The sequence below is a fragment of the Mytilus californianus genome, unplaced genomic scaffold (assembly GCF_021869535.1).
Source record: "Mytilus californianus isolate M0D057914Y unplaced genomic scaffold, xbMytCali1.0.p SCAF_5, whole genome shotgun sequence".
Classification (NCBI taxonomy): Eukaryota; Metazoa; Mollusca; class Bivalvia; order Mytilida; family Mytilidae; genus Mytilus; species Mytilus californianus.
The window spans coordinates 8,458,518-8,602,696 of NW_026262701.1; the positions used below are offsets into that span (position 1 = coordinate 8,458,518).

Here is a 144,179-nt window from a genome sequence, read left to right on the forward strand (position 1 = left end):
ATGCTCGTGCATGTTCACACTATAAGGACTTCAAATACAGGAGTTTGCTCCTTACGAAGAAACTGCCCAAACAGAGTTATGAGGAGGAAAGATTAAAAATGACACTCCGTAAATTTTATGGACACCAGATCACGAATTGATTGATTTATACGATGTGTCTGTGTCTAAGCTAACTATATATAACGACATTTTTACCACGTCTTAGATTGTGGTTTACCATCTACGTCGTCTGGTCTGCTAAGTACCGAACGTGACCATTTCCCTAATATGACTGTTTTCCCGAGTGTGAATTCGCATTGCTATTAGACGTGTCTCGGTATTTATACATCCAACATTCATGTATTTTGTTATGATGTTTGGTTTGTAATTTTGGTTGGATATTGTGTTATGTCTTATCGTTTGTGGTTTGAATTCTCTTTTTTTCATTTTCTATATGTATGTAAAAGTTAAGATAATTAATCAACTAGTTCATTTATATGATTTTTAGTTTAAAGCTACTATATGATCCTATATGCACAGGATTTATTTGTTTTTACACAATTTTGATTTAAAAAGAAGAATCAAGTTAGTAGAAAAACCGACATGGTTAGAAAATACAAATAATTACACCATTACTAACACAATTCTATATTAGTATTCGTGTAATGGTTAGAAAATACATAAAATAACACCATTACAAACTTAATCCCAATTTTATATTCTACTTTTAGAAATTACCTGTGACGTCACTTTTTGTGGCGTTGATACATTCGTGTGACGCACAACTCATAATTCATTGTGATGTACATGGGAGGTGTCCGTTGTTATTCTGTGGTTTACATGTTGTAATGTACTTTTATATTTTTTATTTATGTATTTCTCTGTCCTGAGTGTTCTTGTGTTTATTTGTACTGTATTCCTGTCACGTAATGTTGTCATGTTAGCGTTATTATTTACATTGCCATATAAGCGAGAGGTTTGGCTAGCCATAAAACCAGGTTTAACCAATAATTTTTTTCTTAAAATGTCCTGTACCAAGTCAGGAATATGGCAGTTGTTATCAAATAGTCCGTGTCTATGTATGTTGGCGTTTGTTTTTGTAGCAGTTCAGTGTTTATGTTGTTCCTTTGTCATTCTCACAGAGTTGATGTGTTTTCCTCGGTTTTGGACTGTGACTCGGATTTGTTTTAGTTAAATCGATTTCTGACTATTGAACAGCGGTATACTACTATTGCCTTCATTCATCGGCGTCATTGCGCTCGAGCATGTTTCAATTTGTGTATGTAGTATCTCAAAGGCTATTAAAATTTAAATAATGTGAACTCTAACATATGAATATGTATGTTATTAACCAGCTAGGGGGTATGAGGTCCTCTGCGATATGCAAACTTGAGGATTTTATTTCAATGTATTAGTGTATTAGTTTGCATGGCTTGTTGAGAGTCGTATATCACATTAAAGATAATAAGGAATAGGATTATGCGACCTCTTTTTGATGTGTGCTAACAAAAGGATGTAACTAGAAAAATAAAAGACAGGTCTAAAGAAATTATCCGCTGTGTGATGTAATACGACTTCGGTGTGGAGTGGCTCACAAGACTCTTTTCTCGTTTTGCATTTTATAGCATGTTATGCCACAATGTGGACTATTCAATCAGTTTGTAATTCAAAAGAAAATAAAATGACACCATTGTGGTAATCAAAAACCATCAATTGAATGACGAGGTTCGTGTACATGAAAATGTGGTTGGTTCAATCTAGTTTTTTTATATAGATTTTAACCCTCATCTTTTTTATTCTTAATCAGTTGAATAACAGAAGGTAGTCCATTAAAGAACATAAACAAACACAGTACAATTAAAATACCATAACGTTATTTAACATAAACAAAACAATATATAACAATATCGTATCAAAGGGAATTAGCATTTCTGAAAGCAATCTGAAAATACTTAGCCTGTTCGTAGGAAACCTTGCTGTACTCGACATACTCTAATATCAGTAGGTGTACTTCGCAGTAGATTCCATGCAGTAAACTCATAAACAGAACAGGCAGATACGACCTTGTGTAATGTCAAGAACAATCACGTACCCTTTTAATGCGGAAAAACAAACGAATAATTTTAGTCCTTCCTTAAAGTATAGTAGAAGACCGAACAACAGCTGTGTCATTTTAACCTTTATCCATAAATATTAATAGCCAAATGGGAAGATTTAAAGGGCCAAGTCCTAAAATTGATGGCGTAAAAAATAACATCACCAGAAACCGCGGATTGAAATACCACTTCTTATTACAAATGTTAAATTCCTGCATATGGAATCATCATTGAATTCCATAATTAATTTCTATATTTGTGATAAGATTTATCGGATGTTTTGTATTTTTCATGATATTATTATCTCAGTTGTAAAACATTTAATTGAGAAAAGTATTCCGTCCATCAAAATGTAAATTCATGGTAATTGAAACACGGTCATATAGAACTAATTGAGAATTGTGCTATCCATTAGAAGAGGCCATTTGAATTAAAGGAAATACAGAGGGTATGTACAGAAAGTATGTTAGATGAAGAATTTGGTAGTACTGATACTTGTACTTAATATATGTTGATAAGATAGGTCACGCTTGTTAGTTACTATTTATGAGCTATTAAAGTTCGGAAGTAAACTATATTTCGTCAGGAAAAATGTACAAATTTTGTATTATCTTTTATGGTAAGCGTATTTATAAAAAGATGTTGATGCAACTCAGTCCTAACGTCTGTAGTTCCATCAAACTTTTTTATTATTTTTTTCTTTCATTTTTATGCACGATGATTTTTTAGTATTTTGTTTTCTTATTTTGATATAAACAAGACTGATGTTTAATGTATGTTTTTAATTGCTAAACTGTCTATTCTACTTACTAGTACACTTGGTACAGTTATAGTAAAATAATGAATTGCCAAAGACAAAATTTTAATATAACACAATCAAAAACCTGGTAATAAATTGTTCAAATAAGGCCTTAAAGAAAATAGTGGAGTTAACTACTTTTGGAGTGTCAAAAATTAGTTGGAAGTACTTGATAAATTTTGCTCATATTGGTGATTTCGAATCTGTTCAAAGTTTTAATTTTTCTACCGACTTTGCCTCATAATCTCATTAAGAAAAAATTAAAAACCGAACTAAATGGGCATTTAAAAGATTCCGTATATCGTCAAGTTTTCGGAATTCCAATGGGGACTAACTGTGCACCACTTATTGCGGACCTGTTTCTGTATTGTTACGAGTTACAATTTATGACTAAAATCAGCAAAGGCCTATCGAAACAACATCTGATACAAAAATTTAATAACACTTTTAGATATTTGGATGATATATTGACTCTCAATGATGACGACTTCAGTACACTAAAGAGATTTATCCTGCTGAACTGACTTTAAATAAAGCTAATATCAACGATGAACACTGCCCTTTCCTGGATCTTGACATTTGTATCTTTAACGGGAAGCTTAATACCAAAATTTACGATAAAAGAGATGATTTTTCAATAACAACGTATTTGATTTTAACGAAAGAAATTTCTGTATTAATGAAAAATTATTACACCAGGGTTTTCGATATCACAAACTCGTCAAAAAATTTACTAAATTTTATCATCGGTACAAGGACATCATTCGTAAATATAAATCAACGAGCAGACATCTTATACGTTCAGGTGTTTCACATCCATCTTTTATGGTAATTTCTATACAAAGCACAAACATGTCGTCATTCACCTCAAAAGCTAACCAAACCTTTAATCAGACTTATTCAGAAGGGATATAGTTACGATACTATTTTCAGGTCATTAAAGATGGCAATTTTTGTTATTAATATTGATTCACCCATAGGGTCTTTGCATCAGAAAAAAACACATTTATTCTAAAACCAGTTGTTGGCATGATACAGGTTATGTTCTTCTCGTATATTTTATGATGGTATGATACTAAACCCCTAACAGGAGGGATTGTGCTTGATTTTCATATGGTGAAGACATAATCTTTCAATCAGTTTAATTGAGGTCTGGAGCTGGCATGTCAGTAACTGCTAGTAGTCATTTGTTAATTTATGTTGATCATTGTCATTTTACTTAGTTTCTTCTGTTACCAATTCTAACATCGAACTCGGGACTTCTTTTAAACTGATTTTTACTGTGCGTATTGCTGTGTGTTAGTTTATTCTACATTGGTTAGAGGTATAGGGGGAGGGTTGAGATCTCACAAAACATGTTTAACCCCGCCGCATTTTTGTGCCTGTCCTTAGTCAGGAACCTCTGGCCTTTGTTAGTCTTGTATGTTTTTTTAATTTTAGTACATTTATGTTTCGGAGTTTAGTGTGACGTCCATTTTCGCTGAACTAGTATGTATACATTTTTGTTTAGGGGCCAGTTGAAGCCCGCCTCCGGGTGCGGGATTTTCTCGCTGTGTTGAAGACCCAAATGGTGGCCTTGGGCTGTTTTCTGCTCTTTGGTCGGGTTGTTATCTCTTTGCAACATTCCCCGTTTCCATTTTCAATTTTATTTTGATATTGTTTACACACAATTATAAAAGATGTTTAAACATTTTTACAAGATTTTTCTGTTGTGAAACTTTTAGAAATGTTGACTCCGTTTTGCATACAAATAGAAAATTTGATATATAGTATAACACAAAATATCGTAGTGACAATATGTACACAAAGGCCTGTTAGTATATCTATAAAAAAAATTCTTCAAAGAACTGGAATATTCACATAACCCTTGCTGGGGAACTTTGCACTACTTTGTACAACAATCAAGCAGATAAATGAGATATTTTACGTTGTAGTGTTGTTCGGAAGGACAACGGCTTTCTTCAATAATGGTATGCCATGTGACGTCATCAATGGCTTTAATTGTGACAGGTTCAGTGTAGACACCGATGAAAGAATCTGTGACACAAACGGAATCTTGTATCACAACTTGTGAGTAAATTGTAAAAAGAATAAAGTTCGTACATTTATTTAACAGTTAATTATAAAAAGCCAGGCGGGGTTGATGAATGATGTGAAAAGAACAAATAATGGTATGACCGTTTTTGAATGCAACCTGAAGTCATGAACACAAATAAAAACTCGAGCATTTTTTTTTTAATATATTTGCATTCATGTGAGAAATAAGTCACATATGGTATGAATTATAAAAAAATATATATCTTTTAAAAACAAATATCTGATAAGATCAAAAATATTTTCGACAAACATTGATTTTCATATTTTTCAATTTTCCTAATATAAACTAAATGAAAAAGAACAAAAAATGTCAACACATATACATATATATATATATATATATCACAATTATATATGCCCCTGCTTGGTTTTTAAAAATAACTGTCCTTAATTGAAACTAGAATCTTTAAAGAAATATAAAGATGACGAGGGGGTCATTTAAAATTACAATCCGAAGAAGAGACAACACTATAGCAAAGATAAAAGAAAAGACAACGTCCACTAACCCCTAAACATACAACTACTGATTTAACAACACGATTCTTTTAAAAACCCATGTATCAGAAGGGAGTTATTAACAACATTTAAAAATTGAAATTATCCACTTTAACATGTTTAACACTAAGAAACCGCAAACTTAGAAACGAAACCTCAGCTTTTTTCTCCATTTTATATTCTGATGGAACAGGATGATTTTGGAAATGAATATTTTAGTCTGGTAAGAACTGAAAAACATATGTAACCTTGCCCAAAACATGATGAAAGTGAATATTTTGCCCAACAAATTGCAGGAAATGAAATTCTACAAAAGTAATGAAAATAAATAATTCAACCGACTGGGATCTTTTGAAAATGTTCTATACCGTTTGAGTGATGATACATACTAAATATTACTTTTTTATTTTTATTTCGGATTCACACTAAAAATAAAAATACTTTGCAGTTTTGTTCGAACACTTTAACATATAAATATAATCTGATAGGCAATTATAATCACTTTAGTTTACTGTAATTTTCCCCTTAACTATTATAAGGCCCTCGGTGTCATAAATCACTTTCAAAACATAATATTTTTATACGAAGAATTTCGGTTACATGTTTCATATTTTAGAATACACTTTATGTTATAATGTTGTTCTTAACAGCCATTTTCTCTGCTAACTGATGCGTAATACCATTTCTGATCGAAAAATAAAATACTAACAAATATTAACTGAGGTAAACGTATGATCAATCCAAATATCTAGTTAACCTTATATTTATCTAGCTGTGCATTCGATCAAGCCGTTTGTAAAGACAGCACAGTAGTGATAGACTCTTCATTCTCATGTTTACTGTCGCCAGCAACAGCTACGGTTAAACTACCGACAACCACAACCAAAACGACGACGACGAGTACCACAAAAATGTCTACAACAGCACAAATCTTAATAACAGGAACAACGGATTTACCAACAACAACAACAAAGAAAACAACTTTACCGACGACACAGTTTTCTACCATAACTTCAAACTTGACATCTGGCAATTTAATGACATCACAAATTCCGAGTAAGACATCGACTAAAAAAATCCAATCAACAACAATGACACATCTTTCAACGACTGTAAAACCAAATTCCACGACACCAAAACCCTATTCCACGACACCAAAGCCACAACCAACGACTCCACAACCGAATTCAACGACATCAAAACCCAAACCAACGACTCCACAACCTAATTCAACGACATCAAAATCCCAACCAACGACTCAACAACCTAATTCAACAATACCAGAACCCCGCTCAACTACAGCACTGCCTTCTGGATCATCAACACTCCAGCCTACACGTAGTCAGTTAGAACAAATGTTTTGTGACAATAAAAATATAATTGCATGTCATAATGATCCAAACAAAGTATGTGGTACTGATGGCGTTACATATGATAACAAGTGAGTACCACTCATGTTATTTTATATCATTATACTTGAAGTTAAAATGCCTGATTTTGATTGATTAATACGAGGGAGAGACATTTTATTCTATCCCATGGCTCAGCTTCGCCTCGGTTGTTTTCTCGGGGTAACAATCTGCACTGTCACTCTCTCAGCTATGTGTTATTTGTATAGTATAAGAATCGTAGCTTTATAAAGTTTGTAAAAATATAACTCATTATCGTAATGATGAAAAACGAGAATTTGATAACGTGCAATAACACAATCATAATTAATGGTTATGTATGTAAATTAGAACTGCATTTTGTCCGATAATGCAATTATTTTAAAAATTCCACAATATAAAATAAGGAGATGTAGTGTGATTGCCAATGAAACAACTATCCACCATAGTTGAAATGACGTAGATGTAAGCAATAATAGGTCATTGTACAACCTTCAACACTGAAAAAAAAACCATACCGTATAGTCAGCTATAAAAGGCACCGACATTAAAAAATATAAAACAATTCAAACGAGAAAAACTTAACGGCCTGTTTACGACTGTTTTAGGTTCTTTCATTCGCGTGTAATCAAACCACGATGTTATTTGTGTCAGCAGTTTGTCATCCCTAGAAGTTTGTAACAATCATTATACCATTTACCCAATTCATATATGCTATTTTTTCAGTTGTGAGTTTGCCAAAGTACAGTGTGACAATTTCTACCTACAAATAAAAAACGCTGGAGATTGCAGTCCATAGACCATTTTAAAACCCAATAAATATACGTATTTCAAGCAATGGTTATTTTGTTAAGAATATTTTTATCATGGTTTTGAAGTGATAAGTTACATAACCAAAAGACATTTAGAGGTCAACACGTGGTCTTCAATAACATACGACTGTTCTGAATTCCTTCACCCTATTTGGTTAATTAACAGGCCTAGTCCTTCTTATTGTACACCATTTTTACCTTTGGAAAGTGTAAATAGCATAAATATGTGTGTATTATCACGCTGTGACACAGTTTATCCATTAACTCGAAATGGAATTTGAAATATGGATTCACAGCTTTTAAGAAATATTTTTATATACAAGTTTTTTTAAGTTTTTTCTTGCTCAGAAATTATTAACTTTTTATGAAATCTTTGCCTTGCACAGAAATGTCGTATTTGTTTAATTCGAAATCGTGTCTTATAATATGGACACTCAGTCTTTTAAATTTTTGAAGACCGTATGTTGTTGAACTCTAAATGTCCATTGTTGTTATTTTGTATTGTTTGGATGGTGTCTCATTGTCTCTTATCAAATATCTCCTCCTATTCATTTTACAAAATTTCGTCCATTTAGGAACCAGTAATGGTATCTGAACACGGGGACGTATGTTTGATAGAAGAACTTTGCACGCTGAGAATTTTAAATGCCCATTATAATTATATATATTAATGTCAATTTCAAAATAAACCAAGTATCAACCATTACTTTGCTTTAATGTAGGTGGTCGGGTCATAAAATACTTAAATTCTTTTGATTTACAGTTCCTATAAGATCTATTCCAAGTCAACTTCTTTTCATAAATGTAATGTGGCTTTTAACATAATTTGGAAAAGAAATGAAATGGGTCAGGTTTCGATTAGCTGAATTCCTTAACCATATTTGGTTAATTATCATGCATAGTCCTTCTTACTGTACAATATGTTCACTTTCCCTTGTTAGGCATATTACAATATCGTCAACTTATATAACTTAGAAAAGAAATGAAAAGGGGTCAGATTTTTCGTCTATATCTGTTGTACCACACGACCTTATACACTCCGAATAAATACGATTGCCATGATATGACGGAATAGTTCTACGGATGAAAACATTCCTCGTAGATACAATACAACAATAACCAGATTGACTCAGTTCGAAGTCGTCATGATAAGAACATAGATAAGTCACGGATATAGGACATAGGGAACAGTTATAGGTGTGTAAAGGAGAAATAATAAAGAACGTCACTAAAATGACTGTGTTAATCAATCTGTGTATTGGTAAGTATAGTATTTTAAATCACTTATCCCCTTTCCAGATTGATTAATATAGTTTATTTTGTAAAAGTAGTTCGTCAGATTGTAAAGGTTTTCTGGTATTTCAAAGGATTTTCAACAGCGCTAGAGACCATGGTCTACGCCACATAGGTACTTGGAGATAGGACAATTTGTTTTACGTTTCCAAAATCCGTCACTAAAAAAAAAATTTTTTAATGAATTTTAGCCTCTCGCGTTTTTTCATGATATACTAAAATAACATGTATTTATTTTTTACTATCAATTCCCTAGTTCACTATCCACAGCGGCCACTTATATATAAATATTATCAGTGGCCGCCGTGGCTAGTAAACTTAAAATCGATAGTAAATACATAAAATATGTTATTTCTAGTATATATATGTATGTTGATATAATACAGGAAAACGGGAAAATAGTTTGAAAAAAAAAAAAAAAATAACGGTTTTTGGAAAAAAAGGGGCTTAAAAAAAATTGTCCTGTCCCAAAGTACATATGGACTCTAAATCTATTGAATAGTAGATGACAGAAACACAAGAACAAACAAGTGATAAACAATATTATATATATATTGCCGCATAAAAAAACGTGTATTGATTTAAAGCCAGATCAAAGTACTTAAACTGCCGAACATGTCGTCCAGCAGCCGATTGTACGAACGTGTCATTAGTCTAATGAGTCATTAAGTCATCATTAGCCTAATGCATCATAAAGGCTTAATGAAGACTTAATGACCAATTAGGCTAATGCCACTTTCGTACAACCGGGTGCTGCACTCTAATATCGGTTGCTGTGCTATAGATGATGTCGTAAGTAATGTCATAAACAACACAGGAATAAAACAATGATACACAACACACAGAACAACAAATCTAATGCATTAAAGTATTGCTTCAAACTTTAAATTATCGAATTGAATCGATTGAATGAACAACAACAGTCTATCAATAATTCTATTGGGGAAAAGAGAAAGATTTGTTGGACAAAACCTCTATCAATAATCATATTGGGGAAAAGAGAAAGATTTGTTGGACAAAATATAAACTTTAATGAATAATGTGTCCGTAAAAACTGGAAGCGAAATACCACTTTTAATCAAATTTATGCTGTTGGAATCAAAAATGCACAATAACAATTAAGTAAAAGTTTTGCAGAATTTATGATATCTTTATCCGTGCTGCATTTTTTTTTTTAATTCTCTAAATGAAAGATACGCTTGTAATACGAGAAAAATTAAAAAATCCTAATTTATATGATGTGACAATACATTTGTGTATTTTAGAGACGAGTTGCAAGTATGATTTTTTTTTTAAGAAATGTATATTGATTTCTAAAGTTCCTCCTTTGTTTGAAATGCATCCGGTCAAAATCAACGGGTTCAGTTTATATATATTACTAGCAGGTCTGAATTAGCCATTTTCTAATTCAATCCACCATTTTCTACACAAATAAATGCATGTACCAAGTCAGGAATATGACAGTTGTTTTCCAATCGTTTGATTTGTTTGAGCTTTTGATTTTGCTATTTGATAAAGGACCTTCAAAAGTGATGATTTTCTAAAAATTAATTGACATTTCACAGTGATATCATACTTTAACTTTGTTTAAACCTGTTTATTTACTTTTGACTTTAATTATTTATCCCTTGTAATTTTTTATTAACTGTGTATTTGCATTCAGGTGTCACAGGTCAAATTTATTCGTTCATTGTGTGTTAATTTACGTTTTTTGATTGAGTTAAGCCTACCAATTGATATTTTATAGTGTGTTTTTCTATGTTGTGATGTTATACTATTGTTTCAGAAAAGGGAGAAGGTTTGGTACCATTAAAACGTTTAATCCCTCTGCAAATGTTTGCACCTGTCCTAAGTCAGGAATCTGATTACAGTAGTTGTCGTCTGTTTATGTATTTCATACGTGTTTCTCGTTTCTCGTTTTTATATAGATTAGACCGTTGGTTTTTCCGTTTGAATGGTTTTACACTAGTAATTTTTTGGGAGCCCTTTATAGCTTGCTGTTCGGTGTGAGCCAATGCTCCGTGTTGAAGGCCGTACCTTGACCTATAATGGTTTACTTTTATAAATTGTAACTTGGATGGAGAGTTGTCTCATTGGCACTCATACCACATCTTCCTATATCTATTTACGTTTTGAATTATCCTTGGAGTTCGGTATTTTTGTTATTTTACTTTTTTGTTGTATGCCAAAGTCTGTGAAAATGAAAACGTCAAACATTTTGAGCACAAGTCTTTTTTCATAGCGGAATCATGATTAATTTTACCGGTCGGAAATATAGTTTTCAACTTGCAAAAGTGTACTTACTAGTGCAATATATAATTTACGAAAGTGATGCACAAAACTTAAATAAATGCACAGTTTTACTTACTTCAAAATAACAAGTTTTGATCAAGTTTCCTAGTATCTTGATAAATTTTAAAAATATTTAGCAACTCTATATCCCTCGTAGAAAAAACAAACAAATGTTACCTTTCGGTATTACATGGGATACAGTTTATTAAATCATAACGATTCACAATATCATATAGTAAACATTTCGTTATCAAAAGTTCTATTGTATAATAATAAAAGGGATATTGCACGACAAAGGTGAAAATTACCACTTCTCAATATGATAGTGTACTCTGGACAAATTGCACTAATATCTGTTAACCCTATACACAGGCACTTGTCTCTAAAGAAATAAAATCCTATATACCTCAAAGGTTTAAAGAAAAAAAAAAAGTGTACGTGACCCTAAATATAAAAAAAACCCACCGTTATGTATTACAGTGATGAGCGTGATCTGTGGAGTATCAGCAACAGTAGGGTTTGAGGATCTTTGTCGAGAGATAATACTACTTGACTGTAGTCAGCTGACGGTCGATACAGACGAGACAGTATGTGACTCTAATGGAAACTCCTATATAAATTTGTGAGTAGTTAATCAATGTTTATATTAAGTTTATGCTAGTATTTGGAAAAAAAGAAGGCAGTGTGAAAGGCACTTGTAATATTACTCAACAAACATACAGAACAGAGTTTGTAGGTTAATTTAATTATTATTCATTGACCTAACATGGTCAGGGACCATCCTTTAAATGAGGGTGGTAAAAGGGGAGGGGGTCTGAACACGGAAACACGTGAAATAAAAATCGCAAAAAAGTTGCACGGAAAATAAAAATCGGGAAAAACGAAGCACGAGAAATAAAGTAGTAAATATTAAGGAAAAAAGTACTAGAAGTTATTACTCAGCCGTTCTTGGAGATCATGCAGTCATTATTAATGGACATGAAGAAACTGCGGTCGGGTTGCACTATGACAGGACGAATGACCGGATTTCGACAGGATAATGACCGGATGAGATATAAATGGTCAGAACTGTTTTGTTATTTGGCAGATTGTTTTTTATATTTGGAGACCTTTGAGATTCTAAACTATGTTTTATGAAAATCTAAATAAAAAGTTAAAAAAAAAATTTTTGAGCAAAAGTTTCATGAAACTAAGAAATCTGCGAGATTAATTAATATTTTATATGACAATAAAAACTTTATAGTAAAAAAAAATGTTTTTCTACAAAAAAAATTGACCGGTTTACTTTTTAATCAAATGCGGGACAAGCACGAAACACGAAACACGGAAAATAAATAAGGGGAAACACGAAGTACGCACATCGAACCAAACACGAGAAAACGAGAAATAAAACGTCAAAACACGAAAACACGTGAAATAAAAAGGCCGAAAACGTTGCACGAAAATAACCCTTTACCACCCTCTTTAAATATATCTTTTTGTTTAAAAGACTTACTGCAAAAAGATACTGTTGTTGTTCAATGATTGTGTATGGTATTTTTTTATGAATATAATTTCATTTTTAGCTCACTTTCCCATGGAAATGTGAGCTTTTGCCATCACTTGGCGTCCGTCGTCGTCTGGCGTCGTCCGTCGTCAGCCGTCCGGTGTAAACTATTTCAAACATCTTCATTTCTGAAACTACTGAACCAATTCCAACAAACTTAAGCTGAATGATCCTTAGGGTATCCAGAATAAAGTTTGTGTTTTATTTTCTGTTTCGTCAAAAAACATGGCCGCCATGGCTAAAAAAAGAACATAGGGGTAAAATGCAGTTTTTGGCTTATATCTCAAAAACTAAAGCATTTAGAGCAATTCTGACATGGGGGTTAAAGTGTTCATTAGGTGAAGTTCTACCAGCCCTTATATTTTAAGACGAATCTAATAACCCATTGATGGGTTGCTGCCACTAAATTGTTAATTTTAAAGAAATTTTGCAGTTTTTGGTTATCTTGAATATTATTATAGATAAAGATAAACTGTAAACAGCAAAAATGTTCAGCAAAGTAAGATCTACAAATAAGTTTTATATGACCAAAATTGTCAATTGACCCCTTAAAGAGTTATTGCCCTTTAAGGACAATTTTACACAATTTGTTTATCATGTTTTCTAACTTTAAAAAATCTTCTCCTCTGAAACAAGAAACATAGCCACTATGGCTAAAATAAAACATAGGAGTAAAATGCATTTTTTTTTGCTTTTGAAGAAAATATGACTGATACAAAGAACATTTAAATGGCATTTTAAGCAACTCATTTAAAATATATATTGAAAAGCAAAAATAATCATTGATGAAAGATTTAAGCAAAAAATTACAAGTGAGCGATTCAGGCTCTTGAGAGCCTCTTGTTTTTATTATTATTGCTAAAATTCTTTACAGGTTTGTTCTAGGTATTGCACATGAGTGTGTCTTCCTGCGCTCTTTATGCCATTGCTATATATTCTGAAGTTAATCTATTCTGAAGTAAGGCAACCAATATTGGGGTATAGGATGGCATGATTTCCTATTTAGTTCTTTGAGTTTGCTTTCAGTAACTATGAACATATTTGGATATGATATTGTTCACTATTGTTTTGTTTGTGGTTGTGTTTTTATTTTCTTTGTTATCATTATTATAGACTTAAATGATTTCCTCTTGCTGATTTTTATCTTATTTTATCATGCATATTTGAAAGTCCATTGATTGAAAGGCATAGGAGGACTGCGATCTTAAAAAATTGTATTCCCCCTCCATTGTTTTAACTTTTTTTGTCATATGGGGAATTTGTGTCTAGGGCAGACTTTTTTTTATAGTCTTTGTGTTTAATTCATTCACAGATTTTTAAACTCGATGCGGTAAAAAAAGAGCTGGTATATTATTTTATATTATTATTTCCATATTTGAATTTTCCTTGGCGTTCGGTATTTTTTTGTTATTTTACTTTTTATTTATACTACTGTCTATTGTTGAAGACCGTATGCTGACCTCTATATTTCTTTATGGAACGTTGTACTTTTGTCTTATTGATATGTACCCTACATAACCATAAACTTATGTGTAGATTATATAAGTGATTATTTCACTTTAAAAACTATATTTTATCACTTCAACTGACGCTTTGATTATCAATTCTCAACATTTTCCGCCGGTGAATGCACTGTTTTATTGAAAATCAAAATCATTAAAATTATGGTAAAATTGAATATAAATGTATTTATTCTTTCTTTTTAGCTGTGCATTTGATCAAGCCAGATGTAAGGACAAACGTATACAAATAGATGCGGATTTTGGATGTTTGACGACACCCAACAAGATGTCATCTACAACATATGTTGCCATGACAACCAAAAGGGCAATTCCTACAACAACTACACAAAAACAAACAACTACTACTACAGCTCCAATGCCTACAACAACACCTAAACCTACACGTGACCAGCTCGGACAATTGTTTTGTGATAACAAAGACATAGTTACATGTAGCTATGATCCAACGAAAGTTTGCGCCTCTAATGGAGTTACACACAAAAATAAGTAAGTTTGATATTATACTAAGGGGCGTCAGGCTATTTTATCTTCACAATATTACAGGAACATTTTGTGTCAAGGGTGGTTGAACACGTGGTGAGGTATACTGAGATGTGCGGGACGATGTATAATACCTTAAATTTTTCCGATTAGAAGTCAGTTATACATAGACAATAATAGTGCATTGACTTGACATATCAACGATATAAGGATGAGGCTTAGAAACGGGGAAATGCGAGGCTCTGCCGAGCTTTTTCTCCGTTTCGGGCCGAATCCTTATATCGTTGATATGTCAAGTCAATGCACTATTATTGTCTTTATACTGCAATAAAAAAAATAAACATTTTCAATTGTTGTTTAATGTGTTAATGTTATTATTTAATTTAAATATTGGGAAACTTCCCCCTTTTATAAAAAGGCCTCATATCATACAGGCAGAGAAATATACAACACAATGAAATGTACATTACCTGTTGAAACCCGCAATCGATGGTGAACGAATTTGTTTGAGAATGAACTAAAATATCAACAATAAGCATAAAACATAATGATTTATTATAGTTTGCAAACCAAAAATATTAACAAGTGAAATATGTTCTTCTAAAAATTGCAAAAGAAATAAGTTTGAGTCGTTGTATACATTGGAAACAAGAACAGGTTGAATAGGTCGTATGAATAATTAATTATAATTTCGGCAATTTCTATTTAAATATTCATGAGGAAAAGTGATATCAGGTCAGTGACTGTATATGACATAGAAATATACGGTCAACGCATTTTGACTGCTCAAATAGAACGAGTGCAGTATAAATACATCTTAGCTGGTACTAACAATTGGAAAAACATATTATTGGTATTTCATTTGTCTGCCATTAGTGGGATAAACATTATCTTGCGTCACCACTAAACGCTTTGATGGAAATAAAGGTCCCATCGCCATAACTATGAAGTATAAAGTGCTTTCAAATAAAAAAAAAATAAAAACGTTCGGTGATATACCAATGAAATAGAAAAGAAAGTTTCGTTAAATGAATAAATAAAAAGCTTCAGAAAAATCTGATATATATATATTGAATTAACATCATAATAAATAAACTGGAAACGCTTTATTCATTTATTAATCTGAATCTAGCAATCTTACTTTTTTCCCTTTCAGTTGTGAATTTCAAAAGGCACAATGTGACAACATCTGGCTATCAATAATACACACGGGTAGCTGTTGAAAACAAAGCTTGGAAAAAGAATGCGATGAACGAAAATATTTCCAAAACAGTATCGTCCAATAAAATTGGTCTCCAATACAGTATCGTCCAATAAAATTGATCAGATCACTTAATCAAAGCTTTACAATAACAAAAGTTCAAGAGATGTAAGATATATTGAAGAAATTAAAAAAATAAATGCTCAATAGAGATTGATTCCAGTTTCTTCGTCTGAGGATAAAGACTTGCCCGAAAAGGGCCTCGATTTAGCTGTGCAGGATGTATAAAAACGCAATCGCGTCCGGTATGTCAAAATGTGGAAGCGAAATCCGTTGCGCTTGGGAAACAACGCAACAATTGTTTAAGGGTCCGTAAATGGTCCGTTTCAAAAAATAAGTGTTTCCTCTTTCCGACATACCATCTTTTCCACTGGAAGTCCAAATTTCTCGTCCTTCATCATGGTCAGCCCAATTTGAAAAGTTTGCATATTAGATAGGTTGCTAATTTCTTCTCGTTCTCAATATGCACGGAAACTTGTTTGAAGTAAAGCAAACAACAATCAGTACATGTACATAAAATAAAACATGAAGTAAAACAAACCACATCTTTTTAATATTGGTCCACTATCAAATCAGCAATGCAAAAGGAGAAAAACATTCAATTTCAAATTGCCGCCAGATTGGGCCTCTTTATGATCAGCGCAAATTTAAAAATTTCCTATGTACGTATGGTTAGGTCACATGTTTTGATTGTATGGTAGTTGTTTAAACCAAGTATGCATGGAGAGACATGTGGACAGTTGGGTAGCTATTCAATTGTTTAAGAAAAATCACTGACAGCTGTGAATTATTCAAGCATAACATTCTTTGACTGTTAATATAAACATAATGAGATGTGGTATGATTGCCAATGAGACAACTATCCACCAAATGACGTGCATATTTAGTATTAGCAATTATAGGTCACCGTTCGGCCTTCAACAAACAGAAAAAACCCATACCGTATAGTAAGCTATAAAAGGCCCCGTAATAAAAAAATGTGAAACAATTCAAACGAGAAAACTAACGGTATTATTTATAACAATCCAATTTACGAACATCAAATATGATATACGTCATATATACAATCTGTCGATACCTGTATAATGCACAAGGTCATGTTTTTCTCTGACTGTTTATGCCGTCTTTACACTAAATCCATTGGATGCTGGGTGCGTACTGATTGATATTTTAGTCTTAGATGCAGGATTTTTTTTTATTAGTTGTTATTGGCTTTGAACTAGCTGTCAGTAACTGCGGGTACTCTCAGATCTGTACTTAAAGTCTTTTTGGTGCGGGGATGTGCAAGTACCCTGCCACGTCCACTCTGTGTTTTTGTTAGAATTATTTCTATTTGTATCCATCTGAAGAGTTAAGCCTTTTTTAACTGATTTTTATAGTTTGTTCTTATGTTGTATTATTACATCACTGTTTCATGTTCGGGGAGGGTTGGCGCCTTCAGGCTAGTTTAACCCCTCCACATTCTATACGTGCCTGTCCCAAGTTAGGAGCATGTAGTTCAGTGGTTTTCGTTTGCTGCTGTGTATCATATTTGTTTTTCGTTCATTATTTTGTACATAAATTAGGCCGTTATTTTTCGCGTTTGAATTGTTTTACATTTGTCATTTCGGGGCCTTTTTTTAGCGGACTATGCGGTATGGGTTTTGCTCATTGTTGAAGGCCATACGGTGACCTTTAGTTGTTTATTTCTGTGTTAATTGGCTCTTGTGTAGAGTTGTCTCATTGGCAATCATATCACATCTTCTAAATTTTATATTTTTCAATATATGTCTAGTTATGTTATATTTTTTTTTAAAAATCAAAAAAAAATCAATGTTAGTAGCGATAATGTCTAAAGATTTTACTACAGTGTTGAATTGATAACCTTAAAAATAAGTTTATTAAATTGGTCAATGAGTTTACATCGATCGTATTTAAATTTACGGGATCTTTAAACCACATCACCATAAAAAGAAGAATATGATATCCCGTTTTTAGAAGAATTTTACAGATACAGCAAAACTACCTAACCAACTCTTTGTATCTTTGAAATGCTTTAGTAAAAGTTTAAATTAATTTGTGATAACGAAATCCCTGACTTAATTATTTACCAGTTATACATGAATTATGTTAATTGAAATCTAAAACGCGACTACAGACACCGTACAAAGGGGCCAACAGCACATCATCGTCTAAAAACAGAAAATTTCCAATACGGAACGAAAATCGTCCCTTTTGTCGTTTATTTTTGTATACAGTTTCCCGTGTGAAACTGAAATATCCAAATCTAGAAAATTACAATTATTGGCTTGCTGTCTGTATTAGATTCATTTACAGTAAGCTTTTTTGGGGAATTTTCCACAGTGAAATTAGAAAATTCTCAATTATTTAAAGCAAAAATGTCATCAGAGTAACGGTAAATGTTTTAAAATTTATCCATTACTGATCTTTACTGAGTTTGGTCATAAACTGTGATTCATAATAATACAGGAACAAGTCTGCTTTTAAAAGCGTAATTGGTGCCCATAGGAATGCCTACAATCTGTCGATAACTTAATTGCCGACACGTACATGAATGTTGTCATGTAAAAAATTACAGATTTAATCAACTCGTCACAGAAGGGAAAATGTGGATATATATATATACGTGTGGTACAAAAATGCAACGGCTCATGTTCAGTACAAAACAATTACTAGTAAAGTGTTTAAGATCGAACAAGGAGTCGGTCAAGGACGTGTAATGTCTGCTTGGCTTTTTTCACTTTTTATTAACGATATGAATTACCAGCTTATAGAGTCTAAGAGTGGATTGATCATTGAACATTTACATATTCCGTGTGTTCTTTTAGCAGATGACACTACCTTGTTGAGTAGCTCAAATAACGGATTACAAATACTTTTAAGTATTGTTCACGAATATGTACAAAGATGGAGACTTAAATATAATGCTTTGAAAAGTAAATTTTTACTTTTTAGTCCCAAAAAATATATGCAAAAACCTGATTACGTGTTTTCATTCGGTGATGCTACAATTTTGATGAATGCTACAGTTACTTATGCTGGAACTCTGCTAGACTGTTTGAGAAGAACTTTCGGAAGGACAGATATTGCTTGTAAGAAATTAAAGCCAAATTTGCATTCGCTGTATAATATTGGTGTGAATCCAAATGGCATGTCACCGATCGCAAATACCGTTATATGGAAGAAGAGTTATCCTTCCTTGTGCACTTTATGCCTGTGAACTTTGGGGACATTTAAATTCAACGGAGATTGGAATGTTAGAACAAGCACAGAGATATTTCACACGTTTTATCAAAGATCACCAAATGACTCTTGTATAAGTAATTTAGATCTTTGGACAATAGAAGGTCTCAATGACAAATTTAAGATTTTATTTCTTGGTAAATTATGTAGAGCGTCTGTTACAACTACTCATAAGCAACTGTTTAATTTACGACTCAGTCAAATACTCTGTGGGGAATTGGCGAAATCATCATTAACTTATGATCTTATACAAACTTTAGCGAAATATAATATGTTATCATTCCTTGAAAGTTATATCGAGGAGGCATATATTCCAGATAAAAGACTTTGGTCCAAAATAGTTAGTCAGTCAACAACAATTTTTGAAGAAAATAGATGGATACTGTCTGTTCAACGTCGACCGGAACTCAACCGTTATTTTAAAATAATTTAATTTTGGATGTAACGCGTCTTCTGATTGGCTGACGTTGTTTTGTTTATCAGCTCATAGACATAATTTTGTCATGTGACCGTGACGTCATCAACGTTTTTTCATGGTTTACTACGGTTTAAAATGGAATTTATAATTAAATTATAAGAAATGACTGTAATATTTTGTCTGTCTATTCGAAATAACATAAAAAATGTGGTGCACACTTTAAAATAACCCGCTACGCGGGTTATTCAGTGTGCATCACATTTTTGATGTTATTTCTTCATAGACAGAAAAAATATTACAGTCATTCCTTAAATACATTCTTGTCTTACAGATCATAGACTTGTCAGACTTTCAGCTACGGACCCTTTTTTCACAAGAGGTCTTTTACTTCTAATTCGTTTAGGATCCGTTGCCATTGAGAGTGGACAATGTACTATATGTAATCATTATACTGATGATATTGTAAAACACTTAATTCTAAATTGTGAAAATACTATAATATTCTAAATGAAATGTTCAATGCGATAGTCGACTTATTGTCGGTACAAGATTCTGTAGGACTATTTCAGCAGGACGAAGACGATATGCTTGTGACATTACTTGGTGGAGTAAATGATTATGTAAAACAACTGAACTCTGATGTGTGGAAACAATTGATGCTGTGCTTAGCGGGTCATATGTTGAAATTGTACAATCACTTCAAAAGTGTTTTATTTTACCATAATTTTAATTTTGGTCACTAAATCGGCAAAGTTGTATGTGCATTTGTTCTCTATTTTTTGTATTTATTATGTGTTGGACATTATAATCATCATGTAGTGTAATGACCTTATTGTCATATTGTGTTCATAATATTTTGTATATAGCTTGTTAATTTCCTTTTGTATGTATTAACTATATGTCAGTCTTCATATATTGGAGTAAATAAAGACAATCAATCAATCAATCAATTAGGGTTCTTTCAAATGCTGAATCTAAACCTGTATTTAAATTTTGGATTTTTGGGCCCAGTTTTCAAGTTGGTCAAAATCAGGGTCCAAAATAAAACTTTGTTTGATTTCATCAAAACTTGAATTCTTGGGGTTCTTTGATATGCTGATTCTAACAATGCACTTAGATTTTGGATATTGTACCATAAAAGGTAAATGTCCAATTTCAAATTTTTCAGTTCTTTGGCCACATTCATTTTGTGTCACAAACCTATGCTGTGTCAAATATTCAATCACAATCCAAATTCAGAGCTGTTTTAATCTTAAATGTTGTGTCCATACTTGCTCAACTGTTCAGGGTTCGACCTATGGAGAAAAATCCGGTTTGCTGTCACTCTGACAGCCTCTTGTTACAGGTGATCTTATGTTGTGCTGTTAACCCACTGTCCAAGGTTAGGAGAGGTTTGAGCATATGCCTGTTCCAAGTCAGAAACCTGTCAGTGGTTGTTGTTGGTAGGTGTCTGTGATATTTGTTTTTCGTTTATTGTTTTGTTATAGATCAGGCCGTTGGTTTTATCGTTTTTTTTTCTTACATTTTGTCATGTCGAGGCTTACATTTTGTCATGTCGAGGCTTTTTATAGCTGACTATACGGTATGGGTTTGTGTCATTGTCGAAGGTCGTACGGTGACCTATAGTTGCTTAACTCCTCTTCAGTTAAACTATATTGGATAGTTGTCTCATTGACAATAATACCATATCTCCTTATTTAATATATTCTATCACGCAGAGAAAATGATATGTGCTCATACATTTTGGAGTGCAAAATACTAGATACATAACACTTTTATTATAACTTGTAGTATACAAGCAGGTTCACAAAACACTACATAGAAAACCAAAGACAGAGCAACAGAAATCCACAAACACCGGGTGTTAAATGGTGTTTAATGTATTCAGTTCTTCATAAAAACATTCGTTACTATTCGTTTACCAACATTTCACGAGTACAAGATGACAGGATTACAAACTGTAGTTATACCATTCAGTGCATATGACTTAAGCCAGGAATCAGACGTTCAGTTTTTTATTGTAATGTTTACGGTACTTTGATTATAGAAAGATTTCGATCTTGTTCTAAGGTCTTTTTCAAATGACCTGATTGGTTACCGTTGGTTATCCATATGTATTTCCGCCCATAATTAATGTGTTCTTTTAAAGTCGTATACTGTCTCGTGAATTTCTACCTTTTATCTGGTATACTATATATAAAACTAACACTATGTTTTGTTTATATAAATTACACTGCACCAGACGGAAAAGATGCTTAATATCCGTCGTGTTTACCTCGAACAATCCACTCGGGATCTCGTAGAACATGGTACTTGGCAGTAAGTTGCAAATATTCATTAATGTCAGAACTAGGAAGACGTTATCTTCATTTTTGGTGTCGACACAACTTTATTAGTGAAATCCAAAATAATTTAATATATATAATAATGTCAGATTCTACAAATAATAGCATTTGCGGACAACAATTTGATCCCCTTGTTTTGTCCTTTCGTAAGACGGTTTAGGTGTTTTATACTTCTTGTGTCGTTTTGGTTTAGAGACTGTAGGTTTGTCACGAGGGTCTATATTTGATGATTTAGCAATTATTGTACTTCCAAAACTAAGTTCGTCATCAAATGACGGATATAACTGGTCGTTGGATATAGTTGTTGTATTTTCCGGAGATAAGTAAACACCTGTGTCTTTCAACGTGTAGTTAAGCTTTCTCCTGGTACTCTTCAAGGGAAGATAACTACTGACATACGACAGTGTATCTTCGTTGTCATCAAGATTATAACTTTTGGCTACAGATCCAACAATGTCATTTTTCGACTTAAGTGATGCCTGCAGATTATCATAACACTCTGTCGAACGATAATAGTTCTGTAAACTACATACACTGGTTCTTGATTTCTGTTTCCGGTAAGCTACCATGCGTCCGCTATCCGAATTTGATCTCTGTAAGGTAGCATGATCTCCAATCTTTGGTATCTCATTTCCGTTAGGGACCTCATTTGTACCTTGAATTAATCTTGTCATACTAGTTTTTATTCTTGTTTTACCATATCGGATAGACAGTTCATCTTCGGTGCTAGTTGCCTCGGACAAATCGACATCGAGGCCACTGTCAAGTTTAAATTCGGATAAATCGACATCGAACTCGCCATCCAATTTGAAATCTTTTTCCGACATACTTTTAAGTGTCTGTTTTGCTGTTTGCAAGTTCATTTCCAAATTCGATAATTTAGATGCTTTCTGAAAAATTAGTAATGAATAAAATAAAAATACAAAACGGTTCTAGAACTAATTTGGTTATTTCTTTAAAGAACACACAGTTTCAAAAATAGATAGATGATAAATTTTATTTAAATACATTCGATGTTAACGTGACGAATACAATAAACTTTGTCCAAAGCGGTATGTAAAAATAAGTAATTTTTGTATATTCTAATAAATCTAAACTTCTAACGAAATTCCATAGATTAAATGAAAAAGTGAGGCGAACGATATTCAAACTTATAAGTCGAAAACAAACTGACAACGCCTTAACAAAAACGAAAAACGACGTAAAGACAAACAACAGTACAAAAAACACAACATAGTTTTTGTGTTGTATGTCTCATTGACGTATATCCTACATCTCCTTTCATGAATATCATCAATAATATGTTTTATACTCTATTAACGATTACCTCAGTCAAAGACTTTTTAAGAGCTCTGTTTTCTGCAATAAGTTGGTACATTTCCTCTTCCGAGTTTAGCCCTCCATATTCATAAACTGATGTTGACAGACGAACGGGATTCTCAATTGGAGTCTTCCACCAATACAGAACCTAAAATATTGAAATTGATTTTATGAAAGCTGATTTTTGTGTTCAACATTTTTTATATGATTAGAAGCTGAAAGATAAAACTGTAACGTATATGAATTTAATGGTGTATATTAAAATGGATAAAAAAAATTCTTTGATATTGTATTTTTATCATGATAAGAACATTATAATCAGAAGCATATATTTCCGATCTTGCGTGTATGTCCGAGGTTCATGTAATAGGTACCTTTACTGAATATTTTATAACACAAAAAGAATAAATAAACGACAAATTAGAAATGCACATAGACGGCTATATAACTGACCTGTAGACAAATCTATATGAAAAGGCTTACAAAGAAAAGTACATGATATATAGAAATGATAAAGATTTGTAAAATGCATCTCAAGGGTTGACTGGGGAATAGAAATAGGGTTATCCATTAGACTTCTCTCGTTCCAGTAGTACAACCCTTGCTTAAGTGGGCGTCTGTTTGGCTGTAAGGGATGTATAAATATGCAGTCAAGTTTCGGTCTGAATTGGACATTAGATCCGATGCCTCGTGAAGAGAGAGTGCCATGCACTTTGCAGATGAAACAGCTTTCTGAGGGGCCCGTAGGTGACCTGTTGCAAGGCAAAATGTCTGTCCCCATCAAACATACATTTATTTTCAAGTGGCAGTCCAAATTGTTCGTCCTTCATTCCGGGCGACACCTTCTTTGCAGAACATACCTTTATTATTAATTGTTATAATTTGTTTTAAGGCCTGAAAATGCATGAAATATTTGCCACTGAACGTAAAGCAAACAATAATCAACCAACCAATAAAACAAATGCAGTGTAAGAACCAGACGTTTACATGTTAATAGGATTATAATTGGAAGTCTTACCTTTGGCAAAAATACGGTTATTTGAATAATCACACAACAAATGGTTATCGATAATATATGGAGAACATAAACTGCATCCGGGTCGTGACGTAATAATGATGACAAAACAACAACTAATGATGTAATAGACATGCTGAAAATAACACTGATAATGATACTTGGTGAATCTTTCATTGGAGGCAACAAGACGTTTCTCGTTTTCCAGGCTATATAAAGTCCATAGGAAAATATAAGCGACTTCCAGATAAAGATGAGGCTAAGCCATACGTCTACCCTTCCACACGTGCATTCTTGAATATAACCAAGATCATGAAGACTCTGTGTGTTGTTTGTATATGATTTCTGAAAGAGATTTAAGTAAACTGATTGTTAATAAACAGAAAAACTCGCTAAGAAATTACAAACAAAATGATGATAACAAAAATCAATTATAAGCAAAACCAGTTGTATGTTTACGTTTATTTTACATACCTTTCATAAGTTGCATCATTTAACAAATTTCAATGGATAGTTGGAGAAATAGTCGTTCGAAAAGTAGAATTTACATATCTTCGAAAAGTAAAATTTACATATCTACGAAAAGTAAAATTTACTTATCTTCGAAAAGTAAAATTTAAATATCTTCGAAAATACAACTAGATGGACAACAAAACTTAAGTGACCTGCAAATTTATCTCGTTTTACAACCCTGCATACTATCGGTAACCACTTAAGGGATCTCTACCTACACGAAACTTTAGAGGCGTTGGTTCAGCAGTTCTTTATTTATTTCTTCGAAATGTAGAATTTACATACTCTTTTTTCATTTGTGGATATACTTATGGACTAATTTCACATACCTTTAATAAGACGGCCACAGGCTTTGATTGGAACAGATCAATGATCTGCCAGAGGAACAGTATGAATGCATCCAGACACAACACAATACCACAGATCATAAACAGTTTCTTGTCTTTTATTACCTTTGAATTGTAAAATATTCAAATTTAGTATGAGTGATTTTTTCTATCATTTATTTATTTATACTAGTATTCAATATTCAATATTTTTATTTCTACTAGGTTCAACCGTAAAATAAGTATAGTGAACTTTGAACTTTGCTGATCAAATGTAACAAGCAGTATCATTGACTAGAAATACATTGAAAGTGTATAAATACAAACAATCGCGTAACAGAGAAATAAAGATTGACTGGAAAAATAATTACCACTTTCTTGATGCCAGCATTCCGAAATATCTTGTACACTCTCCAGTTTTTAGAGAAAATTGGTCCAAACACCAAGGATACACCAAATACTATCATCCAAAGTCTCATCTGAAAATAAAAATTCATGTTTAAAGAAAATATATCAATAATGTTTGTCGACTATTAAAAGTCCTGTTCCGTTAGTTAATGTTTACAATTTCTATGGCTTTTAGACATTTTAAACAAAGTATAAATAAAAACAATAACAATTTTTTGAAGTCATCGTTTTTATAATTTTGATCCTCTACAAACAGTACCACGGTTGCCTATGACACAATAGCGGAAATCAACATGGTTAAACAGTTGATATTATAACAAAACTGTCCGTTCTCATGTACGCTGTTCCATTTTAACTCCTTTAACTCTGATTGTAGGATCAGATGGGGATAAATTTCGAAAAGAACAAAAGCAAATTCAAAATCACCTTTATTACATGGCGTCGAATTGGAGATTTAAGACTAATTGGTATTTGGAGATAAGTTGATTCATAGAAAAATCTCAAAGTTTTAAGACAAAAAAAAAACCATAACATTCCTGCATACCTGACATGTTACTGTAGCCTCGTGATACCGCTCTACAAAGAAATAGTCCATTCCATACATTAAACAGACAATATTTAACAGTATTCCACCAACGCTGATCAGTATATTGAGATTCGGACTCGACATTTTCATAAATCTGCAAAAGAGAAAATGAAACTACATATCTGCATATTGCTTCAGTCTATACAGAACGGTAGCCTGTGTGTTAATCTACATATGGTACAAGATAGATCGCTTAACATTGAAAACAATTTGATTGATAATAATTCAACTTGATATCACTGAACAAGCCATCGCATTTCTTGGTCTTTTTCTCAACTGATTTTTCGGCAGGAAAGAATTAATATTTTTTTTACAATGTAAATATTCGAAATTGATATATAATGCAAAATTGATATAAAAAAAATGAATAGCGGTAATTTCAGCTGAGTCTGTTCTTTATTTACTAGATACGAAATTAAAGATTCCTACCTTTTATTTCTGTGAAACAAATTAAAAGTGAGAAAACTGACAGATACAACGACTCCAATAGTGGTGGCAAAACAAGACGTCACGAAAGTCCCCACTGATACAGTTCTGGTCTCCATTGTCAGCATTCCAACAGCACTGTGGTTCTTAACTGAAAAGTACATAGTGTAATGTTATTATTGATCATGCATGTTTTAGCATATATTATCACACAAGAAATAAAATGATAGAAACTGCTTTCAACTGTGATAAACGTATCAATTTTAGCTCGAGCAAACTTGTAATAAATAAAAGTGTCGCTTCTATTTGCTTTCAATTCGCTTTTCGTTCTTATCATTTAAATGTTTGAAATTAGTAAATATGAATGAAAGAAGAATATGTAAAGAATATTTTTGTTTTTGTTTTAAATCATTTAAATAGTTTTGGAGATTTTATCATAGCTTATCGAGATTTAAAACCGACAGAAGAAAGAGTCATGGGAAACAAACAAGAATTAACTGTAAAATGATACTGTCTTTGTGTATACTATCGTATTCCTTACAAACATTTATCTTATTTTCTCGAAAGTTAATGAAATGAATTTAAAATCAAGATTTTTTTCATCGATTTTAAATGAAAATTTTAAAGATAAATATCTACAGACAGGTACGTGAACCCGACAACTCGATTTGATATAAACAATGTTCTAATTTAAATTACAATTTGTCATGTTATACATTTGTTTCAATTGAAAATTACAAAAAAACAAGCACTGTTTTCACTATTTATTTCACATTTTATGCATTCTTAACTTGATAAATATGGCTTTATTTTGCAAATGAAACCACACTTCAAAATCATCTTTAGTTTGACATTTTAAAAGAATGATGAAAAATCTATTGAAATATTCAAAATTTTATAAATTCATTGCATTTTCTTTCCTTCAATAAATGAAGATGAACTATTGCGCAACGAAAGCAGTCACATTTCTGATTTCAACGAACCTATTCATAAAAATTGGATCTGGAAAATAATCAAATAGCTTACCAATTCTATGCTGTATATTTCAAAAAGAGAAATATCTAAAATATAAGTTTGGAAATAAATATTGATATATATATATATGTTATATATGTATAATGTTTCTACTTTGCTACCGCATTAAGGAGAGAATTTCAACAATAATGATCAGATTTCTCGTTGATGGGTTTTTATACTATAGATTTTAATGATGTGTGACTTATTGATCCCTTTTAAAATACTAATTATTGTTGAACTGATAAGTATGTATTGTTTACACCCTCTTACAACAAAGTAAACAATTGGAGGCACTAACAGGAAACAATTATCATGTTAATCAGAAATTACAATTCAATTATTTTAATTAGGCACAAACAGGATATATGTTACTATCATTCTATACTATCGCCTTCAGACATTGATACAAATACTTATCATCTTGTATCACACATTTAATCATAAATAAAATAAAATTGATTTTAATAAGTTTAACTATAAAAAGGAAAGAAATTACAATTTACAGACCTGTTCACCAATAATAAAACTCCTACGTAACAGTCTTTCTGAAATTAATATAACATTACTTAAAATTAACTTCTCCCAAAAAAAGACTGTCTAAAATATAATATATGCTTTGAGATTTCAATAAGTTATTTATTTACTAAAACCTCTGATATAAATACCCGAATAATAGAAATAAATTCAATTCATAAATTAATTACAAAAACAACATGTCAAACGGATTAAATCTTTTACGGTTGTGTCAAAACATTTTGTACTTTTTATTTTACGTATCAATTATTATTCAATTCATCTGTTTCTATTTTTTACATATTACCATTAATAAAAGAATATTACGTGTGGGTCAATAAGACTTCCAGGGTGGGAGAGGAGGCATATTTTTGCATACTATAGATAATTGCAATCCCATCGTTTTGATGTCCACATTATAGGCTGATAGAAGATCCAATTAGGCGTGTATTTTAAAATGTAATGAACATCTCACACAATTGTATAGATTGATTGTTGGTTGCTTTACGTCCAGTGGCAAAATTGTATAGAGGTCACGGTTAAAGTTTGTTACAGTGCAAAGGCTAATATATCTTTATCGAAAATAAAATGAAAAGTAGTGTTGAAAAAAGCTGACAGAAAACAATGAACAGAAAGATATTATCGTTTTGAATGAACCAATTAATCTACTTAAATTCTATTTGGTCGTACATGAGAAAAGTTTAGCTTTGATCAAAAACCAATTTAAAAGGTTATTGTTTTTTTTGCAATATCAAATTTCACTAATGCTGTCAAATCATGCAAGTTAGATATATTTTAAAGTTATATCAGTAGAAATCATGGTATTTGTCACTGGACGTTTAGCAAATAAAATAAAAAAATCAATTTAAACAATACTAATAAAGTATTACAGAGTGGTTGGTCGTATGGACCACGACATGTAGTAACTTTCAAATTGGCCTTTCCTACACCGGTCTAGTTGGAAATTAATCTTTCCTACACCGAACTAGTTGCAATTAATCGATTCATTTCTTTTTCTATTACCAAACTTTTCTTTCAGTATAACAGACATGAAAAGATAAAAACTGTAGACTTCAAACTTGTCAATCTAAGTTCAAAATTAGTGTGTATTGTAAATCTTCACCCGTAACTATCTTTTGTCTTTCCGTCGTCACTTCGTAACATAACTTAACACCACAATATTATGTTTACAACCGATTACCCAAGGTCTAAATCTGATATGTCCGTGTTAACATTGATACTCGAGGGTCTATACATCATAACGCTCAGATTCTATTCTATCATCAACTTAAAGATGACAGTTCGAAGATCTAACTTCACATCACTGCAGTTTTAATTTTTCTAATCCTGAAGTACAAAACACAACATTTTTGTAATGTTCGATATACATATGAGATTATTATCTTCCTTGACATAGAGCCCCTCGTTTTAGCTATGCATGAAATAAGTTACTTAAACAATATGATAGGAGACAATTATGTCATGATTTTACTTAAGCAAATGTTAATAAGTTATGTTGATAAATATTAGGAAATAATTTATAGTTTCAAATATGGATATACTATTAAGATAACACCATGATGTTTTGGCAGGGATTGTTTATGATTCTGTATATTTCACAAACAACAGGTAAGAAAAACTTTTTAAGTTGATGTGGAAAAAAATATAAACTCCATTGAAAAGGTCTCAAAGACACCAGAAAATATGACAAAACTAACATATATGAAGCTAACAATACTGTCCTCATTTGGCTACACAAATAGAAATAAGTTACTAGAAGTATATGATAGGAGAAAATTATATGTATAGCAAAGCTGATGTTAATATGCAATGTCGATAAATTAAATAAATGTGTTTGGTAGAGGATATATTTAAATATATTATATGCACCCTGGCCTAACAGCAGTCAAATATATGTTTCAATGAAACCCAAATCAGTTAAATTTAACCAACATTTTTCTAAAGACATCTGTCGTCTTTTGTTTTAAAACGAATCAACATTGTCAATGCGGAAAAAAACCCAGTTTTCAGTTTATCTTGTGTTGTTAAATAAGTGAATACCATTGTATTCCCGCCCTTTCTCCTTATACAACACCCGTACCAAACTAGAGCACCACCGATAGAGCGACACCCGTACCAAACTAGAGCACCACCGATAGAGCGACACTCAGCTAGAGCACCACCGATAATGTCTAACAATTATGATAACGTGCGTTGATGTAAGGAAATAAAAAATAACCCAACACATTTTGTGTAGATGCCAAGTCAGGCTATTGTATGCCTTTTTTTTTATGTTTGTAAGAGGGTCTTGCTTGCACGAGCTTGTATTTATTGGTTACTTCTGTTTACTGTCGTGTTATTTTTTTTTTGTGTGATTCATATTATATTTTATAAAGTCTTCATGCACACCTGTACTAATTTCCAGGGTATGTCGATATTGAAACTACAGATAACCCTTTATGGATAAAGAAATCCAGATCGTTCAATCTGTCATGTAGCGGAGATAAAAAAATGTTTTGGTCCAAAAGTTCCGAACCATTGGAAAGCAATGATAATGTAGTTATCTCGAAGCAACGTTTGGTAACAGGAAGTACAGAAAAACACGTGACGAAGATTGCGATCGGCAAAGCCACTTCATCAGACAGTGGAATTTACAACTGCTCAGATGGAATAGAACAAAAAAGCATAGAGGTCAAAGTTGTTCAAGGCAAGATAACTTGAATAATTTTCACATAAATTCGAAAAGACAAATGTTGTATTGTTCATTATAAAGAGCGTTTTAGTAAAAAGCAAAATAACAAAAATACCGAACTCCAAGGAAAACCCAATATTTTTTAGAGTACATTACAAAAATGATACTGTTACGTATGATAAATAAATAATAAGAGTATGAATACAGACTATAATTTTTGTTTTGGGCCTCTGATGGTCAACAAGACACTTGCACTACAGTTTTGGTAGAGATGAAATAGCCCTACAATGCAATCACAAAATCATTATATAAAAACACATACTTTGTCATGCTGTATGAGAGACAGGACCAAAGCTATTAAATTAAGTGCATAACTATTATAGCGAAAATAACACTATCAAATTCCATCTAAGCTATTAACAGCTGTATACTAACAATACAGTTCATGTCAATCATTCAATCATACCACAATTACATTAGACAAAAAGAAATATCCCGAATTCATTCATTTTAAGGTCGTGTAAAGATATACCCCTCCAGTGGAATAACAGCATTTGAAGGTGAAACGTTAACCCTTGTTTGTGAGTATGAAGGGGATACTAGACTGGATGTAAACTGGTACAAAGACCAGAAAGAATCACTCGCTAGTTACGGATTTGTGTCCAGCAGACGAACGGTGTCCAATCAGAATGTGAAAACTACCTTACAAACAACTAAAACCCGACTATCAAGATCTGATAGAAGTTCTTATTACTGTGAAGCTGGTCCGTATATCAAGACAATTGCAATAAATGTTCTTACAGGTTTGTATTGTCAGTTTATCGTACAAAAACACAACATAGAATAAAACAATCTACTGTATTGTATTATAGGTGGGAAAAGGTTAGGAATAAGATATGAATAAAAGGGGATGCGGGATTATACGTCAATGAGACGACAACTCAACCACAAAAATGACCAAAAGACATCTAGACGTAAACATAAGTTCTCGATAATAGACATCTAAAAGGAAGATTTGTGTTCTGATATTCTGAGGATTTTGTTCCCGCTTCATCATACATGGACCTCATAACATATTTTTGTGTATGATGTGAAGAAAATATTTTCCTTTGATAAAAGTAAAAGTAATCTATACAAAGATATATTCTTTGATTTTAATGGAAAAGAATTGAAGATTACCGAACGCAAAGGACGGTTAGTTTATGTTAATGAAACATACTGACACTATATATTATAGATTCTTGTAATAATCGACTGGTTTCTGGTATGAATGGTGTACCAGATGACAAGATCACAGCTTTATCATACTACAAAGATATTTTGCATGATGACTCGCCATATTGCGCTCGTCTCAATCATACAAGCAAACCTTTCTGTGGAGGATGGTCTCCTATCGCTATGAATACGAGACAGTGGATACAGGTATATCCCACATGTCATTTTATTCATACGATATCTTTCATCAGGTGATGTACATTATCTTCACTCTAGTAAACTGGCCTCCAATATAGAATGTTAAATTACCACGTAATCCGTAATTAATAATCCATTGCAAAGATTGATTGATTTTTTTTTTATTTTCTTAGTACAGTGGCGAATATTTCATTTATATTCAGAACGAGAACCAATTAACAATAAGTATGAAAAATAGGTTCTGCAAGGTAAGGGTCGACCTGGATGAAAAGGGGGAAGAGGACATTTGGACCGCCGCTGGAAACGTAGGGTATTTTGGATAGGGACATAAATTTTGCCTTGCAGCAGGCCACCTACGGACCCCAAAGAGAGTTGTTGCAAGGATTCTTTAACGTGCACTGAGCTTGGCACTATCCTTACACGAGGCATCGGATTGAACGTCAACATTTCGATCGGCTGTGGCTGCGTATTTAACTATTTATACATCCCGCACTGCAAAGCAGACGCCCTATTGTAGCAAGGGTTTAACTGCCGGTACGGGAAAAGTCAAGGAATGACCATATTTATATACACATTGGAGATCTTTTGCAAATATAATGGTCTTTAAATGTTGAAAAAATGAATAGAAAGAAGCACAAAATATATAGATTTTGTAAAATGATGTACTAATTATATGTACTAACATATTTGACTTTACATTTATGCATTTTAAATTGCCACTGCTGCTTACGATCTACTAGTTAAGTATTCAATTTAACACAGAAAAAGTCATTCTTGTTGGTTGTTATCAAAACTCTCTTTTGCAATAAATCTTAAAACACTTCTGCAGGTGTCATTTCCACATTTTACAATAGTACGATCTATAGTGACTGCTGGGAGGTATACAAACGAACCACGAAATGAATGGGTAACGGCTTACAGAGTTATATACAGTAAGGATGGAATAAACTGGGATAAATACAAAGATACCAAAGGCAAGATAATGGTGAGTAGAAATGTTAACCTTAGAAATGCATAAGTCGATTTTACTTTTATTTAAAATATTTGTCACATTTCTTTGCAGCTTGTTCGTGAAGTAAATACTAGTATCTCTGATATTAATTGACATAAAATCTCACGAATACTAGTATACCGTGATGTACACAAAATAATATTTTCGAACTATAAATAATCTGCCTTACTTGGTTAGTTTGTTGGGATGCTGTCTCAATAACAAAATCGAGATGCAATTCATTGGGATTTTTATAAAAATTTGATCATTTTGATAATAATATCTATAAATTCAATGTTATGATAAAAGGAGGCTTAAATTTTACAAAACGTTAAATAGAAATTTGCAGGATCAAAACTTGTGTAAATTAATAAGCTATAGACGTACAGAGAAAAGCGTGACACTTAACCTGGTCTACTTCCCTTGGAAAGAACAAAATTAAGGGAATATGGAAACTCTAGTTAAAAACTTCAAGGGAAAAATTATATATATTTCAAGTATGCATTTATTTTTTAAAAGATCTAAAAGATAAAAAGGACACTGGAAGAGTAACGTCAGATTATTAATATATTACAGGATTTTGTAGCCAACTTTGACAAATCGACCCCGGTATCTACTGAACTTCCCATACCAGTTGTTGCTAGATATCTACGCCTACAACCAATATCATGGAGTCAGAAGATATCTCTCAGATTTGACGTGGTTGGATGTTTACTACCCACTGGTAATTTTTTATTTACAAATGATTTTGCATGTAACTTGTATTTTGTGACGTTATTCTGTTTTTATCGATTTTACAAGCATTATGAGAAAAAAGAACAAAATAGAAATAAGATGTGATATGAGTGTCAATGAGAGAACTCTCCATCCAAATCACAATGTGTAAAAAGTAAACAGTTATGTAGGCCAAATGCATGTTTATGCGTAGGAACTATTTTGTTTTAAATATGCACTACTTTCCAGTATGTTCTTTTTTGACAGGGTCCGATTAGGTGGTGTCACATCTTACAAAGTCTATTCAAATTATTTTTGCAAAAAATTCCGCTCAGTCGGTGCTAGGGGCCGTCTTAAACGTGCAGTGAGGTGAGAGTGTGGATACCCCATATCCTTTGTTTTTTTTCTATTATAATGGATAGTTTAATATTCCATATAAGAAACACACTTACTAGACAAACCTGAACTATTATCAAATTGTTATTGGCCAAGTAAGAAGTTTAAAATGTTATTTCAGAGTTGCGTATCACACAGGAAGACACTGGGAAATTAAACTTGCTCATCCCGAACCAGTTAGATCTTAAATGTAGCTCCACTGGTCCATTCAGACCTAATATTGTGTGGTATAAAGATGGCGTTAGAATCTTGGACAGTTCTGGATTCACTCAGACAGTAAATACGTCGTGGCTAGATGACAAGATTGTGTCTACAGCTTCTCTCACAAGGGAGATAACTATGTACAATGATTCAGGACTGTATACTTGTGTCGACAGAACGAGTAAACAAAACAAGTCTGTAACAGTGGAAGCTGGTAGGTTCTGGGAAGTCACAAAAAATATTTTTGTTCAGTAATGATTATAAAACAAGATGGCATACAAAGAGTATGACAGCGAACAGTTTTCAGATTACAACAACTTTGACATTTATCTATTACCATTTACTTAAATTCTCTACAAGTTGTTTATCAAATGTTATATTACAAAATTCCACCTTTTTTTGAAGTTTATTTTAAATCTGTAAAAATTACCATTCGCAAGAAAATTGGTTGATGAAGAAATATGGTTTTCGCAGTCAATTATGATAATTCTAATATATAGACAATAATAGTGCATTGACTTGACATATCAACGATATAAGGATGAGGCTTAGAAACGGGGATATGCGAGGCTCTGCCGAGCTCATTCCCCGTTTCGGGCCGAATCCTTATATCGTTGATATGTCAAGTCAATGCACTATTATTGTCTTTATACTGCAATCTAAAAAAAACACATTTTCAATTGTTGTTTAATATGTTAATGTTATTGTTTTATTTAAATATTGGGAAACTTCCCCCTTTTATAAAAAGGCCTCATATCATGCATGCGGAGAAATATACAACACAATGAAATGTACATTACCTGTTGAAACCCGCAATCGATGGTGAACGAATTTGTTTGAGAATGAACTAAAATATCAACAATAAGCATAAAACATAATGATTTATAGTTTGCAAACCAAAAATATTGCAAAAGAAATAAGTTTGAGTCGTTGTATACATTGGAAACAAGAACAGGTTGAATAGGTCGTATGAATAATTAATTATAATTTCGGCAAATTCTATTTAAATATTCATGAGGAAAAGTGATATCAGGTCAGTGACTGTATATGATATAGAAATATACGGTCAACGCATTTTGACTGCTCAAATAGAACGAGTGCAGTATAAATTCAGTTATTGTTATTCCCTCATGCAAACTAGCCATGCCATGTGGTTTATCCTATTGTATCGGTTACCTGATTTTATTTTAATTTAACTATAATAAAAACTATCATACTTACATGTAACCAACCATACTTCCTTCTAGTCCATACAAACTGTCGAAAACAGAACATGTAAAAACACAGAAAACACACAAAGAGCTTATTTAAAAAGTGCTATTTTCATTCATATACAAAGTTGATGTTCCACGAAAAAGTCTGTTAATGATATATAGGTAAAACTACATGCAACAATAAAAAATCTATGACCATAAGATATATGTTTAATGCAGAACTGTTTGTAAGCACTAATGATTATAACATACCATCTTAATTTCCATTTACTGTTATATCTAACTGTATTCTCATTTCAATGCACATTTAAATTATTTTCTTTTGTTTTCAGCACAATTGAAAATGAGCCCAACCTTTAAACGAGTATGGGTTCTAAAGAATACAGAACTTACAGTTTCTTGTGAATATTCTGGTTCAAAGACCAAACGAATAACTTGGAAACACAACAGAAATAAAAATGTACAAAGTTTAGGTTTTCATGTGGTTACAAACACCAAATTTGAACACAGTGTTTCACACACTACATCGACAATAACAAAGGACACTACGACATTAGATAATGTAAACAATATTACATGTTCTGAAGGGGATCTGTCCAGGACTGTACAAGTGAGAGTGTTGTCAGGTGAGCAAAACATATATGTGAAATGATTTATGTCGACTAGAATAATGTCCGTTTTGTTGTTTGTCCGTGTGCAAGTTAAGGGGTGTAGTTGTTTCTTCCTACGACTGATTTTGTGTTTTTTCGTACTTTATAAAAATCTTTTTGTCCGTACGTCAATATTCTTGTTTGTCCGTATCCATGTCTTTTTTGCTGTATGTCCGTATGTTTGTTTTATTGTTTGTCCGTACGTCTATTTTAATGTTTGTCCGTATGCCTGTTTTGCTGTTCGTTCCTATGCCTGTTTTGTTGTTTGTCCGTACGTCTGTTTTGCTATCTTTCCGTATGACGGATTTGTTGTATCGCCATACGACTGTTTTGTTGTATCTCCGTTGGCTGTTTTGTTGTTTCTCCGTATACATGTTTTGTTGTTCCTACTAACATCTGTTTTGTTAGTTTTGATTTGTATCGTTCTTATTTTTTTCATTTTGATTTCGATTTTTGATTCCTCATTTAACGGAAGTTCGTATAATCTACACCGTTACATCCCGTCCCTCGTAAAAAACCCGATTGCATGCAACATGGGATTTAACACCTTTATATAATTTGGAATTTGTGCTGAATCCATGAATTGTCTAGAGACTTAAAGTTTTGGATTTTTTTCCGATTTGAAGAAATAAATTGTGACACTGAAAGCGGCAATTTATTTTCGTTCCTTATCATAGTTCAGTATAGTGTTTTTACTGTAAGCAGTTTAATCCACTCTAACTTAAGAAGGCAGTGTAAAAAAAAACTCCTCTTATTCTTTTCAAATTTCACGCCGAATATATTATGTACCTTGACAGCAGGAATGCGTGTTTTCTGGGGAAAGAAAGGACACTTTACATCTTTTATCCATTTCTGTACATAAAAAGTAATGAGTGCAGGTGTTTTAAAATTGATATTCTGTTGTTTTAACAAATTATGTTTAATCAAATTCCAGAATTTGAAATTGAAAGACTGCATAATATTTCTTATGTTGTACTGTTACACCACTGTCCCAGGTTAAGGGAGGGTTGGCGCCTTCAAACATGTTTAACCCCGCCACATTCTTTATGTGCCTGTCCCAAGTCAGGAGCCTGTAGTACAGTGTTTGTCGTTGGTTCATGTCTGTCATATTTATTTTCCGTAGATTGTTTTGTTATAAATTAGGCCGTTAGTTTTTCTCAATTGAATTGTTTCATATTTTTCATGTCGGGGCCTTTTATAGCCGACTATACGGTATGGGTTTTTCTTATTGTTGAAGGCTGTACGGTTGCCTGTAATTGCTTTCATCCACTTCATTTGAACTTTAGTAGATGGTTGTCTCAATGGCAATCTACCACATCTCCTTATGTTTATGTACATACAAAAAAGATATATATGTAAAAACATTGTTTGTTGTGTAAAAATGACTTGGCTAGATTTTTATTCGTTTTATAGGAGAGGGACTTGCACAGTACTTGGTACCTGGCCAAGACTTGATATTATCATGTGAAATAGGGGAAGTAGACGTCGCCTACGAAATCTATTGGACTAAAAATCACAAGCCACTAAATATGATAGAATCATTGAGAGGAAAATACGAATACAGTTCTGATACCAAAACTTTAACAATTCAACATGCAGGTAATTTACTTATAGTTGTAAAATCATTAAACAAAGTTTGGTCATTTCATTTCCCTTATCTCCATGTAGAAAAGTAGTCAAAAACTTCTTGTCATACAAAATATATCAGGCGTCTTAATTTACATGAAATGACTGAAGCACAATTACATGTAAAACTTTATCATATATAGGTATTATCTGTATGTACGTTGGTAAAATATATTTTGGCTTTTAATCAAGGTTTTCAATTGCCTGTTGTACGTAAGAAAAATGGTATATTCGGTTCATTAGTTTCTTATTATAGTAATTGTTTTCGGCTTGTAAGTTTTGTTACACTTTTTAACTCACGGAACTGCAATTGAACTTTATAGACTATAACTATATTTAATTATTATCGGTACATTCATTGTCTAGTAAATAATTTTCTTGGTTTTTTTTAACAAAAAAAATGACACAAAACATATTCAAGAAGCTAACAGGGCTGTTCGATTGTTCATTTCAAGTTTACTGCTACTATGTTGCTGTTTCATTTTAGACATAGTTGATGCAGGTCATTATGAGTGCAATATATTACTCGAAGTCGGGAGCAGCCAACAACAGCATCTAACTCTTCCCATAGAGGTCAATGGTAAGTTCATATCATTAGGAAAACTTCTATAAAGCCGAGATTGCTTTAATAAAATGTTTTGTATTGTCAGATTTTTAAGTCTTTGTCAGTCACAAACCAACGTGAAATGCAGAAAAGAAAAGAGATATTTAGACATTTGTATTCAGGTCTGTTTAATTATTTTGTCACGTGTTTTAATATTTAAGCTAAACCCACGATCACACTGGAAGGACAGAAAGAGGTAAAGAACGGTGACACTTTACATCTATACTGCAAAGTGTCTGGTTACCCTGTTCCTACGATATCTTGGTATAAAGATGACAATCCAATAACTGGTGGAGACCGATGTAATTTTCTTCCATATGATGACACACAGAAAGGCCATTTTGTGTTGTTTGATATTAACTCGGACGACAAGGGAAAATACCAATGTCGAGGGACTTCAGCGGAGTTTGAATCAATAGAATCGTTTCTGTCTATAAGGGTTAAAGGTATATTTTGTCATATATTTGGGTTTTTTTTTTCTTTTTTGTTTGCTTATTTGCTTGTTGTTGTTTTTTTGTTTTATATTTTATTTTTATTGTTTCTATATATCGGTGTTTTCTTCCGCATATGCAAACAACAACTAAATGAATTGATGATTCTTTAAAGGGGTTATAAAGAATCTGAATTACAATAAATTAATACTATCAACACAGTATTCAGAAAAGTAGGGCATATGAAATTTCATATTAATGGCGTTTTTTTTTTAAACTGTAATACACGGTAAGACAGTCGTTACCCAACCATTTTTTTCCCTGTTATATAGTCAGCTCAATCGTATGGCGTTCACATATCTCAGTTAAAATATTACGCTCGTGCATGTTCACACAACACGGACTTCATGAACAGATGTGTGTTCCTTACACAAAACTGCTCCAACAGAGTTATGAGGAAGAACGACTGAAATCTCCATTACATTATATTTATGGTCACCACCACGAATTAATTGACCGATTCGACGTGTCGGTGTCTCAACTCACTAGCGACATGTTTTCGCGGTCTTAGATATTTAGCTAACAATAAAGTCGTCTGATCAGTAATTTTACCGAATGAGTCCTATTCCCAAATGTGACAGTTTGACTGAGTGTGAATTTGCTTGGCGGGTGATACATTGAAAACAAGAGACTCTTAACCTGTCGACGTAGTCGGTCTCGGTATCACTTCTTTCGAAGTTCGTGCGATTCCCTCAGTTTTGTTTGTAACCTTGAATTGTCTCTGCGTTATCGATTAACGAGATTTGAACATCGGTAAACTACTGTCGCCCTAATTTACTGCAGGATTCAGAGAAATGTATTTACTTATAAAAAAACATTATTGACTATGGCATACACAGGGTTTTCTGTGGGCGGAAAAAAACAAAAACAAAAACAAACGACGCAATGTTTCATCTTTTATTTCAAAATATAAGAGGTGAATGAAATGGTCATTCTGCAAGAATCTTAGATTATATGCTTTCGTGTTGTGTTGTTTTGTGTACTTTTTATGTGTTTTTTGTTTGTTTTTTGTTTTGGTATTTGAGCATTGAGAATTTTTATTTGTTAAATGCGATTTTAGGTAACCTATTGACAGACAACATGTTAATTATATGTGTGGCTGTAACTGGTTCAGTAATAGTTATAACAATACTCTGTTGTGCTGCCTGCATCAGATGTAGATCAAAACCCAGTAAGTATAATAAAGAAACATTACAATAAATTGTAAATGAACTTATTATATATATGTAGATTGTACTTGTTTTTCACTATTTCTTTTTTTAATTTTGATGTGGATATCATGGACACTTAATAAAGGTTTCTTGAACAGCAGAAAAAAATACTACGGTGTTTACTGTAACCGAAAGACAAAAGTTAATTTAAAAAACGTGACAAATTATGTATGTGTTATACTTCTCAGAATGTCTCGACACCGAACCGTCTTACTACATTTTTTTTTCAATCTTGACGTTTCAAACATGTTACAAAATGTAAGCTAAATATAAATTTGAAATAAGCGTGTTGTTTATTTAGTCTTTGACGATTAAGCAGAACTTTTTGTCCTTTTAGAGCATCCATTGCAGCACAGGACTCCACTGCAAAACAAACCTTTATTGTAAGTATATATTTCTTGTCTCATTAACGTTTATACCACCTATCCTTTATCAAACGTTTTGTAAAATATATTTTGAACATCAGAATTTTTGAATATTTTTTATATATATGATATATTAGCAACATTTTTCAGTCGCCGCGATATAGCCTTTTGTGGCATAAAACTAGCAGTATTCAATGTCTAATTCAGTTTCAACACAGTAAGGAGACAATATAAGCACTTGTGGCTTGTTTCTGACTCCTATTTGCCACGTGAATTCATATTGTATAAGATATATTCATTATAAAAATATTGTTTACACTAACACAGTAATGATATTCTTATCTTTTTATACCTCTGTAGTACAAAATTGCAGTAGATTTAAAACAAGTGTTAAAAGTTATAGAATCTAAAATATTTTCAGAACAAGACGATATGTTGATATGCAAGTAATAACGCGTGCCAAAAGTATGACGTCATTGGAAGAAATTGACCAACTACCGCCTCCACCGCCACCTGTTGATCCATGGGAAGACACATCAACTATAGACGATTCTTCGTTGACATATGAACGTATACCAAAAATTCGCGACAGGCAAATTTCATCAGCATAAATAAATAAGCTTGATTAAAATTATTACCTTTGCAGAAAGTCTGCTATTTATATGGATATTTTTCATGTGTGATGTTAGATTCACAACGGTTGAAACGTGATATAATACTAATTAATTGATGTCAACATTATTGTTTCTACGACATTAACATTCATTCTTAAACGAGTTTATATTTTATATTTATAACACCACAAGCAAATAATTGATGAAGATTTATCCATGCACTTGTATATTGAACTTGTTTTATACATTGCACTTGTAATTTAGTTATAATCCATTTGCTCAGAATATAGCAACACAGATTTTAAACACACAGTAAAAAAGTGTTAACCGAACTCCAAGGTTCAAATTCAAAAAAGGGAAGTCCATAAAAACTGACAAAATCAAACGTTAGACTTCATGAACAAACGGAACAAAAGGAAAACAAATGTCATATTCCTGGCTTGGTACAGTTTCCGCAGAAAATGGTGGGTTAAACCTGGTTTTAAAGCTAGCTAAACTGCCCATTTAAGACAGGTGCTTATATATAGTTCCATCATTTTGACAAAATTGGATGAGCATCCAATACCGGCATAACAGATACGTACAGTGAGTACGAACTACGATCATTTACTCCGACACTCATTATACACTGCCACAAAAGAGCATAATCATAATAGACACTCGTGTGATGAGTTCAAAAAAGGTTCTGATACTATATAAAGCTACATACTGCTAGACGAATTCTAAAAAATAATGAATCATTGCAAAACATTTCAAACAATGAAAATAGCTAGATTGTACCGGACTGTGGTTTTCTTATTTTTGCGGAATTTGGTGTCGATGGAAGATCTTTGGTTGCTTAATTAACACACAACTCGGACCTCTTGATGTCTTTTGGTTATTTTGGTCGTTGGATTGACATTTTATAAAATGATTGGATCTGCCACATGTAATTCATCGGTGGGCCAAAATTAAATGGTTTTTTTTACATCAAACTTCCACAGATCACTCATTTTTTTCTCGAAAATACGAAAAGTCGGTTTAATTCAGCTTCAAAAGAGGGACGAAAGATACCAGAGGGACATTCAATCTCATAGATCGAAAACAAACTGACAACGCCATGGCCAAAAATAATAAGACAAACAGACAAATAGTAGTACAGATGACACAACATAGAAAACTAAAGTCTAAGCAACACGAACCCCACCAAAAACTGGGGGTGATCTCAGGTGCTCCGGAAGGGTAAGCAGATCCTGCTCCACATGTGGCACCCGTCGTGTTGCTTATGTTATTACAAATCCGGTAAATAGTCTAATTCGGTAGGTCACATTCGTGAAAAGGGAAGGGTATTGTAGTTACGACATAAGGAACATATCCGATATCATCTGTGAAACGGTTATTCCATAACGGTCAACCAACTCGTGATGGCGTCCGTAAAATTTACGAAGGGATGATTTCAACTTCACCATTTGGAACTCTTGGTTTAATAGCTTCCTTGTGAGCAGCAATCCTCTACAAGGAAATCATGATAGGAAATACAAGCCCGGGAATATCGTATCAATTGGGAGATATATACTCCGTATGCAGGCGCTGCTGGAATGTTGCTACATAAAAATAGAAAATTCACAATTGCGAAGCTGAAATCATCTCTTTTGTCGTAAAGTTTAGTTTTCAACCGACCCTCATTGTCAATTTCTAGATGTAAGTCAAGATATGAGGCAGACTTAACTGTATCTGTAGTATCCTTTATCTCTAGTTCTATGGGATGGATTTAACGTACAAGCATTGTTGTAAAACCCCGGTCGTATTACACGTTTGTGCTTCCATCAACCAACAGCCACCCCATAAAACAAGACACTGTCTCATATCGGTATAAACAAATATCTATTCAAAATAACGGAATAGGAAACATGACACACAGTCAATATACACGCACTTGTCAACCCACATACAAGGTAACAATGTATTTATTACTGTTCTTCATCTCAATGTCACAGTGAGGCCTTCCCAAAGAACAGACACTGTAACATCACTGTACGTTCAAGTCGAACCGAAATCTCAGAAAGAATGTCATAAAATGCCTATTAATCATCTAACAATCAACTACAGAACTTTTACAACATGTGACAATCACGGGACAATCTGAGATAAATATTAGATAAATTGGAAGGAAACAATGTATATGAACAGGGTCAGTGATTCAGGTGGTCTGTGTAATAATTTTGAGCGAAAAGGAAGCACATGAGATCACCCCTTTTTTTGGTGGGGTTCGTGTTGCTCATTCTTTAAAGTTCTCTATTTGTAGACTAATGTCTGTTTGTCTTTTGGTTATGTGCCATGGAATTCAACCGGCCAGTTCGTTTTCGTCTTATGAGTTTGAATATACCTTTGGAGTCTTCCGCCTCTCTTTTATCTCGAGAAAGTTCAAATTGCATCGTCAGAGTAGTAGATTTAAATTTGAACTAGATAACGATTCATTTATGTAATATTGTGAAGATTCAAGAATAAAAGTTTCAAGATGTATGTATTGTAAAGAATCAAGAATAAACGTCGTACCATAAAAACGATTACAAGTGATACAAAGTTCTATATAGGCGTATGTAATATCCCTTAACATAATAGTTGACAGGGTCAGACAAGAATTTTGAAAAAGCTGATACTTGTGCCAAATAAAGGTTTGATTAGATTTCAGATAAGATCCTTAAACTCTGAATATTGCATTATCTAATTTGGAAGTACACACGCACGACCCTTTTAACAGCAGCAATAACATGTCTTGAATGGAACCGCTGAAAGATTTTTTATCAAAACATGCAAATCGTGCTTAATCTTTTCGGTATATAACGCTAATATAGGCAAATAATTTTCCCTTCTTAAGAACAAAATAACTAAAAGTACACACTTTGTAGGCATAAATATTCAGCAATGAATCCCGTTATACAAAACCTGATACAAATTGCGATGGAAAAACTTTCAAAAAATAAAAGCATTATTTTTCTTTTGTTCCATGTCAGTCTTTGGTTTTATTAAATGCCAGTCTTAATCATAAATGTAAACTACTTTAACGTATATGACTAAACTTTATTTTTTGATTATATGAACATATTTTTTGTGTTTTATTTTTTTACCTCAGACCATGAAAAAATACCAGCAATAAGCGGTTTCAAAACAAAGAACCTTTGACCAAAACTGACTAATGGAAACAAATTGATTGGCATTGGTTGTAAATTTTGGCTAAACTTATTAACTCACAACTAAGTAATTACGGAATATTTTATAGAAAATATTTTGCAAGAATAATATTGTCTGTTGCGGTTTTTTTTTAAAGTCTTTTCAAATATTTCAGCATCTTGTTAAAGTTATGAATAATGATAGTTCTCCAACAAAAAGATTAGGCCAACATGAATAATATTGAACCCTCGAAATGTTACTAACAACATTTCCACCGCCTTAATTGTGACGTTCTGTCTTTCCGCTTTGTTCCAACGTCCAACAAGAAGACGTTCAGATTATGACGTTACCTCTATTTAACATCCGGGCTATCTTTCCCTCGCTACGACGGAAAGCCCAGCAAGAAAATTCTGAGTAGCAGTCTTTTAGAGAAATCAAAGAAAAGAAAATGGATTGTGTCTATTTTCCAGATATTTACAGCATTACTTCACTTTCACACAGAACGTAAGTGTTTTGAGAAATTTTTCAGCAGTTTTATGTCTTTTTTCATTGTTTTGACTCTTCTGTCCATATAAGATAAGAATTGTATTAATCTAATCAAGAACCCATAAAGGGCATCATTTTACAACAATATTATGCACAACATGATTGGAAAAAAGAAAAACAAGAACATACTTTGACCTATAATGGTTTACTTTTATAAATTTTGACTTGAATGGAGAGTTGTCTCATTGGCACTCATACCACATCTTCTTATATCTATATACCTTTTCACGGTCCGCTATACATTTTTCATCGTCAACATTTGTCATTTGCTTCATTTTTTTTAGGGGGGAGGGGGTGTACGTAATCTTATTATTATTTCCTGAATTTAATAAATTGTTAAAACAAATGATCTGTAGACTTATAAACGAGAACAATTTCTGCTCACCACAGGCAGTGAAATCGTTCTTAAAACAATAAGTTCAAGAATATGTCCATAAATAATTTTAGATAAATAAGCATAATTCGTTTTTTCTTGTTTAGAATTGACGTATTTGCTACAATCAGCGAGTCCCTTGAGGTGACTTTCCATTCGGAAACTTCAGATTTTCCAAGACAACAAATACATAGCATCATGCAGGAAATGGTGACTTACAGAGACAATACGGGTAAGATTTTACGTAATGCAATCTCAAGATAATGAGAAAAATCACAATGCTAAAGAAATATATCATGAAATCACTTCTGTAGTGTAACTTATACTTCCACCGAGTTGTACTGCAGAGCCTGTACACATAATGGAGAGCATTTCAATGAAACATGGATTTACCGACTCCTAAAAAAAATCATCTTTCTTTGGGAGTAAAAATACGGAATAGTGTTTTGGCCGGATGTGGTCTTTTTGCGTTTTTGAAATTTGATATTCCATATAGCAAAAACGCGAAATTGTTTCGTTTTCGTTTCTTTTTAGCCATAGCTGTACGAATATCAAAGAAGAAATTACCACATTTAGTCACCATACTATTATTTTCTCAAACGGAATTTTTGTATGTTATTTGTGAATGCAAATCTAAATGACAAACTCAAACTTAACAAGCTAGGGATGACCAAATAGACTTTCGAGGTAAAGTGAACGGAGAAAGCAATTGGAACTTGCCAAATTGTTATATTCAAATTGACCGTTTTTCCTTTTTTTTAGCTGTTGTTGTATTTTATTGTATCATTTAAGTTTATATCTATTTAGTAATTTAGTTGCATAATTTTCCCCCCAGAATTTCCAGAAATAAACAAATTACTTTATCTCCTGACTGAGATGGTGTTGGGTGTTGTCGAATCACACCAGATAGACAGTGTTAGTAGTAGGCAGATAGACAGTGTTAGTAGTAGGAAGTCCGTTGCTGAAAGGATCCAGAACAAATTCCTTAAACTGGTTTCTTCATCTAACAGCATTGAACCAATTCCAACGTAAGTTGTATGATTTAGAGAGAAAACAGAAAAGTTGTTTTCTTGTATTTATACTCTTAAGAGTTTTCGTTAAACTAAGAAATGCATGAATTTTTAAAATATCCTTCCGGTATGTAAAAGATATGTCGGGCTAATAAAAAAGTTACCGACTTATATCAAAGTGTAACTACAATCTGCTGTAAATTTTCGATTGAAGCAATTGTCATTGTACTTGAGGAAACACTCCGATATTACCGGCTATCGGTATTGTAGATGCTTGAACAGGTAACACAGAGACCAATCTACTGTAAAAGATTACAATATCCGTTGTACTGCAATTGCAATCAGAAACGATAGACACAAATCTGCTGTACACGAAGGCAAAAACATTTGATTTGAATGAAAACATGTCCTACTGTATTTTCCGACAATGTGAAACCTGTGCATAGTTGTTTAAAAAAATATTCTATAAACATGTAGATTAAATATATATATTGCTTTAACTGGATAAGAAACAATTAAGTCCTACTTACAAAGTTCATCTCTGATACATTTTTGAAAGGTAATACAGGAATAGAGTTCTACTTCAAATACACAAAAGTTTTGATTAAAATGCTATATATTTACGAAAGTAAGTTACCATAAAAAATCATATATTTTCAGATTTGATCATGTAAAAACTGAAGAATATTATGCTGATGTCGATGAAATGTATAAACTGATGAGGACACACAAACACATTTACAGAGAAATTAAAAGACAACAAGAGGTAATTCATTACAGCATACTTTTGTAAATAACATTTTTTTTGCAAGTGGTTAGTTTAAATAAAAAATATTTTCAAGAGCTATTGTTAACAATTAAGAAAATGAAGATATTGCTTATGTGCCTTTTATTGTTTTCCCCTTCTTGTCGAAGGCTAAAATTTAGCTTCTGCTTTTCTAAGTACTCCAATATAAAACCATTTTAGAAGCATTAGTATATAAGCTATGTACATTTTTTCCACACTCAAAATTTTTTTGTTCGAACACATATTTGCAGCAAGTGTTAAGATAATGTAGTTTGTATATGGCTTAACTAAATACAAAAATGTTTTATATTTAAAGATATGTTGGATTGCTAACAGTAAGGTGCAGACATACGAATTATGCTTGAAGACGGCCGAGATGTCACGAAATCACATGGCAGACAAACTATCCAGATCAAAGTTGAAAGAGCGAGATGACAGCATTAGATATTTGCAGAAAACACTAAATGATAAAAAGCAGAAAGCAGCAGAAACTGCCAAAAGATACCAAACTTTAATAACAAAAGAGAAAACAGCAAGAAATGCTTTACTGCTGGTGAGTATAACAGAAAAAATAGAAATTTTTAAATCTTAATTTCTTCAAAGGTCAATTATAAATCAGAAAACAGTAATATGTAGTCATTAAATGCATAGAAATTGTGAAAGGTGAAATGGTATATTGGTGTATACGCACCTATAAAATGGTTCATTGCAACGAAAGCCATGTATGGAGTTATTAAAATAAGTCGTTTATTTAATCTTTCATTAAAATTTCTACTCGATCTGTTTGACAAAACAGTAAAACCGATCTTACTGTACGGATGTGAAATTTGGAATTTTTTTAAACATATATTGCACCCTAAAAAGTCAACACTCAACAATAGTGTGTATGGTGAAACGTGCAGAGATACCCACTAGACATCAGTATTAAATGTAGAATACTCTCGTTTTGGTGCAAACTATGTTCAGACGAAAACAAATTGTCGTCAATGACTTACAAGATTGACTTACAAGATTGCGTTCTATCAACACACTGTAAAAATTAATAATTAGATAGATAACGAAGGTTCAAGATAACCTAAACATGTGTGGATTTTCAAATATATTCCAACTACAAAATGTACATTTCTCAAAATGGCTAATTCAGAGCATCAAAATAAGGCTTATTGATCAATACAAGCAGAATTGGTACTCGTCGATACAAAATTCTACAAAATGTATAAACTGCAGGCTGTTCAAGAATACGTTAAACTTTGAGAGTTATCTAAACATTCTAGATGACAAATTATTTTTATTTGAATTTAGGGCAGGTAACCATGCGTTGCCTATGGAAAATGGAGATGGCAAAACATTGATCGTAGTGAAAGGAAATGTGATTTATGTTATTCCGTTGATATAGGTGATGGATTTCATTATTTGTTTTGCTGTTCTCTATTGCAGAACAAACGAATATCATTCTTCAAAGGAAATTTTCACATAGTCCAAATAAAATGTCAATTTTATCACTGTTTAATACTAAAAAAACAGTCAGTTTAAAAAAAAAACTGTGTTCATGCATTAAGTGTAGTAATAAAAGATTAGTCCCACCATGTAAACGTAAAGCACCGGACTGATTTCTTCATATTTAATTTAACCGTTTGTTATACATGTATGTCATCATAATGTTGTACTTCATTTTGCATTATCGTACTGCATCTGTTTACCCTCAACTATTGTATTTGTATTTATATTGTACTTTCTCTGTAAACTTGTATTTAGTTTTTAGAGAATAAAGTATCTATCTATCTATCTAACACGCCACTTTGCCTAGAACACCAATCAACCATCTTATCGGTTCTCGTCACCAATCAACCATTGTATCGGTTCTCGTACACCAATCAACCATGTTATCGGTTCTCGTACACCAATCAACCATTTTATCGATTCTCGTACACCAATCAACCATGTTATCGGTTCTCGTACACCAATCAACCATTTTATCGGTTCTCGTACACCAATCAACCATTTTATCGGTTCTCGTACACCAATCAACCATGTTATCGGTTCTCGTACAACAATCAACCATTTCTTGGTTTGCACTTTTCGTCAACTGTTTTTATTCAAAGAAAACAAATTTAAAGAAAAACACTTGTAAAAACTTTAAAAAAGGAACACAATGAATTCGACGTTCACAGTGCAGAGTAGCTCTTAGAAATGTGGGTGATAATTAATTTGTACTTTCAACTTGAATAGTCAATATCATATTTAGGTATTGCTATGGGTTTTTTAAATGATATTTTTTTTCTAGATTGAAAGGAATCTATTGGACGATATTACATTCAACTTGATAGATCGTATTCAGAGTGGACTAGTATCTATGAAGTATATCATAGCCACACAAACTAATAAGTAAGTTATTGATATGAAGTACATCAAAGCCTCACAAACTAATAAATAAGTTATCAATATGAAGTACATCATAGCCTCACAAACTAATAAGTAAGTTATTGATATGAAGTACATCATAGCCTCACACACTAATAAGTAAGTTATCGATATGAAGTACATCATAGCCACACAAACTAATAAGTAAGTTATGAATTTGAAGTACATCATATTTTGAAAGGAATATTTTCAGAAACATAAACCGATCGCATTTCTTTGTCAGGGAATAACAAACATTTCAGTTCTGATTGATACATTGTAACATTATTTGTCTTCTAGACTGTATGAAATACTTCCACACATTGACGAGTTTGACTGCCGATTGGCTGCAGAATCAATTATAGAGAAGCTTAGCTCCAAATACCAATATAGTTCACCACAGGTAAACAGGTTTTTTCTTCTCAACAGTAACTTTTTAACTTCTTATATTAAAACTTAACAAATTGACATGTATAATTTAGGTTCAGAACAGTTTTCTATACTTAGCAGAATATGCACCGTCACCTGTGAATATTTAATAAAATTGAGAATGGAAATGGGGAATGTGTCAAAGAGACAACAACCCGACCATAGAACAGACAACAGCACCTTTGTTTATGGAGAATTGTGTCAAGTGCACGAGTACTATCACAGAAACGTTTCAATCATGGATACATAATCCATTAACAAACAAACAAACAACACACACACCAACAACAAAGAAACGACACATAATAACACAGTATCATAACCATCAAGTTTACCTCAAAATTATTCCCAAAATATCAACATTATTCAAGTTTATACCAAAATACCAATAAAGGTATAACGTCCTTAATGTAAAATTATCAATGCACAGTTGCCCAACGTCTCTTTCGGCAGGTGCTAGGCAAACCAAACAAACGCTAAGTGATATTTGTTGTAATGACTTTGTACTAAAATATTCATAAGTTTAAGAATTACAGACTTGAATACATCTATTGTTTATCATATCTTTTTGTTACTGTGCGCATATATTTTATCATTTAAAAACATACACATTTTGTTATTTGTAAATTTTGGTGGAATAACTGATAACTTTGACCATTTTCATATAGGAATTTCACATTGCAAACGGATTTAATGCCAAGTTACCAGATATACGATTTGTAAGTTGCAAAACATATATACAGATAATGACGAAACAACCATCTGAGCCTCAATCTGAGCAGACAAAAGAACAACGTAATAATAATAGTAAGTCAGTTATCTATTGTACATGTAGTTCATGTTATCATTTTGAATCATTGCTTACATCGGCTATTTTTTTGTGATATTTAACGTGGCAGCAATTCAACGACACGTAACACCCAAAAGACATCTATAGTTCACCGTGGTTTTCTTAGTAGAAATGTGTCAAGCTTATTTTTTTCTTGTAAATCTATGCAAAATTACTTAATTTGTGTCAATTTCCAACTGTGCAGGATTTCACATCCCCGGAGCGAATCACAGAACACATTATATATCACCTGTAATATTTTGGGTAAAAGCATAGACGGTACTGTCCGAAGAGCTACATGCTTACAACTACAGTATATTTATGGTAGAATAATTAGTCTTTTTAATGAAAAAAAATTAACGAATTTATTTTTACAGACGTCAGTAACCACGACAACCAGTTCAAATTTTTAAGCAACACTTATGTGAAAACAAAAGATTTGTCAGAGAAACCCAACGAGTGCTTTGTCAAAATAACCAAAGGTAAACATGGTAAAGTAATTATCAGGGTTTCAAATATGCTCGAACCAAAACAAATGACAATCAGAAAAAACATATGAATAAGATGAGGTGTGAAGAATACGTCAATGAACATAATAAGACCATAAGAGACACCTAGAGGCCAAACTGTTATTTTCAAATCAAATGTTAACAACTGAAGAAGACACAGTATCTGTACCATTTTTCTCTGGTGACATTTCAATTAGTAAAGGAAATTGTATTTATTTTGACACATGAATAAAAGGAGATGTGGATATACGCCAATGAGATAACAACTCAACAACAAAAATATTACCAAACGAGATCTAGAGGACTTTACAAATTAGTCTTTTTAATGAAAAAGATTTAATGAATTTATTTTTACAGACGTCAGTAACTACATATGATTGCTCAACAATAGTCAAGTATCTATACAATATGTCAAGCTCTTAAGAGATTTTGGTGTTGTTGTTTACTAACAAACTAACAAATAAATTTGCATTAATGAAAATTTGCTAAATGAGAACTAAAACATTGTGTGTCTGTGAATTTGCATTACAACTTTAGGGTAGATGTGCTACATAGTATGTTTATTAAAGGTTTTCAGAAAGTCGAGTGCTATTTTTAGTAGTAGGTGACTTCGGGACATTATGTGTCAAAATTTTGAGAGAACAGAGAGCTGTAACAATTGAAAAAAAAACCCGGTTGAATATATAGGGTTTTGAATGATTGGAATACCAGCGGAAAGGTACCAAAAAATGAAATTAATGAAAGTTTAGCGCTCTATTTTCACGGAGTGTTCAATTTGACTTTTTTTGCGGGTATGCCAATATCACCAAAATAAATTCTGCGCCAAGTTTATCACATGCACTGTATTATAAAACAGCTAAAGCGTTTCAGTAAAAATGAGGTATATAATACCAAATTATTAAATGGTATGTTTACAAGGGAATAAAGAATGTGTTTTATATTTCATTGGAAAATACTATATATGATATACAAACAATAAACTGGCCCTTTTGTAACTTTCAGGGATGGTTGTTAAGTTGAAGATTGCCACAGACGAATCAAAGGTTGCCTTTGGGTGGTATAAGCCAAATCCATGGAATCAGAAAAGATGGGGATTCTTTTGCAAATCCGCTGACAACTTGAAGAGGACATAAACATTGATGAGATTTTTATCGGTTCTTTTATGGATGGATCATGACTACGTGTGATTTTATTATATATTACCATATATATATATATACATGTATGCGTTTGTGTGATTGGGAGAATAAGAGTATATATGTCTGTATGAGGCAGCTTAATAGTCTTTGTGAGTGAGAACAGTGTCGGTGTGATTTGTACAGTGTATTATTTATGGATTGAAAATCTAAGGAGTGTACGTGTGAGTGAGTTGTGTTTGGAGAGCAAAAGAGAGACAATAGAGATGACATGCGTGTTGAGTGTAAATGTATAAAACAGTATGTATGTTTCTAGAATCTATTAATTAAACATTAATTTTCCTAAATTGATCTTTGTTATTATTATTTCCAAATTCTACAAGTATATGGCCGACATTTTATTACTAAATATTCTTGTGATAATTCTGTAAAGAAGGATAAGACCAATATGTGGCCGACATTTTATTACCAAGTATTCTTGTGATAATGTAACAAAACATTTTGCTATACTCCACAGGATCCATATTGGATGTTTACACTTTATAAATTACATTATCAATATAATACATGTTTTTTTAATGTACTTGAATGAAAAAATAAACTCACTGATGACAATGCTCAGTATTAAATATAACTTGCATTACCAGTGGAACATATTTCACAGACAAGGAACTTATTACACCAGGTAAGGAACAAAAAATTTAATCTTACAAACCCTCAACTTATTTCACCAGGTAAGGGAGCTACCATTTGATTTTTATGAGGGGGGGGGGGGGGGGGGGGGGGGGTGGCTAGGATGAAAAATTTTGTCCTGCCTTTTTATTTTTCCCTCTATTCGGTCCTGCCTTTTTATTTTTCACTCTATTCGGTCCTGCCTTTTTTTTTAGTTTATCCTGACTTTTTTTTTTTACATAAATTGTCATCCTGCCTTTTTTTTTTTGCAAATAATCTCATCCTGCCTTTTTTTTTACTCAAAACTCCTGTCCTGCCTATTTTTTTCAAATTTCATCCTAGCCCCCCCCCCCCCCATAAAAATCAAATGGTAGCTCCCTAAGGAACAAATTTCACAAACCCAGAACTTATTTCACCAGGTAAATTGTGGAACTTATTTCATAGAGATGGAACAAATTATATAGAAATTATCTGTGAAAAAGGTTCTCCCAGAATATATTTCCTGTGATATTTATTCCACTGAAACGTTTTCCACAGGAAACAAATTTTGGCTCACAATAATTCTGTAAAGAAAGAAATTCAGACTGCGACTGGAAAAAGAGGTTATATTGGATAGGGACAAGAACCTTTCAAACATAGTTCGGTATCTTACGCAGCATACAGAAAAAGAAAGAAATATTTACTTGATCAAAACAAACACTATTTCAAACTTTCACATTCGGTCAAGTTTCGGGTTTAGAAAATTTTACATGACCAATGATCGATAATTTGATGATGTCTTAGTGTTAGATAAGAGTCAATTACCAATCCACTATATTGCATGATGTCTAATCAGTTGATATAACTTATCAACGTATTTTATATAGGGCAGGATCTGCTTTTTTTGGTGGGGTTCGTGTTGCTCAGTTTTCAGTTTTCTATATTTTGTTTTGTATGCTGTTGTTTGTCTTTTGGTGTTTTTTTTTGCCATGGCATTGTCAGTTTGTTTTCGATATATGAGTTTGAATGTTCCTTTGGTATCTTTCTCCTCTCTCTTTTAAAACGAAACTAAACACACGACCAAAACAAATTGTATCTTTTTATCTCGTTATTACTAGACAGAAACATTACTAACTGACTGTTAGGACCCGATTAGTGTATCTGTCAACATATATTTGTTCCACCTAATATATCTAACAGAAGTTCCCCTGGAAACTTTGTTGCAAACAATGCCATAATATCTGTTCCGTGTAGGAACAAATATTCTGTACTGTAATATTTGTTTCAGTGAAAATTAGCTTACATAATATTTCTTCCATTTTGGAACTTTCATTATGAAAGAACTTCTATTTTATGACACATCATCCACTTAGAAGTCATGCATTGCTTTGGCATCGCCTATATATATATGATATCATTAAAGAATTGCTAGCAGATTTGTCAAAGTTAAAACGGACATGAATAGATATAAGAAAATGTGGTATGGGTGCCAATGAGACAACTCTCCATCCAAGTCAAAATTTATAAAAGTAAACCATTATAGGTCAAAGTACGGTCTTCAACACGGAGCCTTGGCTCACACCGAACAGCAAGCTATAAAGGGCCCCAAAAATTACTAGTGTAAAACCATTCAAACGGGAAAACCAACGGTCTAATCTATATAAAAAACGAGAAACGAGAAACACTTATGAACCACATCAACAAACGACAACTACTGAACATCAGATTCCTGACTTAGGACAGGTGCAAACAATTGCAGCGGGTTTAAACGTTTTAATGGTACCAAACCTTCACCCTTATATCTGAAACAATAGTGTAACATCACAACATAGAAAGACACACTATAAAATATCAATTGAAATGGCTTAACTCAATCAAAAGACATATTAACACCAGTGAACATACACTGAACAAATAAATTTGATCTATGATACAATGTAAATACAAAATAAATAAACTAAGGGAAGAATAATTAAAGTAACATGTTATACCGCTGTGAAATGTTAAACAATTTAAGAAAAACAATATGCTTGAACAAAAATATCAGCCATTTGCAATTACTTTTAACACAGGTAAATGAAAGTAATTTTGTGATGCATGTTATAGTACAGTACATCGTAGTTTGCATGAAACACGAAAGTCAACAACAACAACAACAACAACAACAACAACAACAACAACAACAACAACAGAGCATTCAGTATACTAGTAATCAATTGAACAACACATACATGTAGGTGAGAAGGTGCTAGAGAAAGATTTTTAACCCTCAAAAACATTGTCAACTTAGGGCACGGAGTAACAATCAGCTTTGTCATCCTCCCAGACTGCGTGTTATCTAATTTATATCTAAACAAAATAATAATGATAATTACTTTTAAAAAAATTATTAGCAATTTAATTTCGACAGATTCAATGTATAGATAGTGGCAAGTTCTTCCAGTGATAACCGGTTTTCATTGATATGAATGTTTGTGACAACATCACGTGGTAAACAATAACCAACAGAAAATTAAAGATTTTACATGATAAAATGTGGCTTTATTGTTAAAGGTTATCTATAGGTCAACAGTGTTTCACTACTGGGAAATTCCCCATATATTTCATATAAAAATTTTTTCAAAAATTTATTTGAGGTCCGATTTTGATGAAATTTGTACTGTTAAACTCGCATGTTCAGTTTTGTTTTATGGTGATATGAAATATTTTATGAAATGTCATTACTGGGAAATCATATTTTATATACAAATATTGATACAGGATATAACTCCAAATATATTGACCCAGCAACATTTGAAGTCATGCATCATACGGCTTTTAAGGCTGAACAAACCACAAAACCAAATTTAGAAAGCTATAAGAATGGCTTATTTTATGGACATTTGCCTAATTAATGAAACAGATTTCAATTTATATAAAAACCCTATGTAAAAAATAAAATATATTATTTTTCAGTTATTCGAACCTCTTACATGGATCGTCAACTAAACCATTAAAATTGCAAGCACTCCGATACAGATTTACTGAAGGGTCGAAATATAATTTTCAAGGGAAATTTCCCTAATATAAAAAGGGGACCCTTATACAATAACATTTGGATTTGTTCAAGTGACGAATGCAGCCGCTAGAAATAAGTAAAATGTAAAATGTTCATTCCAACTCTCTTAAAACTTCCAAAACATGTATTTGAACGGTTTGAACACAAGTTTTTTTAATGACTTCCACAAATTAGGGTTGAAATACTCAACGTTAGCAAACTTCGCAACGAAATTTTCCTCCCTTTAGCATTGAAAATTCCATAGCGAGCACGCCATTCTTTTCGAGCAATTCTCTGTGATTTTCATGTGCACTCTGTTTATTTTTGCTCAGCAGAAAAAAATATATGGAAAATATCAATATTCACGCATCAAAAAACAGGAAAAAAAAAAAAAAAAAAAAAAAAAAAACACCGCAATCATGGCTGAACTTTTTTTTCATTAAAATTGAAAATTTCTTGAAAAAAGTAACAATAAAAACCTAGAATATATTCAATGCATTCACGAAGAATTGCCCCATTCGCGGTTAAAAATACAAATCTCTTTGGTCGAGTGTGTGGTTTATGGTCTGGTCACAGCGGTTTCGTGCTTGATATTGTCGATGATGTCTCAATGTGTAGGAGGGATATTAATTTGCAAATGCAGTTTAACATTGTTAAGTTGCATAAAGACGTAAAAAGTATACATTATACCCACAAATATTAGAGTGATGTTAAGTGCTTTGCGTCACAGGCTACTTTCAATAATTGCACGCATTCTTATTGATACGGTATATTGTAAAAATTGTTATGCTTGTATATGTGTGTGCGTGTGTTTCTTTTTTTCGTACTGTGTTATTCAGGCCATTATTTATAAAATACAATTGTGCTTAGCTTTGCCTATGTGAAAATAGTGGTCAAAGTTGATTGATCGATCGTTTCCTGGTGTTTTACGCCACTTTCTTCACTCTTGGTTATTTAATGGCGGTCAGTCAGTTTTATTGGCGGAGGAAGCCAACTAGTTACAGCTAGCGTTTTAGCTTCGACAAAGTTCTCCGGATCTCTGGATAATTGATACACACTTGAGATTAGTTTTTTGTCTCTGATTTTTTTTTACCTATGTACCTTATATAGACCTGTAAGTAAAAGAAATATCCAGAGACAAGAAGTGCCGGTGATTTAGTGAGCAGTCCAGTTGGACAATCTACTATTCTACCCCAAACATGGGTACGAGTTCCCAGTGTCACTGCTATTCCACATGTAAACTACAGTAATTGTAATCATGGCCAAGGTCGTATACGGATAAAAGCAAAAACATAAAGCATGTTAAATAAGTGCAAATAAGTTTTCGAATAGATATAAGAAGATGTGGTATGAGTGCCAATGAGACAAAAATAAGAAGATGGTTGCCAATGAGACAACTCTCCACAAGAGACCAAACGATACAGAAATTAACAACTATAGCTATAGGTCACCGTCCACACGGCCTCCAACAATGAGTAAAACCCATACCGCGTAGTCAGCTATAAAAGGCCCCTAAATGACAAATGTAAAACAATTCAAACGAGAAAACTAACAGCCTGATATATGTACAAAATAATAAACGAAAAACAAATATGATATACAGCAACAAACGACAACAACTGAATTACAGGCTCCGAGGCCTGACTTGGACCCGGCACATACAGAATGTGGCGAGTTTAAACTCATGAGTTTGTTGGCGCAAAACCCTCCCCTAACCTTGGACAGAGGTGTAATACACCTTATCGCTAATCCCGCTTGACCCGAGAATCAGTCCCGCTCGAACTTTTGACGTCATACAACAATCACTTTTCCATTGTGGCGTCAGATATTTTCTATTATGACGTCAAAATTTTACGGGAACTTGTGTGATGTCCAGTAATGGCGGATAAATAGCGATAAGGTGTATAGTACAACATAAGAACAAACTGTAAAAATCCGTTGAAAAAGGGCTTCCCCATATATTGCATACACATTTCATCTACATCTTGAAGTGTTTCGGTAAAGTTCGGAGAGCTACGGAAATAGTTCAAATTCATAGTTCAAATTCAACGAAAGTTGAAAGAGACTATAACCGGAAATGCCTTAAAAGACACCGGAAGTGTACAAAAGCACCGAAGCAGAAGAAATATAAAGGAAAGAAAAACTGTCTTACACAAAATTGACAAATACACAATAGTTTGTTAGTTACAGATCAACAGACGATAGAAATGGCTTCTTGTTTAGTTGTTACAGCAGTTTTACTTGTGTTAATCACGACTGTGGCTACGATTGTGTGTTTTGCAATGCCAAACTGGTTACATTTTGTCAACAAACAAGACACCTTATGTCAGTGTTCAGCAACAAACTGTGATTGCGGTCTATGGATCAGTTGTCTAGGAGGACCTGCTACATCTGGGATACTAGATAATTGCAACTGGTTCTTTTCAGATAATTTCCGAATTGAAAAAGATCTCCCAGGTATAAAAAAATTCCCGGTCTTGATGTTGTTCATTGTTAACGTGGGCGTGGTTTTGTTTGTTATTCCCCACCCAAATATTAATTTTGTCTCCCTGGTAACATAGTAGGTCAAATAGAAAGATAGTATATTTATGGCAGTTTTAAGATTTGAATATATGATCTTTGAAAAAAATGCTGCATGTACATGTAGTTTGTTCAATAGACGACTATCAAATTTGTGCACTTTCCCGTAAATTGCCAATGTCACGATGCTTTTGTTATTAAGTCACAGTAAGAACTGATTGTTGGATGATGTAGTTTATGCTGATTGACATCAGGTCAACCGGTGTAACTAATTAATAAAAAACAGCTCGAGAATAGACTTAGTGAATGATGTGTGTCAAATATTTCAGGCATATTCAGGATGAGTACCACCATGAACATGGATCACAATGTTATATTGAATGAATGAATATTTATTTGCAAAAGCATACAGAACATGCTATGGCAGTACATAATATATACACAATGTGACAAAAGACTGATAGCAGAGAACAATACAATAACCTGAATAATAATATGACAATTTATGTAAAAAAGTCAGGATAAACTATTTAAAAAAAAAGGCAGGGCCTAACAGAGTGAAAAATAAAAGGCAGGACAGAGATTACAACTAAAAAAACAAAAAGGACAAAATTTTTCATCCTACCCTGCCATAAAAATCAAATGGTAGCTCCCTAATCACTTGTACAGGTAGATCGACCCTCCTGACAGGAGATCACTTGATCAAGATAGATGATTGATTGCATTATTTGATTACGTTTCAGCAAATGCTAATGACAAATTAGACCTAAAAAATAAATTTTAAATCCAGTGACAAATAAAAAAGGTTTAATAAGTCGAAAACATGCTTTTATATTGACTAACGCAATCAGCATTCCCCCTTTTAAACGAGAACAAAATAAGGCGTAAAACAGAACATTATGTTATGCCAAAAAGCATGAGTACAGCAATTATCAATAATATTGAATCACTTTACAAGTTTAAAAGTAAATACATGAATATTAACTGCAACTTGATAATCTGTAGAAATTTCGTATCGTAATTCTGAATTCATTTTGAAGTTTATAATCAAATTGATACATCCGGTTTTACATTCAGAATGGAAAGATGCATGTTGCATAGTATATACATGTGTAACTATGAAATTTGCAATTTAAAGTCATTAAAACCTTTTAAGATGTAAACGTTTGCCCTCCAAGTCTTTCTGCAACGTTTTACAAAATGAGTACGAAATTTCTTCTTGTTGATGCTGCAAATCGTCCGGTTCATGACTTCTGAATTTGACAGTGAAAAAAGAACTTCCCGATTGTTAAGCCCTTAACTATTACTAAATTAGCAAGAACCTTGGATTCTTAAGGACAGCTTGTGGTCATTCTCTGATAAGGGGTAGCCATGCAGACTTGGCATTGGAATTGTTACAAATGACAATTAATGAAAATGTTGGTTATTCTATAATGAAATAAATATAATATTAATAAGCAATATATCAGTCTGTTCACCATTCCTTACATGGAAATGGAGGAATGAAAACTTTCGATCACGCCACACAGTAGACACAGGGTTTTGTCATGGTGAAAGTTCCTCCATCGTTAAACTTTCATCCATGGAGATCCCTGAAGAATGTGAACATTATTAATGTAGCCTAAATAATTCTCAAGACAAAAATCAATCTTTACATTTCTGTATACACTTAATTTCTCTATTGAAGCATGGAGGTGTGTAACCATGTAACAGGTCCATAGACTTACCATTAAACATAAAAAAATGTTCAAAATCATACAAAAAATAGTCAAAGTCACATCTGACAATTAAAATTCTTAGGTATATTTGCAGAGATGCAGATAATCTTCCGTTCTGTCGGACCTAGGGGTCAAATTTTAGAGGGTCTGGCAAATGATGTTTATGTGTCAGACCAAATGTGGACTGGCAAATATTTTTACTGTTTTGGGCCGGTCATAATCAAGTCAAAAGTTATAAAAAAAATAGGTCAAATCGGTAAACATTGCTGTTTCTACCTGTTAAAGCTAAATTTCAAAATATGAAGTATTTATTTGGTGTTGCAGGATAATTTATATTGAATGTGGTCTCAGTCTTTAAACCACCCCATACATTCATCCTTCATCTGGTTCTTCTAATCACTAACTTTTAGATGTATCTCATATATCATTGTATATCCAAATGGGGAATAAAAAGATTGGCAAATCAGTTCTCCCTTTTCACAATTAAAAGAATAAAACAAAATACAGTTAAAAACAGATGTTAAGGTGAATATGAGTATAAAAATAATGTATGAAAGTTAAAATAGATATAAGAAGATGTGGTATGAGTGCCAATGAGACAACTCTCCATCCAAGTCAAAATTTATAAAAGTAAACCATTATAGGTGTATGTATATGATTATCATATTCTTTCTTTAAATTTTATTCAAATCTAGAATTCTGTAAAAATTTAATATTTTATTGTGCTACTTTGTGTTGAAGACCTATTTTCTACAGGACATTTGTGCTTTATCAACATAACATTTCGCTCTTTCTTTAATGTCAACATGAACAGCCACTGTTTAAAAATCAAGTTAAGGTCTTCTCTAATTCAAAAAGGCTTAGACAAACAATGATTTGAAGATGGAAAAAAGTTAAAAAAAATACTGAACTCCAAGGTAAATTCAAAAAGGGAGAAGTCAACATAAACTGACAAAATCAAACATGAGACTTGATCAATCAAACTGAACAAATGATATAAACCACTGTTATATTGTCAACTTTGTACAGACATTTTCCAAAGAAAAATTCCTCTGACTTTCCAGACAAAAAAAATAACATGAGGAATAAAGTTTTGAATCCATGAATTGTATACAGCTGCTAAATTTAAATATTTCATCAATATATGTCAAAACAAGAGGCTGTTAGATTGACAGCAAACCAGATTTTCCTGCATGAAAATGATATTTGCAAATCTGGACCCCCAAAAAAGGATCAAGAAAAAAAAATAAATGAATTTTTGTAGGGTTCAGAAATGGAAAGGCTAAAATCAATCTTAGTATCACTTTCTGCTTCCTAAGGTCTACAACTCAACAACGATAAAAATTGAACTTGACCTTCATTTAGTCACAGGAAACAACATATGTAAATTTGAAAAGATTTCCTCAAAGCGTATTCAAGTAATTGCACGGACAGCGCTCTAAGTATAACTTTTTGCTTCTTAAAGGTCTACAACTCAACAACGATAAAAATTGAACTTGACCTTCATTTAGTCACAGGAAACAACATATCTAAATTTAAAAATATTTCTTCAAAGCTTTTTCAAGATATGATTATTGAACAGACACTTTTTGGCAATTGCCCGCCGTACATCACCAAATAAAGTTTACAGTTACACTTTTATACTACATGTAGGTAAAAAGTGCAAATGTCCAGTCAATTTTGTATAGGTGTATCAAAGTTTAAAGTGCAAATGTCCTTTCATGTAACAGGTTTAGATCATTCTTGAGGAATGTATAAAATTGCTATATCAATTATTTCAACAAGTATAAATCAAGATATTTTTTTCATGAAAAGGTTTGATTTTTCCAGGTAAATAAAATTACAGGTGACTATTCTATCAGGATGTTTCCAAGGGGTTAACAGGTTTCAAAAGTTTAATTACTATAAAGCCTGACCACTAATAAATGTTGACATATTAACAGGAAAAAAGTTCTAAAAATTATGTTTGCTTGAATGATTGATTGATGTTTAACAACACTTATAGCACTATTCCGTTACAGTCTGTTTTTTGTTGGTGTAGAGAACCAACGACATTCGGTTGGAAACTGACAATCCTAGTCAATTAAGATTGGAGTCGAATGCACCTACTACACGCAGGATTCGAACTAACAACCTCAGTGTTGACGGGCTAGTGATACACTAGTTTAACAACTTAGTCCACTAATAATTTTTTGAAGACACTTTTTTGTGAGTCTTAAATCTTTAGAATAACTTCCCAACATCAACCAATGTTTTACAAATGAACTTGAATCTGTGAAGAGAATCATTAAAATTTCAATTGACTAGTATTTGCAAGTATTGACCACTTGAGGAGTATTGAGCAGGGTAATATATAGATACAAGTAGGTAAATACTACTAGTAAATACCGGGACCACCCAACCTTGATGGTAAAGTTCTTTATATTTTCCAGACAATAGAGTGAACATAAGAGGAATATAGTTCCCATTTTTCATGTTTTTAAATCCAAGAATCACATGAAGTTGCTTAAGTTAAACATGTTAAAGGTCAAAATTTGGATTTTCCATTCATAAAAATTCTTCAACAAACATTCTTGCCACAAGCACTTTAGATTTGTTGTAATGTAAAAGTTGCAATTCCATTTACACATGTTACAGGTAAACTATTGTAGGTAAAAAGCTCAAATGTCTGGTCAATTTTGTATAGGTTTTTAAAGTGTAAATGTCCATATACTTGATATAGTGTTTGGAAGGTAAATGTCTCTTCATGTTAAAGGTAAAAATGCACAAAAACATCCTATGCCCAGTAAAATACCAGATACCCCTAACCCAATTATCATGTCAGTGGCTATTTAGAAATGTGAAGTGTTAAATGTGTGAACAGTGCCTTCAGGGATTACATTGACAGCTGATTGCTTTATTTACGTTGCTTATCATGCATGGTTGAACAATCAACCATCCAACAACATAGTTTCGTCAAATAAAAAATTCATTTTTATTATTTGATTGCAATTTACAATGTATTTGATATATACATAATAAATGCTTGAATGTGTTTTAAATTGAATACCTATTTACAAATTAAATTACAAGGAATAAAAGAAGTAATTTAGCACTCAAATCCATGATCTCATGTCAAAATTTGTGTATTTATTATTGTTGACAACCATGTGGTTTTTAGCGGGGGTAGTGTCCATGAGGCATCATCTCATAAAGCACAAAATTAGCAACAAATGAGTGACAAGTTTGAGTCAATGAGTAACTAATTGTGATACCAGTGTGACATATTATCTATACTTTGTTGACGTTTGAGTCAATGAGTAACTGATTGTGATACCAATGTGACATATTATCTATACTTTGTTGACGTTTGAGTCAGTGAGTAAGTGAATGAGTAACTAATTGTGATACCAATGTGACATGTTATCTATACTTTGTTGACGTTTGAGTCAATGAGTAACTGATTGTGATACCAATGTGACATATTATCTATACTTTGTTGACGTTTGAGTCAGTGAGTAAGTGAATGAGTAACTAATTGTGATACCAATGTGACATGTTATCTATACTTTGTTGACGTTTGAGTCAGTGAGTAACTCATTGTGATACCAATGTGACATATCATCTATACTTTGTTGACGTTTGAGTTAATGAGTAACTCATTGTGATACCAATGTGACATATCATCTTTACTTTGTTGACGTTTGAGTCAATGAGTAACTGATTGTGATACCAATGTGACATATCATCTATACTTTGTTGACGTTTGAGTCAATGAGTAACTGATTGTGATACCAATGTGACATATCATCTATACTTTGTTGACGTTTGAGTCAATGAGTAACTGATTGTGATACCAATGTGACATATCATCTTTACTTTGTTGACGTTTGAGTCAATGAGTAACTGATTGTGATACCAATGTGACATGTCATCTTTACTTTGTTGACGTTTGAGTCAATGAGTAACTGATTGTGATACCAATGTGACATGTCATCTATACTTTGTTGACGTTTGAGTCAATGAGTAACTCATTGTGATACCCATGTGACATGTCATCTATACTTTGTTGACGTTTGAGTCAATGAGTAACTCATTGTGATACCCATGTGACATGTCATCTATACTTTGTTGACGTTTGAGTCAATGAGTAACTCATTGTGATACCCATGTGACATGTCATCTATACTTTGTTGACGTTTGAGTCAATGAGTAACTCATTGTGATACCCATGTGACATGTCATCTATACTTTGTTGACGTTTGAGTCAATGAGTAACTCATTGTGATACCAATGTGACATGTCATCTTTACTTTGTTGACGTTTGAGTCCATTAGTAACATATTGTGATACCCATGGGACATGTCATCTATACTTTGTTGACGTTTGAGTCCATGAGTAACATATTGTGATACCCATGGGACATATCATCTTTACTTTGTTGACGTTTGAGTCAATGAGTAACTCATTGTGATACCCATGGGACATGTCATCTATACTTTGTTGACGTTTGAGTCCATGAGTAACATATTGTGATACCCATGGGACATATCATCTTTACTTTGTTGACGTTTGAGTCAATGAGTAACTCATTGTGATACCCATGGGACATATCATCTATACTTTGTTGACGTTTGAGTCAATGAGTAACTCATTGTGATACCCATGGGACATGTCATCTATACTTTGTTGACGTTTGAGTCAATGAGTAACTCATTGTGATACCCATGGGACATGTCATCTATACTTTGTTGACGTTTGAGTCAATGAGTAACTCATTGTGATACCCATGGGACATGTCATCTATACTTTGCTGACGTTTGAGTCAATGAGTAACTCATTGTGATACCCATGGGACATGTCATCTATACTTTGTTGACGTTTGAGTCAATGAGTAACTCATTGTGATACCCATGGGACATGTCATCTATACTTTGCTGACGTTTGAGTCAATGAGTAACTCATTGTGATACCCATGGGACATGTCATCTATACTTTGTTGACGTTTGAGTCAATGAGTAACTCATTGTGATACCCATGGGACATGTCATCTATACTTTGTTGACGTTTGAGTCAATGAGTAACTCATTGTGATACCCATGGGACATGTCATCTATACTTTGTTGACGTTTGAGTCAATGAGTAACTCCTTGTGATACCCATGGGACATGTCATCTATACTTTGTTGACGTTTGAGTCAATGAGTAACTCATTGTGATACCCATGGGACATGTCATCTATACTTTGTTGACGTTTGAGTCAATGAGTAACTCATTGTGATACCCATGGGACATGTCATCTATACTTTGTTGACGTTTGAGTCAATGAGTAACTCATTGTGATACCCATGGGACATGTATTCTATACTTTGTTGACGTTTGAGTCAATGAGTAACTCCTTGTGATACCCATGGGACATGTCATCTATACTTTGTTGACGTTTGAGTCAATGAGTAACTCCTTGTGATACCAATGTGACATGTCATCTATACTTTGTTGACGTTTGAGTGAATGAGTAACTCCTTGTGATACCAATGTGACATGTCATCTGTACTTTGTTGACGTTTGAGTGAATGAGTAACTCCTTGTGATACCAATGTGACATGTCATCTGTACTTTGTTGACGTTTGAGTGAATGAGTAACTCCTTGTGATACCAATGTGACATGTCATCTGTACTTTGTTGACGTTTGAGTGAATGAGTAACTCCTTGTGATACCAATGTGACATGTCATCTATACTTTGTTGACGTTTGAGTGAATGAGTAACTGATTGTGATACCAATGTGACATGTCATCTATACTTTGTTGACGTTTGAGTCAATGAGTAACTCCTTGTGATACCAATGTGACATATCATCTATACTTTGTTGACGTTTGAGTCAATGAGTAACTGATTGTGATACCAAAGTGACATGTTATCTATACTTTGTTGACGTTTGAGTCAGTGAGTAACTCATTGTGATACCAATGTGACATATCATCTATACTTTGTTGACGTTTGAGTTAATGAGTAACTGATTGTGATACCAATGTGACATATCATCTTTACTTTGTTGACGTTTGAGTCAATGAGTAAGTAATTGTGATACCAATGTGACATATCATCTATACTTTGTTGACGTTTGAGTCAATGAGTAACTAATTGTGATACCAATGTGACATATCATCTATACTTTGTTGACGTTTGAGTCAATGAGTAACTCATTGTGATACCAATGTGACATGTTATCTATACTTTGTTGACGTTTGAGTCAATGAGTAACTCATTGTGATACCAATGTGACATATTATCTATACTTTGTTGACATCTCTCCTCCACCCTTGATTTTCTCTCTATGGTGAACCTCCAGTACAGATTACTAGTGAAGTTCAGATTATCCATTATAATAGAAAATTGATCAATTATGTTTCAAGAATGAATAAATTACATGGATATGTTATAGCTAGCACTGGAGAAGCTGATGTTCTATTCAAAGCCTGACGACTATCATATAAAAGTAAGCACTGATAGTCCCGTCACTATTTCATCGAAGTCACTTATCACTAAATAGTCACAATCTGTGCTTTAAATGCAATTCAAAGTCTTGAAATCTTGTAAAAATGAATATTGAGGATTGACATGATTGAACTTGAACGTAGTGTTCATTTTTCAAACGATCAAGTTTATAGCAGAAATCTCTTCATAAATGAACCTGTGTCAGCCATTTTACAAAATGAACTATGTTAAATTTTGTGTCTGTTATTGTGAAGGCATTTTCAATTGATTTAAGTTAATTGAAGTGGTTATAACGACCTAGAATTGCAAATTTCTCAGTAAGCTATAATGTTACTTTCAACTTTAAGAAAAGAATCAATGTTAACTTAAAATTTCATGTTGATTATCAATTACGAATAAATCCAGATTTATGGTTTGTTCTGACTATCAAATGGCAGTAAAATCAATGTATTTTTAAATTCACACTTGTAAAAGTGTTTACTATGGCAAATTATTGTTACACTGGTGTAAGCTGGCATAAAGTTATTGCATTTTTTACCATTAAATGCTTTACAGCCAATGGACTGGCAGATGCACATATAAATAAATTTCCCTGGTGTTTAAATATGAATTAAAAATCTTATTTTCTCAAAAATAACAGAAATATTTAGATAATATCTTCAATCATTTTGTCAATACTCTACCATATATTTCCATGCTTGTTTTGCATCATATATTTACTATAAAAAAAAAAAGAATCAACCATACCAACACTCCCAGTGAGATCTTTGTGGAAAAATAAGTGATTTTGTTTTTCTTGTGAATAAAAAGTAAAATAACAAAAATACTGAACTCTAAGGAAAATTCAAAATGGAAAGTCCCTTATCAAATGGCAAAATCAAAAGCTCAAACACATCAAACGAATGGAAAACAACTGTCATATTCCTGACTTGTGAATATGAATGGTTCATTTTGTATAATTTCTATCATGAAAGCCCAAATCCTGCTAGCTGTGCTGGGGGGCTTCATGTATGTGATTGTTTATAGATACAAGTATAGATAATATTCATTAAACAGTACATGTGCTTCTGGTTTATAGCTGTACATGTGATTTATGCAAACTGTAACAGTCCTATTGTACTGCATGTTGATTGAGATTATTGTATTAGGTGAAATAATTAGTATTTATGCAACAGACTGAAATAATGTACATTTGATAATTTGTTTATTTCAGACTGGTTTAAAGCTGTACAAGGATTGATGTCCTGTGCTGTTGCTTCTTCCATGCTGGCTCTATTGATTGGTCTGTTGTCATTGTGTAATGTCTGTAAAGGATGCAATGCCCATCAGGCTGCTGGAGCTTTTGCTAACCTCACTTGTAAGTTGTTGTATTGTCAGTGTGGGCTGAATGTCCGTTTTTATTGTCTCGCCTTTGACGAAAGTTGCGTAAGCGAGACATAGGGATTGCTTTTCTGGCGACAACAGCTCCAGCGTCAACAATTGTTAAGTTTTCTGCTTAAGTTAGTTTGATAGAAACTACTTGTGATAGATCAATGATATTTTGTATGAAGTTGCATTACTATCAGTTCATATTAGTTTGATGACTATTTTGAGGCCCTGCCCTTAGGACATGGTCAAGTGACTTTGAATTAATTAGCAATTTTCAGTATTCAGTTTTTCTGCTTAAGTCAGCTTTAGTAGAACTACATGTGATAGATCAATGATATTTTGTGTAAAGTTGCATTACTATCAGTACATATCATATAGATATAAGAAGATGTGGTATAAGTGCCAATGAGACAACTCTCCATCCAAGTCAAAATTTATAAAAGTAAACCATTATAGGTCAAAGAACACAGAGCCTTGTCTCACACCGAACTGCAAGCTATAAAGGAGGGGCCTGATGGGTTATTTTCGTTCTTCGTGATCGGCGCATTTTCGCTATCGTGATCCGTTTTTCTACAGATTTATTACTCTTTTTTATATTTTTGTGATCCGTGATCATGGAAATTTATTTTCTGTGAATCATGATTGACAAAAAAATCAACTCGTGAATCATGATGAGACCCCCCCATCAGGCCCCTCATAAAGGGCCCCAAAAATTACAAGTGTAAAACCATTCAAACGGGAAAACAACAGTCTAATCTACATGTATATAAAAAACGAGAAACACGTATGAACCACACCAACAAACGACAACTACTGAACATCAGATTCCTGACTTAGGACAGGTGCAAACAATTGCAGCGGGTTTTTAACGTTTTAATGGTACCAAACCTTCACCCTTATCTGAAACAATAGTGTAACTTCACAACATAGAAAGACACGCTATAAAATATCAATTGAAATGGCTTAACTCAAGCAAAAGACATATTAACACTAGTGAACATACACATAAGAAAAACAATATGCTTGAACAAAAATATCAGCCATTTGCAATTACTTCAAACACAGGTAAATGAAAATAATTTTGTTGTTAGATATACATGTACAGTTCAAATGGAGAAAGGAAATATTTTTACAAAATAAATAATTTTGATGTTCATAGTACAAAGAAGTGAAAATTTATAGTAATACCAAACAATTATCAAAGCTGGTATATAGACCAGATATAACCCTGAACAACAGTTTGATAACTATTTTGAGGCCCTGCCCCCTAGGGCATGGTCCAGTGACTTTGAATTAATTTCCAATTTTCAATGTTCAGTTTTTCTGCTTAAGTTATATTGATCAGAACTACTTACAATAAACAAAGATATTTTTCTATAAAGTTACATTACTGTCTGTACATCTCAGTTTATCGACCATTTTCAGGCCCTGCCCACTAGACAATAGTTCAGAGACTGAATTAATGAGCAATGTTGCTGTCCATCAGATTGTCCTTTTCTGAATTTTATGCGGATAGGCGAGACATATCTCTGTGTATTTCAGCATTTATAGGTCAATGTACAACCTTCAACAATGAGCAAAACCCATACCTTATAGTCAGCCATAAAAGCCCTGAAATGAGGAAATGTGAACCTTGCAAATGAAAAAAACAAAGGACAGATTTATGACGAAACACAAATATTACAGACAGCAACCAATAAAATCATCTGGCTTTAGTCAGACTGCATTAAACATCTATATGATGTGAGTGATACAGGATCATTACACCATTGTACATTGTGTAGATCCATTATATAGTTCATCTTGTTCTTTACTTATATAGTTACTATAAATATGAAATGAAGTGTTTTCATTTCTATGGCAAGCTTCAAATATGAAGATATGATACTTATTTCAGTTTTGTTGATTGCTGTGTCGGTTTGTGTGTTTGGTGCTAAAGCATACCTCGATCATGAAGCTGAAGTTCTGACCAAAGAAAGTTCAACAGGGAACCAGTTAATCTACGGCTGGGGATTCTGGGTAGCTGTTGGAGCAGGTGTGTTTGCTCTATTGTCTAGTGTTATATATTATTGTGTTGGACATGCAAGCAGGAATTATGATGAATGCTAAACTTAGAATTTATATTAATTTATATTGAAAACAGGTCGTCATGACTACATTTCAGCAGCAATTCTTTAATGGCAAACGCAGTAGGTCTAACAATTCTCATGTTATTATGCCTCTGTCTTTTAGATCTTTCAAGAAAAAGGTGGTGCTTTTATATAATAACCTTGAAGCAAACATTAAATTCAGTTGTAACTAATATTTGGCTTGCATTAAAAAGTTGCAGAATCATGACATGTAAACATATTGCAAAAATCATTTTTTACTAAATTTAAGTATTTTCCATTCATTAATCTAGGTATTGTTTTTTACAAAACTTTTACTAGGAGTGCTGCCTGGAATAATTTCAAAGATTTCGTTAGCTATTTGAATATTTTAGAAGAGGTATTTTTTATACCTTCATTTACTAAGGTATTACTATATTATATATGACACAAGTGTAAGTGTCTGTTGTTTAAGAGTTGTGATCTATATTGTACTTAAGTCAAGTCAAACATTATTACCTTCAAGTAAAACACTGATTTTATTGGTAAGATTTCCCATTTAAATAAAATATTGACCATTTGTTGACCTTTGGTTTTCTGGATTATTTAATAGTTGGGTTGCCTTTGTGCTTCATTGGTGTATACCACACATACCTCAAAAAATCATTCATTAAAATCTGGTGATTGAGTTGTTTATTTATTTTATCAGCTTTCTTCTTATAATTTCCTTGTTTTGTTGCTTTATCTTGAAGACTTTATCAATTCTCATTTCTTATTGTGTAATGGATTTTGTTAACAGACTGTCTGATAATGTTCATTCATTCAAGATTATCTGTACCAAGTCATTATACAAGATATTCTGAAGACTTTTGCAACATTATAAAGTCAAAGACGAGCATGATAAAGAATTGAAAAAAATCAGGAATTAAATAGGTGACTTGGTACTGATATTTTAATTCTCGTAGAAAACATTGATTTTTGAATTATTTGTCTCATACATATACATAAATCCATCTTATTTTTTCTTCAAATTAATTGAACAAAGTTGACTATTTTTCCTCTTTTTACAATCTTCTGTCTATCGCCTTTTAGTATCTGTAGCCAACCTATCATATCATCCCAGATTGCCATAGACCGTCTTCCTTACAACAGATATTGTCTATCGCCTTTTAGTATCTGTAGCCAACCTATCATATCATCCCAGATTGCCGTAGACCGTCTTCCTTACAACAGATATTGATATACTGTAAGTTCTTAAATTATTTTTATTATTGCGATTTTTTTAAGAAAAGACAAAAATGCGATTTCAGGAAAATCTGCATACAGATATATGTATCAGATATCAAAATGTGAGTTCTTATGATTGGGATAATCACCAAGTAGCAAATTTTCGCATTAATAAATACCTCACAATAATTTCTGAATTTACAGTATTGGGAAGAAATTAATATTTAGGTTTAAAGTTGTAGGAAACATAATTGTATTTGTTAAGATGAAAGCCATAAAGCTAAAGTTTGCCAAGACATTTTCAACATATTCAGTTGCATGAAAGTTGAAGTTTTGTATATAGAGTTTTTATTTTTTATATCCAAATAGAAAGACTTTATTTTTGAATTATTATTTTGAAATCTTGTAGGTAACAATGTTTGACTTTGTTTATTGAGATATTTTATAAGTTGGTAGAATAGGAAATCTACATTATACTCATGTTTAAGTCATAAACAATTTTGTATGTCATTATTTTGTAGTGCAAGTGTATGCAAGTTTATTTTATGTGCATATGTTGAGAAAAATATTTTCATATTTTTGTGTTTATGTTTATATACATGTTGCTGAAATAATATTTTTACTGGAATTATTATATTTCAAAGACAATTTTTTCAAAAAGTACATTCAAAAGATGAAAATTAGCAGGCTAACATTTGAATTTGATAACTATAATTGAACTTTGTTTATATTTTTATGAAAAGTGTATGTCTAGTACTGAAGAGCAAATGTTAAATTGACTGTTTATAAAAATCGGATTTTTTCGAAATACTAAGGATTTTCTACCCCAGGAATAGATTAGCTTAGCTGTATTTAACTAATCCTTATGGAATATTGGGTCGTTAATGCTCTTCAGTTTTGTACTTTATTTGGCCCTTCAACTTTTTTTAATTCAAGCGACACTGACTTTTGTAGATGAAACGTGTGTCTGGCATTCACATTTTTGATACTGGTATCTATAATGAGTTTATTGATAGCATAGGGTTTGGACCCAAACATTGAAAGTTTATAAAATTACAGTGAAACCAATAGCAGCCAAACGAATTTACAGACTTGAGATTTTGTTAAAAGACAAATTTTCAATCTAAACATGTTTCTGGTGTATGTAGTGTTTGATGTACACATATTTCAGTGTATTATTGCTATTTTAGAATCGTGAAATGAGTTTTTGTATGTGTCTTCAATATACATATTATTTCTTAGAAGTTATGCATAATAAGGAAGAAGATCATATTTTTGCTAATTTTTGTTTTAACTATTTAAAAAAAAAAGGCTGTATAAAATTAGTACTGTCATACAGTAGAACAAATTTTGAAAAAAATACTGCTGAACAAATAAATAGGTTGCTCAAGCAGTTTAAACATATAAACATTGAAGTATAAGACTTTTTTACCTGTCTGTTTATAGTATTTTTTTATGTTTGCATGACATGTTCTGTTTATGTAAAATGTTCATGTTAGGGTAATTTTAATCACTAATTTTAGGAAAAACTAGCACACATTCTATGCATTGGTTATAAATTTTTATGAAGCTGTTTTTGTCAAAGGGATATGGTTTAGCTACCTTTTTTATATTTTGAATATGTATAAAGACACTCAAACCTGTTAGTGTATTTTATTAATGTTTTAGAAAAGTTTAAAGAATATATTGTATGAATAGGCATAGATGTCAATTATAATTATTTCATCCTATACAATAATTCAGTACCTTCTAAAAAAATGTACTAAAAACAGTGAAACAAAATTGAAATTGTTGTTTCATTTTGCATATTAAAGGAATTGATTTTAATATTGTCAGAGAGATTAAAATCTACTTCAATTATAAGAATGGCGACCATATCTCTTTAGCAATCTTATTTTTTTTTCATTTCTGTTTATTTTGAATATTTTTTCAGTATACACAAAAAGGGTTAGATTAGTGCAATATATATTGTGTTATATTTGTAATATTTTTTTGTCAGATATCAGATTAGAAATAAAAGAAATTTTAGTTAGAGTAGTCAATATACAAATGTGTTTGTCATTCCTAATACTTTTATATACAGTCTAAAACATTCATGGGATAATTATTTTTCTTGCATGTGGTCATTTCTGTTTTAATTTGATCAGAGCTATTTGAAAAACTTCCAGCTAATAAAAGTCTTTAATTGTTAAAGGGAACTGATGTAAATCTGATGTTTCAAGCTGTTAAATCATAGCAATATTGATTCGAACACCTAACAAAAGCTGTTGATAAGCTATTGATTGGTCCGTTGCAAGAAAATTGGTTAACACATGAAGGGTTTATGCTGTAATACTTCCTCTTTTGGTAAAGCTTTTCATGTCTTTTTTTAGCGGTATACTACTGTTGCCTTTATTCATATTGGCTGGATGAAGTCAGTATTTTTTTTAAATGATAGACAAGAATTTAAATTGAAACTGGATACCACCTAAAAAGCATACAGAAAATTGCAGTTTTTGTATGAACAAGTCAGATTGAACATTTCAGCATAAAGTCAATTTTTGTGATTTTTTCTCTAATAAAGACTGAAGATTTTTTATTTTAACACCATGCATCAATTATTTATCACTTCATTAGATCAAATTTAGTGTAAACACGAATCTTTACTGCATCTATTTTTCACGGTTTTGTTTGTGACCACATGCTCATGGGAATCTTTTTTTTGATTTGTTTTATAGTATTGTGATGTTTAATTTTACTATCACTTTGTTGTATAATGTTGTGATATTTTTTATTATCAGTGCAGATTTTCAGGGGAGCTAGATTCATAGTTTGTTTAATATAGTGAAAATTAATACACTTGGAAAGTTATTTCTTTTGTAGTTTAATGTGGGAGAATTGTGTATAAAAAGGGTGATTGTTAGGCTACAAAAGAAGGCTTAGGTGAATATTCATCTTGTCAGTATTGGATCTTTCTGTTGTTAACTATAGCATGCTGTGCATCTACATGTTGTGTTGAATGTACACATTGTAATATATTGTTAGTCATTCCTTTTAGAATTTTCAGTGCTCATGGTTTGTTTCTAGTTTTGTGCCAAAATATAATGAGGCTTTATTTCACTTTTTCTTTTCATGCACTAATCATATAGTTATTACTTCCAACAAACACCTTCTATGTGTAAAGAATTTAATATTTTTGTATTAAAGTGTTGTTTAAATTTGTACATAATTCACATGTCTTCTGTAAAATGGTATATTGGTTTACCTCTGGTTATGTTAAGAAAACATTTAAACAGAAAAAAATTCTATAAGCCAAAACAGGAACTTTTTTTTATATAAATACTCAGAATTTTCAATATATCCTTATTTTCTTGTGTCAAAATAATTTATTTTTACTCATGCAGATAGCATTTAAGGTTGTTTTGTAATATTTGATATCTGTACATTTAATAAAAATATTCTTATTATTATTTTTTGAACAACATAGTTATAACATCTATTCAGAGAAAGCAAATATTTTGAATTAAGGTCATACAGTGATTAAATTGTTATTTTAAGTTTATTAAAATTGAATAGGAACTCAACAATTATTAATTTTTTTTAGAAGAACTAATGCTAAAAAAAAAAGTGTCGTAAGTATTTGTTCATAGCATTTAAAGATTAAGAGTATTCAAGAGGATTTCTATCTTGACAATAGTCAATTTATATAGTCAATTACAGTCTTGTGGTAAGGATTGAAAATAAAGATTTCAAATCTCAACAATTTTATTAATGAAAAGGGTTTTCTTCATAGATTAAAAAAAAAAACCAGACACATCCAAATTATTTTGAAAAAGAAAGGAAGATTGTTGTGGTTGTGGCTTTTAAGATTCCATATTAGTTTGTCAGATTTATGTTTTGAATAATTTAAAAAAAAAAATTTGTAAGATATATAGAGGATGCAAGGCAGACATTAAAATGCATTGCATGGGAATAAGGTACTGGAGTTCTAATGTAAAAAGGTCATGTTTTTAACTTCTGATTAATTAAGAATACATAGAATGAAACTTTTAATTGAACTCCACATATTAATTTTTTTTTTCTAAATACATTGTACTGTATTTTCAAAATGTTCAGCAGTGTAGTTTATAGGTGTATTATTTTATAAGTTGTTATTTATCAATATTATATATACTCTTGACACATTACTATTATGTAGAAAAGTCTAAATTATTTAATTGTGACAGTTTTTATTTTAACTGTACCGGAAACTTTAAAATTCTTCGCACTTGCAACCATGTGGCCTAATCTTTGAAAACTTTTCTTATTACAAATTATACTTAGTACAATATTCACTTCATTGACTGAATGGTTGTGGTAGCATTCATATATGTTTTACATATCAACTGCTCATAGTTCAGAGAATTATATTTGCCGTCATACAAATTGAGTAGGACTTGGTTTCAAAATACATGTCTAACTTATTTATTGTAGGATCAAATAAACGTAATACATTGCAGATTTTTTTATTACCACCAATTCTACTAATCAAAATAATTTTAATTCAGATATTTGTCAGACTTTTATTGCATTTTTTACAGTTTACTTATCATTTTTTTTCTATTGTTTTTTTACACAGTTTATACTCATTATTTAAAAAGACTGTTTTATTTCCTCTAAATTCAAGTGAAAATGTTGATGTAAAAAGATTATTGAATTACTTATTATTTTATACACTTCTGTTTTATGCACAAAAACAGTTAAAAGTTAAAAAAGAGTTAAAGTAATAGTTTTATCCTCACATTTATATAACATCTTTTTCATGCATTCATTGATATTTTTTAGAAAATAATCACAGAATTTCATCCATTGTCTGTTATAACCACCTTGAATATTTTACAATATAATATTGTAGGTTGTATGATAAAAGCTGTAATAAAGTTTATATAGAAACTAGTGTATTTATACATTTAATGTAATAGCATAAATTTTGCATTCCTACAATGTGGTTGCACCCGGTTTTTGAAAGATTGAACTTTTTCTCCTATTCATTACTATTGCATCACCTCAAAAACCAGATTATAGCTGTGTTAATCAGAACATTCACATATAATAAAACTTGGTTCCAAATCCATCACATGAATATATCAATATACAGAAATGAACTGAAAAATTTTGGTTATATTGTTAGATGTATACCTGTATGTCATTAGTTTTGTCAATATTCTTGTTAGTTTTGTTATAAATATTCAGTAACCGACTTGTTGGTCTCAAGATACCCTGTTCTGAGGTGGGGGTTCTTACCCCTGTCAGGTCAAACAAAATACTTTAGAATTGGTATTTGCTGCTTCTCTGCTAAGCATGTGGCATAAAGGAGTAACAGCAAAGACTGGTTGGCTCTGCAACAGATTAATAACCCGGGTACGGTCACATGTCATCATGCTGACTGATACATTGTGAACTAGCATGTTAAAAGTCAGGCACAGCATATCGGTCTAGTACAAAGAATGGTTAATATTCATAGTACATTATATAAAAAAAAAATGTGGTATGATTGCAAATGAGAAAACTCTCCACAAGAGACCAAATGACACAGAAATTAACAACTATAGGTCACCGTACGGCCTTCAACAATGAGCAAAGCCCATACCGCATAGTCTGCTATAAAAGGCTCCGAAATGACAAATGTAAAACAATTCTAACGAGAAAACTAACGGCCTAATTTATGTTCAAAATAATGAACAAAAAACAAATATGTAACGACAACCACTGAATTACAGGCTCCTGACTTGGGACAGGCATATACAGTATGTGGCGGGGTTAAACTCGTTTGAAGGTGCCAACCCTCCCCTGGGACAGTGGTGTAACAGTACAATTTAAGAACAAACTATAAAAATAAGTTGAAAAGGCTTAACTCATCGGATGGATACAAGTAGAAATACATCTAACAAGAACACAGAGTGGACGTGGATGGGTACTTATACATCTAATAAACAAAAAGACACTAAGTACATATCTGAGAGTACTGAGTTACTGACAGCTAATTCAAAGCCAATAACAACTAATACAAAAAAAAATTATGCATCTAAGACTTAAATATCAATCAGCATCCAATGAATTTAGTATAAAGACGTCATAAACAGTCAGAGAAAAACACGACCTTGTGCAATGCCAAGATACATGTATCGTCAGATTGTAGAGTCATGAATGTGCATATGTATATTAAAAAAATATTTAGTTTGATTTTAATTTACTGATAGCAAAATCAATATTAATACCAACAAAAACAATATTCAAAGATCTAATGAAATGTTGAATTGGTAACCTTTTAAATTAAGTTTATTTAAAGGATCGATAAGTTTACCCCGATCGTTTCTAAATTTCCTGGCTCGGTTAACAACATCTCCGTAAAAATGAGGATGTGCTATCCTGTTTGAAATAAGTTTTCTACAGGTACAACCAAAGTTCAAAACCAAATCTTTATATCTATGACAGAATTTAGTAAAGGTTTTAAGTAATTTGTGGTAACGAAATCCCTGACTTAATAATTTACCAGTAAGACATAGATTACGTTCATTGAAATCCAAAACGTCACAACAGACATGGACATAGCGAACGAGTTGTGATATATAAACACCGTAAGATGGTGCAAAAAGAACATCACCGTCCAAAACAGAAAAATTAACAATAGGGAACGAAAAATCGTCTTTTTGTCGTAAATTTTAGTGTAGAATTTCCCGTGTAAAACTGAAATATCTAAATCTAGGAAAGGACAGTTATTACTATTTATATTTGATGTATTTGAATTAAGTTCCTTTGGTTGAAATTTCGGCAGTATATTTAGAAAATTCTTGAATATTTAACGAAAAAATATCATCAAGATAACGGTAAGTGTTGTTGAATTTATCAATAAAATGTAATTTAGACGGTTCTTTACTGAGTTTGGTCATACATGTTCTTGTCTAAAGCATGCTCTTGTCTAAAATATGCATTCAATCTGCTGCTGAACGTTAAACAGTCGTCCATCAATATCATCATCATCATCATCATGTTATTAAATAAGTGCACTAATACAATACTATTAGTATTCACATATGTGATGATTAACTAAACATTAAGGATGAAGATGGAGTTTTAATTTGAAACTCTTCCTCTTTTATGTCAATCTTAATTGACTGAACTAACTGTCCTAAGTAAAATAATGATATAATTATTTCTTGTCTATGTCAATTAACAGCTGCTTTATAACATTTAGATAACCTAGCATATTTACTTTGTAATCAGTTACTCCCTTAGGCAAAGTTGATTTTAGATGAATTTGGCTATTACTTTTATGTCCTTTTTTGTCATAATTATCTTCAAACGTTTCGGTTCTTATACTTTACTTCACTTTCCGATATATAGATGATGTTCTCTCACTAAATAATTCCAAATTTGGTGACTATGTTGAACGCATCTATCCCATCGAACTTGAGATAAAGGATACAACAGATACAGTTAAGTCTGCCTCATATCTTGGCTTGCATCTAGAAATTGATAAAGATGGTCCGTTGAAAACAAAACTTTACGACAAAAGAGATGATTTCAGCTTTCCAATCATGAACTTTCCATTTCTATGAAGCAACATTCCAGCAGCGCCTGCATACGGATTATATGTCTCCCAGTTGATACGATATTCCCGGGCTTTTATTTCCTATCATGATTTCCTTGATAGAGAGTTGCTGCTCACAAGGAAGCATTTAAACCAAGAGTTCGAAGCGGTGAAGTTGAAATCATCCCTTCGTCAATTTTACGGACGCTATCACGAGTTGGTTGACCCTTATGGAATATCTGTTTCACAGATGATGACGGATATGTTCCAATTGTCGTAGCTACAATCCCATCCCATTTTCCCCGAATTTGACCTACCGAATTAGACTTATCATCGGGTTTGTACTTACATGAGCAACACGACAGGTGCCACATGTGGATCAGGATCTGCCTATCCTTCTAGAGCTCCTGATATCACCCCCAGTTTTTGTGGGGTTCGTGTTGCTCAGTCTTTAGTTTTCTATGTTGTGTTTTGTGTACTGTTGTCATTTTCTTTTTTAGCCATGGCGTTGTCAGTTTAATTTCGACCTATGAGTTTGAATGTCTCTTTGGTATCTTTTGCCTCTCTTTTATACATCCTTGGCTTTTACTTATTCGGCTTTGAAAGTTCCTGATTAAGATAAATAAAAAAAAAAAAAATTCGGACGCACGAAATTATAAAGTATTGTATCCATTTTCTACACCACTGGGTATATACCGCTGCTGGTGGGCTATCAATCCACGAGGGTATCATCAGCTCGGTATTCAGTACTTCGGTCAAACTTGTCAATTTGGGGAAAGGGAAATCATTTCATTGGTTTGTAGAATTTAATTTTTCACAATCTTCCAGTAGTTCAAAAGTTTCTATTCCATAAAAAAGGCATGTCATCTACCTAACACATCATTCGGACTTTGGCCGACCAGTCTGCTCTTACTGCGCTTGCTGCAGAATAAACCAACCATCACTCTTACATGGTGCATGTAGTTTTAATTTCCATTCAGGCATTGCATATTGGATGATACTTTGGTCTTTATGTGCCTTTTAAAAATAGCTTTCATGTTGTATAATATATGTTACATATCTGTTACGAGGTAAAATGGACAGAAGAATCCGAAAATCTAACTTTTAATATACTTGACCTTTTCGATATGATTCGGTCGTAGAGATACATTTCTCGTTTTCGTCAGTTTTCACTCTGTTTGAGTGGTCTATCACTGTCACTGTCACTGTCAGCTGTTTCTGCTTTTAGTTATTATGGTCATATGAAAGGAGTTTCTTGTAATTATAATGTTATCGAAATAATTGAACCAATCCATGCATATATACTAAACTAAGATCTGTATGCACGAGTTTTACATTTCGAATTTATAAGGTATTATCGACAAATAATATCTCATTAAGTTATTGTTGATCGCAAGCTAATTAACTTTCGAGCGGTTGCCGAAGTTTACCGGATCTTGACATTGATAAACAATCAACACAGAGCATGTGGAACACGTGAAAAATAAGTAAATTGATAGAGCCAGGATATTTTTTTTACATAAGTTCCATGGTTTCCCATTTGTGAATTAAACTTTTCATTAATAGTTGTTAAATGATTTAATGTTTTTAATTTGTTCTGTAATATCAGTTATTACTATTTACCTTCCAGTGCGTGTTTGTTTAGCTCATTCATCACGGGTTTCTCCTCGCATTTGCGCTGTGCGAAGTTCTAACGAGAAGTCTCGTAGTGGAGGTTACTACATGCTTGAAAATATCGGCGAATTAGAGTACGAGAAGACACTAATTCAATAGAAATACATTTATGAAGATGTTGATAATATAAAGGATTATCTTTTTTTTACAAGAAAGTTTACAAACACTTGTGTTATAGTAAAACTTAGCCATTCAAGTATATAAAACATATTCAACTTTTTTTTTTAAATTGGAAGTTTCATATGACTTTAAACTATTTTAAGACTTGTTTAAATGTACCTCAGTTCAGTTAAAAGATCATTGAAGTACATTTTATTGAGGACTATCTAGATTTTCACTTTGACGATCAGAAACAATTCATACCGAAATTTGGAAAAGAAATAAATGGGTAAAATCAAAATTTAGGCAGTGTGAAATAAAGCAATGACATAATTAAAATGCCATAAAAAAAGGTTATTGCGAAATTCGTAAGAGACTTATAAAACAAACATTATAACATTTTATTGTGCATTACATGTATCTTTGCAGTTACTTTCTTGCTTGATATACATTCGAGGTCAAAATTCCGAGCATGATAGAACAAGTAGAAGGAGAATGAAATTCACATAATGTTCAAAATTGAATAAGTGATATCTTAGTCACGCAACACCAAAAAATAAGCAATTTACAAAAATAAAATCACTGTCAAACAGAAAACTCACTCTAGATATTACTGCTATCTTCGGTGTGGATTCACATGGTAGTGAATATATAGCAGTAGACGCGTACCCCGGGTTCACGCCTTTTGGAATTCATACAACCCTTAGTGTTTATTTGTTACCTTGATTCGTATCTTCTTCATCGATTTAATAATTTTGAAAATCAGTTAACTGCTGTTGCCTAAGTTTACCCTTCCGTAGCACCTGGGTACACGGTTAACTACTGTTGCCTAAGTTTACCCTTCCGTAGCACCTGGGTACACGGTTAACTACTTTTGCTTAACTTTACCCTTCCGTAGCACCTGGATACACGGTTAACTACTGTTGCCAAATTTACCCTTCCGTAGCACCTGGGTACACGGTTAACTACTGTTGCCTTAGTTTACCCTTTCGTAGCACCTGGATACACGCCTAGTTTTGGTTGTTGAAGCTTTTGCTTTATTTTTCAATGGAATATTTCATTTTTTTTTATCTCTTTGTTTTTAGTTCAACCGATAACAGTCTTGTCTATCCTTTGCTACTTTTTTTTATTTCAAAACTTTTATATTCGGTCAAGTGTTAAGGCATGATAATTTACAGATATCGATTTATGTATTTTTGACTTTTCAGAATTAACGACTCTACATTGACCAAAAAATATATTTTCAATTTAAAAATGTGAGTGTTTTGTTTATATAAATGAAATAATTATCACGGGGGGAAAAGGGGGGGGGGGGGGGAGATCCGTTTTGGCCTTTAAATATCAGCATTGACATAACAAATAGCGAATGGAAATGTCACAATTTCGTAACACATTGCAGGATATATATGGCAACCAAATTACGCATTTTCATATCACTTATTCATATCACACTCCGTTCAGTATGATATGAGAAATAGCTTCATGCGAGAAGTAGATAACAGGCAACAACAATAAGATAATGCCTGTATAATGTCATTCTAAATCACTCGTCTTTTTCTTTTTAGTGCTGAAATACTTACAATTGATGCTAAAGACGTTCTGTTTTTGGAAAATGACGCTATCAGCGGCATGTTTCCGATACCATTGACCAGAACTAACGGAAGTTGATTATGCCTCCGCCTACCGCACTCGGTTTCATATTTACTATTTTACATACTAACTGGAATCTGCTTGTATTACGCTACACTCGAACAAAGTGTTGTAGTCGGACGGGATCCAGCTTACATACGTTATTTTATTTACCAAAAAGATATCTTGACCTGTCCATATGTTTTTTGTTATTAAATGGTATTTGGAGCTATCCCTTTGTTATATTTTTCATATTTATTCGAGCTTTCACTTTTATGCACATGTCTTACAATCGTAAACAATCGGTATGTATACATGATAAATAGATCCGTTTTGTTATGGTGTTGGACTTTTTACCCTCCAATGATCAGCAATCGCTAGACAAAATAGTTCTCCGAAATAATGTCAGCCTTTCATGCCATTTCAACTTTACAATCATTAAAAAAGTAATAATCGGAATCATTTTGATATCCATTGGATAGAAACTGGTCTTTATCCAGATTTACGAAGATTTAAATAATCGGACATTAGTAATACGGTTATACCCACGCGTAGCCTGGGATCCTGGCCAACTGCTTCGACGAAGTATTTGATTGGGTCAGGATGCCAGTCTATACCCACGCGGTGCGTATGAATCTCTGTTTACAAAGTTATAGCAGCAGAGTCTGTAACTGTATCATTATTAATTAACTACACTGTTATTGTACTTAATATGATGAAAACTGCATATGCAATATAAGATGTCAACTCGGCCAATACAGATTTTTTTTCCGTATTGGCCGAGTTCTGATCCGGCCAAAACAGGATTTCGGAACGTCTCTAGTTTTTAGATCGTAAGGTCACGATAAACTCAAACTGAAAGAAAAAAGTTGTTTGTACGACGCAGTTTTTATTTACTCACCATGAACAAGCTGAAACGTTCAGTATGGCATATATTTTAGGTTAAAGACGGTCCCATTCATTTGAAAAGCATTTTGAAAGTAGACGATGGAATTATTTCAGGTTTTGGGAACGAGTAAATTATCACAAAGTTCATTTCTTGACGACCTCATAATTTCATCATGTCGATGGTACAAATCGATTTTTACTGTTTACTTTCGCTTCTCATGTTTTGTAAACGGTCTTTTATTTTTTAACCCGAACCAGGCATATGCATTCTGTAATTGCGCAAATCTTCTTTCTTTGGTCAATTGGCTTATGGATAGTTGTATCAATTTCAACTCTTACATTATTTTTTTTTAAATATATTTGCATTACACATGCAATGGCAGTACCTTTCCAATTACTATTTATGTGTTGTGTCTAAATTAAAGTTGTAACACTTTATAGTGACTGGAAAGGGTAGAAAAATTCATCAGATGAGAAAAGGCTGAAGATACATGGAAACGGCACCAAATCATTAGATATTGCATCTTATAAAAAGAAACTGAGATTTGGATACTTCCACTTCAAGGTAAAAATGTTTATCTCTTGTGAAATGAAATAAAAAAATATTGTAACACTGTAGTTAATTAATAAAGATACTATTACATGTGTATTTCTGTATTGGCCTTATTGTTGGTCCTCGGCCAGCAGTATTGGGCTTCGGCTTCGCCTCAGACCAATACACCAAGACATGGACCAATAACAAGGACAATACAGAAATACTTACGCAATAATATTATAGAATGACAGTATGGTTCAATAGCGGGAATCAGCCCCTCAACTACTTTTTACATAAATATTAACTTCTGGCTTCATATCCTTGTTCGTCTTGTCTGGAGATCTTGTTGTAGTTCCAGTTAGGCAAGCATTTTAGAGACGTATCCCGTCCATCCTCTCTTGACTTGTAATTTCTGGTGATAGATTTTGCCGCTTGAATGACGTTGTATCCTTTTAAGCTTGTTTTTTTTGTTACCGTGTAGGGGTCCCATACTATGGCTCCATATTAAATTGTAAGATCCATTCCTAAAGGTCTAGATCATTGTTCTAATCTGACACAAATTTCAATAACTGGAATGCTACCCAAGTTGAATGTATGGTGACCTACTAGAACAGCATTATCACTATTGAAATTGTGTTTAATACCATGATTGTTCAATGTCATTAACTTAAATGGAGACAGACATTTGACCTGAAAGGTGGTGTGGGAGTGCAAAATCAAAAACTAACTGACTATGATATATGGTTAAAGAATGAATATCAATTACATGGGTCAACATGGTCAAGGGCAGAGTTGTTATGAAATAACAATATGGCAGAGAAGTGGTTTCAAGTTTCATATAAAGCGACCTGACTGACATGAAATAAAAAAACAAAGGAGTATCCCTATTTGTCTAATCTTCAAGGTGAAATAAAACTAGTAAAACAATATTATACTATTGTCTAAATCTACAGAAATAATTTGCTTCAAGTAACAGAAATAACTAGGTCACTAGTAACTTATTTAATGAGTATGTGGGGTATAAGAGCTTGATAACAACAGGCTCTTCATAATCATTTGGTTTGAAAAGGATACTAGTCAGTGTTCTCCCCAGGCCGTTTTAGCGTCGCAGTACCGCGACGCTATATTTTTTCCCGTGATGCTATAATAATTTCCGCGACGCTATAATTATTTTGAGGATGCTATTTTTCTTGTTTCTATATCGTAAATCCATGTCCTAAATTTTGAACTTTCATCTAATTACCGCGTATGATCATAAAAATTATATCACCTTTAAGTGTAATCCCTTCAAATCGGACAATAGAGGCATTTAAGAGTGATTAAATAGGTGTTGATTGCCCTTTGGGTGATAACTGTTTGGATACGAATACCCCAAGCTGACACTTGAATATGCCTCAACATTTCTATATGTTAATTATATACATATCTGGGGTTTTGCTTTTTCTTTTGTGTTTATTTTTTCTCTATTCTTTATTTTGTCATTATATATCATTAAGAATTAATAATAATCATTGTAATAAATTATTTGTAATTATACTGCTCTCTTAGGGCGTCCTTGATTGACAATCAAAATATTGTATTGTATTGTATTGTATTGTGACATGATTAATACCACGTGGTCTGTCTGCAATCGCAAATTAAGACATGGAAAAAATGTAATCATAAAACAATTCGAAATCTACGTTTTGCATTACGGAAATTCAAAGATACAAACGATTTTTCTCTTTAAAAATGTGGTTTGGTCATTTATTTTTACAACTTTCATAAAATTACTTTCTTTCTCTTCCGCCGGTACTACTTGTTAATCGAGAGCGAACATATCGGTTTTGGGCTAAATAAGTTGGCTTAAGTTTACGTTTCATCCATTTAATACATCAAAAGCGTCACATTCGTTCCCAATCTCTTGTCAAACATTGTTTATTTTCGTTAATTTTTCTTCGGCCGCCATTGACTACTTTTGTGTAAACTACCGATCGGAACCGGACCAGATATAACAAAAATCCGCATTTTTACGATAATAACTACAGATGCACAAATGGCACAGCAGACAGAAAAAAATATACCAAAAGAGAAAACTATGCATTAACAGACTATTTGTTAGATAACTTTGTTAAAAATATCTATCACCTTGATATAAAGAAACAACTGGGACTAATTCATTGAGTACCATGAAACAATGAATTTTTAGACATGAAACATTTTTTTTAATTGAAATTTTATTGCTATATGATACTTTCTCTTTTTTACTTGATATTTAGTAATGTATATATATAAAGGTTGCACTATAATAAACCATTCACTCATTCATTTAGTTGGGTAGGTAGGGTAACTAGAACCAGAGACATATATTGTATTATATGTCTCTGCTAGAACCACACATATATTGTTATATGGCCCAAGAGGAAAACAATAATTCTGTACAGTAACTATAAATGAATATAGAAAACATAAACTGAAACAACTGTTATCATGGTTATATTTTAATTGTATTCTCAGTTATGAATTGAACAATATAAACATATATACCATAAAGGAAATAGAGCATCACCGCGACGCGACAAATGACATTGAAAAAAATACAGTTTATTTTTTTTACGCCAAATGTGATGCTATCCAAAATATCTGGGGAGAACACTGCTAGTAGTCTATATTCTTGATTTAGAAAAATGTAATTGCAAGACAAAAATCACATTACTTAGAATACTTTAGATCATTCAGGTAGTCTTTATTTATATGTACAAAAGAACAGCCAGTAGTCATTGGATATTGTAGATCATTCAAATAGTCTTGACCTATTTATTAGTACAAAAGAACAGCCAGTAGTCATTGGATATTGTAGATCATTCGGGTAGTCTTGACCTATTTATTTATAGAAAAAAACAGCCAGTAGTCATTGGATACTGTAGATCATTCAGGTATAGTCTTGACCTATACATTTGTACTAAAAAAAACAGCCAGTTGTCATCTTCACATAACACACACATAAACGAATATCAATTATATGCTTACGAGACATGTTGGAATGTTAAACTAATTACGGTATGTGAAAATCAAGACTTGCATAAAAAATATCACAATATTAGAGACAGTGGCGTCATTTTTTCTCAGAGCTTTCAGCTCTTTGATTAATATATTCTCTTGTCTGCATTTCTATCTGTAATTTCAATCCATTGAATTTACATTTTCGATTGGTTTGTTATTTGATTATAATCTCTTAAGAAATACACACAACTATATAATTAATGCAAGATATTAAGCATTGGGTTTCTTTGAAAATGTTAATAACAAAAACAATGCATATTTTATCTGAGTTTCAACCAAGATCATTGAACTTAAGTTATTATAACCTGACAGAAACTAATGGCTTTTCGGGAGTGGTTTGCAAAACTTTGACACTCAACAAGTGAATTGACGACACATTCCTTTCATTAATGCACAATAATCGACTTGTAGATTTGAATACTTTGAAGACATTTTTTTTTTTAAATTGAGAACAGTAGATATCGAGAACAAATCAAATACTTCATTATATAGCTTTGACGACATCGTTTAATAAGATTTAAGGACATGTGATACCATTTTTACAGTGTTTCATTACCGACTTAACATTAAACATATTCAATGATTCTTTAAGCGCTTCAATTCAGTTTGAAAATATGCAGCAAATTTTATTTATACTTCCTTTTCTAGTCAAAAGCCTATTTCCAAAAAATCCGTTTACTACGAATTATGATTATTTGTTGTTTTAGATAAAAATTATATGTCAATAGTTCATCAATACAGGGTTCATTTATGTAAGGACTAATGTCACCATTGCATAATATTACAAATATAAATACTGATAATAATTTTGATATCTCTACTAATATACAAAGTACAAAAAGCATGTCACTCTTACTTTACCGTATTGAATCTAAAACAAATCTATATTAATAATAATAATAATAATAATAATAATAATAATAATACTAATAATAATAATTATAATTATAATAATAATAACAATAGTAATAATAATAATAATAATAATAATAATAATAATAATAATAATAATAATAATAATAATAATAATAATTAGACAATAATAATAATAATAATATATAATTATGACAATAATAACGTGACCGAACAACACATTAATACAAGAATGCGCGTAGCGCATGCGATAATTATCAGTGTTCTTCGGCCACGATTTGAACATTTTTTGATATTTGAAACTGGGATAAGTTTTTTTTTATGAAATAGATTTTTATGGAATTAAAGTAGATACATCAAAGAACTATATTTTTTCAACGGATTCTCAATTTGTTTGACAAAATCCGACAACGTCTCGAAAACACCCATGTTGTTTGACGTCAGAGGAGTGAAATTATTGGATTTATTCCACATGCGAAATTGTCCGTTTTCATTTCACTAGGAAATCACGGTATTTAATTGCAACCAAAGTAATAAGCAGATATATCAATAACAATAAACAAATAAATAAAAATTTAGTTAATGAATAAATAATAGATACATGAGTAATTAAGAGAACTATAGCAATAGAACAACGCAGACATGTGAAATATCGCAAAATTAAAACAGGGATATACAAAAACGCGACATGAATATTAAACTTAGCGGTACAAATTTTTTTGCACCAGATGTGCACCCTTTTAAAAAATATGTGTGATCTCACGGTGCTCAAGAAGTGTGAGCATTTACTAGTGCTTTAAAATAGTGGTATTAACTCCATTCATTCCCCTTAAAAAAATGCATCCTTTGCATAAAATTAAGATCATCATGTCTTCCAACAATACCGGGATAAGGAGTGATTATGGCGTTGAAAAAGTTCCTAACATTTATTTTTCGAAAAAATTCTGTCATGTTACTTTGTACAAAACATTAGAATACAGCGTCAGTGAATTTGTATAGTGAGAGATTTCCCAGTTCTTAAGAAATTTTAAGCAATTAGAGAGCATTTACTCATTAACATTATAAGACAATAGAGGAGAAAGTGAATGATAAAGATAAAGATTTTATTGCAAATAATGATTAAAAAAATATTAAAAAAATGTCAATGTAAAAAAATATAAACTTTTTGTATGAGATTTACAAAGTGGGAATGGGCGAGATTTAACGAGCCCTTCAACAGTTTCATGACGAATACAAAAAAGTCGATATTTTTCTAAAATTGACCTGATATTGTTTTTATACTGCAGCTAAGAATGGGTACAGTTATAGTTATTATAATTGCTTAAACAAAAATAATATCTATTTTCCATTCCTAAATAAAGAAAACAGTAGTATACCGCTGTTCGAAACTCATAAATCGATAGAGATAAAAACAAATCCGGGTTACAAACTAAAACTGAGGGAAACGCATCAAATATAAGAGGAGAACAACGACACAACAAAAACGCAACATTAAAATGTAACACACACAGAAACGAACTATAATATAACAATGGCCATTTTCCTAAACGAGCCCAAGATTGGAAAGTAGTCACTTGCTTATCATTCAAGGGAAAAGATGTACCTTTATGCATTACACTAAAATAACCTGTAAATCCATGCATTCTTTCGTGCATTGATCATTTCGATTTTTGAATGACAACCAAAACTGCGAGGTTAATTTTTGGTACTAGTATTTTAGGAAAAGCTACATACAAATTAATGCTATCAACATTTTAATTACGATTTTTATTTTGCGAAACCACCTACCACGTGGTAGATTTTGCAATAATAAAACAAATATATAGTAACTTCTACAACTTTGCTATTGATAGTCATCGACTATCGTTCACTTGCAGGATTTCTAAAAATAAGAAGATGTGGTATGATTGCCAATTAGACAACTCTCCACCAGAGACAAAATGACATAGAAGTTAATAACTATAGGTCACCGTACGGCCTTCAACAATGAACAAAACCCATACATGCCCATTTTAGTCATTCAACAGTGTTGTACCCTGCATAATCGTACCAAAATATGAGAATTGTGCACACCCTGTAGTTTGAAAACAAGCTCTCATTCAGATAATTTTATCATATTTTGGTTCAAACCACATTTCTTAAAGTATAAAAAACATACTAAAGTATATTATTTTTATAGTTATATACCTTATAATATGTAAAAAAATAAAATGATTAAAAAAGGACACGGCAATAACGCAATTTGGATAAAAAAAATGTTAAGGTAAACACAAAATAGTTGACTCAGAATGCCATATTACAATACAGTTTAGGATAAGAAAATGAAAATGTCAAGTCTACTTTGAGCAATTTCAACAGATGGAGTTTCTGACAAATTTGAACAAGATGGCAGTCAATGTCATACGACAGTTCAGAAGGGACGTACGTAAATGCACATTCAATTCTGGTTTATATGACAGTGCATAATGTATTTTATTTGTTTCAGAACGCAGAATGTTCAACCCGGAACAGCAAAGTATATCTACGGTATAATGTATAGATAATTTTTATCAGTAAAATGAAATAGTGTGTTAAAAACTTTCCTGATGTAATAGCTATGGTATAAATTGACATGACACATTTGCGCTGCCGAACATTTGCAAAGACAGCACGATCTCTAGAGAACACATATTTCAGTGTTGTAGTAGTGTTACAATGACACTTATCTGTAAATGCTACCCCAACACTGGGATTAAGTGTATCATAGCAACATCTGAAATAGGGAGGATAACAAAACATATAGATTAAGGTAGGTTAGTGAATATATCACAATTTTTTATCTACTATAAATATCTAAATATGTCGTATGATTGCCAATGAGACAATTCTCCACTAGAGACCAAATGACGTAGAAGAAAGCAATTGTCGGTCACCTTACGGCCTTCAAAAGTGAAAAATCCATAACACATAGCAAACTACAAAAGGACCCGAAGTGACAAATGTAAAACAATTCGGCGGTTTTGCTTAATATATATAATTTCATTGCATGAATGTCTTCAGATTCACAATATAAGATCTTGAGAGGGGTTTCCGTCAGCTGTTTTTGTTTCAGATATGGTTCGTTCCTATAAACTGACTCATTTTGTATCACATGGTATTGAATCTGCAATTTAATACAACTTTGGACACCATGACCGTGTGTTGTATTTTTGATTTGGTCGTTTAAGATAAGTGAAATATAAAAGACTTACATAAAAGCACCATCAAATTTAGGTTAGATCACCGCTTTTTCATGACGAGTGTCTTCACCAAATCGCAATTATCTATTTACAACCAATATTACATGGCATGCATTTTCCTTTTCGCCAATGAATTTGGAATTTGAAAATTGCCATTTAATACCAAGGACATTGTGTTTTTCTCGTTCCTAAATAGCAGTTTAAAGTTTGGTGCAGCAGAAACTTTATATCATTAAGAAAACGGCCCTAAAACATGTAAAACGAATTTAATCTGGAAAAATGTTTTTATTTTGGTTAACCATGATTAGACATCCAATCTGAATATGTTGTAGATAAAACATAGATGGAAAATTTGGACTGATTGACATTTAAGCGAGCTGAATACAACCAAAATACAATTATTGTTTTCGAGCGTTTTTAATTGGTATACCTTTCTTAACAGAATGACGATACTTATCTATGCTTTTTTCACACCAAGCGCTTACGTAATCAGTCACATTTATGGTTATTGCATTACTGAATATCTAACTGAAAACATTCACATTAATAAATATTAAATATACTCAAGTGCAACATTTTATTCAAAATATGAACAATACAAATTTAAAGCTTAATATACATAATTAACAAGGAAAATGTCATGCTTTCTGCTTTAACGTCAGGAAATGATGTTACATGATCTCCGACGTAATATGTATAGTCCTTTTGGGATATGATTTATCTAAGTGGTTGACTAATTAGTTATGTCACTTACCAAGAACAAGCAAGAACACATTGTTTAAGTATTTATGCCTTTTTAGTATCGAAACTAATGACAACTGTTTTCGAAACCTTTTTCAAATAGCGAAAATATCAAAAATGAGATTTCGCTAAAGTCAAAATGCTGAATTTGGAAAAACAACTCAATTAAATGTGACTCTTTAACACCAAAAAGAGAAAACATAATCAAGACCTCACCATAGAAAGAAAATGACATCGGAATTGACATTGTACTCGATTAGCTTGAAAAGCAGGAAGAAGCATTTGCAGCGTCTATCAGCATCTCTAAACTAATGCATAACCTTTGCATTCAATAATTTACATATCTTCCCTGGTTTTAATCTCAGTTATTCCTTTATTATCTTATATAAAAATATTGATGTTATTTGGAGTTTTTTTTTCTATCGAACTTGTTTGATCATAGTCGACAAAGCCATTTCTGTAAAGAATAAATGGTTTTCTTTTAAAAAGTTAAAATAAATTAAGAATTGATAATTGTATATAGCTTTTACGGCATCCATGATATATCGGACATAATCGCATTATAATGACACTGTTGAGGTTATCTCCTTCATATTTCAGTACAAATCTTCATATTTCAATACTAGTACCATTCTTTTGTTGGAAAAAAAGAATGCAAAACTTTATAAATTTCATGTGGTCGAAGCACTTTTCTGGATTTGCTTTCATCAGCAATGTTCAAAGTCGAATACTTGAAAGTCCATGATGTTTAAGAACCGAAACAGTTGAAAAGCTATACGACAAAAAAAAAAAGCCAAGTCAATCTAACTAAGCCAAAGGGAGTTTAAACCTTAGTTTCATAATTATTTCCAAATTTATAATTGGACAATTTAAGAAAGTTTGTTATAAATCAGATATACTTAAATGTTATTCACATGTACAATTAATTGACTAGAACATGCAATTAGAATTAGATTGCCATTGACCTTAATAAAACCGTACTACAATCTGTTATGAAAAGGTTTCTGAATAATGGAACTATGATGCAGATCAGTTTTGTTACGTTGGACGGATTTTATTTCTTGTCCTGGCTATCACGATGGCAGCAACTAGTGTAAATATCTGTAATAAAATATTCATCACTGTAAAAAATGACGTGAGATTAAATGGTCAGGTACAAAAGTTCAGTTAGATAAAGATTTTTTGTTCTAAATGTACAATCATTAAATACGATTTCTCTATCTCTACAGTGATATGTGATATCAAATAATGCGTTGCTCCACCCATTACAAATATCTAAAAGAGAGTACAGAGATAAATCTTTTATGTGAACTATTTTTAAAAAATGCACTATGGTTCATACTTTTCAAGTACATGCAATCTAAATGATTTACCTTGTTGATTGACTTACATTTGTCAAACAGAATAAAATCAGCTCACCCCACCAACAAGCCTAATTATTGGCGTTCAAAATATTAATTTTTTCATCCGTTACATTTTTCCAAATAACAGTATATCCTGTAAAATGACAATGAACGTACTAACCCAACATAACTATGGAATATTGGAGGAAGCCTACAACCTAAAACGGTACTTAACTCGCTAAAACAAGGGACCTGCGTGGTCAATATTTGAACGTGTGTTAATGCAATTTCAAGAAAAAGATAGTACAACAACTTTGGATTTTGCTATAGATAGAATTAAACAGTTTTAGCAGTACATTAATCAGACCAACCTGCAGTGTAGCAATCGCGACTGAAATGCCTAATATATAATCGTTGTATTGTAATATCAAGTCCAGGATATGTTCATAACAGCCCTAGAAAAAAGATTAAATGACATAACAAATAATTGAATTTATACATTTATCCCTAAAAAGTTAAAAACACTTCAAACAGAGTCGGTATGTTTGACTTTGAAATACTTTTATTAGAATGATATCACTGCTGGTGTATTTTACCCTTGAAAGTATATTTTGAAGGCATTATAGTTAGATGTTCGAAAATCACATATGTTCGACTTCATTCCACATTTTGATCTGCTAAAATCACGAAAATGGTCATCTCAACAAAAGGATAACATAGTCCAAAACATTTAAATGTCTCTTATTGATATCATTTTATATGTGCCATATATTTTTAAAAAAATGGTCCTTTTCACTTTCAGCAAAAGATTTGCAGTCAAACGGATTCCACCTCTTTCATGCCCAAGTATTTCAGTACGAACAAAAGAAGCAAAATGTTGGTACATTTCTTTGAAAATGTAAAATTAACATTACTGTTACATGTTAATCGCCTCGGTTTTCTGTGTTAGTGTGCTCACCACGATTACTGATGGTCAAATTTCCTTCTATGACATGTTCTCTGATTGGCACAAAGGACTCTACGTTTTTTTTAAATTATATAATCGAAGTTATCCAAACGATATCAACATTTTGTTAAACGGTTTTGCACTTTTTTAATATAAATTACAAACACTAATGTTTTTCCAGGATGAAGTTAAGATTTCAACTGTATCAACTTCATTCCTATCGGGAACATTTTTTTTTTATAAAACTTAATAAAACACAAAGAAAAATTACAAATGAAATGATTTGCAAGTAAACCAAACCACTAGTCCATACCTTGTGTGCATGAGAGTTTCCTGTTGTTGGTTGCGTGGGACACGAAGGATCAGTAGGATCACTCTGATCAGGAAAACTTCCTGTTACAATACAGCAAGTGCTAGGTATTTTGTTTGTTGAATTCCATTTCTTGGCAGACGACAGGTCAGTAGAATTAAACACACCACAACAATGAAACTGTTAAGAACACCATACATATTCACATTACAACAGATTAATTTTATGATTTCAAATATTCATTTTCTTCACAGTTGAATTAGAATATATATCATGTAGTTCGTAGAGTGGCTACTGTGTGTTTTTATGCTCGCATCTCCTGTTATGTAAAACATATGTTTTCTGGTTGTACAATTTACCATAGTAAATTAAAGGAATTAAAAGCCATAATAAGGTTATAGACACACGAATAAATAAAGATATCATTTGTTGGATCTGTAAATTATGAATATATTTTGTTTTAATTTCTAGATAAATAAAAACAAACAATATAATCATTGATCTATTTTTAATAAACAAACAACAAAGAAACATCCTCAATGGTTGTGGCCTGTTATCTTCTTCCCTCATGGAAGAAATATTCATCGTATCACACTTTACGGAGTGTTATATGAGTAAGTGAAACGAAATAAGCATTAATTTTTATTAGCATATTCTGCAATGAGCTTCGCAATTGCGACATTTCCATTAGCTATTTGCTAGTTAAAGGAACACTTTCAAAGGTCACATCGAACCTTTGGAAACGTAGATCTGTGATTTCTTCAAATATAATCCCGTTTACAAAACACTTGCATGTTTCACCAGAAAATTTTCTTTTTGTCAAATTTGATTCCATTCTGAAGCGCACAAAAACAATAGCGTGGGTTCATGATAAAATATTCTCAATATCGTAAGCGGACTTATGTTCGGATGTTGTGCTGTTACACCACAGTCTTAGGTTAGGGGGAAAGTTGAGCGCTCAAAAACTGTTTAACCCAGCAACATTCTTTATGTGCCTGTCCCAAGTCAGGAGCCTGTAGTACAATGGTTGTCGTTGGTTCATGTCTATCATATTTGTTTTCGTAAATTGTTTTATTTTAAATTAGACCGTCGGTTTTCTCAATTGAATTTTTTCACATTTTTCAGGTCAGGGCCTTTTATAGCCGACTATACGGTATGGGTTTTTCGCATTGTTTAATGCCTTTCGGAGGCCTATAATTGCTTACTACCTTTTCATATTAACTCTGGTGGATAGTTGTCTCATTGGCAATCATACCACATCTCCTCATTTTATATTATATTTAAAGTGAAGCTGAAATTATAAAGTTGCTAAAGTTTCAATTCCCTCAGGCTAAGTTGACCTAAGATGGATTTGGCTATTATTTAGGTCCTTTTTGGTTATATAGCTCTTTAACTGTTTCGATTCTTATACATCCTTCGAATATTCGGCTTTTAGCGTTCCTGGTGAAGGTAAATCCAGAAAAGCGCTTCGGACGCATTAAATTTATAACGTGTAGTTTTCAGCAATGGGTCGATACCTCTGCTGGTGGATTTTCAGTCCCCGAGAGTATCATCAGTTCAGAAGTCAGTACTTCGGTACCGACATGATTTATAACAAACCTTTCTAAAATTTTCCGTTTATAAATTTTGAAATTATAAAGAAGATAAGGTTTCAACATCCTCAGGCAAAGATTGCATTAGACGGATTTAGCTATATTTTTAAGGTCCATTTTGGTTATTTAGCTCTTCAACTGTTTCGATTCTTATACATCCTTGGCTTTTAAATATTCGGCTTTGAGCATTCCTGATGAATGAAAATCCAGAAAAGCGCGTCAGATATATGCAATTTATAACGTGTTGTTTTGATTTTTTGTTTTTGCGAAATTGAAAATATTTCACCATAACATTCATTTTAGCTAAGAAAAATAGGTTAAACAACTCTTGAGATTTGAGTATCGCTCGATATCAAGGCAAGTTTATTATTATTATTGAAATTAAATAACTCGAGTACATATCAAGAGATATCCAAGTCTCACTCGTTATGAAACCTTTAAGTATACACAATATGACAAAGAGATATGAAGAAAGAATAGTACATACTGTAACAAATGCGTAGTTCCATGCCACGGATATCGAATCTGTCGCTGTTGATCCAGCATATTGGTCATTTATTGATAACTTCAAGGCACTTTTCAGTTGAGATTCCACCTTGATAATGAAATAAAAATACATGCTTTAGAAAATTGTTTGAAAATCAAATACTTGTCACAAAACGTACAAACCTAAAGCATTACAGTTCTACACAAACGAGTTAAGTTAAAAAGATACATATTCTTCTGATCCCCAAAAGAAACCAAAATGTAATTAATAACCTAATGTTTCTTGTTGCATACATTTCCTTAGCCCTATCTAACACAACTTTTCGGAAATTTCTATGCCTGAAGTAACATTTTAGTATTTCGAAAAATTAAATATTTTATGAACAGTAAGTTTACAAAAAGGAACATATCAGTGATATTTCATTTCAACACAAAAGTGCTGACTACAGGAATGGTGATACCATCGGTGACAAAACGTTCACCAGCAGTGTCATCGACACAGTGATTGTAAAATCTAAGTAAGATACCAAGCGTATAATTTTTCCACCATACGCGAGTTTCGTCTATATAAGACTTATCGGTGGCGCTCGAACAAGTTGGAGGGCCAAATTAAATACGAATTTGAGGGTCATTTATACCGAAAATTTAGAAAAGTTGTGCCAAATAAGACTAAGACAATCTATACCTGAGGGTAGAAAAAAACCTTAATATTTCAATTATCCAACATCTTATAAACTGTAGATTTACATAAAATTCAAATATCAATCTTAGTCATTCACAATCAACTAAATGCTGTGGAACAATACGTAGATCAGCTGTTAGTCGTATTAGATATTGCAGATTATCTTTATTTCTGACACAGTAATTCTATATTTATATACATAAAACAAATTATTCCTTTTTAACAGAATAAGATTTTCAAATATTTACAGTATCAATTATATAATATCAATATAAAACATAAATTTAAAATTATCATAACTGTACCATACTCTTGACAATTTGAAGAATATAATAAATGATGTGTTTGAGCTTTTAATTTTGCCATTTGCTTAGGGACTTTCCGTTTAGAATTTTCCTCGGAGTTCGGTATTTTTGTTATATTACTGTTCACTAATGAGAAGTGTAATTGCAAAATTGTTTGCAGATGCTTTCAAGCAACTTAACAGACAAAACATTGACTTTCGCATAGCTAAGAAAGGAATAACATTTTTCTTGACAAACATATTACTTGCACTACGTTTATACCCGTACTAAATAATCGGTTGATGTCTTCGTGCTCCATATCGTATGACTATAGCTCAGATTTAATGATTGAAACATGAAAATGAGAGCTTTAATATAGAAAACTGATCAAATTTTGTCAATTTGAAAGTTGCATTTTCGTTGCTTTTTTTTTCTTAAATTAAAAACAAATCCGAAAAGATATTGTAAGACTAGAATTCAGTATTCTTTCTAATATTTAACATGTAAAATTAAGGTAAAAATTAACTACTGTTAAAACAACAACACACCTTACGATTTTATATGTCTGTTATCAAAGGGGCATTATCTACGATTTAGAGAAATATTTAAAATACGAATCTTTTCATTACAAGTATATATCAGAACTCGATTTTTTTTCAAATATAGCACGTATAATTTAGATATAGATAAAAAGAGATGATAGTTAAAGATATAAGACAGATTGAAAACAGCATAAAACAAATGAAAAGGGCAATATGGAGTTAAAATCAATGCGGCAACAATACAAATAATCCATGAAAGACTTCTAGATAACATGCCGTATACTTTATTATCACATATTTTGTACTGATATGTACGTTTTTGCATGGCCAATAATAGCCGGAAGTCAAGGTTGGTTATCAGCCCTCGGGGCCAATATCGATATCAGCCCTTGAAATCCATATCAAGCCCCCGAGTTTAACTTCCGGTAACCTGTCAATCAAAAACTATTTGTAAACAAGTTGTCATCCGAAGCAGTTACACGATCAGGAGAGGTTTCTCACAGATCAAATGACGATCTATGTAATACAAGAAATGAAAAATGAGAACACAATGAAAAGAAATTTAGAAATTTACGAATCTGCTGTAGTAGAAAAAATGTAAAAAATCAACAGTGGAAATCACAAAAGTTCCCGTAAAATTTGGACGTCATAAAGAATTTAGAAAATATATGACGTCACAATGAAAAAGCGATTGTTGTATGACATCGAAAGTTCAAGCGGAACATATTTCCAAATCATAGTAGCGATATGGTGTATTCTTCGTCAGCATTAATTGGAAATGTAACACTTTTTAAAGTCGTTTAATATTTTCAATTCTGGGAATTAATATATTTATTGTTAATTATTTGTTAAACTTTTCACAAAACTTTGTTTACTCACTGGGATACGAACTTTGTTAACTCACTGTGATACATTTTTTAAATTTTTTTCGTTAAATGTTTTTTTGAATTTTTGTTGAAAATATCAAACATAATTTGGTATATACTATCTTTTTTCTCTTGCTTGAAAATATGTGATAAATAGATTATTACATGTCATTTTCCATATGGTCCGTGGTATCAGCCCACGACCCATATCAAGCCCTCGGGCTAAAGCCCTCTGGCTTGATATGGGAGTCTAGGGCTGATACCAGGGCCAATATGGAAAATGCCATGTAATAATCTATAACTATTGTAATATAAGTTTTAATAAAAATGCAGCGCCTGCAATTATCTGAATGAAAATGTTGTTTTCCTCAAAATCATGAAAATATATATAAACAGGATTAAAAAGTATTGATATCTACTTCACTTTTTATTTACATATTTTTAATATTAGATATAATTAAGAGCTTTATTCGTACAATTAAGACAAATATTGCCAGATATACATATGTTTGTTAAAGGATGAATTTCAAAACAACATGAAAACTCAGCTATTAAAAACGCATTAGTTGTAAAACTTATTGAAATATTTTTAATAATATTATAAGTTATCTACGGATATGAACGTAGATAAAGAATTTATTCCCGGTCTTAGTCCAAATCTGGCAATTTTTAGAGAAATTCGACCACAAAGTGTAACGTGAAAGCAACGTTTTTTTTCATTTTATAAAAATCTTGTATTGAAATTTGGGGATTCGACATATTTTTTACGGGGTGTAGGGTACTACCTTTGGTAGAACCCTACAGGTATTTAAATATAAGACGTTTTTAATCCGGAGACAGAGAAACTGGAATGGGTCGAATTTGGCGCTCAATGTTGTGAGAGTTACATCATAGACGGTGTAACGTCAACGTGGGTCATTTGCATAGCTAGGTCAGTAGTTCCATTCATTGACAATGTGGCAGCCAAGTGATGCATTTACTAAAATGAGTGCAAATGATCGACATAATAAGATAAAATCGTTAGTTGATTAAATATCTAATTACAGACATCATGGATATTCTACATAATTCTATATTTCACAAGAAACAACCATGGAACTAAGAAAAACGCGCGTGACGTCCACCGGGGTAATGGATAGCAACGTCCGGGTATATGGGCTAGCAACACCCAGGGGCTATGGGTTTTGTAACGACGTGCGTTAACCAATCAAAATCATAGAAATATACTAAGCCGGGGATAAAAGCAATTATCACCAGGATCGACAGAAAACGCGCTATTTTTTACTAGATATTGCTTAATTGAACTGTAATATATAACATGAATCCACGGTAAACAGCGGTTTCGTTCGCTTCGGGATGTTGAATACTGTGTTGATTGCGAAGCTAATGAAGGCACCACGTACACAGCGTCGAGTTCAGAATGTACTCGATAGGTGCGCATTGATTAATCGTTGTATATTTTCGAGTCACAAAAGTCCTGTAAAACATTTTGAGCATAAAAAGGACAGTAAAAACCATACAGGTTAACGTCACGCTAGAAATGTGTACAGTTAAATATAAAAATTTAGAATAACAATTATGTATATTATCAAAATCATATTTACAGTATATTTCCAGGGTAGTTGACGCCTTGGAAACTATCAATCTATCAGCAGTGATATGGAGCAAAGTAATACAATTATGTGTTTTCTTATCACATGATAGTTGTTTCTTGAATAGTCAACACGTGAGACTTAAATGTTGTCATCAACTTATGAGTTTGAATATCTTCCACCTCTGTTCTAAAGTTTGGTGTTTCTACTACACAAAACATTTGGAGGCATACACATAAATCGGGAATAAATTTAATCAATAGTGTAAAACCGATGATCAAACCTCATACATCGATTAAAAAGATACAAACCCAGTTAACAAACACAAGATAATGGAATTATCTAAAATGAGTGAGACCGGGTGCGTCGACGTGTAGGGTAAGGATCACCTGCTATGCATCTATCATCCGCCACTCAGTCAAAATGTCATAATCGGGAATAAGACACAATCGGGAATTGTACACCGTCGGTAAAATAACAAATGAGACGACTATTCTGATGTCTAAAGATCTAAGACCACGAAAACATGTCGTTAGTGAGTTGAGACATAGACTCATCGTATCGGTCAACCAATTCGTGATGGTCACAGTATAAAACTTGTGTAGTTTCGACTTCGGTCTCTCTTTTTTTCATAGATCTGTTGGAAAAGAGGGACGCAAGATACCAGAGGGACAGTCAAACTCATAGATCGAAAACAAACTGACAACGCCATGGCCAAAAATAAAAAAACAAACAAACAAATAATCGTACAGATGATACAACATAGAAAACTAAAGACTAAGCAACACGAACCCCACAAAAAACTAGGGGTGATCTCAGGTGCTCCGGAAGGGTAAGCAGATCCTGCTCCACATGTGGAACAGTCTTTGTGTAAGGCACATAAACCCTAGCAAATGAAGTATATGTAGTATTAGCATACACGAACCATGTACAATATTCCAGAGCTTTACAATTCTTGGCATGATGTCCTTGATAAGGGGTTCCTGCCTACAAGGAAGCTATTGAACAAAGAGTTCCACGTGGTGGAATTGAAATAATCCCTTCGAAAATTTTACGGACGCCATCACAAGTTGGTTGACCATTATGGGATATCTGTTTCATAATTGACGACGGATATGTTCCAATTGTCGTAACCATAATCCCGACCTCTTTTCTTCGAATGTGATCTGCTGAATTAGACTTATCACCGGGTGTGCACTTACATGAGCAACACAATGGGCGCCACATGTGGAGCAGTATCTGCTTACCCTTCCAGAGCACATGAGATCGTGTGTTTTGTGTACTGTTGTCGGTCTTTTCGTCGTATTTCGTTTTTTGCTATATCATTGTCAGATTGTTTTTGACCTATGAATTTGAAGATCCCTTTGGTATTGTTTGCCTCTCTTTTACGTATTAATTGAAATATATGAACACCATACGATGGGGCAGATGGTATGTTGCTGCTGAGAAATGGGAGGTCGACGATTGCATAATCTGTCATAGATTTTAGTTTAAAGTCGTCCATCTATGTCAATATCGAGGAAATAATTAAGATATGAACACTACAAAAGTCTAAAAGTCTGAAAAGACCAGTTTTTGTCTTAATTTGCATGAACTTTTACTCGACATTCTCCAAAAGTATGACTTGTGTCTTAATTTTTCTTGACAAATTCTCATTTATATTAAATTTGTATGAAATTTACTCGACATATTCTCGACATTCTGAATATGGTCTTAAAATTTCTTGACAAATTCTTGACATTTGAATACTGTCTTGAAATTTCTCGACATATTCTCGACATTCTTATTTTTTCTCAGTATGGCTTGACATATTCTGAACATTTTGAATCGTGTCTTAAATTTACTTGACAGTTCTGAGTTTTACAAATCATGACCAATATTCATGATATAACTTTAATCTTTATTTCTCTTTATATGATATACTGTTGTTTCAAGTTTCACTTCTTTACAACAAAAATAAAAGTTGGGCATGTAAAATAATTGAAAATTTGGGTATATAAATATTTTTACAAATGCAAATATGGCTATGAAATCTAAAGTATAAAATAATTCAAATGTGGGTGTGTTGATATAAAACAATTTCAATGTGGGTTTTTAAATAATTACAAATTTTGATTCCTAAATCTTATAAATTAAATGATTCAAACCAATCATACTGTAGACATATTTCATTCTACATTCATAATATTCAATGTTGATATGGTAAATAAATAGGTAAACGGACAGAAAGTCACAGGACAAAAAGTCACAGGACATAAAGTCACAAATTTGATAGGACAAAAAGTCACAGGACAAAAAGTCACAAATAATTTGTTGACAATTATTTGAATATATAAGAGAAAGATATTGAAATATTTTCTTTTTATTTCATATATATTCATTTTTAAGTTTAGGACATTGTTCATAAGCCTTGAAAAATGAAAATTTATTAAATTTTAATCATGCAAAGGATATATTTCTTGGCACAATGAAGCCATTTAAGTACGAAGCCACTTTGACATTTTGTTTTCATAACAATTATTTGATCCTTATTGATATTTATTGAATAAATTTTAATAACAAAGTTGCTTCATAAATAATAGTTCAAGAAAAAAACAAAAAAAAATATTTTTAAAATTAGTGTTTTCTTGTTTAAAGAAAAATAATCCCAAAACTGAATTGTGACTTTTTGTCCTGTGACTTTTTGTCCGTGACTTTTTGTCTGTGACTTTTTGTCCTGTGACTTTCTGTCCTACATTCAATAATTATTATACCAAAATGTGGTTTTTATATAAATAGCAAATTATGATGATATACAAATCATTCATTTAACAGAAGAAAAATTTGTGTAATGTCATCTGTTGGAATATATTAAGTATTACACATGGACAGGATGTTCCCCATAAAATTAAGGTATTCCACACCCTAGAGTACACGCAACTGTCAAATAGAAGTTATTGCTTTACCTGTAATCAGCCATACAACTTATCAGTTGACCGACCATGCCACTACAATTTAAAAAGTTTGTTGATAGATGAAAATGAAAATCATCTTTTTGATGAAAAAAAATTGAATTGAAATGGATTTTCTTCATCAAAATTATGAAGTTAATTATTTTAACATAAAAACAAATTGAATAATTCCCAAAGATTAAAAGAAAATTATTATCTACTCCAGGAATAATAAAAAAAATGTATTTATAATGGGTCCCATCAATGATTTTTATAGAAATCATCGGTCTTATGAAATGGTTCTCAAACAGACATACATAATATAGATCTAAACATTTTTTTCTTTTCAGGAAGGAGTTATTACAAATATTTATTTTTGATAAAAAATTATAAAATTCAACAATCAAATTTGAATGAAAAATGTTTTTGGGTTGTTCTAAAAAATGAATAAGGTTTTTGAATCAAGATGGGAACAAATTCTTTGACCTAAACGAAAGCCCCCCCCTCTTTTTTTAGCCACACAAACCCAAAAGATGAATTGTGGGGTCCAAAAGAGATACAAGACACCTATTTTAGTAAAGCAAATTTGACTGGCAGTTTTGCGAACGGCAAAAATCTAAATGCTGTTTGTCAATACCTTCGACTTATATTCCAAGTGAAAACAATTACTTCAATGTTTAATAAAAATAAATCAAAATTAAACTACATGGGGGATTATTCAGGGTATTCCAACTTAGTTGCACCAAAAGGGTATCTTACTATACCAAATTAATCCTTGATTCTTCAAAGTTTAGTTTAGCCATAATAAAAAGGAGTATATAACAGCAATAGAATGTCATAAACAGTGCAGAATAAGTCTGTTCACATTTCAGGCCAAATTTATACAGTTGAGATAGTGTCAAGACATATTTAAGACTGTCAAGAATGTGTCGAGACATATTCAGACATTATTTAGAATGTCAAGAATATGTCGAGACATATTCAGACATTATTAAGAATGTCAAGAATATGTCAAGACAGATCGAGACAAATTTAAGACAGTCAAGAATTGGTCGAGACTAATCCAGACTCTTATCAGATGATACAGGAAGTGTCGAGAAATTTTAAGACAATGTTCATACTGTCAAGACACTTGTCAAGAAAAATCAAGAACCTTATTAGACAAATTCATACTATGTCAAGAATTTTTAAAAATTATTCAGACAAATTAAGAATGTCGAGTAAAAATTCATGCAAATTCAGACAAAAACTGGTCTTTTCAGACTTTTTGACTTTTGTAGTGGAAGCAGACCTTACAGTTTCGGTAATATCCTTAACCTCAAGTTCACTGGGATAACTGAAATGTTGGTTATTGAGTTAATGGACATCATCAATATATCTGAAAGTGAAATTAAAGAACTTTGCAAGATGTTTTTCTCTATTTGTTACAGAAAGTTCTGAATAAATTCTGCTTCAGATGAGTACAAAAACATGTCGACTATTAGGGGTGCACAATCAGTATGCATTGGAATTACAATTGTCTGTTGATATAATGATCCATTAAACACAACAATTATGTTGTCAATCTAAAAGTTCAGCATTTTGATGATATCGTCTTCGGTGTATTCGTTGTTGGAATCAGTGTGGTTCTTTTCACAAAGTAAGATTTTTCATGACCTAAAAAAAGGAATGTGTATCTACGAATCCCATTTTTTCTGGAAAACGCTCAGTTTAATGAGACTTTGAAATAGGAATGTAAAGCGTAGACAAAATATAAGATTAAAATTACTGTAACATTGTAAAGCTTGTGATTAAGATTTTGGAATAGATCTTATGACCTTTTAAGAATCCAAACCTCACCCAAAGAGCAAGGCGGACCCAAGCACCAACTCTTGTTTTCCCTATTTCCTGTGGTGAGTCTTATGCCTTTGCTTTTAACATGAACATTATTATGAATAAATATGTAAAATAGCCATCTCCTATGTTCTAAAAATAAAGACTTAAAGTCCTTTTAAGTTGCTTTAATAGTTTATTTTTTAATGTTGTCCTTTCGGTTTAATCAGCGATGTCATAACATCTTGTCTACAGTCAATTTAAATCTGTTCATTTATTTGTATCATATAATGCGATTTATCTATTGAATTTTGTTTTTCATTAGCGGCATGAGAGGTTGATTCCATTGTAGCAGGAAGGGCTAACTCTTAAGAAGCACCTGATGCACTCAACACGGCTGAATTGAGGTCAATTTTCGGTTTATAGCGTTATGTACAATGCAGTCCTTTCAATATGATAACAGAATTTGGGCATATATTTAAATGATAAGCAAGCCTAAGACAATATTAAATAAATGACATCTGTAGGTCAGCATACAGTCTTATGTCAAGCTCTAGTCGAAAAAAGGTTGAGAATAAATTATTCAATGGCTATAACAGATCTTCTTTATTTTCCACATACTAGTAATAAAACATTAAAATATGACAACAGTTAACAGCAAACGAAGTTTCTAACGTGTGGGTTAACATTTTTTTAGGACCTCCTCCTCCCCCCTTCTTTATTCTCGATGTGTTGATTAACAATGTAAATCTGTACCGGAAAAGAAGTTCACTCTATATTAAAGTATAATAGATAACAAAAACAGAATAACAAACAAAATAGAAATGAACTATACAATTTCAAAGAATGCTCGCAGTTATTGAACTTCAGACATAAAAGAGACATAAGTCAAAAATAGACTGACAACGCCATGGCAAAAAAAAAAGATCAAAACACAAAGAACAGTATACAAAGCACAACACAGAAAACTAAAGACTGAGCAACACGAACCCAACCAAAAACTGGGAATGATTTCATGTGCTCTGGAAGGGTAGGCAGATCCTGCTCCATATGTGGCACCCGTTATGTTACTCATGTTAGTAAAAACCCGATGATAAGTCTAATTCGGTGGTCAGATTCGGAGAAAAGGAGGACGGGATTGTGGTTACGACGACTGGAACATATCCGTCGTCATCTGTGAAGCAGATATTTCATAACGGTCAACCAACTCGTGATGGCGTCCGTAAAATATCTTAAGCAATTATTTCAACTCCCCCTTGGAACTCTTGGTTTAATAGTTTCCATGTGATACCAACCCTCTATCAAAGAAAAAAAAATCATGAAGGGAAACGCAAGCCCTGGAATATTGTATTATCTGGGAGATATGTACTCCATATGCAGGTGCTGCTGGAATGTTGTTAATAGAAATGGAAAGTTCACAATTGGGAAGCTGAAATCATCTCTTTGTCGTAAAGTTTTGTTCTTAATCGACTCTCATTTTCAATAACTAGATAAAAGTCAAGATATGAGGCACACTTAACTGTTATGCTTGACCTTTCAGAGATGTCCACTTCATTTATATTATTATTAAGCAGTGCGTTTTTATTAACTGTCGGTGCTGAGATATGACTGTCAGTATGGTAGGTCAATAAGCAGAGGTTGCGAAATAGGGAAAATATAACAGTAAACTTGTGTATTGTACAATGTATAATACGGCTTCACGAGAGAACTAAAATATTAAGAATTGGAAATCGTTATACCTTTTCAAGAATGTTATATTTTTTTTACATTTACTGTCTTAATTAAGGGCATACGATACAGTAGAGATCCCTCGTTGATTTTTTCTTGAAATTTTGGTAGAAGGTCAATTTCGATGTGTACTTTTGAAATATGCAAAGAAAAATATAACTTCATGACTTACTTTTTGAGATATTTTGGTTCGAAATTTGCATATTTGAAGGAAAAACCCTGAAATTTCATAAATAAGGACTTTTAAGGAAAGTACCAATACTTTTGAACGAACAGTCATAATTTGACCGGGTTTATTGTAAAATGTTCCCTTGATCCATGGCATCAGCATGCTGTAACAAGTTAACGGTTGAAATAAATAATTATATCCTAAATTCTTTTAATACAAGTGAAATAAAGAAGTGGAAAATATTTTTGCGTCTACACAGAAGTGCAGAAAAAATTCTATCGTTGATTTTTTCTTAAAATTTTGGCGGAGCGTTTTCGAAACAGAACTTGATCGATTGCAAAAGAAAAAACTGGGGGTCCATGTGCTTGTTTTTTCAATAAAAGCAATAAACCTTAATTTTTATTGGCAAATGGGACGTTTGCCAATAAGGCGCCAAACTACGTTGGGATAAGTTTTATTCGCAACAACGTCGTGAAATCTTTCCCGCCGTTCACTATACTACGTTGTCAATTTCAGTGGTAGAGCCAAGGTGTTTTTTTTTAAACCAATGATATTAATCATGAAAATTAATAAAGCTGGCTCCTCGTAAAATAGCATCATATTTGCCAAACCTTTATGAATTGTTTCGAAACTCGGATAGAAAAAGTATTCTAGTAATATAAAAGAGGGACGAAAGATACCAGAGGGACATGTAAACTCATAGATCGAAAACAAACTGACAACGCCATGGCCAAAAATAAAAAGACAAACAGACAAATAATAGTACAGATGACACAACATAGAAAACTAAGTCTAAGCAACCATATCTCACCAAAAACTGGGGGTGATATCAGGTGCTCCGAAAGGGTAAGCAGATCCTGCTCCACATGTGGCACCCGTCGTGTTGCTTATGTTATTACAAATATAAAGTAAGGGGGATGATATTAATCATGAAAATGAATAAAGCTGGCTCCTCGTAAAATAGCATCATATTTGCAAAACCTTTATGAATTGTTTCGAAACTTGGATAGAAAAAGTATTCTAGTAAATTACTTTTAGAAAAGAAATGTTCGGAAACAAAACAGATATATATAATAAAAAAAAATAATTTGCATCTCTGTCCGACATTAGTCATACAATTCATGTAGACAACACAGCTTGCACATAGTTTTAATTATTCAAAAGGCCCCGACATGACAAAATGTGCAACAATTATAGAGTAAGGGGGATGATATAAACATAAGGACATTTGGTATGATTGCAAACTATCAACCATAGTTCAAATGACGAAGATAAACGCTATTAAAGGTCACCATACGGCCTTCAACGCAAAAAAAAAAAAGAAAAAAAAAGCCACACCGTATAGTCAGCTTTAAAAAGCCCCGACATGAAAATGTGACATAATTCAAACTAGAAAACTAACGACCTACTCTATAGGCATTACATGAACACAACATCATACCCACACTAAATCGGGTCAGCTTAGTCAATTACAGTGTAGTATAACATTTCATACAGCAGTCGATATTAGAGCATGAAATTTAATGATTCTGTATCAATAGATAAGTTACCTAAGCTTGTCTTCAGGGTATTTTTTTTTATTACGGTACATATAATCATTGAATTACTTGTCTGTATTATACCTTCAATCTAGGAGTGAGTGCAACCACATTGTTTGTCCGGTCCAACAAATATTTTGTTTCTTATCTGAGAAACTACTTTACAAAAAGACTTCGTATTTGGTCAGTAACTTAACATCAATGAGTTGCAACTCTGGTCTGTCAAATACCTAATTCCTGTGTGCCGATTTTTCTCTCTCAATATGTACAAAGAGGATATGCTTATCACATCAACGGGTGCGTTTTTGTTTTTGGTCTATAATACGGGGCTTATAACTGAGTCATTTTAACTGACAATTCTTCTTCATACACTTATATATTCCACGGGTTAAATTCTAAAAATGCCGTTAAACTCTTTAATGCACCTTTTCAAAGTCAGGAACAGTAAGATGCGCTGTCATTATTTATTTCGTTTTTTTGTCATTTTGTTGATAGTTTCTGATAAATTTATCCGTACAATTCTCATTACGACTTAGAGTTAGCCAAATGGTGAAGTTACTATATAAATTACTTATGGTTTTTTTTGTGCACTTGGGTTTCTCTCTCATCGACGTCTTATGTTTTTCATATCTCTAATTCATTTCCTATATGAAATAACAGACATAGAAAATTAAGAATGTGGATTTGATTTTTTTCCCATTTGAAGTTAATATTGTTGACTTCCTTATTAATGAATCAATATAACAATTCTCGTGATTTGGCCGATTTTCATTGCAGGTACTTTTTTCAAATTCGCGCAATCGGGATTATGACGTCAGTGGATTTCCGCAAATGTGACTACATCTTAAGCGACGACGCGAAATGTAATCGTTCTTATTAGAAACATCGCGAAATTACAACGTTCTGATTAACAACGTCGCGAAAACAACACGAAAAGTTTTGAAAACGTTATTATCTGCCCCTGCTACTGTATCGTATGCCCTTAACATGAAATATTTTCTAATGGAACTTAAATCACGCAACGTCTCGCGATGACAGTTGGTGCTGCTACTAAAAATGTCGAATGAAAAGAAGAAATTAAATATTGATTATTGTTTACTCATCATTATATTATATGCATAATCATTATATAACATGCATATTCATTTCTATAACATGCATGTTCATTATCTAACATGCATTTTCAGGGTGACTATAAATTGTACAATAAGACGTTGAGCTAGGTCTTGTACAGATAGTGTAATGAGAGTAAGCTCACTGCAATGGGGCATATATATCATAATAATAAGGAATTGATAAGTTGAATAGGTCACGCTAAATGAGTTGTTTCAAAAGTTCACAAATGATGGGAGAGGTTCACTGTTTTAATGAAACTATATGGCCATGTCCCCGTTACAAAATAAGCTCAAACTGACCAGTTCAGTTGACCAATTTAAATTATTTGTCGACTAATTGTCCTACTTAAACTTTAGAATAAGATAAATCTTTTTTTCAATATAACTTACCCAGTCGACTAATTGTCCTACTTAAACTTTAGAATAAGATAAATCTTTTTTTCAATATAACTTACCCAGTCCCATTTCAAAACACAGACAACAACTAAAGCTATCTCAATTACCAAGATGACACCCATTGCTGCAACATACTGAAAAATATAAAAGTTTGTTCATGAATAAGTAAACATTTTTTTTATATTATGGTTGGTATAACCTAAATGAAGAGTCTTTATAAATTCATTTTAATTTTCCTGCTCTATACAGACCACTAGGTTAGATATTCCATTATCAACACGTGTTTTTAACATTTAAGATAGGAAGATTCTGTAGAATATAATGAAACAGGACTTAAAAGTTACGTAAATACCTAGATATATGTCTTTAAAATGTTATAATTGTAAAACTGAAATGTACATTGTTGTACTGAAATAACCGTGGATCAATGTTTCGTTTAGTATTTAAAATGAGTATCGTGTTAATTCGTTATTTTGATGAAATCCCTATAGATTGTAAACTTATTTATAGCGATTTTGTTCATACGTTGGCGTTTTCTTTTATATTTAATTACCTTTTAGATTTCGAGTAGGAATTGTCACATGTATTGCCAAGACTAATAGAATTTACCTTACAAAAGACAGTATTAAAATTCCATTCGCTTATTTTGTTAAAATTGAAGTAAAGGACGACATTAATAGACCTAAGTTCTTTTTTTTTTGAGAATTTGGTGTTCAAGGCAGGTTTGTAATTCTATGTCAAAAATTATTCACAACTTGTTTAGAGTCTGGCGATTTTGAATTTTATCTGTTACGGATAATAGTTATTTTTGTTTAAGGCGATATGCTGACCACTATATGTCTATTGTATTGGATTGAGTTGTTAGGTTTCTATCTCATTGACGTGTGCCTCGAATCTTTTATTTATTACTTATTGAAAAGACGAGCAATAGTCAACACATTATTACTAATAATATTAAAGATTTAGCAAGAATACCGTAACTGATGCCCGATGTTGAACTAGGATGCTCAGGAAATTCATCATATACAAAAAGATGTGGTATGATTGCCAATGAGACAACTCTTCACAAGAGACCAATTGACACAGAAATAAACAGCTATATGTCACCGTACGGCCTTCAACAATGAGCAAAGCCCATACCGCATTGTCAGCTATAAAAGGTCCCGAAATCACAAAAAAATGAACGAAAAACAAATAACACAGCAACAAACGACAACCACTGAAGTACAGGCTCCTTACTTGGGACAGGCACATACCTACAGAATGTGGCGGGGTTAAACATGTTAGCGGGATCACAACCCTCCCCCTAACCTGGGACAGTGGTGTAACAGTACAACATAAGAACGAACTGTAAAAATCAGTTGAAAACGCTCAACTCATCAGATGGATACAAATAGAAATACATATTACAAAAACACGTGTCATGTCTGCTATAATTGAAGCACTCGTCATAGTACTAATGACAAGTAATCATTTAGTGACAAGTCGTATGCAATGAAAATTCATTAACAAGAAAAGTAAAAATAACTTGATACCAATGCCATCTGTAAAACAGATATTCAGATACAGCAAACTAATCAATGATATCTTCACCAATACTTCCAATAATGAAATAATTTCAGTTTTGACTTGGTTCATGAGCAAATTGGTTTGAGTTATCTGTCGAGGAAATCTTGAAAGGAAACACAAGCGTGAGAATTATCAACAGCGGAATATATATTCTTTATTTACAGGTGCCGCTTAAAAGTAACTACAAATGAATAAAATAATAAAATGATAATAATTATCATAATAATAAGGCCATCTCAAGTTTCCAACCAGTTTCACTGTCAAATTCTAGTCAATGTTTAAAGGAAGATCTAATCTGAATCTGTGGTCTTCTACTTTTCTGATTCAATCGAGCAGGTATCAAAAACATAGTTTTAAACCCATGAACTTTTCAGTTTATGACATCACCTAATTCGAGGAATTCGATGTTATTGGATTTTGAAAGCTTCTTTTTTTTATTCTTCTTAAGAATACCTTGTACAAAGTTTGCCTATATGAACAAGTACAAAAGTCGATATGAAGAGGAACATAGAAATGCCAACTTCTTTTTGAAGAAACAAAACACCTACACTTAATATAACAAATGTGCTTTCATTTAAATACTTTTAAATTCAGATGAAATTTATCTTAAATGCAAGGATAACTCTGTGATATATCTTTACGGTACTGTGACAGGATGTTGAACCCTATGTAATATACTTATATTCTCACTATTCATTAGTCGCAATCTCATAAGCAGACGAATTATATTGCAGGTTTCAAAAGATAAGCACCAATCCTATAGTGGTTTGAAGGATTTCAATCCATTATTCTACCAAGTTTATTGTAACCGATGTTTAGACTCGTCGAAGCAATAACAGTATTAATTGTTGCGTATATTGAAATTATAACTAGCTGCAAAAGTAATTTATCGCCATTTGCATCTTAATGTAGAATTAGGATTGCCATTATAAGTCAAGACTAAGACGGATAAAATTATATAATAACTGCCAGCCTTGCTAAAGTAGATTATTTTGTTGTTGCTTGTACATATGATCTGGTAAACAACTGTGTACAGATAAACAAGATGCCATTTAAGTTTAATCCGTATTACGTCATTGCCGATATGCCATTAACTGTGTTGAGTATGGTTAAGTGCATTTAAAAATCTAATGATTGTCATGAAATTAACTCTCGTTATTGGAAAAAAATCTACCATAGACTATTTTAATGAAGTGATGGTCATTCTTGCTGAGTTTTTTTTATATGTAGAGATCTCCATTAAACAGTATCAATACATCAAAGTTCATCAACATTTTAATTATTGCTTTCCTTTTGAATATATGTCAGCAAGTTAAAATATGATTGTTAGTATTATAGATCTAATGGACCAAAACAAAAACACAGTTTCTGTACGAAAACGAATGACGTACACAGGAGATACCAGGATCTTTTTAACTGAATTACGTGGATCCTTTTTTTTAGTCTTTGATAACCAGATACACATAGTTATTATCTTCTTTTTACATCCGTCCAAATATAAATGAAAGTGTTGAGATTATCTTTTAACGTATCATAATAATTTCAAGTGTAAAAGTGTACACAAATCGAATCTTTGGATACTACTAAATAAAGGTATTCAGGCCTATGAAAGTACAATAAATCTTGATTTTTAAATCAGAATCCACATTAGACTCGCACCACTAGTAAAATGCTTCAGAAGTACGTCATCAACCGCTATAAAGATAGAGGTTAGAAGCTTAGGTTTGGAGGTCCATCAGTGTTAAGATAGAGGTTAATTGTTTTATAAGAAGCTTAGATTTGGAGGTCCATCAGTGTTAAGATAGAGGTTAATAGTTTTATAAGAAGCTTAGGTTTGGAGGTCCATCAGTTTAAGATAGAGGTTACTAGTTTTATAAGAAGCTTAGGTTTGGAGGTTCATCAGTGTTAAGATAGAAGTTAATAGTTTTATAAGAAGCTTAGGTTTGGAGGTTCATCAGTGTTAAGATAGGGGTTAATAGTTTTATAAGAAGCTTAGGTTTGGAGGTCCATTAGTGTTAAGATAGAGGTTAATAGTTTTATAAGAAGCTTAAGTTTGGAGGTCCACCAGTGTTAAGATAGAGGTTAATAGTTTTATAAGAAGCTTAGGTTTGGAGGTCCATCAGTGTTAAGATAGAGGTTAATAGTTTTATAGAAAGCTTAGGTTTGGAGGTCCATCAGTGTTAAGATAGAGGTTAATAGTTTTATAAGAAGCTTAGGTTTGGAGGTCCACCAGTGCTAAGATAGAGGTTAAAATAGTTTTATAAGAAGCTTAGGTTTGGAGGTCTATCAGTGTCACCAATGACAGAGAGAGGAAGGGTCATTTTTTTCTGAAAAAGTTTCACTCGCGAGGTCATAATCTGAAAGTTGTTATTCGAATATTAAAGAGTCTATATAATATTATCACATGTTATCAACAGTTAACATATTTCAAATATATAAAAGGAAATGTTTTCAGCGCAACAAACTGCTGTTGAAGACGGTATTTTTACATATATTTTATAACAATTTTACATCGAAGGACGTCTCATACCAAAATGAATTAATTTGTATTCAAAGAACAATTTATAGCTCTGCTTCACACATAATTTTGGTTTTGGTTAAGTATATCCTTCAGATACATGTTTGGGTTAAATACTCAAAATTTGCTAAAATATGTCAAAATTGCAGTTTTGAAAAAATATATCCTCCAGAACTAGAAATTAAAGAAACAACAGACACCGCTTCCTCCGCCTCATTTTTAGACTTATACCTCGAATTTGACACTAGTGGTCATCTCAGTACCAGAATCTATGACAAACGAGACGATTTTGAAATTATCAATTTCCCCACCTTAGTAGCAATATACGAACTTCACCTGCATATGAGATATACGTTTCCCAACTCATTCGGTATTCAAGGGCTTGCAGCTTCTAATCTGACTTTATAAAACATCACCAGTGTCTGCGCAGAAAGTTGATGAACCAGGGTTATGTCAAAGAACGTCTCGTTCTTTTTCTAAAAAAAGTTCATCGGAAGATACCAAGACCTTTTTGATAAATATTCCGTATCAACTTCACAAATAATACATGATGGTCTTGAAGTATAGCTTATAGGTACTTATGTTGTTTATCATCTTAATTACGTGTTATAGTCTTCTTTTATTTGTCTTTGTGAATCATTAACCTTTACTGTTTAGTCCATTTTTGGTAATATTCTTTTGGCGTGGCTCGGTTCTCAGTATACATCCCGCCATTTTGTTATTGTGCTACGGTCATTTTTTTGTATTCTTGTCTTTCATTTTGCTTATGAGCTTTGTCGATATGCCATTTTGTTTGTCTATGTTGACATATTTGTTTGTTTTTATAGTGATTAAGATTATAACACGATGTTGACTGCTGTACCCCAAGTTTTGACATTTTTACCTATTATGTCTGTTTGTTTTATTCACGCATCGTTGTCTATATAATGGAATTTTATGCGACTGTCATACAAGTGAGAGGCTTAGCTAGCTAAAAAACAGGTTTAATCCACCATTTTCTACATAAGGAAATGCCTGTACCAAGTCAGGAATATGACAGTTGTTTTCCATTCTTTTGATGTGTTTGAGCTTTTGATTTTGCCATTTGATAACGGACTTTCCGTTTTTATTTTTTCTTGGAGTTGGGTATTTTTGTTATTTTACCTTTAAGGCAACAGTATTTACCGATGGACCGTTAGAAAATAGCTAAAAAAACAGGTTTAATCCACCATTTTCTACATAAGGAAATGCCTGTACCAAGTCAGGAACATGACAGTTGTTTTCCATTCTTTTGATGTGTTTGAGCTTTTGATTTTGCCCTTTAATAAGGGACTTTCCGTTTTGAATTTTTCTTGGAGTTGGGTATTTTTGTTATTTTACTTTTAAGGCAACAGTATTTAACGATGATCAAATCTCATTGATCGATTTAGAAGATACAAATCAAGGTAGCAGACAAAAAGTAAGGGAACCGCATGAACTCCAAAAGGAGCGAGACCGACAGCGTCGACAGTTTAAACGTCTCCTGATATGCATGCACCACTCAACAAGATGCTCGGAAATATAGCAAAATGTTGTTCGAGACTTTAGTTACGCATTTTTGAATCTATGATTCTGCGCATTTTAGAAAAGATTGATTTTAAAGACCGTTAGAAAATGGCTCTGATGTGAAATAAATTCAGGGAAAATTGGTCCTACCTCTTTTATATAATAACTCGACAAACGTGTGATTTTGTGTAAACTGTTTTATGCATTATATACACTATGATAATAACAGAAAGACAAGGTGACAAAGTTATGTCATCACAACTTTTTTTTTAAAACGAGTGGATGTTTTGTATATATTTCAATCTAAATGTGTATACACCTTTCATCTCTGCATTCAATGTTCTTTTAATAACATGTTAAATCTTGTGTATATTTTGAGAGAGAGAGAGAGTATAACATTTAAATTGGTGAGCTTCAATATTTTAAAAGCTTTCAGCCAGTTAAGTTTGACGTTAATTTTTTCTTTCTTTCTGAAAGTCATTTAATTAACTGTAAATGTTGAACTTTCTTTGAGAACTTATGGATCTACACATTGTTTTGTTGGTGTTAGGGACCGTTCAATGTTTATCAGATGGATGGGCCGGTGCAAAATGGGGCGGGGCAAGCATTTTTTTTGTGTAAATATTTGGATGGGCGAGATCTTTTTTAATATGTATTGTGGATGGGCCAGAACTTGTTTTATAGGAAAATATTTTGCTATAAATTTTGTCGTTGTGTAGGAAATTTCTTTTGCTGGCACACAAAACATATTAAAAAAATAACAATTTCAAAATGATTTTAATGAATTTTAGAAATAATTAAATCATGTGTGGGATAAAAATTTTAAAAATTTAATTAAAAGATAAAAAAGCTAGTATTTTCAGTTCAACTAGTTTCTAATAGTCACGTTTGAAAATTTCTATAGATTTTCAAATCAACTTGCATTTTCATATTACTCTATAGAAATCTCAATTGTATTTTGACCTTACAGAATACCAGGTTGTTTGGCAGTTTGATATATTGCTGTCAAATTTATGGATTTAATCAATAGGTAAAAAAAATAAGCTAAAATTTTCAGATTAGGCTAAATTCAGGTAGTCACCTTTAAATTTTTTTATAACTTTTTCAAATCAACTTGGATTTTCATAAAACTCTACAGCTATCTCAGTTATATATTGATCTTACAGAATGCCAGGTTGTTTGGTAGTTTGGTGTATTGCTGTCATTTTTATGGATTTAATCAATACATGTAGGTAAAAAAAGCTAAAATTTTCAGTTAAGGCTAAATTCAGATAGTCATCTTTGAAAATTGGTATAACGTTTTCAAATCTACTTGGATTTTCATAAAACTCTACACATTTCTCAATTTTATATTTATCTTACAGAATGCCAGGTTATTTGGTAGTTTGGTTTATTTCTGTCAAATTCTATGATTTAATAAGAGAAAAAAAAGCTGCAATTGCATCAAAGTCAAAAAACATGTCTGCTTTTGCTTTAAAAGACTATATTTTCTTTCTTGAAAAGTAGAATAGATAAAGTGACATTGTATATTTGAAATATAAACATGCTCTGTTTTTAATACAATAATTGGTTATTCAGCATATGATAATATGTTTACTGGTTTAAGAGTTATTGTCCCTTAATTTAAATTATGCCCTTTATTTTAAATTAATAGTGATTTTTTAAAATTGTATACAAATTGGATATTTAGTCTAAATTTTTTTTTTATTGTTAACAAAAGTTGAATAAATCTTCATGTTCTATGGTCACAAAAGAGGAAAAAAGTGGTGAGTCAGACCATATGCCTGAAGTGGATGAAAAATGTGTTTGTCCTACTATGGTTTGCACCGGTCCCACCTGCCTGATAAATATTGCATGGTCCCTTACATGAAAACACAACATTTTAAAACTTTGATCAACTACAATGTAACAATTTTCACACGAATGGGGTTATCTCCCATGTATTAAAACTTGTAAAATTATACTTGTTTAATATATTCAGTATATAGTTACTGATCAATTCTTAAAAATATAAAATAACTATAGAAAAAGATTTACATACTGACTTATATTTACTTATTTCAAAATGACTGTATAAGAAACTACCACATATTCAATTATTTGATAGAACTTAAGAAGAGATACATTAAACTGTTTCAAATTTAAAATGACCTCAGATTTCAGAATAAATATAAACTTAGTACATTTAATAGTATGGTTAATATTTCTTCATCTATTTATGATTTGTATGAATAGTGTTAGCACTTCTTAAGTCTTTATTACTGAAAGGCTTGCTGATATAGTATACTATGACTTATGTATTGAGATGTAATTGTGATGTTTATAGGTATATTGTATCAGGCTGTACATCATACTAAAATCAAATATATACATGTACAATGATGTATATTCATGACATTCATACTTAAATTGATTTAAATAATTTCTGATTCTGATACATATAAATATATAATATATACACCAAAGTCTATTCTATGATTTCCAGACATAAACATGCAAGCATTAAAATAGAAAAAGAACCTATACAATTATTGGTTGTCTTTAAGTTTTAGAGGGGCAAGCACTTATTTAATAGAATTTTTTAGATGGGCAAGCACTTTTTTGAAGAATTTGAAAGGATGGGCATCAAGTTTTTTTAATGAAACAATATTAAGAATTCACCGGCCCATCCTTCTGATAAATATTGAACGGTCCCTTACACTTAGTATTTGTAATAATGGATTGTTAAATCAGCAATAGGCCAGTCATCAAGTTGAATAATTCTATACTAGCGAAGTATGTACATGTACATTTATATAAGCGTAATTAAACTAAAAGGAAATGCCTGAATTACTTATCTATTTTCCAATTTAGCATTGTTTAAAACCTCATAAAACATTATAAAACATTACAAAACATAAATGCATTTTTTATGGCTATTTTTTATTTGTCGTCGTATCACATTTCCCTTACTCTTGTTATGGGAACGGAAGCAACCATTAATTTCAAACTTTTATACACTGCAATGACATTTCAAACATTTGCTCAATTAGAATATTTGCTGTTTCTGTTTTGTTCCTGAGCTTTTTAAATATTTCGATCATTCATTTAATGGGTTTTATTTTACAATGCTGATCACATGTAAAAATTACTTTAGTAACTTGATTTGCAAAGGAATTTTACAAATAAACGGCATGTATTTATCATCCCAATCATCAAACAACTTTAACAGAAACATTTAGATTCGTATTAGAAGTAGTTTACGAGCAAGTGTAATGTTTTATTATCCATATAAAATAGTAATGCAATTTTTTTTTTAAATATATCCTCATCAACCAGTAAGATCAACATGAACATTATTCAAATACCATACCCCAAGGGTGACTGGGGAATAAAGAAAATGGTCACTTAGGTCTTCTTTCGATCGGCAGTAAAAACCTTGCCACAGTGGGGTGTTCGTTTGACTGTGCGGGATGTACAAGTACGCAGCCACGTCCGGTCAGAATGGGGAGGTTACATCCGATGCCTCGCGTAGAGATAGTGCCACGCTCTGTTCGCATTAAGAACCCTTGCAACAACTCTTTGAGGGAGCCGTAGGTGGTTGTTGCAAGGCAAAATTTCTGTCCCTTACAAATATACCCTCATTTTCCAGTGGCAGTCCAAATTTTGGTTCATGATAAAATTGGGACAAGTAGGAGGTTTAGCTAGCTATAAAACCATGTTTAACCAACACATTCCATCGGAAAATGCCTGTACCAAGTCAGGAATATCTCAGTTGTTTTCCCCTTTTTGAATTTGCCTTGGAGTTTGGTATTTTTGTTATACTTTTTTTCCTGACTTTCATCCCGGACGGTATTTATTACAGGACCTTCCTATTGTATCTATTGTTAGTTTGTTCTCATCCTGAACATGAATGAAATATTTGTCACTGGACGTTGAGCAACCAACAATCAATCTAATACCAATAAGATTGACTGTTTCTGCTTCCGTCTCGTTTGTGGTCAGCGTCATTGATAATTATTCAGTCACTTAAGGAAGTTTGCTCCTCCTGTTTTTGAAATTTTGCCAGATTTTCGGAATCCTCTGGTTTTATCCATGTAGTGCCTTTAAAAAATTTTGCCCACTAACCCCTACTTTTCTCTTCATAATTTTATTACATATAGTTTCAAAAGCCATATTTGAAAATCTTATAAAATCCTTGTTATTTTTTCATAGTTTTTGAAAGAAAAAAGATGCCAATGTTAAATTTATGAAAAATCTAGAAAGAATCATTTCCCGCCAATTTTCCAAGGCTTATAGACGGGTTTACCTATAATTGACCTAGAAAACATGGGCGCATCCATTAACCTCTCACGTGACCGATCAGCCATTACAACCGTGAAAAATAACGCACGTGTATTGATCAAAACATAATCGATTTTCTGTTTACCTTTGTATTTCTTTCATTTTCTGATTTATTTTACTATGGATACTGCCGAAAGTTATGAAAATGTGGAGGCATTTCTTGTGCAGTTAATAGTTGTACAAATAATCGTAAATGTGGAAAAAGATCAATATTTGAATTACACAACGAGTTGCACAATGACTGCCCCTCTGTCCTTGTTTGATTCCATATAACATTTTACTTGTATAAGTCTCATTTGATGCCTTCTGGCGAGCCAACAAAACTTGAGTGGATCAAAGCTTTAGGCAGAAAAACTTTGCATAAACAGGTTTTTGTATGGTCCGGACATTTATTTTCTGGATGGTACACCGACTGCACACAATCCGTTTATTTTTTGAAATAAAACTTGTTATGAAAGTAAAATTACACAGGCAGACGAATGTTGACACGTCGTGAAACGACTGTAAAAAAACTTGAATTAATCTATGAAAATTAATCCGATGACTACAGTGCATCTGCCTCTTTTTGTAAAGAAAATCCACACATCAGATGAGGATCCAGGATTTTGAAAAGGGGGGGGGGGGGGGGGGGGGGGGGGGTGCCGCGGGCCCCCAAACTAGACAAAATTCGTACTTGAAGCGGTAAGAAGTTTCGATTTACCATAAATGTAGCTCAATAAGGGGTGCGCGGGAACCCCCAACCCCTAAATTGCCGCTGCACATTCCTTTAAATAATAACAATGAAACCTACCCCGAGGCTTCATGTAGTTTTAAATTGTAAGCAAATCAACCCAGTATGAAGAGACGAACTTTTTTATTCATGACGACTATTTTTATGCTGCAAAATAGACAGACATTAATTCCGACAACATCAACTCAGACAAAAATATTGTTAACAGAGGAGTAAGGAGTTCAAAATTAAATAAAAGGGGGGAACCACGTCAGCGTATAGAACTATTATGAATGACATTGACGCCTTATTGTATACTTATGTAACTATATATATATTCATAAGTTTTCTTTACTTTAGTGGAATTACTACACAAATTTAATTTTCAACTACGATATAGCAGATTAGCTGTTGCTCGATCGTACTGATGATCGAGGTGAACGCTTAGTTTGATATTTGGTTATTTTGGACTGCGCTTTCATATTTCGAAAAGTAAGGCTTGTAAAATATTTTATTCCTGGGTGCCAGTTCTTGCTGAAAACCTTAAAGGTTTTACAAACAGCTGTATCCATAGACAAATCCTAGCAACTTACTATTAAGGGCCCTTCCCTATAAGCCTCATCTTAATGGTCCATATAGGCCTACATGATATATGTAGGCCTGTGTGCTCAAAGTATATATTCACTTTATACTTTCTTTATATGACGTAAACAGTAACTTCTGTTGAAACTTGATTTGAACTTTCCTCATTAATAGATTATTCTGTGCATGAATTATAAAATTTTACACATCAGAAAGAATGTTTCAAAGGTCTTGGTAGTCAAAAAGGTTACTAGAACCTACGGATCACAAACACAAAACTCTCGTCTCTGTGAACAAAGTTTATCATCAAACGGTACATGTCTATAGGTATATATTTTCAATAGAGACAAGTTACTGCCCGTCGGAGAAAAACGGGCTGTCAAATGATAGGACCGTCGGATTAGAGGATTGTTGAATTTTAGGACTGTCTCATTATAGGTCTTACTACAGAAATTTCTATGATTTGATAAAATTGCACCCGGTTTTTCTAATATATCTCATTTGACCCGGCAAGACAAATTATTTTTTATTTATGTATGTGTTGTAATAATCAATAATGATAATAATCGATATGTAGCCTGGGATTAGTATTCGTATATATTATATTCCGAGTGTATAACGTATCAAATACAGTTATATTTTAAGGACAACACCTGGCCTGCAATACACTTATAATTTAAATGTCCATTCCTTATCTAATTACTTTATTATTTATAGCATTTATAATTTTGCCGAGGTCAAATACGCCTTCAAATTCTTGTGTTTACGTTAATCATATGCGGTCTGGGAAATAGATGTATATCTAGTTTATCTTAGGCCACAGACCACAATTAAATTCCCCTATTAGTTCTTTATAACGTTTTGTTTCATTAAAAAAATTGCACCTTGCATTTTTGTCAAATCTTTTGTGTGTATAATGTATAGTACTAGTCCAAAAATATATCCAAAATTCGGAAAGATTGAACCAATGACTCTTACAAATTTAGCCAATACACATCCATACCCCTATGGACAAGTCAAGAGATGTTCCGAAAACTGTAAATATCACCTTTTTGCACCTGGCCTAATCACTCTTTCCATATCAAAATCAGTTAAAATACAACATCCAAAAGATTATTTCACCTCTCTTCTTTTATTTCCACCCAAAAAAAATACACTCTAATTAAAAGGAACTATATTCGTGGACAACGAAAAGCGGGATCATTAATTGTGGTCTTGGGCCTATTTTTTCACGGTTGTAATGGCGACGCTACTACGATGACGCCTAGGAGTCGCGTCACAAACTAAGGCAGATAATCGGAAAAACCTGTCTCAAAAACAAGCACACGAACCTATCATTTTTTTCTTCTTTTTAAGTTCTGTTATAAATATACTTTCAATTCATAACAGTCTTTTTAAAAGCTTGTTATTCTGAAACAGAGTAGCAAACATCCTTAAGTCAACGACAACGATATAGTGCGCATACTCGAATGTATAAAGAATTAAAAAATAATAAACAAACGGTGCTGTATAGATCAAATACGATTTGAATTCTATCAAATAAATGAGCCATGAATGATCCAAGACTCTCAGCCCTGACAGTTTCTCTGGACAGAGCATTCCAGTCGCCAATGATCCTTGGATATCGTGAATCCCTCCGATGAATTGTGCTGCAGGAAGGAGATACTATGCATATTTCGACTATATCTTGTTTGTTTACTTAGTCTATCGGAAGAATCTATATGTTGAGTAGTCTATGTACAATTTTATACATTAGTACTCATCCGGATCTTTTTCTGTGTCCTTCAAAGGCATGTATCAAATGTTCAATGAAACAGTGAAGGATAATAAGAATCATTGTCAGGGCCTTGTAATTTAGCGGCTTTCAATTTCTATTGCATTTTGATCTTTTACAACGTCCATTTCCCCTTTATTCATTTTCAACCATTCGAATAAAAGCGAATTATACGGTTTTCCGTGCAGACTACACGTGTTTCTTCTGTAACCTTTATCAGGTAAACCACCAAAAGCAATATGGACCAAAACAGAACCGTAGTATTATAACTTTGGCTGAGCGAGTTTAAAAACTTAGTTTATGATCAGAATCAACATTTGAATTTTGTCTATACGAAAGCCTAACCGGCGAATGAATCCTTATTTGTTAAAAATAAATAGAAATGTTAGTAATACATCAATGTTTCGGCAGCCGGCAGCCCCACGACAAAAAACTAAAAGACATTTAGAGGTCAGCATTTATCAGAAATGTTGGCTTTGAGCGTTCGTGATGAAGACATGAAAGCCAAAACACTATTGTCTTAACAAGTCATATTGTCTTACTTAAACCAAATCAAAGCTTTTATCTTTAGAAAACGTGATTTTTCTTTGTTGCTGCTCACCATGTACGGAGTTTCTGAAAGGCCTATCATAATGCTCAATTATTTTTTTCGTTTATTGTTTTGTACACATCAAGCCGTTGGTTTTCACGTTTGATTTTTTTTTTACTCTGTATCTTGTTGAGACCTTTTATAGATCACTATATTATGGATTTTTCCTCATTGTTGAAGGTAGTATGGTGACCTTTACATCTATCTCATTAGGTCTCAGATGGAGAACTGTCTTTGTGGTAATCATACCACATCTTCTTATTTTTATATTGCAACAGAAATTAAATTTGTAATTGGATTGATACTGAATTTAGATTGATCAATAAAATAAAGGAAATTTCCTGATATTTCAAAAGAAAATTATATCAACATATATCGATTTTCAATAATTTGTCATTAAAAATTCATTCATGTTAAACTGTTTCTCGTCTCTTGAAGATCAAATATCTCAATTGTCAACAAACGAATTTCATAAAGTCTATATAATTACACTATAATTAAATACAATGCTTATGAACAAAGATCATGTATCTATATTTCTATGGAAAAAATCTATTTTAGATATATCTCGAAAAAGTTTATATTAAAATTCTTGTAATTATCGGATCAAGGATTTTCGATAAGTTGGACTATAGCCAAATGCTACCAATTTCTATGGTGCAAAGCACAATGATAATGAGAAATTTGTAAATGAATATAAACACGAATTAGGTAATTCTAGAAAAAAACTAATTTTTTTACAAGGTAAAGAGGCATATGTTTCAAACGGTCAAATTCGAGTTGTACCATTTTTTTCTATGTTCGTGAAATAACGAACAGGCAACATAAATATCCCTATATATCTCGGAATCTGTCAAATGAGTATCAACTAAAAGGTTTTTGGAATTTCATTTCTTCCCAGACTGTGTAAATTTGCTACTCGCCGTAGTCTCGATATAACTGGCAACAACACGCAGTTTTCAACATTATTACAGTATATCTCCATTTATTCTAATCAAGAGACAAATGTCTCGCACATATGCTATTCAAATCAAGATCTCCATATTTCAGTGAAGATCTTGTACAAGAATGAACAGGAATGTATGTTTATGTAAATAACAATCGCCATCACCAAACACCTTTTCTTTTTAGCTCGCATATGAAATTGGTTATATATCGGTAAATATCTTACAAAATATGTTATGTTAGTATGTGCCCTAAAAAATCTGAACATTGCTTTGAAATAAAATGTAGAATGCAGATGGTTTTTTTAGGAATACAGACATACGATACGACATTGAATTCTCATTCATTGGATGTAGTAAATAATTCATTTTGAATACGTTTGATGACACATAGGGATAATAAAAACCTCAAATTGAAGAGAGAACATACAAGGAAAGCAACAGCAAAGTCACGTGTGGGGCCAATATGTCCGAACTTGTTCACAGCTGGACCCCCAACGGCTAAGTTACTGACATATAACAATAAACAAGTTATGCCTGTAGATGTCTATTATAGTCGATTCTTGTTTTGTTTGTGTTGTTGGATTATTTGCTGAATGGTGTTAACCCACATCACCTGTTATCCATCTACATAAGTCTAGAATTATTTTGTAAAACAAATAATATATTTAATGCTGATATTTTAATATACTTTCTTGAACTTTATGAACAATTGATTTTCTTGCCCACGCTTTGTATGTCAATATTATATACAACACACGTTTAGGAATTGACATTAACACCCTCCTTTTTTAACTTATATGGTTATAATAATTGAACTGTTGTTAAATCCTTTCAGATATGAATAAAAGGACAAGTTGGGTATGAGGCAGCAACTAAACAACACAAAAACCATAATTAAATTCGTCCTGACCCCTATGGATTTTACTAACCCTCTATGGATCCGTAAGGGTCAGTAGCAAACCATATAACTTATAATATACGGTCTCCAACTGTTGCCAGTACAATAAGTCAATCTAAATCGACCCTTTTCTAGAAAAATAAATAACAAAGATTATGAAATATCAATACAAACTTTCATATAAGACCGACACCTTAAGATTTTCCATCTCACGAGGTTCCAGACTTTGGGAAAGGGGGTGAAGATGATGAGAGGTTAACCTATTTAGATCTCTACAATCCTCCCCTTTTAATCTAACCAATGAAATAACAAAAGGAACATATAACAAAGTACAATCAAAATTAGTTCAGAATATGCACTAAGCTCTGTAATACCGGTTATACAGACAAAGAAAAAACAGATTTAAGGAAAACAATATCATACTGTATCAAAGAAAGGTTGCTTACATCTACGACATTTAGTCTCTTGTGGATAGTTGTCTCATTGGCAATCATCCTCTATCGTATTTTTATATTACAGTTAGTTCAAATTACATGTACTAAACCTGCTGATATGAAATCATTCCGTGTTACACTGTAATGTCGACGGTAGTGCTATGGAGTGAAATTCACACACCGACGCCATAAATTGTATAGGAAGACACAATCTGTCCATAGTAAATTTGCACAGAAGTTCAAAGCAAGAAAAGGAAAGATACGATTGAAGACCCAATATAGATTTCAGATCGGTACAAGAAAGTGCAACGTTAACTTCTGGATTGTGTATCGTAACTTTTGTGAATATAATTTTGGGTAATTCCCACGTGAGAGATTAGTGATTTTATCTTTCCAGTAAGTTCTATATATAAAGCAAAACATTACTAGAAGAAATATATTGATATTTAGGCGTTTTTCTGTGTTGGTTAGGGTTTTTATCTTAAAAATATATTTCATATTTTGATTAATGATATATAATAAGAATTCATACACACCAAACAACGGCAGTTAATGATATACAATTTGGATCGCAAAAACCAAATGCAGAGATAGATGAAAGTGCAACAAACTAACTTACAGAATACAGCAAGCATTTCTTATTGCAGCAGGCACCACAAGCTCCAACTGATGCTATAACTAGAATAAAGCTGCCTAAAACGGCACCGGATATTGCTACATAGAGAAAAAATGAACCAACAGATTCATTTCCACCTGCATCTCGAAACAAAGGTTCAATATAACCTCCAAATATGTTACTTCCGGTGGCAACTACTATCCCGAATGCTGCTATAACAAATCCTATAGCCTGTAAACAAAAGACTACCTTAAAATAAGGTAATAACTAAACTTACATAAAGAACATTTTGTTCTTAAAATACGTTAATTCTTTACCAAAATGTACATAGTTGCAGTTAAAAGAAGAACATATCTACTGTTGTCTATATCATTAATGAGTAAAATCTGAATTGCCGTCTTTGTTTTAGTTACGATTAAATGGAAAGATAGTATTTATATTGCACATGTTTTAGTTACGATTAAATGGAAAGATGGTATTTATATTGCACATGTTTTAGTCACGATTATATGAAAAGATGGTTAGTCACGATTAAATGGAAAGATGGTATTTATATTGCACATGTTTAAGTCACGATTAAATGGAAGGATGGTATTTATATTGCACATGTTTAAGTCACGATTAAATGGAAAAATGGTATTTATATTACACATGTTATATCACGATTAAATGGAAAGATGGTATTTATATTACACATGTTGTAGTCACGATTAAATGGAACGATGGTATTTATATTGCACATGTTTAAGTCACGATTAAATGGAAAGATGGTATTCATATTGCACATGTTTAAGTCACGATTAAATGGAAAGATGGTATTTATAGTGCACATGTTTAAGTCACGATTAAATGGAAAGATGGTATTCATAGTGCACATGTTTAAGTCACGATTAAATGGAAACATGGTATTTATGTTGCACGTGTTTAAGTCACGATTAAATGGAAATATAGTATTTATATTGCACATGTTTAAGAGCGTTTGTTGATTTGTTTCTTTTTTTCTTCTTGTTAAATTTTGAAAATTATGGCTTCCAATTACAAATCAAGCTTAATGTTATACATATTTTTTTTTACTGAGGTAAAGTTATAAAACAACGTTTTTAAATTGAAATTAAAACAAATTGAGGAATTTAACCAATAGTTTAAAAATATAAATAAGAAGACTTACAATAAATATGACGTTGATAGTAACAAGAAGAATTTTTGATATCGTTTCGATGCTGCATTTTCCCATTTGCATTAATCTAGTGGTATCCTTTCATCCTAGATATTTAAACTGTACAGCAGCTAATGTGATATTGACTCTCAGAAATCGATTAACACGTTCAGTTGGATGGTTTTTATCCGTGGAATTGGAAATATGTTCAATTTTAAATGGCTGAGAGGAATATATTCTTTAATTTAGCTATTGATTGAACTGACAGTATTATGTTTAAATTTCTGTTCTGTTTGGTATGCAGTCTATTGCGTCATGGAATGTTGAACAGATATATCATGTTAAGGAGGGGTATTTGCAAAAAATACCAGTCGAGAGAATGTTAAATTTCGCGAGCCGTAAGGCGAGGGAAATTCATTCTCAAGACTGGTATTTTTCGCAAATACCCCTCAAGAACATGCTATATCTGTTTAATTACACCGAATGTTAACGTACAAAACGCATTGATGATCGTGACATAAAACGCATTGATGATCGTGACATTACAAGCGTCATTAATAGTATTTACAATATAATTACACCTTATGTAAGAATCCTGTGTTTTGATTGGTTGATAGCCAGTGTATTTTTCACCAATTTACTTTTATTAAATGAATATCGTTCATTTTTAAACCGCGCCGGGGTATATGCAAAAAGGATATGCCTTTTTTACCCTCTCTGCCGTGGTATTTGCCAAAAAATACTCTATCCGACTGGACGCTTGTAATGTCACGATCATCAATGCGTTTTATGTCACGATCATCAATGCGTTTTGTACGTTAACATTCGGTGTAATTAAACAGATATAGCATGTTCTTGAGGGGTATTTGCGAAAAATACCAGTCTTGAGAATGAATTTCCCTCGCCTTACGGCTCGCGAAATTTAACATTCTCTCGACTGGTATTTTTTGCAAATACCCCTCCTTAACATGATATATCTGTTCAAAATACAATGGTGTAATAGTGTTGTAAAAGAAATCGTTTTTATTGTGAGAGTGTATCATGACGTATTTATAAAACAAACTATATTCCATAAAGTAAAAGAACCATAAGAAAGATGCAGCGGCGCTAACAAAACTACTACTTACCTATTTTAATGTATAAAATGATTTGATTTCTATTTGTCAAACCTAAATGAAAAGAATTGACAACCTATTAACTAAAATTTGAAAATTGATATATCTAAGTTTTTTTTTCATTTAACAATCATATTGTTACGATAAAAGTAAAAAATTATTCACAAGATCTTTTAAAAAATGTGCTTATTTCCTATTTTTTTCTTAACTTACCTGGTTTTTCGTTTCTTTTTATATTCCAATTTATGTATGGTAGACATCATTTTGTGATACTTTTGGTAACTTTAATGCTAGTTTATTTGCTGCGAAGTGAAAAATGCCAGCAATAACATTTAGCCTTTAGAACAGCATTTTTATCTGTAAGTAATAAAAAGTTCGAAAGTTAGTTTTCAGAAACTAATGAAAATAACATAAATAGTTCATAAACACTGGACAAATAAGAGGCCACAAACAGCTTTAGTCTGATTTCAAACTAAACAATCGTTTTTTTTGTGAGAGTGTCACATGATGCAATAAAACAACAAATAGACTTGGACATTTATGAGAAAAACTCATTCAGCGCTAACAAAATCACCGCTAACAAGTTATAATATATAATTTGTTTGTTTTCTTTTTGTAAAACCTAAATGAGAAAATTTTACTAGCTACATCCAATGTTTTTTTTTCTTTAACCAAAATATTTAACGCCACAATCATATTGTTTCGATAATAGTGAAAATCTTTCACGTTGTTTTTTTTTTCCAAAGTTGTGCTTATTTCGTATTTTTTTGCTTGAAATTAATCTCGATTGTTTTTCTTATTATGTTCCAGTTTATGTATATGAACATAAGTTTGCAATAATTTTTGGTAATCTTTATTTAAGAATTGAGTGCTTCTTTTTGATTTTTTGGGGTGTGAAAGCTTTGACAGAAGTACATTTTGTATGAAGCGCAGAAGTTATATCAAATTTTCCGTTTGTTTTCCTATGCATTGTTCTGACGTTGTCACGAGAAGCACGTGCTGCCATGAATGTTGTATTTTATTGGGAAATAAAATCATAAATTATTTTCTTATGCTCCTCGATTGTTGTTAGCCAATTAAAAGTAAGGATTCTTATGAAACATACATGTAATGTAATTATTCTAGTTTACATGCTGCAAATTGAAAAGGACTAAAACAGTTTGAAGCTTTAGGACAACATTTTTATCTGTGAGTAATATTAACAGCACGAAACTTAATTTTCAGAAAATAAAGAAAATAAATAAAATAGTCCATAAAAACTGGAAAAATAGGATGCCACAAAAATCTTAGGAATATTTACAATGAAATAGCAATTACAACAATTTCAAAATACGCTTGAAGTTGGTCAATACAACCAAGAATATTGCTATTGAATTAATTGAATGTAAAAAAATAATTAACATTTTCTACAATTATTTTGTTTTGAGAAATGTATTACTTAATGTTCCTAATGATAATCAAATATATCTAAATGTTTATTAGAGTAGCATGATTTATTACATTAGAGGCACATTATATGTTGGTTAATGGTATGAATACACGTCTGAATGATGCAGCGTATGGGCATAGTATTGCATAGCATATTTGTGACGAATCCAGGATATTCAAAAAGATGGTCCCGGAGAGGCTTGCCAAAATATAAGTAGGCGGTAGTCAAAATCAGAAAAATATACTAATAGACGCGAATTTTCTACCATAAGAGAGACCGAGTCCCCTGGATTCACCCCTGCATATCATGTACTTTACAACTGCACTTTTGAGGTATATAAAAGTTACATAATTGGACTGACGTATTGAATTGAACTGCAAATGATATTTTTGCGTGTGCATTTGTTATCTTATTTTTACTGAATGTCAACTTATTCTAATTGTGTTTGATTATTAAAAACATCAAACAATACGACTTTTAATTGTGCAAACATTGCTGCTCATATTGTTCTACAGTTCTGTCCAAAGATCTGAAAGTAAATGTTAATTTCAAATGACTATACAGAACATCGGAAAATATATGATGATACAAAATATAAAGACCCAATAATACTGGTCATCAGCAATTTCGAGACAAGCAAAACTACAAAGAAGGTAATTTCGTTTAACATCTTTTTTAATCTAATTTATTTCAATCTGCAGAGCAAATCACCTCTAATGTGTTACATTTGTTGCAATTAGCCAAACATCAAAAGATATAACATGCAATATTGAGCGGAAAATGTAATAATATGCATGTAGATTACCATTGTTTTTTCTTCTATTCAATTAAGAACAGTCAATATGTATGCAATTTAGAACAGTCAATATGTACAAGTGACGGGCATAAAATGCATACAAAAGCAAACAAATACAAGATGGTGATGAATTGAACATTAATCAATGAACTCAAGATGACATTAATATAGGTTACATATTAAAATTGGAAATGACCTTGATTGAGCAGTTTTTTCTTAAGAATTGCGACATGGAACTGCAAAACCTTCGTAATGAGTGTGCGTACTGCTACTATATCGAGTGTTGATGATGATCAGTTTATGTAAAATGAAATATATGGTTGAAAACGCACATTACATAATATCCTGATAAGCTGAGTAAAACAAACATGACTAAATTTCACAAAAACTGATCATATATATAAACAAAATAGCATACTGATGAACATCTACATCGAAAACTTGACAGAAAACGTCCGTCAGTCTATAATGTAGACTTATTTAAAACTTGACAGAAAACGTCAGTCTATAATGTAGATTTATTTATAAAAAACTTGACAGAAAACGTCAGTCTATAATGTAGATTTATTTAAAACTTGACAGAAAACGTCAGTCTATAATGTAGATTTATTTAAAACTTGACAGAAAACGTCAGTCTATAATGTAGATTTATTTTAAACTTGACAGAAAACGTCAGTCTATAATGTAGATTTATTTTTAAAAAAACTTGACAGAAAACGTCAGTCTATAATGTAGATTTATTTAAAACTTGACAGAAAACGTCAGTCTATAATGTAGACTTATTTAAAACTTGACAGAAAACGTCAGTCTATAATGTAGATTTATTTAAAACTTGACAGAAAACGTCAGTCTATAATGTAGACTTATTTAAAACTTGACAGAAAACGTCAGTCTATAATGTAGATTTATTTAAACACATCTTTATGTGGTTCAAGATCTGCTTACCATTCCGGAGCACCTTAGAGTCCCCCCCCCCCCCCAACCCCACCCAAGTTTTTGGTGGGGTTCGTGCTGATCAGTCTTTAGTTTTCTATTTTGCGTTTTGTGTGCTGTTGTTTGTCTGTTTGTCTTTTTTCTTTTTTAGCCATGGCATTGCCAGTTTATTTTCGACTTATGAGTTTGAATGTCCATTTTGTATCTTTCGCCTCTCTTCTATCGAATAAGCAAATCACAAAGCTCAAAAACTACAACAAATTTTCTAACTTAATGGTTCTACGTATTTTTAAATCCCTAACGTTCAAATTTTAGGTTTAAATGTTCCTGGTGATGATAAATCCAGAAAAGCCCCTCGGACGCACGGAATTTATAAAAAAAAATTCCATTTCATAGCACAAGGTCGATACCTCTGCTGATGGACTGAGAGTCCCGAAGGTATCTTCAGCTCAGTAGTCAGTGCTCCATTACTGACATGATTGGTGGCATACATTTCTAAAATTCCCCGTTGATAAATTAAGAAATTATAGAGAAACTAAGGTTCCAACTCCCTCATGCAAAGTTGACCTTAGACGAATTTGGCTATTTGTAGGTCCCTTTTGGTCATATAGCTCCTAAAGTTTCTACCAATTTTTACATCCCTGGCTATCTAATAAGTTTCTACTAATTTTTACATCCCTGGCTATCAAATCAGTTTCTACTAATTTTTACATCCCTGGCTATCAAATAAGTTTCTACCAATTTTTACATCCCTGGCTATCAAATAAGTTTCTACTAATTTTTACATCCCTGGCTATCAAATAAGTTTCTACTAATTTTTACATCCTTGGCTATCAAATGTTTATTATTAAGCGTTCCTGGTGAAGATAAACCCAGTAGAGAGCTTCGGAAGCACGACATTTATTATTAAGCGTTCCTGGTGAAGGTAAACCCCGAGGTAAACCCAGTAGAGAGCTTCGGAAGCACGACATTTATTATTAAGCGTTCCTGGTGAAGGTAAACCCAGAGAACTTCGGAAGCACGACATTTAGTAAGTGTTATTTTCATTTTCTAAAGTCGGGTGTGATTTTGTGCTTAATATATAATATAGACTTTTGTACCTTATATTTACCTCTAGATATGTGGATGCTGTTTGAATAAACTCTCATTGACGTTTACCCACATTTTTTTTATTGAATTATTATTGTCGTTTTCATTTTTTACAGCACTGGGTCGATACCGCTGCTGGTGGAATATTAGTTTCCGAGGATATCATCAGCTCAGTAGTTAGTACTTCGGTATTGACATGATTTATAACATTTCGCAAATTATCTGTTTATAAACTTATAAATTACTCCCGCGTGCAAAGTTGACCTTATATAGATTTGGCTATTATTTTATATCTTCTTGGTCATATAGTTCTTCAACTGCTTCGGTTCTTATACATCATTGACTATAAAATATTCGACTTTGAGTATTCCTGATGAAGGGAAATCCAGAAAACCGCTTCGGACGCATTAAATTTATAAAGTGTTGTTGTCATTTTTTTTTTACTTTAATATGAACAATCTGTGGTTAATTTGATTAATACGTTTATGGGAGGAATTTTGTAGTTCCAACAAACAATACTTCGTTGCCTTGTGAACATTCAAGCATAATCATGGTGTAAGACTCCCATAACTATCACTGTATAGCATCGCTTTTAATGCTTAATTTTGATAATTTTATAAAGGTTAGGGAAATAGTTAAAATAACGCTGTATTGATATTATTATTCAAACACAGATCATTGCAATCACAGTAAAATAAGTTTATTAAATAAAAACAACTGAGAATGATCATGCAAAGTGTAGTTCATTGTAAAACGTATGTAGAAACATGATTAATATTAACTTCCTAATTTATTAAGTATTCAAACTGTTTTGAATAGAGCGCTACTGATGAGTTATTTGAGGTGAAACTCACATCTGACTACAACAATATAAGCCTGGCATCTTTGATGAGTTTGTACAACTACTGGGTAGATACCATCGCTGGTTGACGTTAACGTTCAGTCCAGTATTTTTTGTATCTAAATTTTCGAATGATGACACTAGGAATTTGATTAAGTCTGTATCTATATTTCTGACTTTTAAAAACTTTAATAGTATATTTATCTGTATTTCCGACTAATGACGCTGTTGGTAAAAACAAAATTTAGTACATGTGTAGGATGTCGGAAAAATTGAGGAGCACAAGGGGATAATATGCCGTCTTCACGCTTAACAACAGGCCCAGCAGCTCAGACTTGTAAAATTGCTTTCGGGCCTGTAAAAATTATCTCTACAGGCCAACATAATCTAACTAAAATTTTCAAAAAATTGAGCTCCGGGTCTGTAGACTCAAAAGCTTATCGTGAAGACTGAATATGCTTTTGAAATTTGGATGATGTTGGTTTCCCTACTGAGAGACAGGTTTTATTTGTTTGTATGTCAAGAGATGTGGAAGACTAGATTAAGAAAATTGTATCTGTTTCACAATGCATCATTTATCACCATACAAGATTTAACCACGTACGGCGCGCGACATATAGTTGTTAACTTCTACGTCATTATGTCTCTGGTGGAGAGTTGTCTCATTGGCAATCATACCACATCTTCTTATTTTCATATTTAAAACCACAAGTCTTTATAATATAATATCTTACTACAGCTGGATTATAAAGAAAAATCATAAACCTGACAAGAAATAAGCCTTCTGAATTCATCAATGAAATATTCATTTGTCTACTATTGCAATACTAGTAAATACATATCATGATCTACATTTCTCTGCAGGGAAACTGAGTGTCTACATTATGTTGTTTTGTTTTGTCTTTTGTTTTGTTATATTTTATTGTGATGATTCAATCTAACGAATTTCATACTTTAGCTTATTTTGTAGAAATTGGATCTCATATGAGTTCAATGTAATATCCCACCAAGAGGAACACTATTAATCATTCGTTCATAAAATTATTTATGTTATCTGAATGATATCAATATTAAATTATTTTATTTCCGATTCTAATTAATTTATCTTTTCTTTTTCTTTCTAAGTTTTAATGTTTCCTAATTAACACAGGTGTATCCTTATAAGTATTTTTTTTCTTCATACTAGCATTTGAAATTGCATGTTGATTACTATAGAAACAAGTATTATTGCAAGAACGTGTATGCATCATGCGTTTCCGAGAATGATTGAATATTACTTTAACAAAGTAGTCCAACCCCGACAGTTTTCATTATAGATATTGAAGGATGGTAAGATAAAAAGAGAGAATAAAAAATGAAAACAACACGTTATAAATTTCATGCGTCCGAAGCGCTTTTCTGGATTTACCTTCATCAGGAAAGCTCACGCCGCATATTGGAAAGCCGACATAAAACGTTGAAGAGCTATAAACCAAAAAAAAGACCTAACAAAAATAGCCAAATCCATCTAAGACCAACTTTGACTGAGGGAGTTGACCATGATTGATATTAACTTCCTAATTTATTAAGTATTCAAACTGTTTTGATTAGAGCGCTACTGTTGAGTTATTTGAGGTGAAACTCACATCTGACTACAAAATTATAAGCCTGGCAACTTTGATGAGTTTGTACAACTACTGGGTAGATACCATTGCTGGTTAACGTTAACGTTTACGAGAGTATCATCAGTCCAGTATTTTTTGTATCTGAATTTTCGAATGATGACACTAGGAATTTGATTAATTCTGTATCTATATTTCTGACTTTTAAAAACTTTAATAATATCGTTATCTGTATTTCCGACTAATGATGCTGTTGGTAAAAACAAAATTTAGTACATGTGTAGGACGTCGGAAAAATTGAGGAGCACAAGGGGCTAATATGCCATCTTCACGCTTAACAACAGGCCCAGTAGCTCAGGCTTGTAAAATTGCTTTCGGGCCTGTAAAAATTATCTCTACAGGCCAACATAATCTAACTAAAATTTTCAAAAAATTGAGCTCCGGGTCTGTAGACTCAAAAGCTTATCGTGAAGACTGAATATGCTTTTGAAATTTGGATGATGTTGGTTTCCCTACTGAGAGACAGGTTTTATTTGTTTGTGTGTCAAGAGATGTGGAAGACTAGATTAAGAAAATTGTATCTGTTTCAAAATGCATCATTTATCACCATACAAGATTTAACCCCGTACGGCGCGCGACCTATAGTTGTTAACTTCTACGTCATTATGTCTCTGGTGGAGAGTTGTCTCATTGGCAATCATACCACATATTCTTATTTTCATATTTAAACCACAAGTCTTTATAGTATAATATCTTACTACAGCTGGAATATAAAGAAAAATCATAAACCTGACAAGAAATAAGCCTTCTGAATTGATCAATTAAATATTTATTTGTCTACTATTGCAATACTAGTAGATAAATATCATGATCTACATTTCTCTGCAGGGAAACTGAGTGTCTACATTATGTTGTTTTGTCTTTGGTTTTGTTATATTTTATTGTGATGATTCAATCTAACGAATTTCATTTCAGAAAATTAAATTTATACTTTAGCTTATTTTGTAGAAATTGGATCTCATATGAGTTTAATGTAATATCCCTCCAAGAGGAACTATTAATCATTCGTTCCTAAAATCATTTATTTTATCTGAATGATATCAATATTAAATTATTTTATTTCCGATTCTAATTAATTTATCTTTTCTTTTTCTTTCTAAGTTTTAATGTTTCCTAATTAACACAGGTGTATCCTTATAAGTATTTTTTTCTTCATACTAGCATTTGAAATTGCATGTTGATTACTATAGAAACAAGTATTATTGCAAGAACGTGTATGCATCATGCTTTTCCGAGAATGATTGAATATTACTTTAACAAAGTAGTCCAACCCCGAAAGTTTTCATTATAGATATTGAAGGATGGTAAGATAAAAAGAGAGAATAAAAATTGAAAACAACAAGTTATAAATTTCATGCGTCCGAAGCGCTTTTCTGGATTTACCTTCATCAGGAACGCTCAAAGCCGAATATTGGAAAGCCGACAGAAAACGTTGAAGAGCTATAAAACAAAAAAGGACCTAACAAAAATAGCCAAATCCATCTAAGACCAACTTTGCCTGAGGGAGTTGAAACCTTAGTTTCTGTAGATGCAATGCATAATTTATATACAAATAATCAAATTTTTTTTTTCTCAAACATAATCGGAGGAATTGTTCAGTTGTGGTACTATGCATGATGTGAGTTCTAGGAAATGCAGTGAGTCGATTACACTTTAAAGTCATTTTTGTAAGATGTTAATTGTCGATCGTATTCACTGTACTTCTGTCAGTTAATTTCATTATCAGTGGAAGAATCAGAATAGCTGTATCCAGTTAAACCTAGACAAAGCGTAAACTAAAAATATGTCTAATAATATGTTTAAGTATTCTGACTTGTGTAGTCCGAACACCTTTCTAATCCTCAAAAAAGTTCATCTGTTTTCACTGTATATTGATAACGAAGTGAAACATTGCTAAAAATCCTTCCTCAACTTTTCTGTGTGGAAATAATTGGTGTATGTTTCATTTCTGTCAGGTCAAATTTTGGCCTAACTGAATTGCTTGTTTTAATCAGTATGTTTCAACATGACGTATAATGAGTAGTAACATTCAAATATAAAATATTTAAAGACATGTGGCGAAGATGGTCATCGTTTATTCATTTCTACATACTCATTTCGAAAGAAGCAATAATATAGATTACAGTGTGAGAATCAAACGTGTATGTTTAGTTTACAAATGATTAAAACGGACCCCAGAAACCATCATTCTAAACTGAAAAAATAGCATTTGTTAAATAACACATGTAAAGGAATATTGCAATATGCGGAAAATTGGATGATATTCTGTATGCATGAAGTCGATTTTTCAACTGATTTTTATAGTTCGTTCTTATGTTGTACCGTAACACCACTGTCCTAGGTTAGGGGGAGGGTTGGGATCCCGCTAACATGTTTAACCCCGCCACATTCTGTATGTATGTGCCTGTCCCAAGTCAGGAGTCTATAATTCAGTGGTTGTCGTTTGTTTATGTCTTACATATTTGTTTTTCGTTCATTTTTTTGTACATAAATTAGGACGTTAGATTTCTCGTTTGAATTGTTTTACATTTGTCATTTCCGGGCCTTTTATAGCTGACTATGCGGTATGGGCTTTGCTCATAGTTGAAGGCCGTACGGTGACCTATAGTTGTTAATTTCTGTGTCATTTGGTCTCTTGTGAAGAGTTGTCTCATTTGCGATCATACCAAATCTTCTTTTTTATATTCATTTGCAATAGCCTTTCATGATTAAATATCCTTGTCGAAACTTTGACTTTATTTATTTATGACAAAATATGCCAGATAACTATCAAAGAACATACCTTTAAATGTCAATATACATCTACTAAAATATAAAGCAGTTATAACTAAACAAATGCACGTATGCACAAATACCAGAGTTAGCTTGGTGCAGTATCGTTTACCTGTTTTACCCTATCCGTGAGTAATAAGCGGCATAACTCAATCTGCATTTAATGTTGGTAGGGCGGGCGGGTTCAAATATTTATTAACAGTTTGATAGTAATCGATGACTATCATTATTAGGATAATTTAGATCGCGATTATACTTAATCATTACCCCTAAAAGAAAATTGTTATAAAATATAGATATGATTTGAGTTTTTTGTAATTATATTTTTTACATGTTCACATGTACACCTATTTGTTGATTTTAATTTTGGAATAGAGTTATCATTTGATAAGATGCATCTTTTTCATTGAAAATATAATAACGGTCTTGTTTATATTATTTCATATTCTACACTGAACTAGACCTTTCAAGTCTTGTGTAATCTCTACAGGGTATAAAGCCAATTTATCAACTAACTATTACTGTCAACTACAAAAATTTTCCTTTGTCAAATTTACTATCAACTACAATTTCTTTTTTGTAGGCGTCTTTGACAGATTTGATTGTATGTTTGTTTGAATGTTTTAGTCAGTTGCGTTGTATGTCTGTGATGTATTTTTTACATAGTTTTGGCTGTTGTATTCCAATTATAGTGACATTAACCAATCATATATCTGTTTTGGTTGCCTACCAAAATTTTCAATATATTGAAACTATAAAGTTTTGTTATACAAGTGGGAGGTTTAGCTAGCTATAAAATTGGTTTAACACAACATTTTCTTCGGAAAAGTCCTGTACTAAGTCAGGAATATGACAGTTGTTTTCCATTCGTTCCGTTAGTTCATAGTCTAACGTTTGATTTGGTCAGTGTAGATGGACATTCCAATTTTTAAAATTTTTCTTGGAGTTCTGTATTTTATTTTTGTTGATACTTTTTTTATGGAATCGAACAATTTTGGCCATCACGACTTTTTTTACGTTATTGTATTTTATAAGCCTTCTTAAAGAAACTTTATTTTAATTCTAGTTGCCACCGATATTTTCCAGAATAACCATTAAACGAATCAGTGGAATGGACCAGGGTTATAATTTGTGCGGAAATGAAAATATACTTATAAGATTAAACCATTCGAAAGTGTTTCTTATTTACGTTTACATCGTCTTATCTTTTGCGAATTTGAGGTTTTCAATGTTCTTCAACTTCTAACTAGTTTTGGCCTGTTTAAAGTTGAGCGCCACTGATGAATCCAATGTAGATCAAACGCGTGTATTAAATCACTAGCCTGGTATCGTTGATGAGTGTTTACAACCATTGTGTCGATGCCACTACTGGTAGACGTTTCGTCCCAGAGAGTGTCATCAGCCCATGGTTATGTCCCTACTGGTCGACGTTTCGTTCCAGAGAGTATCATCAACCCAGGGGTCGATGTCCTTATTGGTAGACGTTTCCGATTCGTCCCAGAGAGTATCAACAGCCGATTAGTCGATACCACTACTGGTAGCCCAGCAGTAAGTGTTCCTATGCTGATATAAACTATCATTGATCAGGTCATATCCTTCAATTTACTGTTACTGATTGCCATTGCTAGATTTGGTACATTTTTTTCTGGTAAATTTTCAGTGCTTTCCAATTTCGTAACTGATTTTGGCCTTACGATCGCCACTGATTAGTCATATGAAGAAGAAACGCGTATTTCAAAAAGAAGTTAAGCTTGGTATCATTTTTGATGAGATTTTTTTTGTTTGTAATTTGTTTATTTTTTTTTCAAATTCGGTTTCTCTGAATTATAGGAGTGGTCGAACTAGAACTTATACACTCAATACCAAAGTAATTTTAGAATGAAAAGCAAATAAAAACCTGGTTGAACTTATTATATTCTTGAAAATCTGAACGTTTGTTTTTTTGCGATATTTTAGTAAAAAAAGAGTTAACATACTTTGTAGCTTGCAATGCGATATGGGGTGGTACTGTGACATATAGTTCAAACCACGTCTCCTTATTTTATATACATAATAGGTAATGCCCCGTGAAAGGCTGACAAAATCAGATACTAAACATTTATATAGAGGGAACGTTTCTCATATAATTTCCCACTTGCAATTTAAAAAGCAAAGAAAGTTACCAGAGCGCAAATCGATTCACCCGTTATAATCACTGTCCTATTTTCACACACGTATGTACATGTAGCAAAACATTATTCAACAAATATGGATATCGATCGAATGCATAATTAGATGCTCCAAAGAACTATATTGCTCACCTGGAAGATTTATCTACTTTTGAATTAAGTGGCACATCTCTATTTATAAATGTAGAAACAAATGTGTATTCAATAAATATTGATACGGGTAAATATGAAATGAGAGGGTGGACAATTCTTTTTATCCCACCTGGAGAGATTATCAATGTTACTAGTACGACACTAAAATTATGAATCAAAGATCCCACCTGGAGAGATTATCAATGTTACTAGTACGACACTAGAATTATGAATCAAAGATCCCACCTGGAGAGATTATCAATGTTACTAGTACGACACTAAAATTATGAATCAAAGATCCCACCTGGAGAGATTATCAATGTTACTAGTACAACACTAGAATTATGAATCAAAGATCCCACCTGGAGAGATTATCAATGTTACTAGTACGACACTAAAATTATGAATCAAAGATCCCACCTGGAGAGATTATCAATGTTACTAGTACGACACTAAAATTATGAATCAAAGATCCCACCTGGAGAGATTATCAATGTTACTAGTACAACACTAGAATTATGAATCAAAGATCCCACCTGGAGAGATTATCAATGTTACTAGTACGACACTAGAATTATGAATCAAAGATCCCACCTGGAGAGATTATCAATGTTACTAGTACGACACTAAAATTATGAATCAAAGATCCCACCTGGAGAGATTATCAATGTTACTAGTACAACACTAAAATTATGAATCAAAGATCCCACCTGGAGAGATTATCAATGTTACTAGTACGACACTAGAATTATGAATCAAAGATCCCACCTGGAGAGATTATCAATGTTACTAGTACGACACTAAAATTATGAATCAAAGATCCCACCTGGAGAGATTATCAATGTTACTAGTACAACACTAGAATTATGAATCAAAGGTACACTACATTAGTTCTGTTCAACGTTCAGTTTCATTTTCAAAGCGATGTAAAAACTTTTGATAACTCAAATGTCCTGATACTTTGCACAGATCTAAGTAAGCATCCTATGTTTATTGCTACGGCGATATTTCTTGTGAAACCTGTATTCTGGCATGTCGGTGATGGCCAAACAAACATAATAGATATAAGAAGATATGGTATGAGTGCCAATGAGACAACTCTTCATCCAAGTCAAAGTTTATAAAAGTAAACCAATATAGGCCAAAGTACGTCTTCAACATGGAGCCTTGGCTCACACCGAACAGCAAGCTATAAAGGGCCCCCAAAATAACTAGTGTAAAACCATTCAAACGGGAAAACCAACGGTCTAATCTATATAAAAAAGAGAAACGAGAAACGCTTATGAACCACATCAACAAACGACAACTACTGAACATCAGATTCCTGACTTAGGACAGGTGCAAACAATTGCAGCGGGTTTAAACGTTTTAATGGTACCAAACCTTCACCCTTATCTGAAACAATAGTGTAACATCACAACATAGAAAGACACTATAAAATATCAATTGAAATGGCTTAACTCAATCAAAAGACATATTAACACCAGTGAACATACACTGAACAAATACATTTGATCTATGATATAATGTAAATACGTAATTACAAAATAAATACACTAAGGGAAGAATAATTAAAGTAACATGTTATACCGCTGTGAAATAATAAACAATTTTAGAAAAACAATATGCTTGAACAAAAATATCAGCCATTTGCAATTACTTTAAACACAGGTAAATCTAAATAATTTTGTTGTTAGGTATACGTGTACAGTTCAAATTGAGAAAGGAAATATTTTTACAAAATAAATAATTTTGATGTTCATAGTACGAAGAAATGAAAATTTATAGTAATACCAAACACTTATCAAAGTTGGTATATAGACCAGATATAACCCTGAATAAGTAAACATTAAATAACAAAAAAATATTACAATTAGTATCAACAGGTCAAATAAACAAGAAAGTACGATTTGAGAGTACTCGCAGTTACTGACAGCTAGTTAAAAGCCAAAAACAATTAACAATAAAAAATCATGCACCTGAGACTAAAATCAACTAAAACACATCCCAGGGATTTAGTATTTTAACGTCATGGTCAGTCAAAGAAGACATGACTTGTGCAATGCCAAAAATAAATGTATCGACAGGCAGTAGTTCTTTATAGATCAAAATGAACGTGGTTGTGTCTTTATACATCCCGTTTGAAAAGAATACAAATTAAGTTATGTTTTAATTTGCTGATGACAAAATCAATATTAGTGCCAATGTAAACTATATTTAAAGATCTAATTACAACATTGGTAAGATAACCTTTACTAATAGGTTTCTTTAAAGGTTCGGTGAGTTTACACGGATCACATAGTGATTTCCGCGCTTTAAGTACAATATTACCGTAAAATTTAGGATGTGAAATACCGTTTTTAATCAGTTTTCTACAGGAACATAAGTTTATATGCAGACCATAGTATGACCATTTGACGTTTGATTTCGTTACCCTAGTCATTAAATCAAAAAACTAATTTTCTTGTGTTTTTTACGTTCAATTAAACGATAATGCGTGACATTAATCGATGTAATCCAGTTTTATGTTCAAGACCAAACTAGAATAGGGATTAACATTTAGGTTGATTGAGTCCTGTGGTACAGGTGAGCTATAAACACGATATGCTCTAATGGAAAGGTAATTTATTTAGATATGTTAACGCAAAAATGAAACAGACAGATGTAGATGAAAGATAATATTAATTTGTTAGTCTTCAGTTTCATATAATATAGCAAATTGTAATGCTTTAGTAAATTAAAGCGACAGTAGTTTGCCGTTTTCAAATGTAATTTTAAAACAGTGTTCTGCAAAAACAGGTTCAGTGTGTTATTTAAGAAATTAATATATGCTCTAGTTCTTTCATTGTAGATGAGATGCTCTCCATCTCGTTTTACCGATATTGATGTAGCAACATTTCTTCAACGTTTTATTAAAGCGTACAAAATGTAACTTAAAATAAAAAGGTTTTATCATATCTAATGTTACAACTTTTTGAGGAGCAAGTTAATACATCAATGAGTGTCTAAAACCAATACATATTTGAAAAATACAAAAGCTTTTAGTATCGTGATCACTTTCCAGATTCGATATTTTAAAGTTTAAAAGGTTGAAAGTAAAATTGTAAATTGTAGACTTATTGTATGTACCATTACAGTTAAAACGGAACATTAACATAATGCTTCCTCTGAAACAAAACTGATATGAATACAATTGGTGTTTTGCAGGTAGAATGTACCCTTCGGGGGTGTCACAGGTATTGGTATGTTCAATTTTTGTTGTCAGGGTCGTCTGTGTATAGTATACATATATTCACTTCTTTTTATTTGTTTTATTTTTGAATTTGTATGACGATGGGGATAAAATATCAAGGGGCACACAAATAAAACATACAGACAACACGTGTGTAGGTTTTAAAGT

At 32.2% G+C, this 144,179-nt stretch overlaps 7 protein-coding genes across 9 annotated transcripts; 5 read left to right on the forward strand and 2 right to left on the reverse strand.

Moving 5' to 3' along the window:
- The first annotated feature begins 1,433 nt into the window (after positions 1-1,433).
- On the forward strand, positions 1,434-7,688 carry LOC127701649 (salivary glue protein Sgs-3-like). 2 transcript variants are annotated; one of them, XM_052205637.1, is made up of 4 exons: positions 1,434-1,725; positions 4,809-4,944; positions 6,239-6,907; positions 7,581-7,688. In XM_052205637.1, exons 2-4 carry the CDS (start codon positions 4,847-4,849, stop codon positions 7,651-7,653), a joined length of 840 nt encoding a protein of 279 aa, XP_052061597.1. In that variant the 5' UTR covers positions 1,434-1,725; positions 4,809-4,846; the 3' UTR covers positions 7,654-7,688. The 2 variants fall into 2 exon arrangements, with proteins under 2 accessions (XP_052061597.1, XP_052061596.1); XM_052205636.1 differs by lacking the exon at positions 1,434-1,725 and adding an exon at positions 2,624-2,694.
- Positions 7,689-7,781: 93 nt separating this feature from the next.
- On the forward strand, positions 7,782-16,214 carry LOC127701650 (uncharacterized). Its single transcript, XM_052205639.1, has 4 exons — positions 7,782-8,927; positions 11,732-11,873; positions 14,504-14,806; positions 15,957-16,214. Exons 1-4 carry the CDS (start codon positions 8,900-8,902, stop codon positions 16,021-16,023), a joined length of 540 nt encoding a protein of 179 aa, XP_052061599.1. The 5' UTR covers positions 7,782-8,899; the 3' UTR covers positions 16,024-16,214.
- A 5,319-nt stretch (positions 16,215-21,533) lies between these two features.
- Positions 21,534-26,969, reverse strand: LOC127700722 (gamma-aminobutyric acid type B receptor subunit 2-like). The gene is made up of 7 exons (XM_052204331.1): positions 26,665-26,969; positions 26,194-26,329; positions 25,613-25,720; positions 25,263-25,367; positions 24,406-24,747; positions 23,395-23,535; positions 21,534-22,957 (listed from the first exon to the last, which is right to left on the reverse strand). The coding sequence occupies exons 1-7, from the start codon at positions 26,823-26,825 to the stop codon at positions 22,160-22,162; spliced, it is 1,791 nt and encodes a 596-aa protein (XP_052060291.1). The 5' UTR covers positions 26,826-26,969; the 3' UTR covers positions 21,534-22,159.
- Positions 26,970-29,639: 2,670 nt separating this feature from the next.
- On the forward strand, positions 29,640-41,600 carry LOC127700654 (uncharacterized). Its single transcript, XM_052204216.1, has 14 exons — positions 29,640-29,820; positions 30,617-30,898; positions 31,399-31,686; positions 32,121-32,305; positions 33,126-33,281; positions 33,864-34,011; positions 34,519-34,812; positions 36,145-36,438; positions 37,876-38,061; positions 38,576-38,668; positions 38,854-39,138; positions 40,244-40,354; positions 40,732-40,777; positions 41,181-41,600. Exons 1-14 carry the CDS (start codon positions 29,769-29,771, stop codon positions 41,368-41,370), a joined length of 2,610 nt encoding a protein of 869 aa, XP_052060176.1. The 5' UTR covers positions 29,640-29,768; the 3' UTR covers positions 41,371-41,600.
- Positions 41,601-41,745: 145 nt separating this feature from the next.
- Positions 41,746-52,889, forward strand: LOC127700655 (uncharacterized). 2 transcript variants are annotated; one of them, XM_052204217.1, is made up of 10 exons: positions 41,746-45,027; positions 45,550-45,674; positions 46,278-46,470; positions 47,113-47,218; positions 47,556-47,792; positions 49,524-49,624; positions 49,940-50,042; positions 50,737-50,875; positions 51,275-51,379; positions 52,409-52,889. In XM_052204217.1, the coding sequence occupies exons 1-10, from the start codon at positions 44,972-44,974 to the stop codon at positions 52,537-52,539; spliced, it is 1,296 nt and encodes a 431-aa protein (XP_052060177.1). In that variant the 5' UTR covers positions 41,746-44,971; the 3' UTR covers positions 52,540-52,889. The 2 variants fall into 2 exon arrangements, with proteins under 2 accessions (XP_052060177.1, XP_052060178.1); XM_052204218.1 differs by lacking the exon at positions 41,746-45,027 and having other exon boundaries at positions 45,195-45,674.
- Positions 52,890-58,326: 5,437 nt separating this feature from the next.
- LOC127703127 (uncharacterized) lies at positions 58,327-76,536 on the forward strand. The gene is made up of 3 exons (XM_052207569.1): positions 58,327-58,687; positions 68,157-68,300; positions 70,209-76,536. The coding sequence occupies exons 1-3, from the start codon at positions 58,438-58,440 to the stop codon at positions 70,418-70,420; spliced, it is 606 nt and encodes a 201-aa protein (XP_052063529.1). The 5' UTR covers positions 58,327-58,437; the 3' UTR covers positions 70,421-76,536.
- A 15,159-nt stretch (positions 76,537-91,695) lies between these two features.
- On the reverse strand, positions 91,696-127,990 carry LOC127702474 (tetraspanin-1-like). Its single transcript, XM_052206681.1, has 7 exons — positions 127,856-127,990; positions 126,691-126,918; positions 110,264-110,338; positions 96,552-96,659; positions 94,476-94,652; positions 93,588-93,671; positions 91,696-92,974 (listed from the first exon to the last, which is right to left on the reverse strand). Exons 1-7 carry the CDS (start codon positions 127,925-127,927, stop codon positions 92,912-92,914), a joined length of 807 nt encoding a protein of 268 aa, XP_052062641.1. The 5' UTR covers positions 127,928-127,990; the 3' UTR covers positions 91,696-92,911.
- Positions 127,991-144,179: the final 16,189 nt, after the last annotated feature.

Coding starts and splice junctions, on each gene's coding strand:
- LOC127701649 (XM_052205636.1), top strand. CDS start 2,667: ATGTACAAATTTTGTATTATCTTTTATG. Junction 2,695..4,808: donor ATTTTGTATTATCTTTTATG/GTAAGCGTATTT, acceptor TTTACGTTGTAG/TGTTGTTCGGAAGGACAACG. Junction 6,908..7,580: donor GGCGTTACATATGATAACAA/GTGAGTACCACT, acceptor CTATTTTTTCAG/TTGTGAGTTTGCCAAAGTAC.
- LOC127701650 (XM_052205639.1), top strand. CDS start 8,900: ATGACTGTGTTAATCAATCTGTGTATTG. Junction 8,928..11,731: donor GTTAATCAATCTGTGTATTG/GTAAGTATAGTA, acceptor TATGTATTACAG/TGATGAGCGTGATCTGTGGA. Junction 11,874..14,503: donor GGAAACTCCTATATAAATTT/GTGAGTAGTTAA, acceptor CTTTCTTTTTAG/CTGTGCATTTGATCAAGCCA.
- LOC127700722 (XM_052204331.1), bottom strand. CDS start 26,825: ATGTACTTTTCAGTTAAGAACCACAGTGCTGTTGGAATGCTGACAATG. Junction 26,330..26,664: donor TTGTTTCACAGAAATAAAAG/GTAGGAATCTTT, acceptor TCTCTTTTGCAG/ATTTATGAAAATGTCGAGTC. Junction 25,368..25,612: donor ATGCTGGCATCAAGAAAGTG/GTAATTATTTTT, acceptor TACAATTCAAAG/GTAATAAAAGACAAGAAACT.
- LOC127700654 (XM_052204216.1), top strand. CDS start 29,769: ATGATGTTTTGGCAGGGATTGTTTATGATTCTGTATATTTCACAAACA. Junction 29,821..30,616: donor GTATATTTCACAAACAACAG/GTAAGAAAAACT, acceptor ACTAATTTCCAG/GGTATGTCGATATTGAAACT. Junction 38,062..38,575: donor TTTAACAATTCAACATGCAG/GTAATTTACTTA, acceptor GTTTCATTTTAG/ACATAGTTGATGCAGGTCAT.
- LOC127700655 (XM_052204217.1), top strand. CDS start 44,972: ATGGATTGTGTCTATTTTCCAGATATTTACAGCATTACTTCACTTTCA. Junction 45,675..46,277: donor GACTTACAGAGACAATACGG/GTAAGATTTTAC, acceptor TTTTCCCCCCAG/AATTTCCAGAAATAAACAAA. Junction 50,043..50,736: donor ACCAATATAGTTCACCACAG/GTAAACAGGTTT, acceptor ATTTTCATATAG/GAATTTCACATTGCAAACGG.
- LOC127703127 (XM_052207569.1), top strand. CDS start 58,438: ATGGCTTCTTGTTTAGTTGTTACAGCAGTTTTACTTGTGTTAATCACG. Junction 58,688..68,156: donor AATTGAAAAAGATCTCCCAG/GTATAAAAAAAT, acceptor TGTTTATTTCAG/ACTGGTTTAAAGCTGTACAA. Junction 68,301..70,208: donor AGCTTTTGCTAACCTCACTT/GTAAGTTGTTGT, acceptor TACTTATTTCAG/TTTTGTTGATTGCTGTGTCG.
- LOC127702474 (XM_052206681.1), bottom strand. CDS start 127,927: ATGCAAATGGGAAAATGCAGCATCGAAACGATATCAAAAATTCTTCTT. Junction 110,339..126,690: donor AGAAATGCTTGCTGTATTCT/GTAAGTTAGTTT, acceptor TATATTTTTCAG/TATGTTGCAGCAATGGGTGT. Junction 93,672..94,475: donor GAAACTCTCATGCACACAAG/GTATGGACTAGT, acceptor TCTTTTTTCTAG/GGCTGTTATGAACATATCCT.